We start from the raw sequence: 122364 nt of genomic DNA on the forward strand, positions 1-122364 counted from the left end.
GGAGTGGAGAAGCAGCTGAAAAGAATTCCTACTGTCAGGAAAAAGGAAAAAAGTATTGTGGCAATAAACACCATAAAACTGTCACCTGAGGCTACGTAGGGTCTATTCATTTCACACTCCCCCTTCCACCTCCAAATGTCATTAGTAAGGAAACTGGATTCCCAAAGGCATACATAACTGTGTTTTGCAAAATGGATTGGATATTGATTGTGATGTGCAAATTAAAGTAATCAGCGTCAGGCTTCTGGCTTTTTGATTTTTTTCAATAATTAAGTCTGTCTCTAATCATTGCCAAATAGGGGAATGTTTGTGCTGTGGCAAGGTACAACATTTGACCGTCACATGGTTGAAAGCAAAGCATAGAGTTTGATCATGAGACCGATCCCCACACTGTTCCACCAATTTATTAAACTGAGGTCAGTCCATCCTTTATAGCAGGGGTCCCCAATCCCAGTCCACGAGGGCCGGTGTCCCTGCAGGTTTTAGATCACACCCTGGGTCAACACACCTGAATCACATGATTAGTTTATTACCAGGGCTCTGGAGAACTTCAAGGCATGTTGAAAAGGTAATTTACATTTAAATCAGCTGTGATGGATCAAGCACACATGTAAAACCTGCAGGGACACTGGCCCTCGTGGACTGGGATTGGGGACCCCTGCCTTATAGCAAAGGCAACCTTACAAGACGCATGCGGCTTATGAGCCACAGGTTAGAATTAGAGTTAACCATACATATATATTATACTATACTTTTTTTTGTTAGCTTTCACTAGCGGTCAAAAACTAATGTGTACACTTATGTGTGCATTTTTATTTTGTTAAATATGAGAAAAAAAATTATAGCAGAAGCTCCCGTGTGTCTGGCCAGAAAGAGAATACCAATGTGTTTATTTGGTAGTTCAATGAAAGGCTTCAATTATCTTGCTGAGTTTTCTTGTTTGTTTGTTTTTTTTTGTACTACTTTAACACTAAAGTGGCCTTCTAGTGAGATGGCAGTGCCAGCAGTGGCCCACAGCTCATTTAAGTTTGAGATCCCTGCATATACTATATTTATTAATTTATCCTTTCCTAATTATATCTGTTTTGTCTGGCAGAAGAAACAAAATGTCTCTTTTGATGTTGAATATTGCATCAGAATCAGAATACTTTATTGATCCCTAGGCCTGCCTTAAAGGCTGTGCAAGGCAGGAGCTAATCACGGCCTCAATTCTATGGATTTGCTCACCCATTCAAACATAAGTGTCAAAGAATGGTTGAAGAAAAAGAACATGTGCCATCTGTGCAGCAAGTCCAGTCATGAAATTTCGTCGCTACAAAATATTCCACAGTCAACTGCTAGTGTTATTATATCTGTGGAGGAGTGTGGTCTGTGGCTCCGCTACAGAGGAGGGGTGGTGAAATAAGGTCAGAGGGCAGTGTCTGGCAGAGCAGCTGGGACCAGTTCCCTAATCATGCTCTGCCTATTTCAGTTACGCCAGGACTGGGGGCAGAGGAAGAGCTGAGATGGAAGAGAACAAGTTTTTGTTGTGTAATCACACTGAAAATAAGCCATCACTTCCCTGCAAACACAGGCTCTGCTTGTGTGTGTGTGTGTATGTGTTGTATTATGTCTCTAACACAATTGTGTTACAGTAACAAAGTGGAAGCACTTGGGAACGACAGCAAAGCAGTCATGAAGTGGTAGGCCATGTAAAATCACAGAGCAGGGTCAGCAATGCTGAGGTGCATAGTGTACAGAGGTCAAGAACTTTCTGCAGAGTTCATTGCCAGAGACCTCCAAACTTCCTGTGGCCTTGAGATTAGCAAAAGAACAGTGCATACTCAAAATGTGCTCATCTAATGCAGCACAGATAACATCTTGGAGAAGCTCACAGCGGTCGTGAGTACTCAGACTATGCTCTTTGAGCGCAAAATTGATAACATCTCGTAGAAGCTCACAGCTCTCCAACAGGAGATTGAGAGACCAGTGACAGACATTTAGATCATACTTTCCTAGTTTCAGTAAAAGAAATGTAATTTTTCACCATACCAAAACATTTTGGACAATTTCATGCTCCCAACTGTATGTGAAAAGTTTGGGGAGGGGCCTTCCTTTTCCAACATGACTGCCCACCAGTGGACAAAGCAAGGCCCATAAAGACCTGGGTAAGTGAGTTTGGTGTGGAAGAACTTGACTGGCCTGCACAGAGTCCTGACCTAAAGCCAACAGGACAACTTTGAGGTGGATTAGAGCAGAGATGGCCAGCTAAGCCTTGTCATCCTCCAGGATGACAAGGCTTAGCTGTCATCCTGGAGGATGACATGATGACATCCTCCAGGATGAGGATGTCATTCCTCACGGATGTCATTCCGTGAGGAACAATATTCTTCTTGATTAAAGTAACCAGGTGAAGCAAAGTGGTGGGCCCTGGCCAGGTCCAAGGTTTTCCACTTCCTGGATGTGCTGCGTGACCTAGGCCTGCAGTGCCATGCCTCCAGCTGCCTCCAGTCATCTGCTTCTGGTGCATTGTGGCCAGCTCTGCCACCATCTGTGTCAGTGCTTGCAGTGGCTGTTATAGACTATAAGTCCAATATTTTTTTCTGCTGTTGGATAGTGTTGGGCATCAGTACAGTATTTCTGTGTCACTGTGCATTCCCTAACACAGACAGTCAGACACAACACTTTTGTTATACTTTTATTTATTACATTACACACTATCTTTAATGATTTTTTTAGACAATGCACAGTTCACTCGGTGTTATCAGTTGTCGCGGCTTCCCGGGCTGCCAGTCCAAGTGGATGTTGCACACCTCAGTTCCGGTGCACTACTACATGAATAGAAGTAATTAGACAATAGCTGCAAGCTGTGCCTTCCTTTGTCTCCTAGCAATGCCCCCTAAATCCTCTGTTCCACCCCTCCCCTTTAGCTGAGGCAAAACCACACCCTGCCACCAATAAATTTATAAAAAGAAAGATCCTCTTTAAATTTTGGCTTTAGAGAGGAGGTTTTGCAATCATCATCTGTTGCAGCAACCATTCTTCAGACACACTGAGGCCTTACAGGTGTCTGAAGGCCTTGTGTGGAATTTGCTTCCTCCGTCTCATTATGTGTCCTGTTTCGAGCCATGCATCCCAGCTATCTCTCCTTGTTATAATGAGAGTATATATTATCTATGTCTCTCTCTGTTTATTGTTCCTTCGTCCCTTATGTCTTTGTGAACCCTAGCCTTATATCTTCCCACTCTGACTTCCCCAACAAATCTGTATCTCGTCGCTTTTCTATGATTCACTTACTCATTTCCATGTTTGTTGTAACATTTGGACTATCAGCATTAAATGCTCATTTTTGCGTTTGACTCCTGCCTTCTGTCCTTTTGGGTTCACAATTACCAGCTCACACAGCCAATACATGACCCACAGTGGGAAAGGTCAACAAACATACAAAAAAGACATGTTAATTCTGTTTGTAATTGAGGTGGTCCTTCTGAGATAACCACAGCATACTCATATATATGTGTGGAGTTGTATCTAAATAAAATACAAAACAGGTAATTCACCTTTACAGAGTGTACAGTGCACAATCAGTATCAGAGAGGATTAACAGGGTAATAAGGCAGAGAGGATGCCAGTCAGACACTGACGAGGGTGGGGGAAAAGAACAAAAGAGGGAAATAAAAACAGAGAAAATTATATGAAGAACAGGTCTTCAATTAAAACGGGAATCAAACTGAAAGAGGTGCCAAGAAAAATCTGATAAGGCAAACTGAGAAACACACAAAAAATGGGAGAAGCCATTAAAAACCCATAGATTACTACTGCCACTGTCTTTGCACAGACTTTGCCAGTATTCATCAAATGACTATCGTAATGCCGCACTATCTCCTCCCAGTAAACACACTTTATAATCTTGGAATGGGAGGCATAATTAGCCTTTTGCAGGAAAGGCACCCAGTTACATATAATATAAAATGTCTTAAGCAGCTTTAAACACATAGTGTACTAACATACGGTGTCTAAAATTATCTTACAGATTTTATGACGATTTCTTAAAAAATTGGAGGTGTAGATTTGTAAATGGACTTTATTAGCACAGCTGCTCACCTGCATCACACTTTGATATATTTATATTAAAATGGTCACGGTCGCTGTCCGTGGTTCTGATCTCTTTTGTTTGAGCTCTTTGACCCGTTCTGATGCCTCAGAAACAATGGACACACACACACACACACACACACACACACACACACACACACACACACACACACACACACACACACACACTTTCTTCATGTTCCACCACATCTCTGTGTCTCTGTGTAGAATCAGATGAGACTAGATAATTTAACACACCCCGTTTATGTCTCACATCCATCATGTAGAATTGGATTTCAGCTTCCTTGCGCGCATGTGTGAGAGTGTTTGTGTATGGATAAGCGAGAGAGAGAGAGAGAGAGAGGGGTGTTGATAGCGAGTGGACTAGTTGAAATGCGCGGCACATTCTTATGTGGAAGACGAGACGAGCAGGCAGCAGTCCTTAGGCCAAGCGACATATCAGCACTTAACAACCGAACAATCTCCACGCACGGCACGGGAAACCTCGTTTCATTCCTTAATCTCTGCCCCCAAAGCAAAATTACCGCATTCTTCCAAGCGGTAATTCCGCACCAAACCCAAACTGCACACCGGCTGGAAGTTGCATCGCCAGGAGCCACCGGGGAATCTTGTACCTTCACAGCCCCGCCAGGCTTGATTTGTCTCCTGTGGTGTGCGCGAAGGGGCCGCGGCGCAGGAGTTCTATTTGGAGCAAATTGATAAAATGGTAAGATTTGCGGGGGGAATTCAACGAATCACATTTTAAGTGGTTAAACGCTGCATGTAAAGGGAGGAGAATGGAAGTGAGCGTGCCGGGATCTTGCGGCATGTGTCGGATGATCTCAGTGAGGAGGTTCCTATCAGTGGCTGCCGGCAGCGCGCAGTTTGCACACTGCAAAGGAGAAGGACCATCACTAAGCAATGAATATGAGAAAACAGAAAGACAGGATATTGGAGCAGAAAAACACATGTACAAAATAGCGCATTGTCTATGTATTCGTCTGTGAACATGAGGAGTCTTTAATATATTCTGATTAAGTAATTCTTAAAATGTTCTTAAAGTCAATGCTGCATGAGCTCTTTTATAGATAAAGCAGTTTCCTTTTGTGTTATCCAGTCCTCCGTCTGTTATTAGAGTATTCAGTTCAATTACTCAAAGATAAGACTAATATTATCCTCTATTCCATAATTTGGCACACACACACACACACACACACACACACACACACACACACACACACACACACACACATATATGTGTGTGTATATATACATACATATACGTGTGTGTCTGTGTGTGTGTGTGAAATCCAGGCCTTTGGGTAAATGCTGTGTGTGACCTTGTAATGCAGCCTGCTGTCGCTGAATAACAATTGCGGCTTCTCTTCTTTCTGTGCCTGGCTGGTTTGGGAGGGTTAAAGCTACACTGAAAAAGCTATTCAGTCCCAGCCGCCTACATCTACACGTCTGTTGTGTCTGAATGATGGCAGAAGATGTGTTTCCTCTCAGCACTTGTGTTTCTTAATGTTGGGGGGGAATATGTGTGTGTGCAAGTCTGCGTCCCTCTGTTCTGATGACATTATAAAATGCTGTTGAGTTATTTATTTACATCTCAGAATGCTCAGCTGCAGCGTCATTCATAAGACTCTCCACGAATCTTGATTTAAGGCCAGAAAAGGTGCGATAAGTAATGCTCTGTGTTTTTCCATCCGAACATGCGTGAGAACTGTTTAAATATCTGAGTTGGTTTATCCCGAAGTATAAGTGCGTATGCAGTTCTAATTTGTTTAAATTTACAGGTCACATACAGCTCAGCATATCAGAGAAACCACAGAATCCTGTTTAGATTTGCTTGACTTAAGAGGAACAAACATTCCCATAATACCTCGTGCAGGAAAGTGAGGAGACGTTTAGAGTGTAACAGCACAAGTAGGACCAAAGAGTTTTTCTGTCCTTTAGATCTCAGTGATGCTGACATTTAAATGACCCAATTAGCCTTGTTGTGTTGACTGGCCTGATCAGCAGAGGAAAGAGAAGAAAAAGTCAGGCAGGAGGAGGAGAGGATATTAGGCATCAGGCCCAGTCTCAGCAAGGCAGCCTTGTAACACACCCAGTGTCATGCATGAGCGAGTGTCATTTATAGTTGTATTGAGGCGATCCAGTTCCCATGCAAAAAGGTGAACACAATAAAAAGTAATGTCAGTTTTTAAATATTTGCATGTATTGATCATTATCAGAAATACTTTCCACATCCATGTCTGCAATTAATGGTGTACGATGGTTGAACTGAATGGCAAAGAGAGCACATTTTAATGGCTACACCATCCAATCAAATGGGAGTTATCTGGATGTGATGTGCATCATTTAATGCACACAAAATCCACAAAATTTTACATTTGAACTTTATAAATTTGACCAAACATGGAGCCGCCAGCAGAGTTCTTCATATTAGTACATATCATTCTGGACGATAATTGTTGATGTCGGTTTAAACAGATTATGAAAAATGGGGGAGGCTTGGGTGTCTGCATTTAGGGGACACATTGAGTAAGGGTTCTGGCAATTCTCCCCAATAAATTTTGGGTATTGGAGACTTATTTTTTTTTGCATTGTGGTTTAACTTATCTAAAAGAAAATCCTTTTTTTTTTTTTTTAAATGTAACCAGGATATGCTGGTTACATTGAAAGGCCTTTCACAATGAAGACCTGGTTATTGTAGCAGCCATGCATACACAAAACCTTTTAAAATGTAATATAAATTTCAAGATCTATATCATGATATATCCAAATGTCCACAACTAAAAAACAAGGTCTTTAAAAAAAATGCAAGTCTTCTTCACTGTGGTCCTTATCATGTTTATTTATGCCTAAATGCTAAATTCACCAGTGGTTAGAAACATATTAAAAGTTTTGCGAGTAAAAGTGTTACTTTGCAACAGCCCATGTTGCAAAGTAAGAAAATAGTGTTTTACCTAGAACTGTCAAAACCCTTGGTGTAACTGTTTAAAGGAGTGTAGCTGATAACTGGAACTGTGACAGAGAAAGGAACAGAGGTACACTGAAAGTTTATCTACTTTCGCTTTTTTGTTTTCTATAAGTGGTCAGTGATTAGACTGCATTCCATGGAATGCAATGGTGCAACTGAAACTAGATTCAGTAAAGACAGTGGTATGTATATACACTATATCAAAATAATTAATCACAAGAAGAAAAATATTCTACAGTGAGGTTTCCTGGCATTCTTGATCACTTTTAGATATTAATTCTTAATGTCCCTCATTGGATGTTCTCCCTGCTGAGTAAAGATACATAAAAACGTGATTTACCTTTCTGTCCTCTTTTGTGTTTGCCTGGTTTTAGACATGAGTGTAACAAATTGGCACTTCTGTCTAATATCAGGCCCATTTGTTTGGGGAAGCAACCTGCCTGAATGTGCCTGAATGTCTTCATTAATGAATTTATAAACCTCTCAGTTTTGACTGTGGTTACTATTTTGGGAGATTTTTTTTGGATCATTCTTAGGACTCATGTACATTTCTAGCCACAACACTTGGGCTATAAACTCCAAAAACAGAGATCTACAACTTTACAAGATAAAATAAACTTTATTAGTCCCAAAGTTGGGAAAATCACATTGTTACAGCAGCAGAAAAAAATGTTTCATAGTGCAGTGGTTGTGTGTTAATAACAGCAGGTATTAAGTATTGCACATTGAGATATGTACAGCCTCCAGTGTTTGCATATGCGGTGTGTTTTCACATGTACATTCACTGCTTAGCTGGTATTTAGACATTTGTCCTTATCCCGTTTCCTTCTGGCTCCTCCGTGGTTATTTAACTGCAGTTATAGTCATCACAAAAAATGTAGTGGCTGTATTCAATGAGATTCTTTTATGTTTTTATTTTCAGTATGTAGGGGTTGCTCTAAATATTGGGAGGTGATCTTTCCAGCTCCCCAAAATGACACATGTGCTTTGCAGTTCAATTCAATTCAAGTTTGTTAATGCTCCAGGAACCTGTAACTGTAAATGACATTGAAGTAATGTTACTATTTCAATACAATATGTTGATCATAGCATTATTCCAGGCAAGCCGCAAAGCTCAGCCACTATTACAGGAGATCAGCTGATTTTCTTTTACACATCCAATTGTCTGTTTCACATATGGGCGTTAGCTGTATGTCCTCAGTTGCTGCACATCTGCAACTCACCACCCCATCTGTCTTTCTGTGCCTAACCCTTTAAAACCTGAACCAATGAAATAACTGCCAGAAATCTTTAATTTTTTGATAATGGAGTGTTTGTTCAACCTTTAGACAATATATATATAAAAATAGATTAATTTTTACTCTGCATATATGATTTCAATTTTTCTATTACATTTGCTACATTTGCCATATTTTTGCAATTTAGTCATTAAAACGTGTCATTCAATTTATATCATTTTTTGAGGGTAAAAAAAAGTCACGCTGATGATGTAGAAGTCTCAAAAACTCACAAAACACATGTATTAAATACGATACGCTTGGCTTTAAAGGACTAAATATTGTATCTGGTGTCACTGTTTACTCTGAGCTGGGCTTTTGATGCTCCACTCCATGTCTGCAGCATTCCCAGTATGCATGTGGAATCGTGAGGCGGTGTGTACAGTCAACAGACCCATACCAGAAAATGCAAGTTGATAGAGGTGCAAATATCACTAAGATCTTTTGACTGGCGAACAGTGTTTGACCAGCATCAGGATCATGGGTGGCCAAGGCTCATTGATCCACATAAGCAATGACAGCAATGTCGGCCATGTGGTCTGATTCAACAGATGAGCTACTGTAGCTCAAATTGCTTAAAAATGTAATGCTGGTTCTGATAGAGAGATGTCAGAATATACAGTACTTACCAGTTTGTTACGTGTGGGGCTGCATGGCTGCAGACCAGTAAAGGAGCCCATGGTGACCCTTGTCCACTGCCAAAAGCACCAACAATGGGCCTGACTGTCAGAACTGTACCACGGAGCAATGGAAGAAAGTGACCTGGGCCACTAGCGCACACCCTCTCTGCCATTTTTGTGATGGCAGAGTGGACTCTGCTCTTCTGTTGAAAACCTGGCACTAGGATGCACTATGGCCAGTGGAGGCAGTGTGATGCTTCAGTTCAATTCAATTCAGTTTTTTTTATATCGTGCCAAATATCCACAACAGTTGCTCCAAGGTGCTTTGAGAATTTAAGAGGTAAAGACCCTACAATAATACAAAGAGAACAGAGAAAAGCCCAACAATCATATAGCCCTACAAGCACGTTGGCGACAGTGGGAAGGAAAAACTTCCTTTTAACAAGAAGAAACGACGAGCAGAACCAGGCTCAGGGAGGGACGGCCATCTGCTCCAACCCAAGGTTTTCTCCTGAAAAACCTTGTATATACCTTGTGGATGTTACTTTGACACGTACCACCTACCTCAGCATAGCTGCAGACCATTACAGCCTTTCATGGAAACAGTATTCCCTGATGGCTGTGGCCTCTTTCAACAGGATAATGCTCCTACCATAGCAAAAATCATTCAGGAGTGATTTGAGGAACAAATTGTCGGATTTATTGACCTGGTCTTCAATCCAGTCGATCTCAATCCAACCAAGCATCTGTGGGATGTGCTGGACAAACAAGTCCAGTTCATGGAGGCCCAATCTTGCAAATTACAAGACTTAAAGGATCTGTTACTAACATCTTGATGCCAGATACCACAGCTCTCCTTCAGGGTTGTTTTGGCAGAAATCAACTTCAATATTAGGCATTCTGTCATAATATTATGCCTGTTATCAATTATGCCACACAGGAACCAATCAAAATCAAGGTAAATAGCTGTCTCTCTGTCTCATTGTGTTCACAATATTGTAATTTGAAAGGCATTTTATTTCCATTTAAATGTATTTTGTTGCCACAAACTAGTAACGTAAAGCTCTGCCATTATGTACATTTACATTGTTTAATATGCAAATGCAAACATATGCAATAAAAAAGTATGCACTGTAAAGTAGGTCAGACCATTAGCCTAAATACATCTGGAAGAAATCTAACAGTTGTCCAAACTGAATATTATTGGTAGGTAGCAGCTGTAACAGTAACAGTAGTAACTGTACCTAGTGAGAGTGCAATAAAATGCAGCTCCTGCATGCGGCACTTGCTTCCAATTTTATTTAAAGTGAATACTATTGACTTCCAACAGTGTTTATACAGATTGGTATAAAACTGTTTCACACAGGTGACTCATCTCAGCTTTGAGAGAGCTTTTAATGGAATTATCGGACAAATGATAAAACCCAGAGTGGGCTCCAAACAGTCTAATAAGTTTGTATGTGAAATTTGCTTCCAAACTTATTCCAACTAAACTAAACTACACCATGATTTGTACAGCTTATGGCTGCAACCTGCAAACCAAACCTGCAAATGTTAGCTGATAATTTGTGTTCACATATGTCACCTCTGGCTCCAAAAACACACCTGCCTACAGCCAGGTTTTTATAGCCATGAAAATTGGCAAGACGGTCTGTGACACTCACAGAGAATCTGGCTGTTTAATGACTCTTAGTTATGGTGCATTTTGAGGATGGTTTAATGTTATTTAAAATGTTACTTTCTTTTGCGCTTTAAAAAGCCATTGCCTTGGCCTTGTGACTGCATAATTCCCAACAGAATTGTGGGAAAAATGGGACATAATAGGAGCGAGAAACCAGGCCAGTTTTCATACTGTCTTTTCTTCTCTGTCTCCCACTCTCCATCCCTCTCTCTGTAATGCGTGAACCTCTCTCTCCATCTCCAAAATAATGAAGACTAAGTCATGTCTGTGTATATTAATTCCTCCCATAATTCCTTGGGCTAAATATAGAGCCAGAGACTTGAGTGACTTAGTGAGATATTCAGTGGGAATTAGACAGTCCGGTGGTGGATTAACACATGAGATAATTCATCTTGAAGCACAAAAAGAACATTTCATTTTTCTGAAAAGAGGAGTAAGCACCTCCTTGATTAGAGATAGAAAGAGAAGAATAGTTTTGGTTTGAGGTTCTCTTAGTGAGTAGAGGGGGATAAGCCAGTGCATGCCTCTTCTCCCGGCCACAACAGCTGTCAAAGCTTGACCAGAACACATCCTGGGGGGCCAGACTGCTCTAACTAAAATCAAAGGTGGCTCACGCTTTTTGCAATCCTGCTTTTTCTCCATGTCTCTTTTCCCTCTAATGATACATCTCATCACTGAGAAAGTGTCTCTCGGCACCGCAGCAGTGTTACAGGTGAGTGATCATTAGGATATCCTTGCTTCTCCTTTTCCTTATGCCGGAGAGAACCAATTCCTCTTCTCCCGAGAGAATAGTTTTTCTCAGCACAAACACCCACATATTCATAATGTAGCTCTTTTTTGCCAGCCTGCTCCCCTCTTACTTTCTCCATCCCTCCTTTGCTCATTCTCAGTCTCTTGGGTGAAACTTTACACGAATGTTTATTCAAAGTACAGACCGCATTGTGTGTATGTTTAGTTTGGAGAGTGACTGTGTCTCTGTGTGTATAAGTGTGTGCTTTTTTTAATTAGGTATGTGCTCTTTAGACGAGGCATCAAACATTACACACATCCAGGCTGACACTGTTCAACATGAAAGCCGCTGAGACTCATTAGGACACTGATTACAGCTTGGGGAGGAGAATTCTGAGCAGCTGCTGAGCTTAAAGGCAAACACCCACACACACATGTGTGCTCATGGGTAACAATATGTTTGTTTTTAAGTAGGACCAGTTTGGTTATTATTTAAACAAATGTTTGTGAGTTGATCACTTTTGGTGCTATATAGAGATTGGTAGTGCTAATACATATAGTCAATTCAATGTGTCCAAGTATGATCGTGTGAGATTGTGCCCTCTCTAGACTCCCTGCTGGCCACTGGCCACAATTTCCCAGAGTTTCTCAGTGTTGTTTTTCATGTGATGTTTAGATGCACAGGAAGAATGTGCACAAATTTCTATCAAGAGAGTTTCTATAGATAACTTCACAATGAATTACTGCTTTTAATTCTTGTTTCTTCTGTTGGGTATTAGACAGCAGTATGTCTCCTTTCATTAATCACAGCTATTGCTCCTTTGCCCCCGGCTTTCTGCTTCAGCTGCTACCACAGTTGCACTGGTTGAAGTGTGGAAATAGTGTAAATCAAATTAATTTGATAGTTAATCACACAATTAAAAAATGTTTTCCAGTAATCATCTTCCAAACATTCAAATCCAAGAGTTCAAGAATGAATATTAACGCTGTCTGCTTCCACAGCTTTTTAGATTTCTGTTTTCCTTCGCTCTTATTCAAAGTTTTTAATTTATTTTGGTTCTGTGAATCACTTTGTAACTTTTAAGTGAAACATTATAACCATTCTGTCATGAACTTATAGCTGTCCTTTCTAACTACGCTCCTTATGTGTTTGTGATTATTGACCACACCATTGAACATGGTTCCAGATGGTCTTTAGGTGTTTTTGTAGACTGGAAATGTGTGTTGGTCACAGCCATGTTGATTGATCATATATACTCACAGTTACATATATACAAACACAGTACATATGTAACTACAGTATATGACTATGGCAATGTACTGACCAGGAGATGAGTACACTGTGGTCATAAAGGGATGGAAATGGTCATCAAGAGTACTTGGTGTTTAAATTCAAATACTCAGTTTGTACTAAGGAGCCCAAAACGTGCCTAAAAAAAATACCCCACATTATTACACCACCAGCACTAGGTTGAACAGTTAATTCAAGGCGGGATGGATCCATGATTTCATGTACTTTATGCCAGATTCTGACACTATCATCTGAATATTGCAGGAGAAACAGAGACTCGTCAGATAAGGGAAGATGTTTCCAATCTTTTATTATCCAGTTTTAGTCAACCCATGTATTTTGCTTGTAGATAATGGAAGGGGACACCCGGTATGGACTTCTATTGTTGTAGCCCATCTGTGTCAAGGTTCAACATTCAGAGTTGCTCTTCTGCATATTTTGGTAACAAGTAGTTATTTAAGTAAATGTTGCCTTTCTATCATTTTGAAGAAGTCTGGCTGTTCTTGTCTGGCCTGGAGATTTGTGAAATTTGTGTCTCCATTATTATCAGTGTTGTGTTACTGTAACAATACAGACTAACTTGTCAGCATCCATTTTAGACATATTCAAGCAGAAATGTTGCCATGAACCATTTTTGAACTACGGGTTGATTCTGTTCAACAGTACAGTCATTGCTCTCTGATGGGAAGAGGCAAAAACACTCCTTCCTCCCACGCATGATCATGTTTGTACTGAGAAACTGTAGGTCTGTTCTTCTATGGGTCAATGTATTTGTGGGAGAGAGGGAGTGTGGGTTATCTAAATGAATGGAGTTGTTGCTGTATGAGGCAAGGAGGTGCTGTAACAGCTCTGCACTCAAATAGGATTTTACCCATTCATAAAGGAATAAATAAGAAACTCAATATGTAGCAGTCGTTTTTGCTATTTTTTATATTTATATTTATGTTTATAAATATAAATATAAATATATATTTATATATATAAATATATATATATAAATAAAGTTGATTTATTTGTTGCTCATTTATGCAAGCAACAAATAAATCAACATATCTACAATTATACTACGATGTGACTTAATACAAGTCCAAGTGTAATAAACGTTGGAGTAGCAAGTGTGGAAGCAAGTTCCTGAGTGTGTTTGATGTCCTTTGTGATTGATAGGACAGTCTGACTTAAAACAAACAAACAAACCCCAAAAAAATATAGACCAGAGATGCTGCTGACAGAAGGCTTTAATAGGGAACACGCCCGCCATTGTTCCACTACTGAGGTGAAATGTAGGTCATATCTGGAGTCTTGTAAGTAAAGATGGCACCAGAATTTCCTGCATGTTTCAATAATAATAATAATGATGATAATAATAATAATAAAAGTATACCAGTGTTTTCATTAATGTCTCATAAGGTGAAGTGACACAACTCAGTGTGTTGTTGCATGTATATTTCTCGATCACTATTGCTAACTGAATTGCTGGCTCAGTGCAAATCAATTTCATTTCTTAAAACTACAGTTTATGATGTCAGAGGTTCGAAGCAGCGTCAGAAGCACAACATGCTGATGGTGTACCAGCGCTCATGTCTATACTGCTTACTGTGGAGGAAAACCTTTGCTGCACCCTTTGAGTGGGGCCTGTTGTTGCCACAATTAGACAATTTCCATGTGTACATGAATAAAGCAAGAGCTCATCCATGAAACCGCAACTAATAAATCAGCAGACGGGATAAAATACTGCTTTCCTGGTGTTTAATTTCAAATCAACTGAAAAGAAAGACCAAGACGAGCGTGTCAGCTGCAGTCGATGGAGTTGGCCTCAGGCAGTTCAGAGTGGGAGGTGTCGACAGTTCCGGGTGCCTAGTTGGAGTACTGGAGTATGGTTACACTGGCAGCAATCTAAATATTTACTCTATCTCTCATTCACTGAAACTGAAGCATGGTTTAGGGTCAATGTTATGTATCAAATCTCAAACATTTTTAATGTGCAGTGTGTTTGCTGTTTACAAAATCTCCCTAAATAGCCTCACACGTCTAGATAGGAGGAGATTTGCGATGCTGTAAATGTTGGCTTTTTCCCATTGAGTTTTAGTTTCTGGTCTCGTGGACTGCATTGGTGGGGCATACAGTATGTTCACAAGGTGTGTTCAGACTGTATGCAGTCTGAGAAAGAGACCTATCAAGTCTCCAGTATAATGAATTTCAGCTGAACTTGAGTTACTTTATATACAAAGGTTTTTCTAAACTGATGGGACCGTAAAGGAAAGTGTTCTTTAAAACAAAGATACAAAAATCTGATTCTAAGTCTGTGTGTAAAGATCTTCATCTGGGGTCAGGTTAACAAGAAGGTCTTTATTAAGAATGAAGTAAACTACTAAGTTGGCATTTGTGGTTTGGTTACATTATGGGACAGTGTGTTGACAGGACAGTCAGAGAAGTGAGAATATCAGACGATAGTGTTGTAGGTGCTTTCCTAAACATTCCAGTGTCATGGGAATGAAACTGAAGTCTTAGGTTTTTGTTTTGTTTTGTTTTTTGTTTTTTTTTTCTCTACACCTTGGTAATATATCATCAATGCTGTGATGCATGGTGTTGTGTAAAATAAATGAATTCATGGCAGATTGTGCTTTAGCACTTACCATGAAAGCTTTTCTAAGGAAGAGCATTAGAAGTGATTGAGGTGGCTTTGGCAATGAAGCAACTCCCATTCATGTTAAGTCTTGTCTGTTGTGTGTGTGTGTGTGTCCTTCTTACTTCAAACTGTAAGTGAAGGTAGTGTTTGTGTGTAGCTGGGTCTAACAGCAGGACTTACAAACCGACTGATTTTAGACTTTACTGATTCTGCTGTTTCTACTACGTTTTTTGGTGTTTATTGTATAAGAGATAAATAGAAGCACATTAGAAAACTTAAGGTGCACTATTTACAGTGGAGCTCAAGAAGGAGCAGAAAGAGGTCCCAGGGCCACGTGGTCCACTTTAGATCCAAACTCAGCAGCTCTCTCAGCGGTTGCTCTTGACAACAGCAGAAGGAGGGGCCTGTGCTGGCAGGGCTCTGGTAAAGTAGGAATGCCAAGATGCCAAATTCTCCCTGTGGGATGATGCCCCAGGCCCAGTCCTGATACTTGGCTTTGTTCATGCAAGCCCTCTAAGCCTGCAGCGTCACGGTGCATCCGTGAGGGCTCACACATGCATACACATGGGCTCTTTACAGGGACACAACCTGACCTGCTGGTTCATGTACAGTTTGAATACTCAGTCATTTAATAGCAAGACAGTGACTTTGTAATGGTTCACAACTGATGCTGTAAGGGAAATAATATTCTTTTCTTGGTTTGCAAACTGCATTTCCCTATGAACTCAAAACAGAATATGCTCAACATATTTATGTTCTCTCCTTCAGCACATGGGTAAGATGAAAGGATGTTCGGTGCCTTTTTCTCAAAACATTATTAACAACGTTATTTATGTTAATAATTAGTTTTCTGCCTGGGAACTGCAGATTCAAGATTTTCAAACTGTCTTTAATGAAGGCCTACCATACAGTCCACTGTAATGTCTCTTGCTTGGTCTCCAGTACTTGGAATGAAAACGTCCATCACTTAAGCTGTGCTGGCAGACTGAGTCTCTTCTGCACAGCAGTCACAGTACAAGAGTTCTTCTCTATGATAATAAATCTGAAAATAGAACTGACTGACAAAACTGTGCTGAATATGGATGAGTGAAACCCTGACTCAGCAATTTAAATCCCACATTAAAAACATTTGACGTACTGTAGAGATAATTTTTTCAAATTTAAAAAAAAAAATATATATATATCAAAACATTTAGAGCGCTATTGCTCTTTGTGTTGCAATGCAGTGAGACTAAAGATATCATGTGGTTCAAGCAGGTTTTGTCCCTACAGCAAGATAGCTGTTCAACATTTTCAAATTGATCCTCAGTGTAAGGTAAGGAAGAAAATTTACTGAATGATACTCAATTTCCTCTAAGAGAAGAAACGGTCTGTTTGATGAATACGACTCTTCACCAACTGAGAGAATTTATCTGAGAGCTTTGTCTGAGAACACAGTGACACAGCCATGGGTCTTTTGGGCTTTTTTTCTTAACAACAATAAAGCTGTAAAAACATACCCCCTTTCTCATTTCCCACATCTTCAGTTCTCATCTTTCTGACTTACATCTTACTCTCGAGAGACATGAGTAGGGAGGAGTCCAGGCAACAGGAACTATGTGAAGCACCCTCGCCTTGCAGTCTCATTTTAAAATGCTGGTTTAATATGACATGTGGCACAACTGCAATAATAATTCATTTCCCAACTACTGCTGCTCAAATATAAGTGTTCATTACTTTAAAAAAAAATCAGAACATGGTGTAATGTTACAAGATTTACCTTTTTAATATTGCACACACACAAACTGTGATGGGCAAAAGATTTTTATCTTCATAAGTAACTAACGAGACTGCAAGACTAGGCTGACCAATCTGTACAATGCCTGGATTGATTACAAGAAGGCCTATGACTCAGTGCCCCACACCTGGATCCTGGAATGCCTAGACCTATACAAGATCAACAGGACCCTAAGAGCCTTCATCAGGAACTCAATGGAGATGTGGCGTACTACACTAGAGGCCAACGTCAAGCCCATAGCACAAATCACCATCAAGTGCGGAATCTACCATGGAGATGCTCTGTCCCCACTGCTGTTCTGTATATGCCTGAACCCCCTGTACATATACCGACTACGGAATGGAGCTGTTGTCAGCCACTTCCTGTACATGGATGACATCAAGCTGTATGCCAAGAGTGAACGAGACATTGATTCACTGATCCACACCACCAGGATATACAGCAATTATATCGGAATGTCATTCGGACTGAAGAAGTGTAGTCGGATGGTAACAAAGAGAGGGAAGATAAGATAAGATAACCTTTATTAGTCCCACACGTGGGAAATTTGTTTTGTCACAGCAGGAAGTGGACAGTGCAAAAGTTATGAAGCAAAAATTAGAATAAAATAAAACAAGAATAAATACAGTACACAACTGTACAGAATAGAATAAAATAAAATACTATATACAATAAGATAAAAATAGAATACAAATGCTATATACAACTGAGTAAAAATACAACGATGCCAGAAAAGATTATTGCACATTAGTGTTATTGCACATGTGTGGATGTGTGTGTTTGATCAGCTGCAAAAGTCTTTAATGTGGAGTCTTACAGCAGTGGGGAGGAAAGACCTGCGAAATCTCTCCGTCCCAAGGTAGTCAGAACTGAGGGAATCGAACTACCAGAAGGCAACGTTGCAGACATAGAGGACAGTTACAAGTACCTGGGGATCCCGCAGGCGAATGGGAACCATGAAGAGGCTGCTAGAAAAGCTGCAACCACCAAGTACCTGCAGAGGGTCAGGCAAGTCCTGAGGAGTCAGCTGAAGGGTAAGAACAAGATCCGGGCTATCAACACCTAGGCCCTGCCCATGATCAGGTACCCGGCTGGGATAATAAGTTGGCCAAAGGAGGAGATAGAAGCCACTGACATCAAGACCAAGAACTTCCTGACCATGCATGGAGGGTTTCACCCCAAGTCCAGCTCCCTGATCCTTTATGCTAAGCGGAAGGAAGGAGGCCAGGGACTGGTGAGTGTCAGCACCACAGTCCGGGATGAGACAACGAACATCCATGAATACATTAGGAAGATGGCCCCAACAGACTGCGTGCTCAGTGAATACCTCAGGCAGCAGAAACCCAAGAAAGAGGAGGAAGAGACGGCACCGTCATGGATGGACAGGCCCCTGCACGGTATGTACCACCAGCAGATAGACAAGGTGGCTGATATCCAGAAATCCTATCAGTGGCTGGACAAAGCTTGACTGAAAGACAGCACAGAGGCACTAATCATGGCAGCACAGGAACAAGCTCTGAGCACAAGATCCATAGAGGCTGGGGTCTACCACACCAGGCAAAACCCCAGGCCCAGGCTGCGTAAAGATGCTCCTGAGACAATCCAGCGCATAACAGCAGGGTGCAAGATGCTAGCAGGCAGGCATACATGGAACGCCATAACCAAGTGGCCGGCATAGTGTACAGAAACATCTGTGACGAGTATAACCTGGAAGTCCTGAGGTCAAAATGGGAGACTCCTCCAAGGGTGGTGGAGATTGACCGAGTTAAGATCCTGTGGGACTTTCAGATACAGACGGACAAAATGGTAGTGGCTAACCAACCGGACATAGTGGTGGTAGACAAACAGAAGAAGACGGCTGTAGCGATAGATCTAGCGGTTCCAAATGACAGCAACATCAGGAAGAAAGAACACGAGAAACTTGAGAAATACCAAGGGCTCAGAGAAGAGCTGGAGGGTGAAGGTAACAGTGGTCCCAGTGGTAACCGGTCACTCCCAAGCTAGGCGAGTGGCTCCAGCAGATCCCAGGAACAACATCGGAGATCTCTGTCCAGAAGAGTGCAGTCCTAGAAACAGCAAAGATACTGCACAGGACCCTCAAGCTCCCAGGGTTCTGGTAGAGGACCCGAGCTTGAAGGATAAACCGTCCGCAGGGGCGAGAGGGGAATTTTTTGTTTTGTTTTGTTTTACTAAATTTGTAAGAATCTCAATTTGTGTGTAGAACTTTGAGATGAAAAAATATTTTAATCCATTTTGAAATAAGGCTCAGGTTACATGACAAAATGTTGCAGAAGTGAAGTACTGTGAATACTTTCTGGATTCACTGTAATCCTGCATACATGCATTATCTGACAAGCCTTCTTCAGTTCAAATTATCATTCAATTCAGGGATCAGTTCATCAGAGGATAGAGGATATGAGGAGGCACAAATTAGAGAAATGGGGAATGCCTTACTATCACTTGTATTGTTTCCTTTCAACAAAAAAAATCACAGCCATAAACTCTATATTTCCTTTATTCTTTGCATACACATTAGAAATGTGCAGTGAAGTGAAATCACTTTAGTTCATTGACTCAGAGTGCATTGTGCGCAATCAATACTGCCTTTGTAAAACATAATGGGCCTTAACACTAAAACAAGTCCAAATATCTAGGATTTATTTTAAAGTATAAACCTAAACCCTTGACTCCTGCATTGAGGGGATCCTGTGGGTCTATCACATTGTGTGGGGTATTTTGCTGGCATGAATTAGGTCCATTTGTCAGTTTTTTTTCTGTTCTTATGCTAATTCTCTCTACCAGTGGACAGTGCCTCGAGGCATGAGGTCAGTGGCTTTTTTCATGTTGGTGAAAATGATGTCTTAGGGTGTGGTCTTTACAGTCACCAGATCTCAGTTTTATTCAGAGGTGTTAGAAAGGTCTTTCTACCACTCATCAAAGCAATGTTCTATTGAAAGCAGTCATTAAACTAAGCTGTCTGTCTATAAATACTAATGAGATGTAATGTAGACATGCTGTTTCATACTTTTCCACACTTGTGATTTTCAGATCCCAAGGTGAGGTGACATCCCATCACGTTTAGTGCTGCAAGAGGAGCTTTTTGTGTAGAGGAAACTCCTAAGAAGTAAAAAAATGTCTGGTGCAAAGATCAACTCACTGACCCTCACCCTGCTCTTCCTTATGCCCTCGGTAAGTGTTCTTTCTTTACTCATGTCTTATAAATGGTTTTATGAAAATGTGTGCAGCAAGGCTAACTGCTCATGTCAAAGTGCTTCTGAAACATTAATATGCAGACACTGCTGAAGTGAATCTCCACCTGTTGCAAACAGAGATTGATTTTCACACACTTGTACACTAATTTACTTAGTTAGAATAACCATATGGAGTATCTGCATCAATAATTCATTGATCAGCATGTGACAGGAATAATGGATAACGATGCATCCTCATAATTTATTCATGGATTGTTCAGCATTATTCCAGCCTGTTAACTGTATGAAGAAAGAATGGCCTCTCTTGTCTTCTGCTGCAGTTACAGCAGATGTATCATCACCTGGGCTGAGGTGACAGAGAAACTGACAGACTGGCTGTTTTTTTTTTTTTTTAGCAGAAAGTAACAATTAAGGATGAAATGGGGGGAATAAAGAGTAGTGGAAGGCAAGGGATGCAGAAGAGAGTAGTTAGTATTTACAAATCGTCACTATGTATGTAATCACTCATACACACATACACAGAAATTTGCTCAACTTTGTAAACATAAACCAGTGTTATGTTATTGGTACTGTTAGAATTATATAATAATGTACAGGCGAATGTTGTTTTGCTAACATATATATATACCTTTAAATAATATATATTTCAATTTGTCTGTTAAAATTATCATATCATAACTTTTATAACTCTCTTGCCAGATATGACAACTTTATTTATGGTCCCCTTTCCTTTAATTCTAAATCATACATTTGCAAGCTAGAGTGACCGTTGTTTTATGACTTGATTGTTTTGCTAGATGTGTATGTTTGTAATGATAGCTACAGCTAAGCTCAGTTTAATATCAGTCTGGTTCAAATATTTTTATTAAGAAACATGTACAATGCAACTGAAAACTTTTAGATTGAATATAGTGCTTCAGTTTTACAAGTCAGTGAGTGAACGATGCTGCATATACCCACACAAACCAGCGCTAACCAAAGACAAGGAAATTTATATAGCGTCTTGTTCTGTATAACAGAACAAGACAGAGCAATGGTTGCCAAGTCTGTTCAAAACCCTCCATCTGGCACTAAGGACATATGGAATACATATACAGGATTTAAAGGTTGACATGTTCTTTTTCCGCCAGAGAAGAATACAGATAGCGCCTAGCATTAACACAATACAAATCCATTCCCAACTCCCAATTCATTCACAGTCCTTTCTGAGATAATTCATGTTTACTTGTCTCAGTTCTTAATGCATCATTAATAAATTATTATCATTATCAATATCATTAATAATATTCCATGCTTTTTCGAAATGCAGTCTCTCAAACACAGGTTTAAATTATAAGGTGCTCTTGTTTCATAATTATTAAGATGAGTCTTTAGAACGTGTCTGACCTTCAAAGAAATCTCTCCTTGTCGATGTGTATTTTTGCTGGAGCTGGTAAAAGAATGGAAACACTCCCTGGATGACAACCCCAATTCCCAAAAACTTGCAATCCGGTCTAAAATGAAAATAAATACAGAATAAAATGAATTGGGAAAACTTATAAAGGCATATTTTATTCACAATAGCACACAAAAAATGTAAGGAAGGTATTTAGGCTTATTTAATAAATAAATAATATTTAATAATTATTTAATAAAGAATAACACTTTCTTTGGTTAATTTATAAGAAATAAAATAAGTAATATGTAAAATAGGGATTTAAAACAAATCCCTATTTATCTCTTTTATTTTTCAATTATTTAGTTTTTTGATGGGAAAAACCTGTAAACTAGTTCAACTTCATTCTGAGCTTTTGTAAAATTCACATTATATTACACTGAAATAAGAATAAAAAACCATGATCAAGTGTAGTCAGACAAGCAACTTATTAGTATTTGATACTGATCTGATGCAGTGTGACCAAGGGCAGACAGATATGATATAACCACAGGAGGTTACAGAGCAGACATAAACAGAGGAAGCCAAATACACTGTATTTCTTTGCCTCTCAGGCCACTTATCATTTTAATACCTCTGCTTCCTATGAATTAGACTCATATGCACTTAGAGAGCAGTCCCAAAGTCTAAAATCTAAAGCAGTTAAAAGCAGAATGTGGAACTCGGAAGGATGGATGTTTTTCTACACCTTAGAGTTTAATAAAATTCACAGCCCACATTTCAATCACATCCCTACTGCAAGCCAATGAAGTAAGTAAAGTAAGTAAAGTAAAATTTTATTTATATAGCACATTTCTAGATAAAAGATCACAAAGTGCTTCACAAGGTATAAAACAAAAACAGTCAAAAGTTAACAAAATGCAATTCTAAAAAGATGTGTTTTTAGCTGTTTTTTAAATGTAATCACTGAGTCTGCAGATCTTAAGTTCTGAGGAAGAGAGTTCCACAGTCTGGCGGCCACAGTGGCAAAAGTTCTATCACCCTTGGTTTTCAGCCTTGTATGCTGAATAACAAGTAGGCCCTGATCACAAGACCTCGGGGACCTACTAGGGACATAGGGCTGTAAAAGTTCAGTGATGTAGGCTGGTGCTTGTCCTTGAAGAGCTTTAAATGTCAGAACCAGTATCTTAAAATGGACTATAATATATAAGCAATGGTGTATAAGCAATGGTGTTACATGAGAGTATTTAGATCTTTTTGTCAGAAGCCTTGCTGCAGCATTTTGGACAATCTGCAGACGCTCCAGGGAGTTTTTGTTTAGACACGTAAACAGTGAATTACAGTAGTCCAATCGTGATGAAATGAGTGCATGAATAACAATCTCCAGTTCAGTATGAGATACTATATGGCTCAGTTTAGAAATGTTTCTTAAATGATAGAAGCAGGACCGAACCAGAGATTTGACGTGGACTTCCAGGGTAAGAGCAGAATCAAAGGTTACCCTTAAGTTCCTGATAGATGATTTCACAAAAGTTGAAAGAGGACCAAGAGCATTCATTATGTTAGGTACATGTCTGTCTGGAGCACATACAAGGACTTCAGTCTTTTCTTCATTAAGTTGGAGGAAGTTGTCAGCCATCCAACCTTTGATGGTTTCTAAGCACACATTTAGAATCTGCAGCTTAGAAACATCTTCAGGTTTAAAAGACATATATAGCTGGATGTCGTCTGCGTAGCAGTGGTAGCGAATGTCCTCAAAGGGGCTCAAAATATGCTGGAGAAGAAGTAGATATATTAAAAACAATAAGGGCCCCAACACAGAACCTTGTGGCACACCATAGGACAGGGACGTGGAAGATGACCTGTACTTAGAGACCGCCACAGAAAAGTATCGTTCATAGAGATACGAGGAGAACCACTCTAAGGCAGACCCACATACACCAACCCAGTATTTCAGCCTTTCAAGCAAAATGTAATGGTCAACGGTGTCAAAGGCTGACGTGAGGTCCAACATTAGGAGTACAGAACACTTTCCTGCTTCGTTTTGCCTCAGAATGTCACTGGAAACTCTAAGAAGGGCTGTTTCAGTAGAATGAGCTCTACGAAAGCCAGACTGAAATTTGTCAAAGATATTATGTTTGTCTAAAACTGCTGTAAGCTGCTTAGCCACAACCTTCTCTAATATCTTAGCAATTAATGGAATTTTTGAGATTGGTCTGTAATTGCTGGTGAGAGATGGGTCCAGCATAGGCTTCAGCATAGGCTTCATGAAGTCAGTTTAATGTCTACGTGAATGAAAATAAAAACATTATATTTTAGTTAGATGCTAAATCTAAAACACAGAGAATCAACAATTGTTATCCAATAGTCTGATTTATCAATGCACAAAGGTTTGCTATATTTAGCAACAGCTGAAATGTATCTGTAGCCAAAGTGCCCAATACAGGTGTTTCCACTTGTTTTGCTAGAATAGATCCCTTCTATTGATTAATGGATGTAATTTTCAGCAACTTTAACCTGAGTAGAGGTTTAATCAGACACTAATTGAAACACATGAGTGGATGTTCTTGACATTTTAACCAAGTGGTTTCAATTTCCTTTACTTGAAATGTACTTTAGTTTGCAAATCTATCTATATAGTAAATGATTTTTGACCGAATCTATAAATCACCAAGCCTGATTATCCAAATTACTGGGATAATTATATTTAGTGGCTCATTAGTCCATTGTACATCATCCCATAATTACAAGATAAGGTCTGAAAATTTTGTGAGTGTACATGCAGTGCACTATTAGTACTTACATCATCAAAAATGAAGCATATGCTTAAGTTCAATTAGGGAGATCTTTAATCACTCATCTGCCTTCTTTCCCTGCTTTTCTGTTTACATGTCTACTGCTTTCCCACACTGTAAATCTCAATACTGACGTCATTACTCTAGTCCAGTCATCTTCTTGCAGGCCTTCTTCGAGTCTGTCAGTCTCCACTTTACATAGTTTAAATTTGTGCTCTACGTCATTCTCCCTTTCAGGCTGTTATTTGTGCAACCCACCTCCTTCCCAACTCCACCTCACAAACACCTCAGTCAGAGCTCCATCCAGGTCTCAGTCTTCATCTTCACCACCACCAATCTCTAGACTCCACAGAGTACTGTCCTAAATCCTATCACTGCTGGGATTTCATACTTCCATGATGGGTCATCGGAGTCTAATACATTCATTTCTCTATCTCAATAAATCATCTTGGGTTCTTCCAAGTGATCTCTCCTTGGAAGAACCCAAGCCGCACTCAGTGTATGCCAGATGTTTGAAGCTTATCCATGTTATTCAGCAGATTAATATTCCTCATGAAGCTAACACGTGAAGTCTCCTGGACTGACGCCAGCACAGAGACATGTTCCTATCAGACACCCACCTTCATCATCACCATGGTGATCCTCACCATAGGGGCTGTAAATGATGTGCCCCTGGTCATAACCTCCATGTCTGCAGTCGTAGCCATGCAGTCATCCGTGTCTGGATGTCGTTGTGATGTCTGTCTTTAGTGGTTTTTGAGCTATTGGAGAGCACAATTATAAATTTCACGTCTGTGGTTCAGAACAGATGGGACTAAAGCTTGGCAATGTGTGGTGTGAAAAAGGCTCATCTTTCCTGACTTGTTTTCATGAGATTAATGTCGTCCTGTGGGTCAGTTAGAATGAAGAGAGAGCCAGCAGCTCTGAAATGATTAGTTTAATTGGTTGGGTTTTCAGACAGATCCCAGGACTTAGACCTCTCCCACAGTGGAGTGAAACACATGAGTGGCTAATGAAGCAACCAAGCATTTTACCTTTGAATCCTTTCTCTGTGCTTGACTCTCCCTCTCTCTCTTACTCACACACACACTCTGTGTGTGTGTGTGTGTGTGTGTGTGTGTGTGTGTGTGTGTGTGTGTGTGTGTGTGTGTGTGTGTGTGTGTGTGTCCCTGTGTGGCTGTGTATTGTCTTCTAGATTTCAAGCCAACAGGTTGATAACTGTGTGATCAAGAGGGAGCAGGAGAAATGCATGGAAATGATGACCCTGGAATACAACAATCCAGAATTTGGTGAGTCTTTGTTGCCTTCATGATAATTTTTTTTTATTAGCTATGCAGAGATTAAAACACAAGCGTCTTTGGGTTCTTCATGCTAATGAGCTTGCGATAATTCCACAAACTGTAGATGACTCACCTGATCCTAGGGAAATGTTTTTTTTAAAGAACTTCACAGTTCATAGCCTCTGTGCTTGATTTGAAGCATCAGATAACTAAAGCTGGGCTGACAGAGAAATTAGGCCACAGGAAGACTGTATTTTTGGAGCGAGAGAGGGGCACGTGCTTTAGTTGTTAGTTTCTTGTGATGATGCTTCTGAAAATGAAAGTTGATCGGTGAGTGACAGCTGTCTCTCTGGCTGATTAGATGATGAATGAGGGGAATATTAAAACAATGGGCATGTTGTGCCAGTTCTCCTTCGTGACCTTACTTTCTGACTAGACTCGCACAGTCAGAACTAACAGTGAACTGTTCCATATTCAACAACCCTCTGTCATATATAAGCATATATAAGCAGCAGCCTTGCCTTTTATTTTGTCTCCTCAGACCATTAATGAAAAATGTTTGTTATGCCTTGTTAAAAACTTTGAAATGTTTTGTGGTGCTAGAGTTTAGATAATCTTACAGAGTAAACTAACATTAGCTACCTAAATACTTCCCAACTATTGTGCAACCGTTGTGGGAGTCTAGCAGTTATTTTTTCAGTGTTTGCGTATATAGATTCTCTGTCATATTACAAAGATTTCAGCAGTGGTTGAATTTGAGAAAAAAAACATTCACTGTCAAATACGAAGAGTAGGTTTAACAGACACACATATATAACCATATCATTAACGTATGTGTGCAGCTATTTTTTTACAACTGCAGTTTTATTAATATCTGAAAGGAAAGCTCACTGGTTAAAGCAGTGCTTAGACTACATTGTTAGAGCCTGATTCACCTCCCATTTCCTAATGGTCTGTGCTGTCTGCTGATAGTCTGCAGAACATATTGTTAAAGCTAGAGCAGGCAAGATGTTTTTGAAATTCGTGGACTATTAACCTACTGCCTTTTAGCAAATGTTAACTCAACTAATCTTTGGGTAGATTTAGGTCATATCAATTTTTTTCAAACCTTCATACAATACACTCATGATGTTTCATTTCATTAGCTGCATGTGATGGCACTAGATGGCACTAGAAATCATAGAAATAATTCAGTATTTCAAGTATTTCTTTGATTAAAATAACAGTTTAGTTTGGAACGTGTTACACCCAGCACTCGCCTCTTGAAGAAGAAACCTCTGGCAAAACAGGCCTAAGGGAGGGGCAGCACAGAAGAAAATGACTCGGGCAATTGAAACACACACAGAAATGGCAATTGCACTGAACTGAGATGAGCTAGAAGTTGATGTCATCATGAAATTGCTAATAACTGAAAGTCATTTGAAAGCTCTTTAGCTGCGTTATCATCACCAAACAAAATTGCATTAAGTCAGGACTGGACTTTGTATCAGAACAAGATGCTTTAAAAGACAAAACCAAACTATGTAACCAGTACTACAGAACTTCAGACCAGTGCTAATATTAAAACTTTAATGATAATATAAGCATGGAATACAGAGCACATTGTACTATTTGAAAAAAACGGGTCACAACTATCACTAACAACAATGTCCTGAAAACAGAATTTAAACCTGATGTACCACTTTACATGCTTTTTTGCAGGAATCTCTCCATTTCTAACTCAAGGTCTGCTTTAAGTGAGCTTTAGACATTTAAACTGCAACACTAAATTATTTGCAGTGAAAAAAGGAGAGCATCAGGAGCAGAAGTTGAATGACTGAGTTCTGCACTGATTGATTATAATTCAAGCCAGGGTGTTGTTGTGCAGTTACTCTGTTTAAAGAACTCACCCCCGTTCTGTTAACAGTCAGGGCTGGGGGGCTGGGAGGAGGTGCTGGCCGTCGGATTGGGGTCTGGGATGCGGGGCCTCCCTGCTACTGCAGATAAGGAGGCGGTCTGCTTTCCTCCACCCCAGAGAGAAGGGTTACATCTCCTGGGTCTGGGTACGGTTTGCCCCTCTGGGGGCAGGGGTACCCGGACCTTTGGGGAGTGTGAATGTGTGTACAGTGTCTATTTCTGTTAGTCTCCACGTCGGGTGGGTGCCGAGTATTTGTTTGTGTATACGGGGGTGGGAATGCATGTTTGTGTCTGTGTGCGCCTGTTCATCTGTGTCTATATGTCAGTTTGGGTCTTAGACTCCACCTCTCTGGGAACATCTCAGGCTCTCCGAGGTAGGAGACCTATCTCCCTTCACCACACTCCCTGCCGGTGGCTGATACCCTCAGAAGTTGGTGTGTTGGTGGTTCTTGGTGTCTGGGGCTGGGCGCTCATGTATGTACCGACTCACTCCTGGTGGCCTACTGGTGGGGCCTGGGGCCTGTGGCCCGGCTGGGCCCCTTCCGGGGGTGGGGTGCCCTCAGGCCTCTGGCCTCTGGGCCTGAGGCCCGGTCCTCTCTGGCACAGCTGGCTGCCGGCAGAGCCCGCGGGCACGTCACTGCAACCCTCTGCTCCGTGGCTGCTGGGTGACCTCTCGTTTAGGGCTCTCCTCAGCTCTTCCCAGGAGGGTGGCACGGTTGCCCCCCTGGTGGTCCTCCTTGGGTCCTCGTATTCTGGGGCCTCTGGATGTCTGGGGCCCGGATCTCCTCCATACCTGCTTCATGCCCTGGGGGACGGGGCTATGGCTCCCCACACTCCCTAGCAGATCGTTACATGGAGAAACCTTTTGAATACAAGCGTGCTGATCCACACAGGTGTGCACACAGGTGTGCACACGGGTGTTCACAGACACAAACTACACCTTTCTTGGCTGCTACCTCAAAGCACATTGTGCGCTGTCAATCTTGCGTACTGCACAATAACATGTAATATTTAGTATCTACTGTTATCTACTGTTAGCTAGTTTATTGTGTTGGTGTTGTATTTATTATGTTGCTCTTTCTTGTTTGTTTTCTCTTCTGTTTTTTCTTATCTCCATACAGGTGATCCAGGTGTTTTTTTTATTTTTCTTTTCTTTTTTTTTCTTCCCCCCTTTCTCACATCTCTTCTCCCCTCTATTTTTCTTTCTCTCCCTCTCTTTCTTTCATTTTTTCTCCCTGTCCTATCCCCAGTCATGTCTGTCCCGTCTGTAACAGCCGAAAATCAAATCAAATAAATACATAATTATAATAAAGGTCAGTCAAATGGACCAATATGGCAAGGCCATGATGATCCAATTGGTAAAGTAAAGCCGCTTGGCATCTTTCTTGGCCTTCAATGGCCTGCAATGGGACAAATCGTGGAACAGTATATATTTGAAAGCCCCCTGCTGGACAAATATGGCAGCACAATCCAAGAATAAATCTAAAAGGTGGCTTATCACTATCATATTTTGTGACACAGAAGAAAAAAATATGTTTTTGACCAGGAACAAATTATTTGGTAGCTTATCAACACAGCTAACTGCTATCTTTTTAGTGTTTTTCGTTGGAATGTTTGACATAAAACACACCACATCATTAAATTAGGGCATGCCACACTGATGTAACCGCACGCGAAATATTAGTTATATTTAAAGCTAAAATATCCAGTTGTTTTCCAGTTATCTTTTAAAACTGTGTCTAATCTCTGAGTGACGTGTAAATACACTCAAACATAATAACAAATTAAAAGGTTCGAAGTCTATGAGACTTGCTCCTTGATTTCTGCTGCAAACCGATCCCTGTATAAAAGTGTCATACAAAAAGATGCAACAGCAAAGACTATTTTTTACTACTATACTACTATCATGTAGTAGTCCGATAATTGATTTATTTAGTCCAAAGACCAGTTAGATGGAAGCAAAGAAAAAGTACCTGGTCAAAATGTAATTTGATATGGTAGCAGTGATATGAAATGAACATATGGCTTTTTGGACTTGAGCACTGAGCTTTTCTCCCCGTTGTGTCCCCAGACTGCCCGTGGTTTTGGGACAATCTGACATGTTGGCAGCCTGCCAGGCTCGGGGAGGTGGTTGAGGTCAACTGTCCTGAACTCTTCTCTCAGTTTATGAGTGAAGAAGACTACGGTCAGTTTCTATACATTTATCTTTATATTTCAGACTGCTCTACTGCTGTAGAATTACATTGGTGTGTTTGGCTTTTTTACTGTAAGTAAGTAAAGGGCTCTGTGTCTGCAGAATTGGGAAAGGTTAGCCGCAATTGCACTCCGTTTGGTTGGTCGGAGCCCTTTCCCCACTATCTCGATGCCTGTCTGTACGAGGAAGGAAACAGCACCCACCCTGTGAGTTAAACAGCACCTCAGCATCTGCAACTGTGTCTAATGCACAGTTGTATTTGACATTTTCTATATGTGGCACTCTTTATTATGTGTCTCTATCACCATTGTAGGACATGTATTACGTGTCAGTGAAAGCTCTGTACACTGTGGGCTACAGCACCTCTCTGGTCTCTCTAACCACAGCCATGGTCATCCTGTGCAGGTTCAGGTGAGAAATACTGTACGTCTTATAGGAGATAAGACTGACTTTAAACCAGATCAAATGCATTTACTACAAGATTAAAACCACTGACAGGTGAAGTAAAGAGCACTAAGGATCTTTGTAATGCAATATTTTTGTGCCATTTATGAGTGAGCCTGTGAACGCTCAGTTTCTAAAGTTGGTGTGTTGGAAGCAGTACAAATTATTAGTGTGAGGATCTGACAGACTTGACTGTATATAAAAGATACACATAGTCATAGCTTTTCCATCACTTTTTTGACTCAAATGAGAGACGCTGACACTAACAAGCTTGGTCAGTAAACGGCATACATAAACTGCACAGGTTAAACACGCAGATACCTGCTAATAAGTCTTTATTACCACACCACAATAAACACTAAAATTTCACTCACCAAAACTGAAGCACAAACTATTTGGGTAGTCTGTTCTGCTTAGCACTCCATATTACTTATCAGATAAAGCCATTAAAATATTCCCAAATATAGCAGAGAGGTCCAGTTCAGTGATTCACTGTCAAAATAGCCACGCCCCTAACTTCAGATTTAGAAAAAGCCAAATAGGTCATATTACTGATATTACACTTTGGACATTTTGCTATGGAAGTCTCTGGGGACTGACACACTTTTGGAGCCAGCCTCAAGTGCTATGGACACTAATTAATCTGTTAGAAGTAGTGGTACTTACGCTTCTAACACTGGTATCCTGTCTATGTGTCAACAGTGAGTCACAGTGTCTTGCAGAGCAGCACTTGTGTGTGTTTATCAGGGCAAAGAAAATATTAGTTACAAAGTAATAAATTGTTATCCTGCGTGTTCACATTTATTCCTTCACACAGGAAGCTGCACTGTACCAGGAACTTCATCCACATGAACCTCTTTGTGTCATTCATCTTAAGAGCTATTTCTGTCTTCATCAAAGACGGCGTGCTGTATGCAAAAGAGGACAGCGAGCACTGCTTCATACACACCGTGAGTAAAACAAGCTGCACATGTGCCAATAAAGCAGGCTGTACTCATGCTGGTGATGGTTTGTGGCACCTTTGCTGACACTCTCTTGCACGTTGCTTTTATCTGTCTTCTCTTGAAGCTGGAGTGTCGAGCGGTGATGATATTCTTCCACTACTGTGTTCTTTCTAACTACTTCTGGCTCTTCATCGAGGGTCTGTATCTCTTCACGTTACTAGTGGAGACCTTCTTCCCTGAGAAAAGATACTTCTACTGGTACATCATAATAGGCTGGGGTGAGATGTCTAACATGCCATGCTATCACTATATTCATATTTCCAAATGTCATGTTGTTTACTTGGTGATGTTGGTTTCAGGGACCCCGACGGTGTGTGTGACCATCTGGGCAGTGCTGAGGCTGCACTTTGATGATATAGGGTGGGTTACGAACAACACTAAGTAGTGTCTCATGTTTTTGTTGTATACGTGCTGAACATCTCATTTTATCATCTGCGCTATTAGCTGCTGGGACATGAATGACCATGCTGCCATCTGGTGGGTGATAAAAGGACCCGTGCTGGCTTCAATTATGGTGAGAAGCCAGGAAGCAAAAACACAGTCTTTCTTTTGTCAAGTATATTTGTATTACTTTTATACAACTGGTTTATTCTACAGGTCAACTTTGTGCTATTCATTGGCATCATCGTTATCCTGGTTCAGAAGTTACAATCCCCAGATATTGGTGGAAATGAATCCAGTATTTACCTGTAAGTACTTGACATTAACATAAGGTTTCTTATTAGATCAGTTAAGATGTAAATGCATTTTGCTTTTAATGTGTTTAATGTCCCTTTTGTGTATTTAATATCATTTTATACCATTTTGTGATCAGTGCTAAAACATAACAAGTGTTTCATTGTGTAATTAATTAAGGAGAGCATTTCTCCCTGTTTCTAAGTTCTGGAATTGTCATGCAGTTTGCTTCACTGTTAATGAAAACACATTATTGAAGCTAATGGATGTAATATTATGTTTGACTTCTAACCTGATGATTATTGCAATTATTTTATATTTGGACTTTGATTCTTTTGGATGTGTGATGCAGTTGTCTTTGTTTGATGGACCAGAATATTGTTATGGTTTAGCTATTTAACAGGTCGCCATGACCCGTGTGGTGTTTAATGACTGACAAAAGAAACTGAGTTCTTTGGCTCTTCAAACTGCACTGTTAAAAAAAAAAATCCTAAAAAAAACAGTAATATTCCGGCAGATGGGGCGCCGAAATAATACCAGAAAATAACTTTCTCATAAAAATACGGTTATTTTCAGTAATGACAATACAGTTTGTTGCCCTAATTTTACATGGGATTTTGCCTTTTTCAAGTGTTTTTAAACATTAAATTAGGAACATGTTAATGTGATTAAACAATGAAATTACCTATAAACAAGGTCAATGAATGTGGCAATATGAATAATAATACTTAAATGTACAGAAATATACAGTTAACAGTTGGTTTAAATAATAATAATAATAATGATAATAATAGATTGCATTTATATAGCGCTTTTCGAGACCCTCAAAGCACTTTACAATTCCACTGTTCATTCACTCTCACATTCACACACTGGTGGAGGCAAACCACAGTTGTAGCCACAGCTGCCCTGGGGCAGACTGACAGAAGCGAGGCTGCCATATCGCGCCATCGGCCCCTCTGGACAACACCAGTAGGCGGTAGGTGAAGTGTCTTGCCCAAGGACACAACGACCGAGAGTGTCCGAGCCGGGGCTCAAACCGGGATTCTGCCCGTAAGTCATTAGAATTTGAAGTACTTGGAGACAAATTCAGTATTTCTGCATCTTAAAACTTAATATATATGGATGACTATTTAGTCCAGCTGTCCATCTATACATTTTGGGGGCGCTGGAGCTTTGGACAGTCTATCACAGGGCAATCACCATTCACACTCACATTCATACCTACAGTCAATTTAGAATCAGCAGTTAATGTAACATGCATGTGTTTGCACTGTGGGAGGAAACTGGAGCCCTGTGGCAGCTTGGGTTAAGCTCCATGATTCCTGGAACCCTATTATTTATTCTCCAAGTTAAAGTTCTGATTATGCAGCTTTTCCAGAGCTCACTCTGATCTGACTGTGGGGGAAAGTGTTTAGTTATAGATATAGAAGTTACAGATATGTTAGTGACTGAATATAAAACCTTGAAATGATTAGAAATGACTGAATAGAATGAGGCATATTTATCCTCATGCATGTATGCCCTACTGTAAATTTAATCTTCTGTGTATGTACTGACTGCAGTGAGGACTGACACATTGGTAGAACAGCTCTCTCATTATGATGGTGATGATGATGAGTGTGTTTCATGCGTTTGCTTTACAGAAGGTTGGCACGCTCCACTCTGCTGCTGATTCCTCTGTTCGGGATCCACTACACTGTGTTCGCCTTCTCTCCTGAGAACGTCAGCAAGAGGGAACGTCTGGTATTTGAGCTCGGGCTCGGATCCTTCCAGGTAACCATTTCCCCTGCATAGCCTAATGTAGGCAAGGATAATTTCTGTGTGAACTGTTTTCAGAATAAAACTTTCAGTCTATATTGTGGCAGTGCATCTGTTTCTTTCTACTCTTTGACCTGTTTTTATAGATGTTGTTGTCTATGATCTGTATTTATAGGGAGACAATATCCTTAATATTAGCGCAGAACCTCTGTCCACCTCCTATTCAAACTTTTTCTTTATGGGTGGCAGCCAGTCAGAATAAATTTGACTTAAGGAGAGTGAGAAGGAAGCTAAAACAACTTGTTTCACACAGAGGGTGAACTGAGGAGATGCTTCAAGGCCCAGTAAGATTAATAATTTGAAGTCTTAAGTTACAAAATTCTAATCTATTAGTGTCTAAGAATTAAAATCTGGTGCTGGAAAAGAGCAAAGTCGGACTAAACATTTTTTATTTTTATTTTCAAATCCAAAGTCAAAATTTAGAACATAATTTTTGCTAGCAACATTTATATACCTCCACTAGAAGGCAGCATCTTGCAGCGTGACTTAATCACCCTGCATATTCAGCCATCCATCCTGAGCTGAAACTGCCACATTAATGGTTAAAGTCAAGCAGAATGATCCTTGACTGCATCGTGTTTACTTTAGATGAGTTAGTCTCTTTGTCTCATGCTCTGACCTTCTGTGTTTCTTCAGGGCTTTGTGGTAGCCGTCCTCTACTGCTTCCTGAATGGAGAGGTAAATCTTCTTTATAGCAAGCTATCACCACAACACATTGTGCTGTTATACAGTACTTTAATAACACCAGAGTCTCTCAATCCAAATATATTCACATGAGATTTGAGGTTTGAGTTATGAATGTCTGGATTGAATAGAAATGCACTTTATTTTTGGGGTCTCCACCAGACATTTCCTAATTAAGTCAATATTTAAAGAACTCAATCTGAAGTTAAAAAATATCATTTACAGTCAAAACATTTTTACTATTAATATTTTTATTTTTTTAATGAATTATGTCACCCTTCTGCAGCACCACATGGTCTGTCTACAGTTTGATGCCAATCGAAATGCTCTTAAACAAACACTTTGCATTTCTGAAAACCACATAAATAAAGAATGAAAAAGGAACATGTAAATATAAAAGTGTTAAATAAAAAAGGACCGTAATAATAAAGTTTTAAATATTTTCTCACATACACTTTCTTTAGTTTAACAGGTTGTAAAAAATATGAGGGGTAAAGGGAGTCTGGCACATCTGCATTTTCATCCCTTTAGTAGAAACATTTTTTTGGAGCTCAGCATTTTCTTAGAATAGAATGCATGACTAATTTAACTGTGTGTAGATGTAAAACCATGAGACTGCAATTTCTGGTACAAGAAAATGACCGTTTACAGTTAGAAATGTAGAGCCTGAAGGCACTGAGCTTGTCTCTTTCCAGCGAGGTCCATTAATAATGACCTTGTGAAGTATATCCCTCAAGGTGCAATCGGAGATCAAGAGGAAATGGCGCAGCTGGACGGTGAACAGGTACTTTGCTGTGGACCTGAAGCACCGGCATCCTTCGTTGGCGAGCAGTGGGGTGAATGGGGGGACGCAGCTTTCCATCCTCAGCAAGAGCAGCTCCCAGATCCGCATGTCCAGCCTGCAGGCCGAGACTCCAGCCACCTGAGCAGCACCGACGGGGACGCCAAGTCTGATGACGCTGCCGCCTCCGGACCTGACGCCACCAAACCAACAATCCTCCCAATGACCAGCCTCACCAACCCGTTCCTCAACCCCTACCCCAACCCGTACCCCGATGAAATCATGATGGAAACCCAACTCACCTCCAGCGACCCAGAACAGCCACTCGTCTGAGGCCGCATCCCCTGAAATACGACCAAACCTGTCAGGTGAATTGAATGACACGTTCAGGTGCAGCCTGTAGGTTCACTCTCCTGTTCTGGAACCCCACTAAATAGGCATGTGTGCCGGCTCTCTCTGTATATATTGTATTGGTGTTCAGAATTGTCTGGTGTTGCAGTATTTGCTGTGCAACACAGAGGGACCAAAGAGCTCTACAATACAGTATGTATCCCATCACACTGATCATTCCAGTCTGTCTGAGGACACTTTGGTCTTCAGGTTTCATGCTTTTCTCAAGATACATTTTAGATGACTTTACACTTAATTCCTTAATTAATATCCCAGCTCCTGTGCCATGAAAAGTGATTTAACTGAAGAAAGTAAACACTGGTGACTCTGATGTAAATATTTTACCGGGACACGCCGCTGGATTTAAACATGAAGATTAGTTTCCTATTAGCTTGTACAAACTGTTGTCCTCTGTGTCCGACGCTTATCTCAACTGGGACTTTGGATTTTTAACAAAAAGATTGTTTTACACACTGTGGAGATGTGTGAAAGATGAGGTTAAAAAAATAATACAATAAATAAATATTAATAATAATTTGTGTCACATGGAAGTGAAGCCTGCCCCAATCTGAGGATGTAAATTAAGGATAAGTGCTGCTGCTACTCCAATTTATTCTGGTGTGGCCCAAAACACCTGGAGTGATCTTTTAAAAGAAGCTGTATATTTAATACCCTGAACATGAAGGAAAGTTTCTCTTTGTCAGCCTCTTTATCAGTGTTAATGACTGAAGCAGGGACTCTAAAGCAAACCTGGCCAGTTTCATTGGCGTCATACCCACATTCAAAACAATCCCTCCTTTGTCTCCTCTGTTTCAGTGCATATAAAACACTGAAAAAGCCGTCCTCCTTTTTTCTGTCAATGACTGCAGCACCCGTGATGCACAAACAGTGACTGTGTGTGTAAGCTTAGTATTATCATTCGTAGCCTCAGCTGTGACAGATTTAAAATAATATAAAGGTAGTTGAAGACAACTTCTGTCACAGAAAAATTTCACCAAGAGGTAAACAATGAAAAAGCAGTATTTACTAGATTATTATATGGACATATTCTGGGTAATATGCCATTAAAGTTAAAAATATGTATCATGTTGATCTTCAGATGTGTCCACAGTGCTAAGGTTTGCTGAATGCGACCACAAACAGGCCTTTTTTAAAAGTCTGAGGACACTGATGTAGTCAGCACGTCTGTAGTTTTAACAGCCGATAGTACAGAAAATGTCAATGAAAATGAGCACACGACTGAAATGTCATGAGTTCAGTTGCTTGCATGAAACTGCATTTATTGTCCACGTGGGTTGTTTGTGAGAATTCAGTGTTTTTTTTGGATGTTTTTTTTTTCTTAGGGTTTTTAGTGTTTATCAGGCTGCTGTGGAGCTAATGTGCTACATGTATCTCCTCCACAGCCTATTGCAGGAGGAAACTGTGTAAAACTATACTGGTCTAAGTGGAGATATAGACCATGAGAAACATCACAGCACTTCTTCTTTCGGGCTAAAACCTTTGTATTTTTCTCCTGACAGAGGACCATTTGAAAAATCTGTTTGAATTATTTTGATTAATGAGGTTTTCTCCTCGTTGTAACAGCTCTTTGTTACTGATGCTGTATGTGCTCATTCTGCTTAAAGACAAGTATGCTGAGATGGATGTTACTTATACCGAGATGGTAATTTTCTCATTCCAAAGACAAATGAATCGGCTCTTCACTGAGTATTTGCACGGCCGTATCTGTTTGCGATGCTCAAGTTCGCATTGCAACTGATGTCACTGCAGATTTTTCCTTTTGGTCTGACTCAGCTATCCTCTGAAACCCCTTGTTTGACTCTACTTTGTGTCTCCAAAAGTGCCTTTAAGCACAAAATAAGTATTTTGACTTCTGTTGATGAGTTCAAATAAAAGGAGATTTGTCTTTTCTTTTCAAAAAACTAAACTGCAAAGTAAAGGGTTTTTCAAAGTGCTTTTACAATGCTTCACACTAATTTTAACCCTGGAGGCCTTCAAAATCCTTAAAGCATGTTAAAGGAGACACAGAGAACATGACCAGTTAGTGTTGTCAGTAAAGCAGTGTTGCTTCTAAATATAGCGGCCATTGTACAGTGTAGCACAACATCACATCTACACACTAATAAATGCTTAATTTAGTGGGCCGTTATGGGGTTTTTTGTTTGTTTTTTTTGCTTAATGGCAGAAACATGAGGAAAAGTTCTCATGAGGCACTAAAGAAGCGGTTAAGCGGTTGACTTGACTTGACTAATGATTTTGCTTTTTGATTTGTTGTTGGGGGATTTGCAAAAAACAAGACAGTTTTCTTGTTTACAGGAGATAAACTCTGACTATTAAATATGAAAGACAAACAGGACCTTTAAAACTCAAAACCTGATTAAATTCTTTGATTAGCACAATGAATTTTTGCTAAGTATGTCACAAATACACATTATTTATGACTGATAACAAAAGAAAACCACATCTCCTCAGTTCAGCATGTTATCATAGTTTGAGCTGTTTTCCATATCAGCTGTTTGAAGTTACACCATAAATATCGTTTTGGTGATTTACAGGTAAGAAGACGCCTTATATTAAACCCCAAAAGTTTAATAAAATAAATAACTTGGACCAAAAACCACTTAAACAGATATTTTAAAGTAAAGATAAAATTGTACTAAACAAATGTGTGTTTAGGTTAAATTGATTAGGCTCACTTGAAAATTAGTCAGTCAAGTTAATAAATTATTTCCCTTGCCACAGTATTGTATTAAGCTGGTTGTCTTTTAACTTTGATTTTTAAAATATTTAGACTTTTGGGGTATTTTAGTAAAAATAAACAATACAAATATATATAATTAATAATGAAAAATTAATAAATAACTTAAAAATATCCACTTAACATCCTACACATTACCAGTGATCCATCTAGGGTTTAAAGGCAGTGTCACATTTGGATATCCAACTTATTTTCTAGAATTTTTAGCCAATTGCGATACCCAAAAAGAAAAAAAAAGTTGTCTATTTTGTGTATTGATTTCTAACATGATATTAAAATGTAGCCAATAAAATCACATTGATACTGTTTGTAACTGTAAAAGTGTCATTTCCCCCCCTAAACTTAAGGCGTCTTTGGACCTGCAAATATTCACTTTCTAGGAGTTCAGACGAGTCAAAAGCAAAGACAGAAAAGAAGGGCTGACCAGAAACTGTGTTGTCCTGCTAATCTGCTGTGTATGCATTTAGTCTGAGCTAAAACAATACCAGTGCAGATGCAACAGCAGCCATAGGGGGCCCTGGTTCATACAGGGAAAGGGCTGGTCAATCACCACCTCTGCTCTGGTTCACTTGGGGTCTTCAGTTGAGCTCATCACAAACATTTTGACAATCTCACCATTCCAGTTTTAAACCATATATTTATGATTTCCTTTAATGTTAAAATTAAAGTTAGAGCCTTAGATTGCCAGTACTATGTTGATGTCAAACAAAGATGTTGCTGTTACTATAAGAACCTGTTGTTTTTGACAATGAAGTAGTTAGTTAAAGTGTTTGAAAGGTGTGTAATCAACCTTTGTGACTAAATAAACTGCAGTGTAAATGTGCAAGACAGAAACAAGCTGCCTGTTGTACCTTGCAAAAAGTTTTTGTGGTTCAAAGTAAATAGCTGTCATTTAAAAACTGCGCTGTGATTGTTCTCATATTTTTATTTTTAGTAAATGGTGATTGTGTTTGCTAAAAGTATAAAGCCTCCTGTAATGCCTCTGTACTCTAATCGGCTGATGCATGCGCTTCAAAATGTTTTGATCTCATTTGACCAGCAGACGTAATCACAGGGGAGGGTCGGGCTTTCATGCCATTAAGGGAATCTGAGCTGTGTCCTTGTTTTAAATCCCTCAGACGAGTGGGTGAAGCAATTAATAAGCTAGAACACAGATATTGGGTTTCAACTGTGAATGCTTTATCAGATTGTAGTTTAACTCCCATCAGGACCCATTAAATACTTTTCCTTTGAATGTCAATGTTCACAAACATGAGGAAAGGTACAGTGCCATAAAAACTGCTGGGTTGTTTTTTTGTTTTTTTTTGCATAGCATGACAAGAAAGTTGATTTCTAATGAATTTCTTTTTGACATAGGCTGTCTCTTCAATTGCTTTATTGTACTGATTGCTATGGGGCTCAGCAGTCTGTGTACAGATTGCTGAAGGTAAAATTAACGTGAAGATCTCTGCTATGAGTCTCCTCCTGTCTGCTCATGAGCTCCTTTTTATTTGATCTCTCTCACTGCACACTACCATTTTAACTTTTTTTTGTGTGTGTGCACATTAGAAAGGTTTTTGTACATCATGTAAATATCAACAATAAATGTTTTTAACTTGTTGGTTCAATGTTGTTTGTCAATGCTGTCTTGTAGTTCAAAGATGTAAATCTTTGAAATACTATTATATTTTTTAAAAGACTGCTATATAACAACTGAGCACTCTAGGATTTAATCAGGGCAACATCCAGAGGGGTCAGAGGGTGGCACCAGCCCTCTTCTATGGTTTTTTTAATATATTGCCCAACATTTCCTGTAGGATTAGTATTTAGGGCCAAAGACACCACCAAAATTATAGTTAATAATATTTCAGGATGGTCCACTATCATCAAAAGAATAATATTTCTTTCTGGTACTATGACTCTGTTTCATGACATTAAGCAGCAAGCAAGTATAAGATTTACCACAATAGTCACCTGAGATTACTATTGTGGTTAATAGGTGCTATTTAAAAAACAAATGAAATGAAGTACAGTTGAAATAATTTGCTCTTCATTACCAGTTGGACATGTAAACGAATATCAGCTGAGCCATCAGCTGATGTGAGTTGACACTCAGCACTCAGCTGATCTGCTGGGCCTGCAGCATGTGAACTAATGCTCTGCTTGATTAAAAGCCAGCCTTATACTTATATATCCCCTCCCTGAAGAAGCAAAGACCAAAGCAGAAACTTGCACTCATGTAGTAAACTGGAACCTGCAAGAGAAACATTCACATCACACTTATAAGTAAAGGGGGAAAAAAAACATTGTGTAATTCCTACAATGTAAAAGACAATCTAAACTGCAAAGTCCACACAACATACACAGCTTTTTCATCCTTCATTAGAATAAAAATTCACTTCCTAATTGCACAATTTTTAACAGAGCAACACATTTATCACATAGCTCAGCAAAAGCATATGGTACAGTATCACAGTCTTACTGGGTTACACAGAGTTTGGATGCAAACTTAAAGTCCAGCTGAACTGCTGGGAAACATCGAGCTATACTGCATGAGAAAAGGCACTATCCTGGTAAGTAGCTGATTAAGGTTATATGTCTTTCATGGACAACACTTTAAATGTGTACACATGTACATATGTGTGTATGCAGTATGCACTCTACATACATGTGTAATTCCTATTGTGTCAAAAGACAGATATCACATCAGTACTCAGTTATCATACTAAAAGCAGCCTATCAATCAAAATTCTTTATTAGAGGAAAGAGGTTCTAGATCAGTGTTGGCATTAGCATTAGCTTAGTAATTGGTAAATAGACTTATCTGAACCTATGCTAATAAATAGGAACATGTACACAAACACTTCTTTTTCATTTTCAACGTTTTGTAATATTACAGTATATAAGAATAAAAGTAAGTTACATGTATGTACAGTATGATACAAAAAATGGGGAATGTAAACTGTATGTATTTGTAGGGTCTACCTTACAATATAAAGCGCCTTGAGGCGACTGTTGTGATTTGGTGCTGTATAAATAAAACTGAATTGAACTGAATTAAACACCAACTTGGGAATTTTAAATTTTAAACATTTTAACTATCTTTCATTTACTATGGTAAGAAGGCCATTTACTGTGGTGGTTATAGAAATCTGTAAGTCAAACTGCAAGATTGTAAAATATATGTAAACTCTATTTGAAGTCTATTTACATTCACACAGAGACATTAAAACAATAATTTCACAATAAATAGATTTTACAGTGTAGTGCTCCAGATGTGCACAAGTGCACTGTGCAATGTGTGTGTATAAACGTGTCTCTCTGAAACTTGATTACAATACAATACCCAACGTTCGAGATACCATTAATCACTGTTCACTAGAGTTCTTAAATGCCACAGTGAACATGTATGTGGGACCTTTTCGGCTTTGTCTTTTACATCCTGATCAATCACAGATATAATTTAAGTTGAAGGTACCTAAAAAAAACCCCCAAAAAACGAAATCATCTGTTTGAGGATCTATGTTGTATTCAAAAGAAATTTTTTGAATAATTTTGAGACTGAAAAATAGTACCCCTACAAAACCTGCTTACATTAATTTTTTAGGGAACACATGTTTAGGTCCTCTTTCTGATCTGAACTCTTTGTTTGTATTAAGTACATGAAAAAGTAGCCTCAGGTCTATAGTCGTATCAAAAGTGTCTGCAACTAGAGTAGTGTCTTTTGTGAACATATCTCCAGAGTTTTCATTTTTACAAGCAGCACCGCTCACTATGTCATGTGTAACAGCAAATATAACTGGTTATGCCATCTGGCTATGGAACAGGAAGCTGCTGATGGAGCAAGTGTTTTTTACTGCCAAGAAAAAGACTCCGACATTAGCCAGAGCTCTGTTATCAGCTACTATCAGTGCTAGCTTGCTAGTCTGGTTCCTAAGTTACATCTAAATTTCAATGTGATGATTATTGTTGGATAGCTTAAATCAAAATGAAAAATCTGAACAGCTGCCTAATGTCTTCTGAGGAAGTGGCCAGTGTTTTAAGTCTTAATAAAATTTGAATGTATGTATCCTTGTACGATTGTGATGGGAACATTAGGGAACATTGGGGAACAGCAGTGTTGCATGCTGGCTTATTGTATTTAAACATAATAAATAAATTACCACTTTTTAAAATAATTTCAGGCTGTACTTCAATATAGAAACCCTTTGTGTCTCTTACTTTATCTGTCATCACCACAGACTGTATATAAGACATGTACACAGCCACCACAACATCACCCGATGGTTACTGAAGTCCTGTTAAGCTTCGAGTTGAGCAATTTTACTGTTGCCATCTTGGTGTTTCGCTGACGACTTAGGAGCGGCTCAGAAATGAAATCAAGGATATCAGTGACTGACAAGCCGCTTCCAGAATAAGTCTTTTTTCTGACGCTAACAATGACTAACTCAAACTTGAACAAAATTAACTTCATATTTTAGTCATTGTGAGCTGAAACTACTGAGTCAGTGCATAAAGTGCCCCAAGAGGGAGCTAATTTATTTATTATGTAAGGTCTACATTAAAATATATTGACCACCTTAAGGTGATAAATAAAACTGAATTGAACTGAATTAAGCGTCATTTTCTCATTGACTTCAACACAGGTCTTTTTGCAACCAGAGGAGTTGCCCCCTACTGGCCATGAAAAAAAGCAAATGTAAGGCACTTTTGCACTGGCATCACTTTTTATACCCCAAAGCTATGTCCACCAATAACACGTGTTATTGTTTACTTCAGCAGTGATTTAAAAACTAACTATTGTATCTACAGGGCTTTGGTAAAGTCTGGTGACTGACAAAGAAAACTCATTTATGAGCTGTGCTCACATTAGAATTAGCAAACAGAAGAATATTTAGTAAAAAGTACATGGTCGTTTCATCCTCACCCTGTTTTCATCTTCTTTTCTGTCTTTCAATAACCTGTTTTAAAAACTATGTATGCTCTATATATCTGTTTTATTTTAGACATATTCTGCTTTTCCTTTTTTTTCATATACTAAACTGTTACAGTGTTGAATGGTCATAATAACGAAAGCTTTTAATAACGAGGTCACTGGCTGAAGAAGGAATCTACAACATAAGAGAGAGGAGATCTCCCGAATATGATCATCTGCTGTTAGGGGAGAGCCAATCAGATAAAAGGAGGAAGGAGTTTGTTTCAAACAGTGGATGGACAGCACTAAAGCCCAGTATATGACAATAAGGATTATTTTGAACTGTCATGCAAAGCTATTCTAGTATTGTCCAAATATAAAATTATGGAGCTAGAAATGAGCATAACAGGTTCAGTTTAATTCATGTTTTCTAATCAATAAATAGATTTATCAATACTGCACAACCACTAAAGACTAAACGAAAAGGGGTGATACAATTTTCAGAATTTTAGAAAGGTTTAAAATTGATTCACCTGTAATTATACATTTAAAACTGTCTGTCTTGTGCCTGCTTGACGCAACAATGAAGACATATGCATTTTGTTTTTGCCCATTTCCTTTAAAGAGCAGGTTGGAAGAAAATAATAAGCAAAATACTAAAACATTCACCCACAAAACTGAGCAGTTCAAGACTTGGTTTTGTGATAAACAAGGCGAGAAAAAAAATTGGTGGTTGTGAGTAAGATGTGGAGGAGGGGCCCCGGAGCATAAAAAGAAAATGTAAAAAAAAATGACCTCTTGTTCTGCCAACATGATATCTAGTGTCATCATGGAGAAAAGTTAAATGTGAAAGATGTGTAGGATGTTATGAATTAATGAGCTGAACTCAAATTAGACTTAGTGTACGGTAAGCCTACAAGTCCCACACTTCTAAAAACAAAAAATGTAGCATACAAATTAGGAGGTACCTCAAACGTTCAACAATCAGGCTCTGTGGTTTAGTCTCTGCTAACCAGGCAGGTGTAGAAAAGGACACAACTACTGGTGCTGTCGGCTGTTTTTCACACAGCCGACACGTTGCTGTGTGTGACGGTGTTGGTGAGGGCGCGTGTCTCAGAGCCTGGCCGATCTTTTGGGCTGGATTTGTCCAGGACAGATATCTGAGTGATTGTGCTGCTTTCAGTGAATAGGGTGCGCCGTCGTTTACTGTAGCTCAGGTAACTCTGAGTCTGCCACTTCCAAAACCTCTTCTTGAGCTCAGCCTGCACCTGAAATCAAGATGGAATACATACATTCCAGATAACTGTTTTTAGAAGTAGGAAATACACAATGTACCTGCATGAAGCTTTCCAAGTGTTTGTTTCCCCCTACCATCTACAAGAGAACTAAAGTAGCTAATTTTAGCCTTTCCAGTATGCACATTTTTGTTAAATATGCCTCATCTAGTAAAAGATAGTAAAACAAAATGTAATTATTTCAAAACACTACAAGTCTTTCTTGTTGCTACTCAGGTGCTTTTAATCTGATTAGTCCTTTTCTAAGGACGATGATTAAATGGCTCTAAATAGTCCTCATTGGTCAGGTGCCTATAGATTATGAGGTTCCTGACATCTTATTAGTTTATTCAATTCCCTTCAGTTTTATTTCTACAACACAACAGTTACAGTAATTGTAACATAGTGAAATTTGATGTAATACAGAAGAGAATCCTGTGCGTGGCACTTAGCAATGATGGAAAGGAAGAAATTAAGCTTGTGCATCCAATAAGGAACATCTGTAATCAGTCTTCTGGCTGCTTTCCCTGATGTAAGGCTGCTTTTCTGTTCTTTACATCAATACTGCTTTCCCACACTGTCAAACTCAGTGCTGTTATCATTACTCTACTTCAATCATCTTCTTGCCTGCCTTCTTTGGAACAATCAGCCTCCACGTTGCATAGTTTAAAAGAACAACCTTCATTTTCACCACCACCAGCGTCTAGACTCCGTGGGGTCCTGTCCTAAATCCTGTCATTGCCATGATGGGCCATCGGAGTCTATTGGCCAAATACATTAATTTCTTTATCTCAATCAATCATGTTCAATTTTTCCAAATGAACTCTGTTTATTGAACTCTGGCAGAACTAGGTTTGGGGGTGGTAGTTATTGACTGCGACAAATTGTCGGGGGAAGGGCAAAAAGAAGCAAAAAATGGAGCACATAGAGAGATTGTGCTGGTAATTCCACTAAAAGCTAGATTCCTTCAGGATGGACCTGATACTGATTCCACCAACCCTACTTTGGCATACTCTTTACTGCAACTTTCCACATTTAATTAAGGGTGCTGTACTGCAGCACTGTTTTGTTTATTTTATCTCTGATTTGCATCATCTGTGCAGTTTTATGAACCGTTTAAATGAAAAAAAAAAATCTACAGTCAGACCATATATGACTATGACTATGAAATAGTCCAGGCATTACATCTCGTAATGTTGTTTAGGATTTACTTTACTTACCTCACCATTCAAGAAACAGTAGAGCAGTGCCACCACAAAACCCTTGAGAGCAGAGATAGAGTATTCAAGAGTATTACATATGCTTTCATGACATATATTTATTCTTTTTTACCTTTATATGTTGATGTGTATTTTGGGTTCTACCTGGAAGGAACCCACGCCGAGCTCTATGAAGATGCGTGCCTCTGTCCCTGTGTTTTCTGGCAGGAAGGCAAACACCATGTAATGCATCCCGAATAGTGGGATGAGCAGCAGAGTGGACTTGGCCAGCCTCCTGCACACACACATGCAAAACACAGACACATTCTACACATGCAGATTCACTATCCGCTGTGACTTTATATTTGTTCTTTATGCATTCTCACGCAGCAGCATTTATTCTGTCTCACTTGAAGTGACTGGTATCATTGCCACCAACACCAGGAGACCTAAGCTTCTGGACCAGAATACGGATTACGTTGATGAAGATCACGAAGTTCACCTACATGAAACAAGTGGGAAGCACAAAATTAGTAATGTATCAGAATATTGTTAACATTTAACTAGAGATGGAACATTTGACACTTAGGCTGAAGCCTGCTTCACTCTGTTGAAGCAGACTGGTTCAAAACACCGTGTTGAGGCTTGAATCAAACCTCTGTGACCATATGACAGATAATGCTTGAGGCTTCATACATCACAGTGAAACACTGGAAGCTTGGTGATGGGTTCAACTCTTTAGCCCTGTTTCATTTGTTATGGGGAGATGAAAAATGTTTGGTGTACTGCTTTGCAGTGTTGCAACAGATCTTTTTTGGCATTAAAAGTTGCCAAAAACCTTGAATCATCCCTCCAAAACACTGATGTTGAAATACTTATCATCTTACTTAACAGTACAAACCTGTCATAACAATCTAAATTATGTTTTAAGTAGCCTGATAACAGGACGACACATTAAACACTAGAACTGCCAGGCCGGGTCATCTTGACTATTTTCATCTAATATCTTTTGTAATTTTAAAAAAAGATCAATTATTGATTAATTGGTTGATTATTGGTTTGAACAACTCACACTTACTTACTTTGTTATGTCTAAAGACTTTGATATGTTTATTATGCCTGTAGCCAGCAGACGTTATCAAGGGGTTAGCCTGTAACTAACTCTGCCTTATACCTAGTACTGTGTGCCTTTGTGGACAGATTTCTTTTGAAAAAGATATTTTTAATTCCATTAAGCATTTATACCTGGATAAACAAAGAATATAAAAAAAACTGACTTTGCCTAAAGTGATTGCAGCTTCTGCCCTGTGAGAGGAATGCGCTTTCACCTCAAAATGACTTGATATCATTCATGAGAGGATGTTTGACAAGTTTGATACGTAATAAATAACTAATTTACAACGGTTAAATGCAGGAAATCACTTTTTTTGCACGACCCATTCAGGCCTGCAGTAGCCTAATTATTAATATTTTATCTAACTACAATCTCTTATATATATTTTTAAAAAAAATTTGTGAGTCTTTATGTCAAAATGTGGCTGAACAGTAAGTTTTGCTAGGCAACCCAGCATGCTGGAAAAGTGGTGTTGCATTAATTCCTATGTCATTTTGACCCTGTTAAACATTTTATTAGCAACTTGACATTTCAAAATGTTGTATCACTTTCATGTGTGGGCAATAACTCTTAGAATGAAGACGCCGTTGAACGACTCAGGAAATCATTCCTGGCCATGGCCATCTCCCTGTACAACTCCTCCATCGAATACACTGTAAACACAGCAACAGTTACACCCTTTTTGCACATGCTCTTTTCTACTCTGTAATATTCTTGATATCTATTTACAACCACCCCTGTTAATCCTTGATATTTATAATTGACTGATTTGTATATATTGGTGCTATTTCTTAAATTTGCAAAATCTGTAACATATTGTATTGTTTAAATAGTTTAGTCTGTTACTCTTACTGTCTTGGAGCAACTGTAACCCACACAGTTTCCCTAGGGATTAATAAAGTGATTCTGATTCTTAAGATTTAATTTATCTCTTTTGTTTTGGAACTGGAATCACTGAATTGTGTGAATCATTTGGAAATTCGTGGCTGCTATAATTGCACATGAGCACTAGATGTCACTAGTAGTATCTGTCTTGGAGGCTTTGAATCTTTGAATCTTTTTTCAGTACAATCAGGAAGAAGCCTCAAAGTTTCACAGCGCTTCATCCACCCGTCTCAACGTGGATGTATTATTTCTTAGTATTTTCTGTCTAAAGTGTTTAGTTCGAGTTATTCTGTTTTACACTCATATGAATGCCCCTAGATTTAGCTCATTCATGTGTCAGGATTTCCTCATTTAGCTATCATTATCTCTTCCTATTTTATTTTGGTAGCTGTACTTGTCTGTAGTGGTTTGCATTTACTTTTCCTTTCCCTGCTTTCTCGTTGTCTTGATTGTCTGCACCTGTTTTTCCCAGCTGTGTCCACTTTCCCTGATTGTCCTTCTGTGTATACATAGCGCTGTCTTCTCTCTGGTCCTTTCTGTCAGTGTCTGTTAACCTCTCCTGCATATTTCTTGCCAGTTGTGGATTTTGTTTATTCTCCCAGTGAATTTTTTGCTTCTCAGCAAAGGCTTGTTTGCCTTCGTCTTCACATGTCTGCATTTCAGTCCAAAACATTGCAATTCATGACAAAACATTGGCACTAAACATGGACCCAGAAGATCTCTGGGGAAATATGAGGATCTTTAGGATTTCCTCCTCAGTTTAAAAATCTATGGACAAGCCTCTCTCAGTGGGTCTATCAGCTAGTAGGAAATGCTGCAGTCTCGAACAATTTCAAGTGTGTGTATCTCCATGACCCAGATGGAAAGACAATTGTAGTCAATTAATCTTACCTGGCCTTATTCACCAGAGTTAAATTCAGTCTCCTCCCTTGATCTTACATATTCTCAACTGCTGCTCCAGACAGCCAGCTCCACAGCACTGCTGCAGACACCAAGCTGCCACTCACCAGTCTCAGCCCCAGCTGTTTCCCATCCACACAAGAGCAACCATTAATGGAACACTTCTGCTAAATATCCCAGATGCACCACCTCTGGACACTCTAGAGTCTTTCATTGAAAACTGTTGTTTGGTTTCTGGATCATCTAAGAAGATGTACCGTTTACCACCAATTATGATGGCCAAAATCCGTTTTTGTTAGGAAGTTGACACTTACTTTTTGAGTTTAAGGTCATTGGTAAAATTGCAAAATGCATGTACAAGTGGTTTGAATATGACTTTCATGGAGCGATCTAAAAATAGCAATGCTGGAAACAATAAAAGAGCGACCAAAAAAGCCACTGCACAAGCAGATGCCCTTAAAGAAGTCGAAATCTAATCAAGTAAGATTTTAGTGACTGCGCATGTGCAAGGAGAGGTTTGGAATCTAGACGTGATTCCCTTCAGTCAAGGGCAAATTATATGAGTAAGAATTGAGAATTTGTAACCCCACTGTAAACACACATATACACACCATAAACATATGATGCAATAAACTGAAACAAGTGCCACAATATAAAGGTACTTTATAACACTGCAGAGAGAAAAAGTGATAATATGAACATATAATAAAATAAATTCTAGAGTCAGGAGGGATATGGGAGCTGTAATAAGAGTCTTAATGAAACAAACATAACACAATAGCAGGAAAACCAGAGAGATTCTGATGTAGTCATTTCTGTTGACCTTCTGTGCATTGACCAGGTAGAATATGACTCAACTCTCCCTGACTTGTTATTGTTGCTCCTAATGTGAAGACAAGATAAGTGTCTGCAATAGCAGCCGCACAGTCAAAATGCAGGACTGTGCCAAGATTGAGGACTCTGATAATCCAGCAATGGCTCCCACTTTTACTGTACTCACCAGTAGTGATGCAGTTATTGGAGCTTTTATGATCCACCAGATGAAGGCCACATCTGTGTCATCCCAGCACCTGAGACACACAACAGGCAGACATGGGGGGCAAAATTCAGTTCCAAACCCATTATACTGTACACCTCATCCCAAAACATACAACTTACCATATTACCACTGGTTTACAAGGCTGTTTATAGTATCTTTGAATTCTTTAAACAATCAACAATATATATTAAACTTAAAACCAATAGCAATAAGCTAATACATTTTTAGTACTGTGCAAATATCTTGAGCCATTCCGCATTTCTTTATATTTTGCTTCCAAGGAACCAGATTTTCTTATAATAATGTCATTTCTGAAAGTGGTATTGACTGCAGTCCTGACCATCTTCCCAAGATTTTGTTTGTTTGTTTGTTAAGCCACTTCATACTGACATGAATCATACAGGTATAAAAAATACACCTAATTCAAGGGAGGAACCAGTGTTGTGTTTACATAGAACAGACAACTTTGCAAAAAATCAATGTTATATTACAAGTGGAGAGACAGACACCCTATTTACTTTTTAAGACTATCCACAGTGTGTCTTTTGTCCTGTTTTAACCTCCTCAACCCAACCTATTGCTGCAGATGCTCTCCCTCCCTGTAGGGTTTTTACTTTGCAATACAAAGCACATTTAGTCAAAGGGTGTTGTGATTTGGTGCTATAAAAATAAAACTGAATTGAATTAAACCTTATCTTTAGGTAATTTGTTACTAGCCTGACACAGGATGTGAGAAAAGCATCAGCCCCTTCAGTTGAGCCATCTGCTGTTAACTGAAGCTTCACCAGAAATGGTCTCAGTTGAATGTTGGCAGCCATTCTTAAGGAACAGAACCAGGAGAAAAGACTGAGGTAGGCACAATGACACAAGAACTGCACTGAAACTGGCAATATTAGTGTGGTGATGAATCATGATATGTCCATAAAGAGGAGGTCAGGGGAGTATCTACAGTCATTTGTAAAACATGGTGGACGCTCTATTATAGGTGACAGAGAATGGATCAAAAAGCAGTCAATTTCCAAAGAAGAACTTTGGAGTGTTCTTAAAGAAGCCCGGAAAACTATTCCTGAAGTCAAAAAAATTACAAGAACACTTGCCAAAGAGGTTTCATTGCTGAAGAATAAAGGTGGTCATAGCAAATGTTCACTTTCAGGTTCATTAGAATTGTACAAACTTGTTAGAGTTTTTGCTTCTATACTGTATTTTCACTTGTATTCAATAACTTGCTCCAAATAGTTCCTGTTTTCATTGCAAAAAATAAAGAAATGAGTCATCCTCGAGAGTTTTGTAAACCACTGTGGGTGTGAATTACTGTACAAATGAATATATTATCAAAAAGCCTTTTTTGCAACAAATAGTAGATCACAAAATATGTTATTTTTATTAAAATTTTATGTTTAGTCTAAAGTTATTTGAGTGTGTATGTATTATTATTATTTTTTGTTATTTAAATTTTCTCTAATTTGATATTGTCTTGATATCCTGCAGCTGTTGCTCACCCCCTGTTGTCGTAGAAGTTTCGAGTTAGAATCCAAGCTGTTATGATTACCGTCGGGAGACCTGGGAGGCACAAACAGAGGGACCTGATCATTAGGAAAAGAACTAAAGTGAAACAAGATGAAAAGCAGGAAATCACATGAAAGGAAACAGGGACATATGATAGACCGGGATGATGACGAGTGAGGTACCAACCCCAGCCAATAAGTATGTACCACCAGAAGTATTTCTTCTGGAAGACAAATGTGAGAGTGAGCAGTGTCTGCAGGTACATGCCCTCCACCAGGAGCCAGAAGTAGTTAGCCAGGATACTGAACTGGAAGAAGGCCACGGCTGATTTACAGGATCGCTGTGGGACAAAAAAAACAAAAGATTCCTGAACATGAGTTTCATCTGAAAGGCTCATTTATTTTTAGGGACAGCAGCAATAAAACCCATAAATTTATGAGCCACAGCGATGTTCAGAATTATAAAAAACACAAGACTTTAATGTTACAGGGAAACATCCATTTCCCTCCACACATGCTTGAAGTCATGGGGGTTTTTTTATATTGTATTTATTTATACTCATTATAATTAATGATCAGTCTCATCCTCCTCTTACTAACACTATGTCTTTTAATATTTCTGGAATGGTTCAAATATAGTTTATTATAATGGCAATCTGTTGCCAAACAAGATGGTCACATTTCACCTTAAACCTGCACCTCTTTAATAATCAGTAGGTGGCGGTTGCAAAAAGAAGTCGAGATGTATATAAATGCCTTTAGCTTCCTAGTTAAACACATTCCTGGTGGCTTTATGGTGTCAGTCACTAATTTTGAGTCCTATTAAATATAACATGTGCCATTAACAGAGTGAGAGGACTCAAGTAGTAGACCGGTTAAGTCCCTTATTAACAAGCAGATGAATGAGCAACAGGGATTAGACCTCCTGAGTGAGGAGGGGGAGCGATTCCAGAGTACTGTATAAAATCTGCAGGTTGTTTACAAGGAAGAGGAGATAGCGATGGAGCTGCATTTCAGGGCTACCATTTGAATCAAAAAGGAGAATAAATCATCAACTATCATTCACATATATCATTCACACACATGTTGCTCATTTTAAGATGGCATATCTGATTAAATTTGAAATTGAATGGTCACTAAAAGACACTGCATGCATGAAATCTTTTGTCAAATCTAAAAGAACAGACTGAAAAAGCATGCTGACTTTGACCTCGAAGTTCTACTTCTACCATCATTTTTGGTGTTGACGAATTCTCCCACAGATTTTAATTCATTCACCGTGTCACTTTCTTGTAAATACTCTTTTGCTATTCCAAAATGGAAACTGGCTTTTAATGGCTAATTGAAGTTTATAAATTATATTACCAATAAATTGCCTTTGTCTTAAGGGACTTATTAAATTTAAATTATTTAATACTTGAGTCTTAAGATGAGGACTTTGAGATATTTATTTTGCTTGTAAATAATATTCAAGCTTGTTACTGTTTAACAAAATATTTTTGGATTTAGTTTCCCTTAAGTCCAGCAAAACTGGTACACTGTCTATATCTCAGAATAATTTTGATATTCTTGTCTTTTTCTGTTGCTGTGAGCTAAATGTCAGAACTCCGAAACAGCTGGCAGCCAAAATGGTGTTTGGGGAGCATGGCATCTGGGATGAAACACTCAATGCATCACAGAGTTGTTGGCTTTTGAGTGTTGCAGAAATCACACTGATATGGAATTCCATAAAGGCTATGTGCTTATGCAATCCTTAAAATTTGTTAAATAATCCAGTTATGAAGCTTCGTGAATTATTTCTTTCTTTTCACTTCCACTGAGTAGTGAAAGCCATAGAGGGTTCTTAAAACGATGTGCCTGAAATAAGGCGTTCTCGCTGGGTATAGTGTGCCTTGACCTTCTGGTCAGTTGATAGCTGGTGGGGCAAGTTAGCTGTTAGACCAGCAGGAAGGGACTTATCTGAAAACACTGGAGCACTTTTAGGCCATGTCTTGATAAATTGAACAGATATTTGAAGTTTACACATCTACATTCTTGCCTAAAAACACCTTAAAAGTTTAATTTGTTCAACAGAAACAGTAGTATTTCAAATGTTACTTGTAGTTTTCACTACTCTGCCATTTTCACCTTTCGGGTGTTGGACGAAATGCATTCTGGGATACTTGGGTGAGTCCACTTCCTATTTCACACTATGACAGCTTCATTCTATCCAGACAATGGTGGTAAAAAGCATGTTATATGCATAAAGCATAATAAATTAGAGTAACTTGTTAGCAATCTGTTGCCTAATTCCCTGTAAATTTCTAAAGAGTAACCCTCAGTTAGATTGTTCCCACCAGAAGGAATGCCCACTATTCAAGGTGTTTTAGCTCTAGTTTTGCTCTCCATTGTTTCTGTAATTTTGTTCTATTTTCTTCACTAGTTAGCTGCTAACCTTTTGTACATGATATTTGATACATCTGGGCAGTTCGTAATTAATACATAATGTATTACTGATTGATAGATTTCACTGTGAATCCTGTTCTAGAACCATCTTCTTATCCATATCTAGCCTTACCCACTGTATTTTTCTTTAAAACGTGTTTTTGTTGGTGTCATGAGTAGGCTTTTTTCTTTTCATATTACCCACTCGTTGTGCCTCACAGCCTTTCTACGAGTCATGCTGATGTTCTGGTGCTGGTCCCTGATACCCACACAAGAGGCACACTTACCAGCACTCCAGACAGCCTCATCAGGAGAAAAACACAAAGGGAAACACCACTCATTTATGCTCTCACTGGCTCTTTGCTCAGCCATTCCCAGCATTTCAGTCTTGCTCCTTGCTGCTCTCTAAGTTATTAACCTCATCAGAGTCTATATCAAGAAAACCAAACACAGCTAACCAAACTCATTGCTACAGTTTAGAGAAACCTTTCAGTTGAAAGATGGATATTTTATCTCCCTTTTTTTCTGCAACAGTTTTACCTAGTAATTGTAAAAAGAATATGCCTGGATAGAGACAATAATCTAACCTGTACCGACAGATTAAATTGAAAAACTTAAATTGGATTATTATTTGGTTTATTATTTCTTTATTGTTTCAAAGGGTCTTACCAATAAATCTCATACCATTGGAAAGCCTGTTTATTTGGTTGACCTGTGACAAGTGCTGATTGAAGAATGGGATACCATCCCACTACAGTAGTGTGTCCAGATTGTGACCAGCATGAAGAGGTGGTGCCAGGCTGATTCTGCGTATTGTTCTTCCACATGCTACTGAGACCCCTGTTTGTTTAATACATTGTGAAATTGCCAACATGTCTTGTTTCTTCTGAGAAGGTTTGACATGTAAAGTCTGAAGAAATAATTGACCAAGTTTAGTTACTTTTTCCAAGATTACTTGTGTAGGAATGTTTAGCTTATTTTAGAGTTTAGGAATGTGTTAGATAGGATAGAACTATTGTAGAGACACTGACACTGCCCTGGATGTAATAAAGGCCTGACTGTGTCATAAACTTAGGAGTAGATTTTAGGAGACCCTCCCCCAGTTGAACTGTGAATGTAAGACAAAGAAGAGTTAATGCTGAGTGGAAATTCCCCAGAGAATACCTGTGTGGGGGTCTCAAAATTTGTAACTTGATAACTGTGGTCTGGAACGGAGATGGGGTTTTATGACCTCCGGGGAGTCACTATATAGAGACACACACACCTACAGTGCTTTAATTCTTACGCACCCACACCCACATGCACACTCACTCACGTGCACACACACATACACACAGGTATGCGCACATAGTCACTCACGAGCACTCACATAGACACGCTGGGACGCAGCGCACATGTAGGCATTCACGTGCTCGCACACACAAACATGTAAACATAGTGCTTAGTTTTATGGCACCTCGTAGAGGGATTAGAAGGGGGGTCACTTATACAAAACTGCATGTAATAGACAAAGGAGTTGAGATCTGCAGAGAAAGTCCGGGGTTCTGTACATCTCCCTTCTAGAAGGTATAATCAATAAGTGTGTATTAATAAAGGTATTGTTAATTGACTACTGAGTCCCGGTGTTCTTTCTGGAGGCCTGACGAATATACGAACCGGGGTGAAACTGCTTTTTGCAACACTTGACAAGTTCTGATTATAGCTTTAAAACATACTTCTTGTGTTGCACATTTTGGAAGTCATTGTAATTGTGGTGCTGCCAAAATAAAGGGCTATTTTGAAAGGATCACTGCCTTTTCCCCCAACTATATTCTTAACTAGAAATTGGAGCACTTGTCCAAGTAACCCAGAATTTTTGACACACTTTTCATTAGTGATTATCATGAAAATAGTTTTTTTTTTTCTTCAAGGTTAGTTTTGGAACTGGTGCAGTAGCTCAGTCCCTGGCTGCGCCAGTCTGTATGCCGATGTTTCTTGGGTAAAACTGAACCCCAAATTACCCTTAATGCATCCATGGGAGAATGAGTTTTTGAATGATATAAAGAGGTAAAAGGCATACAGAAAAAAACACTGTATGAATGTGTGCATGTGAATGGGTGAAAGTGGATGTGAACCAATGTCTGGAACCAATTAAGTTGTTAATCCAAAATGCTGCAGCAAGAGTACTGACAGGGACTAGAAAGAGAGAGCATATTTCTCCTATATTGGCTTCCCTTCATTGGCTCCCTGTTAAATCCAGAACTGAATTCAAAATCCTGCTCCTCACATACAAGGTCTTAAATAATCAGGCCCCATCTTATCTTAATGACCTTGTAGTACCATATCACCACATTAGAGCACTTGTCTCTCACACTGCAGGTTTACTTGTTGTTCCTACAGTATTTAAAAGTAGAATGGGAGGCAGAGGCTTCAGTTTTCAGGCCCCTCTTCTATGGAACCAGCTTCCAGTTTGGATTCGGGAGACAGACACTATCTCTACTTTTAAGATTAGGCTTTCTTTTTTGATTAAGCACACAGTTTGGGCTAGATCAGGTGACCCTTAATTCCACCCTTGGTTATGCTGCAATAGGTGAAGGCTGCTGGGGAATTCCCATGATGCATTGAGTATTTCTTCTTCAGTCACCTTTTTCACTCACTATGTGTTAATAGCCCTCTCTGCATTGAATCATACTTACTATTAATCTCTGTCTCTCTTCCACAGCATATGTGTTATCCTGTCTTCCTTCTCTGACCCCAACTGGTTGCAGCAGATGGCCGCCCCTCCCTGAGCCTGGTTCTGCCGGAGGTTTCTTCCTGTTAAAAGGGGTTTTTTCCTTCCCACTGTCGCCAAAGTGCTTGCTCATAGGGGCTCATATGATTGTGGGGTTTCTCTCTATGTATTGTTGTAGGGTCTACCTTATAATATAAAGTGCCTTGAGTTGACTGTTGTTGTAATTTGGCGCTATATAAATAAAATTGAATTGAATTGAAGTACCACACTGACAATTAAGTACCATTTACTTATCTGCATCTGGGGTGGATAGGAAAAAAATGATCCAAGGTATATTTTTTATTGAGTTTAATTCATGCTGCAGAAGTACAAAAGGGACCAAGCACTCTAAAAACTGAGGAGTGATATTATGCTCATTAGTTCTTCCTTATTGCAAGAATGAATCAGAGGGGGACCATAAAGAGCAGTCAGTGACGTCAGTCCCGAAGTAGTGGATGGGAGAGGATATGTGTACATATCATATTTTTATTGTTAGCTTGCTATTTACACAGGCACTGTTGCCAAGTAACAAAATAAAAAATATAATAAGTCATGCAATTAATTATTTTCCACATGAAGTAACCTTCCCTGTGAAGGCCAGCAAGGTGGCGCTCTTTTATGTGGAGGCTGCATATTTCTTGCTGTGCCTCTGTGGATTCTCTCTGGGTACTGCAGTTTTCTCCACTAACTGATGGCTATCAATGTAACCCAGAATGGATGTGTGCATACCTGCCCAGGTTGTGTCTCCCTCGCAAGCTATGACTGGACAGAGTCATAGCTTGAGAGCATCCTTGTAACCTTTCACTAGATAAGCAAAAGAAAATGGTCGGATGAAAGAAAATACTTTTAAAACGTGAAGTGTAAACTGTAGTGGATTACTTGTTTTGAGTAATCACCCCAATCTTCAGGTTTTACTTTTAGTTTAGCTATGTTTCAGCTAGTTTATAATTTAAAAAAAATAAACATTGATTTTAGTTTTTAAGTTTCTGTATTAGTTTTACTATTTAAAATGTTTAAAATAAATATTTGAAATGGTCAATCTTACTTAGTGAGTCACCTTTTGCAAACAGCTGACTCACTAACACATAGACACATCCACATATCCACCCATCTATCTCTGTCTTGGGGGAACTGGAGTCTATGAGCTATATGTTTAATGAGAATGGAATATCTATGTCATTAATGATATGCATCAATGCCTCCACAACCTAAAAACTAAGGGAGTGTCCCACTTTAGCTCATTTTGCAACCACACAATATAATTTCAGTGAGTTTTTTTGTTTTTTTCTGTAACCTAGTTTTTAATTTTTTTTCACTTAAGTAAAATAGTTTTTCCATACTATCCTTAATCCTACTGCTGGTTTTCTTAAGTAAATATAGTGCCTTTGATGGGCATGGAAGATGACATACTCACTGTAGACATAAAGCAGTGGTCCATGTTTTCATCAGAAAAAAGGATAGCGTCTTTGATAAAGACAGCACTCGCTCTCAGGATGAATGAGAAGAACAAGTTCATGTGGATGTAGTTCCTGGTGCAGTGAAATTTCCTAAAGAGTAGAAGAAAAAAGAATGAAAAAGAATGAATCTGTTTGGATAAATTTTCATTCACTATTTTATTCCAGTGTGAGTCATTCAGTCTAAAAGAGTCTAATATTTTTCAATGAGACCTCCAGCATTACCTGAAGACAGTGAAGACAAAAATAGCTGATATAAGAGAGATGAGGGAGGTAGCGTAGCCAGCAGTGTACACCTGTTTGAAGTTGGAGAAATATGTTGTCTGAAAAAAAAAAGAAGTGAGTGTGGGTTAAAGGAAGGGATCTCAAAGCTGCACTGTAGGTGGCAGACAGCTGGTGTTGTAAGCCAACCCTTTTGTTCAACAATGGCTGTTCTTAGTGGACATAGATGCCTTATTTCACTCCTCTTTCAAACCATCTGAATTTTCTGTCCAAAATGTGAACATTGGCATCCATTTTTCATTCTGTTTCTCCCTAGTTTGTGCCTGACCTTCTTTCCTACCCATCGTTGCTTATTGGTGAAAGCCCATTTGGGATAACACGTGTTTTGAGAGCTTTCTTTACATGTATGTGTTCTTTTTCTTTCCCTTCTGGCTTAGTGGGGATGCTTTCTGCCCGGTGTTGTAGGGTGCTGATTACTCCATGTTTGTGCTCCAGAGGGTGGTGGGAGTCAAAGAGTAGATACTGGTCTGTGTGTGTGGGCTTGTGGTAAACTTAAATGTTGACTTTTCCCCAATGTGCACAGCACAGTCAAGAAATGGCAAACTATTATCCTGAGAACCTAAACAGACATTAGCTAGTATTAACCTACCGCTCATTCACAACCTTCAAGTGTTCAATAATGTGACGAGATAATGACCCATCCGCCTTTTTTTTATGTTTGTCTTTATGAGTTGTTCATTGAATAATGCAGCTGCTACATTTGATGCAGCCTGAACCAAATTTACTGTAATACAACTCTGGAGAAATCTATTTAGAAATAGGCGGAGCAGTTTCATTATTAACACTGATGCCCAGAATACCAGCAGCTGCATTAATATATTTCACCTCTCCTGTTATCAGTGGATACTTGATCAATTAGGAATCACATTTAAAACATGCTTGTTCTTGCAGTCCTGTGAAGAAAAAGGATGTTTCACAGGATTCCACACAGTTCTCCCCTGGATTGTGTGCACTGGCCAGCCCCCAAAATTTGCCACCCTCAGGGGCCTCCTACCAGAAAGACTGTCCTGTGTTGGTAATAATGTAATAAGGTTGCAGCAAAGCTGGCACCAATCCATGGACAGATCACTGGCACATCTCAGAGCCAAAATAGAGACAAGAAACAGTTCACACTCCTACATGATCTAATTTGATTTTGACTGATTTGTCTTTCCTGAACAAGTTAACTCCATTCTGGTAGAGTGAAGCTTTATGCCAGGGGCAGGGTCTGTGACCCAGCATTTTGAGTTCATTCTGTATTTTTGAGTTCTTATGTTAAGTTTGTGATTATAAGTCCTTGTGTTATTCTTAATTAGGGTGTAGCTGAGTTTTAGTTCAGCAATCATTACTATCATTTGTGTCCTTGGTTTTTTGTGTCCTGTTTCTCGTCCAGTCTGTCATGTGTGTCTGTGTGTTCCACATTGTCAAGCTTGTATTGTCATGTTTACATCTTTCAATGTTTCCCATTTTATTTTGAAAGTCTTATCTTTCATTGTTCAGTGTGTTTATTTTTCACTCTTCCCCTGTGGTGTCATATTCATTTGAGTCAGCTGTTTCTCCATGTGTTTCCACTTCCCTGATCACCTCCTGTGTGTATTTAAGTCCTCTGTCTTCCTTTGTTCAGTGTCAGGTCATCTGGTTTCCTTCTGTCCATGTCACATCGGGTTAATGGATTTTCATGATTCTGTTCAGTTCATGTTTTCTTGTCATACTTACTTGCAAGCAGAATTATTTTGTTTTCTTATGTTCAGAATTATGTTCATGTCATGTTTGTCATAGTCAGTCCTTGACAGTTTAGGTTTTCCCAGTTTAGGTTCTAGTTCTAGTTTACTCGCCCCTGATCGCCTTGCTTTATTTTGTAATTATGTTTAATCAGGCAAAATAAATGGCTCGCCTTTTGTTTAATCTCAGTTCCATCTCCTTCCGTGTCTGCACTTGGGGGATGATCTGATATCGTCGTGTTGGTGTTGTTCCCAGATCATCATGAAAATGTTGTTCCAGGTTCAACATTGCAAGTGACCAATCACATTGTTGTGACGTTATTCTTTTGCACGCCAAGCCATTCGTGCATTTATGAAATTCCAATGTTGCAAGGACAATATCAATTCTGCTTACCGTTTATTAAAGGGTTAGGGTTAGGATTGGGGTCAGGGTCCGTTGATCGGCGGACAGAGGCGGTTGCTCGCAGCTTAAGCACAGTTTTTTGTTTTACAGCGGTTTTTCCCGAAGTCGCAAAAGTATGACGTCACAACATTCTGATTGGTCACTTGCAATGTTGATCCTGGAACAACATTTACTATGATGATCTGGGAACAACACCAACACGACGATATCAGATCGTGCGCACTTGGGTCCTCCTTCTTACTCCACACACAGTCAGCTCCCGCTTACCATGACACTTTAGGCTGCTTCTGCTCAGCTCTGCTGAGAATTATTAAAGCGATGGTTGGGACTTCCAGTCAATTAATCAATTGATCAATCAGTTAAAACGTATTATAAATTTCAAAATCCTATCTGGTTGTCATATGTACTAGTGATGGTGAGATGAAGCCTCGTGATGAACTGAAGCTTTCCATTCAACTGGTCGACTCATGGTTCGAAGCACTGTGATGATTCATTTGCTCTACTGCGCCATCAAGTGAATGATTCTAGTGAAACAGGCTCAATGATTATAATGATGTGATGTGTAACCCTCTAAACTGAATAAATAAATAGTTTTCATGGTTATTTATCCCGAATATTGTCTCAGTATGTCTGATACAAAAGATACAGTGGAAACTATCAGGACAGAGTTTTGGTATGATTGTGTAACTGTGTAATCATGCTTATGTACATCTGGATAATGACACAAACTAGGTGTGGCGCTTCACTTTTTAATAAACTAAAAGACAGAAATCAGATTATAGGATCTGTGGTGTTGTTTATTTATATTATGGTACTTATCATTTTTCGATATTTATTACCGTGTATATACCTTATTAGGAGAGAAGAATTTAAAATGTTGCCAGACAGGGGAAAATCTTCTCTTCCTTGCTGGTTCCATCGAAGAAGAAATGCTCAAGTAACTATGTAATACTATGTAAGACGTACATAATCCAAATCCAAAACACAATGTGATTGGGCAATCATTTTTTTTTCGAATCTGGCGCAAACCGGCGAGCCAGTTTCTGAATCAGTCACGTGGTATGGACTGCTCGCGAGGCCTCGAACGTCACTGCATACATAATCAAAGCAAGCCTTCACAAAAAGTCCCCCGAGATTACACGACACACGCTTCAAAGCTTCGACACACAGGACACATCACTAATATGTACACATTTTCAGTGATATCACCTTTAATAGCAGGAAATTAACTCGGCTTATAATTAGTTTTCGCTTTTTTTGCCAAATGTTTCAAGTAAAATATATTTGACAACAGCATAATAAAACTAGAAATTCTATTTTTGGTGTGCCACCTCAATATTTTTAGTTGCCCCAATATGGCCAACCCTATGAAAATATTCTGGAGTAGTGATGTGTCGGTCGCAAATGAAACGGCTCTTAGAGCCGGCTCTTTGAAGTGAACAACGTGTTTTTTTTTCTTTCTCTCACCCTCTCTCTCGCACTTTTTTTCCGCTTCACTCCGCACGCGAGCCTTGTGCTCTGCGCTGGGCAGAGGGGGGAGGGGCGGTAGTTACACTCGCAGTAGCACAGGAACAGAGCCGAAGGGAGAGAGAGAGAAAGCGAGCCAGGGGCAACAACGTCACATTAGAAAGGTATAGTGATCATTCACAACTATTTTCAGTTGCGGATGATAAAGGATTCAGAAAGTTTATTCATGTTCCATATGACAGAGAATGTGCATCTTCTTTTTCTTTTCATATTTTAATTTATATTTAATTGTGTTGTGGTTTGCAGTGTTTTGTGTTGTTTCAATTTAAATTTGTTTAAAAGGAAAAAGCTGAAAATTTAAATAGTTAAAAGTTGAAATGTAAATAGTTGGTTTTTATATTATATGATTTATTCATTACATTTTATGTGGAGTGAGTAAATAAAAGCAGTAGCGGTTTTTGATACGGGCGACACGGGCGGTTGCCCAGGGCGGCATCATGGCGGGGGGTTGTATACTATGCCTACTCTCTCTCTCTTCATATGTGTGTGTGTCTGTGTGTTTCTCTGGTGAAATTCAGTATGGTTCCGACAACAGTTTTATGTTAATGTACATGCCTTAATATGTTTTATGTATGTGTGTGTGTGTGTGTGGGGGGGGTGCAGATGGAGTGTTCGCCCAGGGCGCCAAACAGGCTAGGACCGCCACTGAATAAAAGTATATTTACAGTGGCCCCTAGAGACAAAGCACGTACAAACTCCAAAACACGTAAAAACTCCAAAACACATAAAAACTCCACAGTACGTACAAACTCCGAAGCACATACAAACTCCAAAACATATTCAAAACACAACAGAAGTGCTACAGGATGCTAGGCGCAGTGTTGAGCTTTTGTTACCTAGTGGCTACACAAGCCAGGAAGTACCAACGACCGGATTTGGTGTGTGGTAGTAACAGGTAAATGAACATTTTTTCAAATTATTTGAATATATATGAGTGTTTGTGTATAAATACACAAACAATACACATATGCTTTCAATTGTGTAATTTAAGTGATCTAGGTAGCTCTGTTTTGGAAGTTCAGTTAACGCTAGAAATGTGTTATGGAGTTTGTACGTGCTTTGTCTCTAGGGGCCACCATATATATTTATATATAAACATATATAAATAAAACCACGTTTTTTTTTTACATTAGTAATTCCTTTTGTGCATAATTTTATATTGTTGTTAATAATAAATTAATTAAAGCAACAAAACAACCTGAAGAGCCGGTTGGGAACCGAAAGAGCCGGCTCTTTTTAGTGAGCCGAGCCGAAAGAGCCGGTTCTCTAAAAGGAACCGGAAATCCCATCACTATTCTGGAGATGCCCTTGTTTATACATAAGGACCGCTCAATTATAGTTGATAAAATGCAGATTTGAAGATTACATGTAATCCCATCATTTTTAAGATTAGATAAGATTAGGTATATGTGTTTAGATTTTTTCATTTTGATTCATATTGTGAAATGTCCTGAAAAACAAACTAAGTATATTACATTTATGTTACTCAAATGCAAAATGAAAATTATCAGTAGTTTTGTGCAGGATAAACAGGTTAGCTTGAGATACTGCGGTGAATTCACAGAAAAGCACTGGTTACAGTGCTACCTGTGATACTGTTTTAGTAGCACAAGGTTCAGTTACCCTTTGTACAAAAGTAGCTGTTTTTCAAGTAGCTACTTTTAACTTTATTACTTTGAGTGCATTTCAGAGATTGCACCACTTCATTTTTACTTGAGTAAAAAAAGTTGATTCAGTACTTAAAATTTTACCATAGTATTTTTATCACAAGTATCTGTACGCAAGTAAAGAATGTCTGTACTTTTGCTTCCTCTGGAATCAACACAGCAAACTAAAATAAAATGAAAACAAACAAAACATAGTAAATAAATCACAATATATACAGACCCAGACGGTCTTCTGCAAACTGTAGCTGAAAAATGTGCAGGGTGCTAAGATCATTAAGAAAACTTTAATATTTTTATCACAATGAATTCTCTTAATATCAGTAGAATAAAATCCAGCAAATAGTCCTGGATGTATAAGTCAGATTGAGGAATATCTACCTCTGGTTCGGTTTCTTCATCCTCTGGAATCTTACAGGCCTCTTCATAGGATGGGTAGAAGTCCGACCATCCTTTCTCAGTGCAGTTCCTATAGATGTAACCTAACACACACACACAAATAAATAAATAGATGAAACTCAGCGGTTTATGCCAAGGCAAATACCACCAAAGTGTGGTATTTCAAATGATCCTGTTATTTGTAGACAGAAGTCTCATTCATCCCTTTTAAATAGGTTCCTTTCTTACTTTTTCAGTCATTCACATGTCAGTCCTAAGTGGCCTAACAAATGAAAAATATTCCTCTGAAATGACTTTGAGTTTAACATTTTAGTTTTGCTCATTGTTATATTTTCTGCATAGTCTGTTCTTTATTTACATATTCTAGCTATAGTTTATATTTTTTTTGTTTTCCGTGATGTTATATCCAGATTATGTTTTCTTTTTGAAGTTTAATTTATCATTTATTCCCCCAAGGTTTGTTTCCCTGCCCTTCTGTGTTCTCTGTTTCAAGTCTGCATTCCTGTGTCCAGTATGGAGGACCAAAAGGGCCACATGCATTAAAATAAAGAATTTTGTGCTTCAATAATGAATTGTGCAATAAAATATGCATTAGAAAATTTATTTACGAATTCATTTTTATTCTTTTATTTATTTAAACAATTGTCCATGTGAACAAAAAGAAAAAAAGGTTATTCTGCCAGGTGTTATTCTTGAGAGTTTAACAGCAAAACTCAAACAGTGGATTCACTTTAGATTCATAAACTGGAAAAAAATTCCAATATAGCTGGATGAGGGTGTTCTTTGACTCAAGACTTTTGCACAGTGCAGTTGTGCAAATTACCAGCAACTAACCCCCCAACCCCCTTTCTTCCATTTGCCAACCAAAAAACAAATGGAAAAAAGTGTAAATGGACTGGAATCAGGGTTATATTCCTTGCTGTGTGCATCGGCACGTGCATTTTAAAAACTGGGACACAGATGCACAATAAGAAAACATTCATCCATCACTCTTATACACCAGCACCTCCCTATAAACACATGAATGCACATGAGCACAAATATTCTGAGAGTTTATCAGAAGAGATACTGCACCACAGCTCTTAAGATTCAATGGGCCACTCCATCTTCCTGTTAATAATGTGAAAATGCACCTCCTATGAAGCAGGCACGTGAGAACCACTTGTAAATGCTGATAACATTACCACAGATACAGTACATAACTACTGCTTCTACTAAAAATTACACCTTCACCATTTTAAATTTTGTTTGTCTGTCTTCCATTTCAGTTGATGAACCACTTCTTATTTTCTTTCTAAAATTTCTAACTAACAGCATATGCAACTAGTTTTGCAACTTTTCATTAACTGAAATTTAAAATTTCCATATATTTAAACAGCTGTGCGTTTCCCAGCTAAAGCAGAATTACAAATTCCATATAGAAAGCACCTACCTAACTAGTCAGAAGATTCAAACTCAGGATCTTCTTGCTGTAACGTGAGGTGAGGTGAGAGCGCTAACCATTGCACCACTGTCCTGCCATTTAACAAGCTTTTATTGATTCAGCAGTTTACGCAATATAATTCCACCCAGCAGAACACCATACCACAAACGTTACGGGTTATGATATGGGCACTTACATTTCTAGAGCTGTGAACAGCAGGCTGCTGAATTAGATATATATGTATTTGAGGCTGATTCCCTGGTCACTTGCCAAAGTAAATTAGTTGAAAATCATGCCATTCCAGGAACTGTTCAATTGATCAATGTTTCTCTACCGACAACAAAAGTCAGCTATTCAGGATTCATATATAACATGCTATGTCATACGCTGATCCGTGTGAGAAACTGCCTATTATGCTTGCAGTCATTTTGGAGGAGCATCAGCCTTTTCTGTAGCACCTTCAGTCTTTTGGGATGCTGTGGATCAAGTCACATATTTATGTTTTGTTTTTTTTCTTTGTAACCATGTGTACACATGAATATAACTTAAATGGTATGTGACTTCTTTTCACAAGTGTAAATGCTACTGGATCAAAGTGTGACGAATTATCGGACAATCTCAAACCTTCCTTTTATCGAAAGAGTAGTTGTAAAACAGCTAACTGATCATTTACAGAAAAGTGGTTGATTTGAAGAGCTTTAGTCAGGTTTCAGAGCTCATCACATCACAGAAAAAGCATTAGTGAAGGTTACAAATGATATTATGGCCCCAACACTGGAGCCATCTGTGTGATTGTCCTGCTAGACCTCAGTGTTGTGTTCAATACTGTTGACCGTAACACGTTAATACAGCGCTTAGATCAGGCCATAGGAATTACAGGTACAATATCACTCCAATAGAGCACTTTGTCCTCAGACTGCAGGCTTACTTGTGGTTACTAGGATATTTTAAAGCAGAACAGAGCCATCAGCTTTCACCTCTTCTGTGGAACCAGCTCCCAGTTTGGATTACTTTCAACATTACTTCCACTTCCAACCCTAACTGTATGCTTCTGATAAGCATATAGTTAGGGTTGGAAGTGGCCCTAAAGTGACCCTAAATCCTTCCTTGATTACATTGCAATGGGCCTAGGCTACTTTGGCTACTTTGTTTACATTTTACACAGGATTTAAACATAAAAATTTTGAAATTGGGATTGTATTTTGATGTTTGTGTTATTTTAGGGCATTAAAATAGCCCATTCCATAAGTATGCAAAGTGAGTAACATTTTAGTTGATCTCTTTAAACTGTCACTTGCTGGGCCAGGCAAGTCAAAATCCTGAATAAATCCAAAGTATTATTTGGAGTCATAATTTCTACTTTATCCAGTCAATGAATGACACAAATAATATTAGTCATTCCCTCATACACTTCATACACTAATACAATAGCTAATTTTAACATTAAGTTAAGGTTAACATTATTAACTGCCTGTGAATCCAAGGTTACAACAAAAACATGAGATTAGAAACATTTTTTTATTAGATAACTGTAAGTATTAATGGAGATGAGGCAGGTGAAGGCTGCAAATGCTGGATTTGAATTAGCTGAATTCAAAGCAATGTTCTCCCACCATTGCCTGGAGTTAGAATAGTGGAGCTCAGTCACAGTGACCCTTATGGAATAAATGATGCACACAAGGTCACCAGGTATATGGTGCAAGTTTGTGTTTGTGAGAGGAGGATACAAAGTTGACACTTAAAAAAAAAATCTGTTTCACTATTTGAAAATGCCTGTCCGACGCTTAAGCACAAGCGAGGAGAGTGTGGGTTTGAGTCGTGGGTGGATTTAGCGTTATCCAGCTGTATTAGCCTCAGTATAAAGTGGCATGTAGAGCCTGCAGGCCTGCAGCCGCAGCAAATGGCAGGATGTGAATGGAGGTTGAAGGCCAAGGCTCCAGGGAGGGCATTAGAGCTCACAATGCTATTCCTATCGAGGAGCGCCAACTCATTCCTGAAGGAAGGCTTATACAGTGAACTCTTTGATTTTCCAATTCATTATATTCTCCCACTGAAAAGCCTGGATCACCTGCACAGTTACAGAGCTGGACTTATCGGTACTGCCTGTGGAGGAGGAAATCCAGTGGGGTCCGAGAACCCACTAACACTGAGTTATGAGGTCATCAGCAGCTACCTCCGCCTCCTGATCCCTCCATGCAAAGTATACGCTTAACTTTCACTCACAAGCTCCTCTGCATTTTTTTCTTTTTTTTCATTTAAGCAGTGTTTTATTCAACACTGGAAATTAAGTCAAGTTAATCTTTTCTACACACAGCCTCTCACTTACTATGCATGTTCTCTGCTGCAACTACTTATTCTGTTTAGCAACAATTTAGCAACACAGCTGACACAACAAAAGGGCAGGCACTCAGTCACCAGTGATCTTAGAGCTATTTGATCAGTTCATATGAAAGTTTCATATCCTTTAGTACATTCAATAAAGCCACAACTTAACTTTTATAGTATGGATACTTTTCAAGTACAACATAATGAAGGTTTCCTAGCATTTCTGAAATCGCGTGGCTTAAATACAGAATTTAATTCAATTCATAAAATGTGAAACAACAGTCGACTCAAGGTGTTCTATATTGTAGGTAAAGACGCCACAACAACAGAGAGAAAGCCCCAACAATCAGACGACCTCGTGTGAGCAAGCACTTGGTAACAGTAAAAAAAGGAAATATCTCCTTTTAATAGGAAGAAACCTTCAGCAGAACCAGGCTCAGGGAGGGGGGAATCTGCCATGACCACTTGGTGGGTGAGGGGAGTGAGACAACACACACTGGAGAGAGCCAGAGAATGATTAATAATGATTAAATTCCAAGTGGTGTATAAACACAGAGAGGGAAGAAGACACACTCAGTACATCATTGGAAATCCCCAGTTGTTTAGGCCAGTTGAAGTGTAACTACGGGGGGTTCAGGGTCACTATATTTTAACTAGAGATGGACCGATCCGATATTAGGTATCGGTATCGGTCCGATACTGACGTAAATTACTGGATCGGATATCGGCGAGAAATAAAAAATGTAATCCGATCCATTAAATATCAAAAAAGCACCTCTCAAAACTTGCGACACGGCGTAACTCGGCTCATAACCGTAGCAGGTCGGAGCAGTATGCCTCACGTGATAGAGCGGCTGTGTGTATTTGTAGCCTCACTAGCAAACCAGCATTTCATCTCCGAGGAAGTTATCCCAGAGAGAAGTAAAGCACGTGTGTAAGTTCATCTCTGAATGTTTGTAAAGCGTACCTGCGTTAAGCTTAACAACCGATATATGGAGCGACTGCCTCTTGCTCTCTCCCTCTCCTGCCGCTACTTCATGAAACTCCTTAACGATCAGCTGATCGGCTTTTCTGTCGCGAGTCCGTCTCTCTTGTTTGTTTTTGGCCCACTTTGCACCACAAGGAGGAAAACAGCAGCTGAACAACAGCAGCGAGTTTAACCTTGATAAGCTGTTGTTAGAATTTATTTAATATTACTTTCTACACCAGGATCGTTTTCTACGTAGCTGACGGCTGGTAACTGTGCAGGGGCGGATCTAGCAAAGTTTAGCCAGGGGGGCCGATAGGGCATTAAAAGGGAAAAGGGGGCACAAAGACATACTTTTCTTTCTTATTCTCATTTAAAATGTCTAGCTTGTAATAAATAATTATCTGAATCTTACACCCAAAGTTTTAATCTGATGTAAAATGTATAGAAGTCCATTACTGTATATAGTAACTGTTAAATGTCTAATATACCCCAGTAAGCTATAGTACTTTTTCCTTTGGGAAGATACCATCTGTGAATTCTGCAATTCTGTAGTAGAAAGATGTTGAATCTATTTAATTATTCTTGAAAAATAATTTATTTCTGTGCCTTTTTTTTCCACACTGCATCAAATTAAAGTTGATTATGTCGATTAAGCATCATGAAATGGAGGGTGGGCGGTGGTTCCCTATTTTTTTTGCTGGGAGTTTGCAACCCTATTAGTTAGGTTGCTTAATATTTCTGCTAAGTACTCTTTAAAATACCAGAATAGGGAGGATGGAGTAGGTTTAAGTTTATTGGATTGATCAGTATTGCTGAACTATGAAATATTTTGGGTGCAGTGTATTTTTTACATACAGGTATAACAGAATAGCTTTAGTGTTGTTGTTTATTTAAACTTGAGTATGAACTTATACAAAATGCAGCAAGATATTAAAAAAACAGTTTTATTGATTAAAAAACACATTATATCGGATTAATATCGGTATCGGCAGATATCCAAATTTATAATATCGGTATCGGTATCGGACATAAAAAAGTGGTATCGTGCCATCTCTAATTTTAACCCTAATCCCTTAAATGTCTGTCCCCTAAATCCAAACTGGGAGCTGGTTCCACACAAGACAGTAAATTCTTCTGCTAAAAAAGAAAAAGAGACAAAACAGGTAAAATAACAAAAATGTAATTCAAATGTAGTTGACCTTGGCTGTAAGATCTCTTCCCTTTGCACTTCTGTACCAATTTTACAGCAATGCAGAGAACCTTCTGGGAGTGCATTAGAAAAGTTGTTATCTAATGTGCACTGTTTTCAAAGTAAACTGCAAGTTTAGACATTGTTACGATCCATGATCATCTCCCGTGTTTGTTTCCATGGCTCCTGCCATAAGAGTGGGTGTGGGTGTCTGCAGGTTTCCCTCCTCCCTCCTAGGTGTGCGTGTGGGTGTGCTGTTGAGACAGGTGGAGACTGGAGAAGTTCCAGGGATTATCGGATGGCCTCTTAACCTCTAACTCACCTCACCCCTCCCTTTTCTCCTCTGCAACCAGCAAAGAGCCAGCTGTTTACTAGTAGCTTTGAGTCTGTGTTGCTCACGTGTTCTTGGGAGTGGCAGAAGTAGGGAGTCACACCTATGTTGTGTCGAGGTCTAGGCAACCCCAAGGCCAGGGTTGTTAAAGACATTTAGTGACGACATTACATTTTGTTTCAGTGGCTTATTTTTACATCTCATGTCTAAATACTGATATCTTCTTTGTCATTGTTTATCTTTCAGATATCCAGAAATGCATGTTTTTTTTTCATTCTTAGTTGTGTCTGTATCTATCTGTCAGTGATTTGTTGTTATGAGAGACTGAAGAGAGTCTATTATGTTTTCTTTAAACCAGCCAGCTGGATGAGTCAGGGTTCTGGAAAAGGTGAGGGTCGTGTAAACAGTCAGGACAGCATTACTTTCTACAGTGTGCAGTCTAGAAAAATGTAGTTTTTGTAAACCACTCAGTGAAAACATAACATTGGTCCTCAGAGATCTCTAAATATACCACAGTCACTTGCTGAGCTCTGAACTGAAAATGGACAAATGCAAAATTATGGTATTTAGGTTCAAATCTTCCTTTTAGTGGCGTCTAAAAAGAAGAAGAAAAATCATTCTTTTGTTGAGTTCGCTCGCTCACACACACACACACACACACACTCACACACACACACACACACACACACACACACACACACACACACACACACACACACAGACAACATCAAGGAAGAAAACACAGTACAGGCAGAAGCAGGAGGATAAAGATCGCCATGACTGTTGGCAGCATTATTAATCACTTTGCTGTCCTGCCTCAACCAACGCTGATGTGAGTAGTTCTGCTGCAGGCCAAAATATAAAGTACAAATGTGATTCCTTGCAGTTTATATCAAGTTAGGATCCCTAACATAAGAAAATTGTTTTTAGATCATTGAAAAACATTGCACAAGCATCCCCAAAATGTCCAATTTTGGCACAGTAGCAATTATTTAAATTAACTACTTAAAACAAAGAAAACTAATCATTTAATTTGTGGTGAAAGGGACTTACCTTGGTTATTAGGCAAAAGCTGCCAGATGCCAGAGGCACATGAGATATTGACCACCTGTCCCACCTCAGCATGATACCAGCACTGAAGGTTGTCCCAAACTGTTGGACAGCCTAACAAGGAAAGACAGTAATTACCAAACATTATAGAGTTTCAGTTAGCAGCACTAATACTTTCACAGCACAGGTGAGAACAGAAACATTGAATATGGTCAGACCATCATGAAAACATCAAACAATTGCAATGTGATTGAAGTGCAGATTTTTAGCATCAATTCCAAAACTTTGCATTAAAATCTTAGGAATTACAGGTTACAGATTAGGAATGACAGATTTTCGAGCTGTGTTCAAGTGCTCAAAAATGATTAGACGATTGATTAATAAGCAGTTTCATGGGCAGGGAAGACCTGTTCTATGAGCAGACATAAGCAGATATAACATATAAAGTGTATTCAGATTGTTGAATTTTTATTTCACTTTAATTTTAAATATGAGTTCAAAAGAGATGCCTGTGCAAGTGAGAGGAGTTATCATTAGATTAAAAAAACATGAACCATAAATCCATGAAAGAGAAAACATTTGAATTGGCCAACTCAAAAACTGATGCATTCTTAAAAAGAATAAATGCCAACAGCACCAAAAAAGTGCATGATGATAGATTTATTTACATAGTTAAGAAAAAGCCTACAAGTCATACAGTTGCATTCACAATTGGAAGTGATTCACTTGATCTTCATTAGTTTGAAACTGAAAGCTGGCTGTTTGTTGACTTTCCGGGCCCTGGTTGCCTAGGTAGCCCTTGGCAAAAACGTATTTACTACCAAGTAATATCTCAATCCTTGCTGTCATTGGTAATCGCTTAAGCTGTTTGCCAGGAAGTTGAGAAAAGTTTATCACCAATTTGTGTCACCTATAGCTGCCAAATGTCGTTCACTATCCATAGTCTCTGGTCACCACATCACTGCAAATCATTCCCAGTATGGTCAAAAGGTAAATCAAGAATGTTCTTGAGGAGGCAGGTGTTTCACTTTCAAAGTGTAAAATCAAGAGATACCTTCCTGAATGTAAAAACAGAGGTTTGCAACAAGGTGCAAATTCCCTAAAGCAAAAGAACAGGATACTCTTCAATGGCAATGTCAGTCATCCTTCAGCCTGGTACAGCATGCTTTTATTAAAAGTAGTTATTATATATAAAATTGAATGCAGAGAGACCCACAAACAAGCCACAACTTAAGGGAAAATAAAGGTTTGATAGACATCTCAAGGGAGGAAATGCAGCATTTAGTAATATCCATGTGTTCATGTACTCATTCACTGCATTTGGATTTTTATCCAATTATTAGAAACTCCCCAACTAGGCACGGTGGTTAGCACTGTTGCCGCACAGCAAGAAGGTCCTGAGTTCAATTCCACCATCAGGCCGGGGTCTTTCTGTGTGGAGTTTGCATGTTCTCCCCGTGTTTGCGTGGGTTCCCTCCGGGTACTCCGGCTTCCTCCCACCGTCCAAAGACATGCAGCTTGTGGGGATAGGTTAATTGGATAATCGAAATTGTCACTAGGTGTGAATGTGCGAGTGAATGTGAGTGTGAATGGTTGACTGTCCCTGTGTGTTGGCCCTGCGACAGACTGGCGACCTGTCCAGGGTGTACCCCGCCTCTCGCCCTGTGACAGCTGGGATAGGCTCCAGCGCCCCCCGCGACCCTGAAAAGGATAAGCGGAAGCGAATGGATGGATGGATATTAGAAACTATTTTATCTTTTAATATGATATTTCAAATCATGTGTGTTTATCCAATAATTTTGAGCCTCTGAAAATGTATATGTATAAACATGTACAAAAAGCCTGTAATTATTAAACCCATCCATCCATTCGTTCTCTTCTGCTTATCTAAGTTGGGACGCCTTTATGATTTCACTTTACACATATTATTCATTTTTTTTTAAACATGAGTAATATCCAGTGACTGTGGTAACAGCACACTCTAAAAGAGTGTTACAGTTAAGGTGAAGGTTTTGTTTTTCAGGGGATCTTAAAAAGTAATGTGATACTTACCGGGTCTTAAAATGAGATAAATACAATCTCAGCTGAACTGTAAAGCATGATACATTACACTGTGTCATTATTTATTTAGCAGAAGACAACACAACGTGCAGAACCAGTGTGTGGAAACACAAAGCACACCGTTATTGCTCCAAGAGGAGTTAGGAGTGTAAGTAAGCAAGTGTGATCACCTTTATAAAAGTAGGCATTTTAGCCATTTGCTAATGTGGCTTCAACTCAAACTCTACAGGTCTCAGTTAGTATGTTAACTATTAAAGTTCATGAGAGCACAATTAGAAAAAGATAAATCAAGTATGGCCTGTTGGTAAGACAAGACCAAAGTGGACATGTTTGACTGTAATGCAGAGAGCCATATTTGGTGAAAACCAAACACAGCATATCTGCACAAACATTTAATAGAAACTGGCAAGCATGTTGGTTGAGGAGATGTAATTTTGGGTTTGTTTTGCGGCCACAGGACCTAGACACATTTAAGTCATCAAGCATGAACTCCTCTGTATGAAAATGATTCTAGAATGGAGTGTGAGGTTGTCTACCCGGCAGCTAAAACATGCTTTGAATTTACAGTTTGTTTTTTTCATTTTGATATACTTTGTTAATATAATTAACCTGAAATCACACAAAAACCATAAAAGTGGGAAAAAGTTAGATTTTTTTTACTTTGACAAACCAACCAACATGTTTAACAAATCATTTTCAAAACTGGAAATGCAAATATATATTGTAAATGTTTTAAACTTATGCACAAATTTTGAACACAACAAAGTTACATGCATCTATTTATATAACAATGCAGCCAATGTCTCAGCTGTTTTTTGTACAATTATTTAAAACTCTTTACAGAAACAAACACAACACTATACACTAATTACACACTCCAAACACACTAAATGTCTCACATTTCAAAACTCGCTCTCGCTCTCTCACTTGCTCCAGTCACTCCCCAAATTTTCCCCTTTTCCTAAGTAACCAAATGCCACATGTTGCCATACTCTAAACGTAATGACAATATTCAGGAAAAAGCATTGTGCAAATTATTTATCATAACTCTGGTTTTACTCTTACAATTTAAAAACTGGTATGTAGTTTGAAGTCTACAAGGTGAAATGGAGACTCAGTGAATCGGGCTGCATCTTGCTGTTACATCATCTTAAAAGAGTCATGTGATTTGGACACACCGGTGTGCCTGTCAACTCCAGATAGAACTATGTATAAACAAATGCTCAGTGAAGCAACATTTTGAAGCTGAGTGGGCCAAAATTCCCCTAAAATGATGTAATGGGGTCATAAAGTCATAGAGAAATTACTTCAAGTTACTACTGCTAAAGTTGGGTCTGTAAGCTATTGAATCATGGGGCATACTCAGTTCTTTACAGCACTGCAGAGTCCTGTAAAAAAAAGAAGTATGTAACATGAATGTTCCTATGTGTCATGTTTGTGCCATGCCATACAGTAAAATATTGTATGTCCTGTTGTTACTCCTGTAGCGTAGTTTTAGACGTTCCTTCGTTAGAACATTGGGATTCTGCAGGTACTACAGGATTCAGGGGTGTTATTTTTAACTGGGTTTTCCCCACTATGGGAAAGTGAAAAGGCATTTCATTTGGTGTCGTCCTCAGCCCTCCTCTTTAGCCACACTCTGTCTCTGCTGTTCCCCTCACTTGCCTGATGAGCTCTCCCTGCAGTCTGCATTGCTCCAAGCGAGGGAGGCATGGAGAGGGTGGCAGAGTTTAAAAGAGAGCAGTAATGAGGATTCCGTCTCTCCACCACCACGTCTCATACATCAAAGCTCCTTGCTCCTGTGTCAATTAAAAGAGCTATGCACAAAGACACCCCACCACTCATTCATAATAAAACACAGCTCTTGGCTAGTGCTGGAAGATTGGCTGCCAAAGCAGTGATGAAGCAGACATTGGACCCCCGTAATCCCCACCACACCCACCGGCTTCTGCATCATAACTATTGTCCATGAACACACTAACCTAGACTAAGCTGTTTTGAATAAAAACTGCATGATGCTATGTTGTTAATGTAAATTCGTTAATGACCTTGCAAATAATGAACTGCCACAAAGAGACTAAGGACTGGTTGGTACTAATGAATGCAGTGCTTTTATTCAACTTTGGTGTGTGTAACTGCACTCCATAGGCAAGATGGAACCCTTCATATGTGCCAATAAAAACATTACAGGATGACGCAATAGATGAATGGCAGGTTCTTCTTATTCGGTATTATTAGTTGCGATTTGTGTTCTATTAACAGAAAGTATCCATAGCAGAAAGACCTTTGTTTTTTCATGCTGTCAGTAATTACTTCCACCAGAGACCCCATAATTCTAGTAGGATCAATGGTCTGTGTGACAGATTGTTATGTAAAGAGCATCATTATGCTCACCATGCATGAACATCTTACTGATGCACACCTTTGCACATTTCAGCATAATAGGCCCTATGGCAACAAGGCAAACAAAGTCTCTGGTTTCTAGGTTTGTGTCACAGGTTTTTTTTCATTGTCAAACAATGTGATTTTTCTCCATCATAATAATGCATTCATACCAGGCTGACATAATAAATAAAACAAAACAAAACAAGAAAGCATCCTAAGATATGCGCACATGATTAACAAGATTACCCAAAGCCTTAGCGTAATATTTTGTTGCACGTTTGCAGAGATTAGTTAAACAAACACACACATACACACAGTCTGAATTGAATTAATTGAAATTTGCTTTATTATTAGATACGATTTTCTCTATTGGTACAAGAAGATACAGAAAATCTGAAGTAATCAAAAGTATGAAACAGGTTAACCCTAACTTCTTAGAGAGAGAACACGAAGAGGTGAGGCTTATCAAAAATTAACTGGTACAATTTAATTCACACTTGGTATGTTTGAGACCAAGTTTGTGTTGTAAATGGAATGCAGCAAATAGCCCAATTCACCTGCTACAGTAAGTGATACTGTGCAATGCAGTACTTTGGTAAGGTAAAGATTTGGATTTTGTTGCTCTGTTTTCTTAGATATGTGGATTGGAATTTTTGTAAAGCGGAACCCTCCAGGGATAAAGTAAGCTGCAGCGCAAAGCTGATTGCTAGGCTTCACCTTTACTAATTCAAGTCACTCAACTTGACCACTTGACTATGTTTGGGTTGTCTGTGCTTTTTGGAGCATTTCTAAGGAAATTATGTAGTGATTATTAAGGCCTACTGTTTGGCATTGGCCATCCAAGAAGTTGATGGACAATTTTCTAACTTTTCTTTAGTCTGTTACTAATTAGCAGATGTGGAACTGTGTGTTTTGCAGTTTTACAGTTCATAGATACAGCCTACTAACCAAGTTTGCTACAATTAACTGATAAATATGCACTTTAAGCTCTCATGGGCACTTATGGCTCAAAACATAAGGGTAAAAAAGATCAATGAGAATTCAAAAAGCATATACAAGTAAACAGTAACTGTCTGGATTAGCCTGACGAAGGTTTAATCATTTCTGACGACAGCTGAAGGAGAATTACACTAACTTAGTGTCAGTTAAAACATATTTTCTGTATACCCCTTACACTGCCTTTACAATATCTTGAGATTATTCCTATCTGGTTACAACTACCCCCTGCTATCACTGTCCGGTGTTTCATGGTTCAATAAAAAGCATGTACATTGCTGCTGCTGTGACAGTATTACTGATATTACAAAAAAGGGACCTCTGATACATGTACCACAATATCAGCCCTTTATTATCATTGCATTGTGATGAGGGAGAATAAGAGCTGGAAAAAAAACAGAGCATGAGCAAAAACAAGAGACAGAGGACAGATACTCAAACAAAAAGTTCTTGAACAGAAATCTTGAACGCCACATGTGTAGTTTCACTGACAGATTAGTCAATGTTTTATCTTCTTTTAAACTGAGCAGACATTTTTACTCCCCAGACGCATCTAATCTCCCTCCTCCGTCCTACACAGACTTTGAACTGCAGATAAAAAAGCACCTGTTTAGACAAGACAATGTCCTTAGCAGCCAGCATTTTACTGAACAGTTGTCAGCAACAAGTTACTAAAGCCAAGTGACAATGAAGTTAAAATTACATGGATGCGAATTGGTACAGTATTGTTCAAACGTCTTTAGTCACTCTTCATTTCTTCATATTTTGATGGGAACATTTGCAAACATAGATAGAAATACAACATATAAGTCAAAAACTGAGTTTGTACAATTCCAACAAGTTTGAAAGGCGATATTTGTTTTGACCACCTCTATTCTTCAGCACAGCCTGAACCTTCCTTTCTAGTAATTTCTTTAACTAGTCTTTGGGAATCGTTCTCTAGGATTTTGAAGGATATTCTGAAGCTACTCTTTGGATGCTGGCTTTTCTCCCTGTTGCCTTTCCTTACTGGCTTCTACAGCCACCCTTTACTGACACCTTTTCTGATGATGTTGGAATAGAAACTGTTCCCACAAAGTTAGGAGCATGACATTGTCCAAACTGTCTTGGTGTGCTGAAGCATTAAGAGTTCCTTTTACTGGAATAAAGGAGCTGAACTAACTGTGAAAAAACAAGCCTATGACATAATAATAATAATACCCCCTCCACTTTGTACAAACTTTGCACTTAGCACAAAGCAGTCAGGCCAGTACTATTCTCCTGGCAAACACTAAATCAGACTTATTCATTGGATTGCGAGATGAAAAAGTGTAATTGTCAGAAATGGAGACAGAACATGTCTCCATTGCTTTGAAGTCTAGTGGTGACATGCTTTACACCACTGCATCCAATGCTTTGCATTTTGCTTGGTGATGTTAGGTTTGGATGCAGCTGCCCAACCATGGAAACCCATTCCATGAATAATACCATTAACAGCTGACTGTGAAATATTTAGTACCGAGGGCATTTCATGACTGGACTTGTTGGACATGTGGGACCTTATTGGCAGGACCTTCTGACACTATGAGCATTGAAGGTATTTGACTTTGTGACATCGGATCCTTTTCTTCAGAACAATGCTATTCCATTTGGGTTACGTAATGTTCCTGCTACTTTCCAGAGTTTTGTGCATAATGTGTTAGCTGCAGTAAATAATTGCAAAGCCGGTCTGGATGATGTACTTGCCTACTTGTCTGCCCACGTGAAAACACTGTCTTTAATCTGTTTCTGGAAAGCTTCACTCACTTCGTTTCGATGCCTAGGCAGGCTGCCTTTGAATCTGCTAAGGCATTATTGTGTAATTTGGCAGTTCAAGCCACAACCAATTTTACCCTTCCCTTTAAACTTAAAGTTGATGCTAGCTTATCTAGTGCAGGCACTAAATCATCCCATCTGCTACTTTTCCAAGTTAACAAACACAAGCTGAACAATAGCACTACTAAAAAGAAGCTTTTGCCTTGATGATTGCTTTGCAGAAATCTGAAGTATACATTGTGGTGATCCCATCTTCTGCAGTATTTTAACCTGCAGATTGATCATAAAAAAATACTGAAAATGTAATTGCAGATATCTTGTACAGACCTTTCAAGTTATCTAAATTAAACACTATTATTAAATATGATGTTTAATTTTTGCTGCCGTTGTGTTTTGTTTCATTTTGTGTAACTCGTGTGTTCTTTTGCAAAGATGTCAGTATTGTGTAGGGAGAATGTGGGCTGCTTAGACTGTGGAGGTGCCCAGCTGTGATTGTTGTAGCAACACTACAGCTTACTGGAACCAAGCAACATAGCACGAACAGAACTTATAGCTCTAAACCTAAAGTACTAGGTCAAAGACCCAGGACCATAACACCTGTTTTAAGTCCAAATCCAACTATATTTCAGTTTTCCGCATTTATCCACTCCTGTTACATTGTGCTTTACAACATACAGATTAAGGCAAAAAAAAAAAACCCTTCATGTAATGAGTCTGCATAAATTTAATGTGTAGAGAAAGTACCTATATTTCCCAGCAGTTTTCACTAACATTTTCATTCGCAATAGCGGTTCATTGTATTTTGGCTGTTTACAGTCTGAAGCAACTGAGCAGCATGGTGCAAGTGTATGAAGGTAAGAAATGGGACAGGGCTCCAGAGTCTAAATACTGGTGGTTATGATTACACTTAACAGATGGCTGACAGACTTTGAGTAAGGCTCTGTACCTCCAGGAAGAGATGTAAAACTGAGAGTTCCACAAAAAAATGGTCTGAATAGTGTAATAACTGGCTATAGGAAAATTGAGAATAAGAGGATTGTACAAAGGTGGAAGTGACAGAACGGAGAAGCAGGAATAGCCCAAACATCAAGCTATGCAGACAGACATGAGGAACCAGTTCACGTAGTTTTTTTTCCCCTTTAGACTAACTGCTGTAGTATTAATATATATTTTATGAATAGTATATAGCAAATTTAAACTCTAAGTACAGCAACTGTACACCAACCCTAAGCCGAAGTTTTGGAGGAAAACATTTTTGGGGTTTTTTTGTTTTGCAATAACAAAAAAAAGTTTTAAATTTCAGCTGCCAAAATTATCTGCCAATGGACAGCTGAAAGAAACAGAAAAGGGTAACAGTGTGAGTGGTATGTTTCCTGTTTTGGTGTGCTTTACATGTCCTATTTTGCCCTTGACTGCCAAATTGTCACTCTAATTACTGCAAACCCTGTATTTATTCATTTAGTAGCCGTTGCCTTTTGTTCTGGTTTTTGTAACAATGTAATACTTAGACTTAAACTTAGATCCTCCCATGGTTTATGTGGCATATCGGGCGGCAAACGAACGCCACCAGGCTCGATCTTGTGCCCGGGTTTCAGCTTCTTCCAACGATATATTCGATGTCTTTAGGTCTTGATGGAATGACCTTCGCCAGGTGTTGCGGGGACGTCCTCGTGGTCTTTTAACGCTCAGGGGTTGCCAGTGCATCGCTGTTTTTGGAATCTGTGCGTCATCCATGCGGAGGATATGGCCGGCCAGTCGGAGCCTTTTGCGTGCAACGATGTTGTGAAGTTTGACTGTGCCACTCCTTCGCAGGATCTCCTCGTTGGTGATGTGGTCGGTGTAGCGGATCCTCAGAATCCGGCGAAGACATCGCTGCTGAAAGACGTCGAGCTTGGTGTTGATGCAGGCCGACACCTTCCAAGTCTCGCTGGCATAAATGGCGGTTGGGATCACAATTGAATGTACAATGTAATACAATGCATTATTTCTAGTTCTCTTTCTCTAGTTCATGACTCATATTGCAATTTGCTGGCTATCTCCCCACCTCATTTAAACCAAATTTGTACATCAAACTTTTAATGTAGCATCACAGCATCACTTCATCTCTCTCTTCCATGTATCTTCTTCTGTCAGATTAACTCTCTACATCTCCTTCCTCGTGTTATAAACTTAAATCTTCTTCCTTTGGGTTGTTGAATATTGATCCATGATTTTTATTGTTGTCCTATGTTGCTTTGCCAAGAGCTTTTCTTTTTCATGTGCCTCCTGCATTTGCCTCTCTGTCACACTGTTTGTAAGAGTTCAGTCTTGGTCCGTCTTTTAGTTTATTTTAGTTTTACTTTTAAGGGTGAATTCTGATCATAGACATTGGATGTAGCTACGACAGCTAACTTTGTGAAGTAACATTATGAGGCCTTGAGATTACCATCTTGGTGTTTTAAAACCGGGTGTGATCTGATAGTGGATCTGATAGTGAAACCCACATGCATACTGGCTTGGCAATCAAGTCATTAGCCAATGTGGCTTGAATTTTGGGTCAGTTGGACTCAGTGTTTTAGTCATTATGATCCAAAATGAGTGACTGAGACCATAAACTCAGGAAAGTGATCAAGTCTGAAGACTGTTTTCCCATATTCTATAATGCCTTCATAATACTTGTTCTGTATATGTGAAGTATAATAGGAATGACTACTTAGTAGTCACGTCTTTTGGTGTCCATATCTGTGTCTGCAACAGTGTATAATAAAGGCTTAACACTGCAAGTCTTTCTGCAACAATGTATAAGGTACCATCTTGATACAGAGTTATATTGGTACACTGGTCCCCATTAAAAATAAAATACAATCAAGTTTAAGTGAAAATACATAAATGCCAGAATTGCATTCCTCTACTCAGAGAGTAACACTAACCATTAAGTACAGTCACTGGCTACACACATTAACAGCAGCACTCCACTTAATGATCTGAGCACTTGGTAAATTGCTAAGACATTCTCTCAGTGGCCTTAACAATAGCCTCCAATGAGCTATACATTTTGGGGACTAGAATAACCTGTAAGAATGATTAAAACTGTATAATGACAATAAACAAATTCAAAAAGTTAATATTCTCAATTTAGGCTTTAAAGGCAGAAATTAATCAAAAACTGTTGCAGAATAACTACCATGGCGTTTGAAGTGAATTAGTAGGGTGAGTGATCTTGCCTAAAAAACAACCAGCTCCCTTTTCTGACCATGTAGAAAGAAAACCAGATGTGGAAGTACCGACTCTGTCCAAAGTGCCCCTAAGGTTTACATTTGAACATGGCAATCCTAGCAGAGAAGAAGAGATTTAAACTAATATTCCATCCACGGCTCTTTGGATATATGTTTAATTCTCTCTATAAATTGTATTTCATCTGTAAATTGGGTATAATCCTTTCTTCAAGATGATCCAACTGCTCACAACAAAGTCCAGAATAAGAACAGCTAATACCTCACATTTTATGTCTTCCTTACACACTCACTACTCTTGGGATTTTTTCCTGTGTGTGTCCAATCCACTTTGTCCACACACTGCCTTTCCATTTTTGAGAATGATTTATGTTCCAGTTTTGTTTCTTTCCTAATATCGTTTGTTATTCTTATGTTTGTTAGGATTTGGACATGCTGGGGTTTGTTTCTTGCTCCCTCTCCAAGATTTCTGATTTCTGTCAGATTTCTGGGTTCTCTCATCGAGCCAGCATATTTCAGGATCAGCTGTGGCAACAGTTCTTCGCTAGATCACTGTCTCTGCTATTGTGGTAACGTAACCTATTGCTAGTGACTTCAGATAATGCATTCCTTAGATCTGACAAATCTAAGTTTCCTTGTTGGTCTCCAGCATTCCTGAGAGTTACATTTCACCCTCCAGAAGAATTGAGCCATTGCCAAACACTTGCTCACCTGCTTCTGATCTCACTTACCTGGACTCCGCTGTTCCACCTGCGCACCCGCCAGCACATTCTCCCCTGCTCAACAGCCGCAGTCTGCCTACCTGCAGTAAACCATAGTCATGCCTACAGTGTGAAAACTAAGCTTCACCTCCCACTATTGCTGATTCCGTATTTGTTATCAAGCCCGGCCTCCTTTTAAAATTTGGTCTACCTCTTCGTGCACTACAATCATCTGATAACAGTTCGTATGATGGGAAGGAAATAGTGGAGTGGTCTATAAATTTTGAAGAACTTAGTTATGGACATTGCTTTTTATCATCACATTCTTGTCTTTTGGTGGGACAAAACTAAACTGTGTCCAGTGCAAATTTGACATGTAACCAGTGTAATGTAAATAACAAAAATGGCAATAATGTACTTGAGTTCATTCATGATGCATTTCCTGTGGACGAGAAGCACAGAAGTCCTTTAACAGCTCCCTCCCAGTCCAGAAAGAAGTGCCTGGTGACACTTAATAATCTGATTAGATTCAATCTAAAAACTCATGTGCTGGCTTGTACAAGGATCCTGCATATTGCTCCATTTATTTATATTTTAAATTGTACAACCATGTTTTTAGTAATTAAATTAAATATAGGAAAAAAAAACTTGTCAAACAAGCTATACTTGTTTTTTCTCCACGGCATGTGCTCAGTTTGTACCGGACAGCTAGAGTAGCTGTGTGTAAAGGTTCAAATGAAAGAGCAAATCTCCTTTTTCACTTCCTTATTTCATTCAGCTGTGCCATTACTTTTTCGCATGCTGGGGCTCTGTCCACACGTACACGGATTTTTTCTAAACGCAGCTTTTTCTATGCGTTTCGGTCTTTTGTCCACACATAAACTGCGTTTTGGGTCACTGAAAACTGAGATTCTTTTTTCAAACTCCTGCTACGGTGGAGATTTTCGAAAACTCAGTTTTTGCGTTCACATGTGTACAAGGAAAACGGAGATTTAGTCAGGCAATGTCACAGGTGTGGCCTTTTTTGACGTCATGCTCTGCGCAATGTTGTTGTTTACGTGAGATTAATTTCTACAATAGGGGATATAAACAAAATTCTGTTGCTGTTAATCTTACTTTCTGCAGTCTTTACACGCTTACACATACACATGCAGCTACTGTCCCTCCATTTAGAAAGACTGCTTCTATGCGCCATCTTTGTTTACTCATTCCCTCCCAGGCTTCTGATTGGCCAGCATTTCTATATGGTTAGGATTATATTGCCACCTGTTGCTTTGGCATTTTCTTGACAGTGTTTGACTTTGTGATAGCATGTTTGTCCCAGGCAACGTCCACACATGCAGTTTTGAAAAATATCTCCGTCCACATGTAAACGTAGAAAACAGAGTGATAATCAGTGTTATTATCCACACCTGTGACCTCCATTTTTTTCATTTTCATTTTCTATAACTGCAAGTGAAAGACAAATGCAGTGATGTTAACTTCACTAAATCTAATCCTGAAATATAGCCATGCTTAAGGGAAACATCTCCTGAAATGAGCAAACATAAAAATGCTCGAATGCACATTTCTTTCCTGTCTCCACTTCTTTGTGTTTTCATCCTGATCCACATTCCCTTAAAGGTTCTCCTTTGGCCAGCTGTGGAAAAACATGGTTGAGTCTTGAACTGATTAAGGGTGAGTTTTATTGTCAGCCTCCATGTTTGTGATAGGCACACTCTGAGACAGGCATTTTTTAAAACTGGTATTTGCATAGAATATAGTATTTGATATTTAACTTTGACTCTCTTTTGATTTTCAGGTTTTTTTTTCATTTTTCTCTTTTCATTTTGTCTTGTAAGCCTTCTAATCTGTATAATAACAACAACAATAATAATAATAATACTAATAATAATAATAATAATAATAATAATAATAGTATATTGTGTATGCATGGGGCTTCAATTAATATACAACCCTTTTCGTCTATCTAAACTTTTTGCTCTAGGTAAGGACTCTCAGCTAAACAACATTTTATCATCCTTCCGAACAATAGTAAAGCTGGCGACTTTTATTTATTTGTTTATTTTTTTTTAAATCACGCTTTTACAGTATTTGAGTATTACTATTAGAAGTGTGGCTGCTTTGAATGACAGGTTTGGTCACTTGTGGCATTAGAAAAACAACATGTTGGTGGCACAGAATGCTAATTTTGAAGCTTTGAGATGTGATTGTCCTGCCCCTCACAGAAAAACAAGGTGTGCCAGCTCTAACCATGATGCCCCAGGTCATTGGCTAACGGCTTGTGCTGACAAATTGTTGGCCAACGAGTGTTTCATACCACAATCAATCCATCATTTTGAAACATGGTATGACAAAGATTTACAAAACAAACTGAACTATTTATTTAGTATGACCCCAAACAGGAGACTGACCCCATAACATCACCAGAGTTCACAGACAAGAGGTACTTTTGCATTGGCTTCATTTTTCTGACTGAGAAAGTATGTCCATGTTTTATACTTTATGGCTAAATACTTGAGTTGATGCTTTAAAGTGTGGATTGTGTAATTGCAAACGATAGTTTATTTCACGTAACTTAAGCCCATATTTTATAATTAGTATCTATATGGAAAGTACTTGACTGCGAAAACAGTTCTGAGGACATTACAAGATCATCCTTATAATTTAACAATTGGAAACAGAACATGCAACTTTCTCCTTTGAAACAACACAGCCATCTCTGACTCAGCATTGTGAGCATCACATGGAGGATTGATTTGGAACACATGCTCTGCCAGAGGATGACTGAGGATGACACCCTCTTTGACCTTCCAGATGTCAACTATCTTTGAAACTATCTGTCTCACTATAAGGAAACAGCAATCCAGAAAAACCAGAAGATAACCACTAACCTCAAATCACTGTGTGTTGCTTCATGACATTATAAGACAAACATGGACTACGTAAATCAACAGTACTCATTTCCTAAACGGAAAGAAATTCCAGCATTTTCTAAAGTCCTAGCGTGGGAAAGGCTCCACAGACCAACATAAAAAATGATCATTTTCATTTTTTTCCAGGTTCTTTCAGATTTATTTTTTAACAAGACTGTCATCCCACAGCTGCTCAGCCACATGCTTGAGAAGTAGATGCCTATGCTCCATAAGATCTCTCTCTCTCTCTCTCTCTTTTAATTTACATAGGAAATATCACAGTATGGAGTCCATAACACTACAAAGCACTGGTATCCTATACTAGTCACATGCATTGCTCAGGTATGATTTTGGCCGAAGACACAATCAGTCTTAATATCCTGAAGGTTCCTTTTATGAACTCTGAGCTTTAGTTCTTAAGATTTGGATTAAGGTCAGGTGATTGGCTGGGCCATTCCAGCAGCTTTATTTTCTTTTTCTCTTGTGTGTTTGGGATCATTGTCTTGCTGAAATCTCCATCCCCATTTTATCTTCATCATCCTGGCAAATGGCAGCAGATTTTTATTAAGAATGTCTTGGTACAGTTAACACTTTACAACACAACCCGCAAATAAGGCGCAGGTAGCCTGTACTTAAGTACAATTTGCGAGCAACAAGTCAGGTTTTTGCAGGAAACAATGAAACAATTACAATGTAAGTACCCTGTACTTATAGGCCTAGTTAATGAGTCACCTGCAAGACCCATAAAACAATCAAACAGTTACACTGTAGGACCCATGACTAAGGTGCAAGTACCCTGTAAGTTCATGTAACAAAAATCCAGCAAATAGCCAGTTGCCTGCAGTGCAATTAGGCATGCAATGTAGGCAAACGGCTGGAAAGACAGCTATAGCTGGAAAGGATTTAAATTTACTTAGGATGGGAAATGAGTAGTTCATAGGGACAGCTCAGGTTTAGACGTCTAAAGGACAAAAATAGAAAGGCACGGCTGCCATCAAAAAAGATGTATGTCTTCATTTCTGAAGGTTGTAAGATTATATATATTTTTTTGTCTATGCCACCCTAATCATTCTTTTCAAAATATATACTGCATAGCAGTAATTTCCTTGTTTTGATTTTAACACAAAATTTCTTAACTTGAAAATAATTAGTTGTTATTGGTAGATGTTATCAGATTAAATGAAAATGACGTACATACTTCATAAAAGGACTTCAAATTAAAATTAGGAACTTGTAATCTGTTACTGTATTAAATTAAGACATTAACTCAAGGCTGAGGAAAGTGTGATTTTCTTCTTTTGAAAATGTTTTTTCCCTGATAGTACAGTGCTAAAACTTTGTGTACAAGTGTTTGCTTAGTTGAAATAATTGCACCTTAAATATAATTACCCTATAGATTTCAAAACAGCTTTAACAGGGCAATGTTTTTAAGGTAATCCTAAAAAAAAAAAAAAAAAAAAAAAAAAAGCATATCATAAATAATAGTTACATATTTAGCACACAGGCCGGATCTGTTTTATCTATTAACAGTCATAAAACCAGTGTCCCTCACAGATGTGAATCCAGTAATCTTCTCTTGCTCTATTGGAGTGATGTATAAAAATATAATTATTAAAAAATGTAATATTTTTAATAATATTGATAATAATACCAACTTAAAGTAAGTTTACATTTACAATTTAAAAAGTGAACTACAAAACACTCCTTTAGCCTTAATTACCTAAAGTTCTAACATTTAATTAATTTTTGATCCCTCTTATTTTTCTGTTCTTCAACATTAAATAACATTATTACTTAATTACTCTTTCTGTCTGTCTGATGACATCACTACTGATATTTCCACGAATAACGTGACGACTATGGACCCAGCAGCTCTCAGCCCCTCATGATTTATGAGGACAGGATTTATACAGTGCAGAAGTTGTGCAATCAGTGGTTGAAAAGGCCCAGTAAGGAATACCAGGGAGCAGTTGCTCACAATCTACAAAGACTGGTTTCTGGAGTACCTAGGTTGGCTAAGCGTTTGACCTTGACCTTCATTGTAAGTGCCCAAGATCAAAGCTGAGTTTGGAAAAAATAACCAAGAGCCCATATTGAGTAATGTATCATATGAAAGGGCATGGAGAGAGCTGTACAACACACTTTTTATTTTTTTCAGTACAATACTCCGTGACGTTAGAATCATCACAAAAATACACACTGCATGAATATATCTTAAAAGCTCAGAATTCTCATGTAATGATTTTGGCCAATTATTTTAGCCAGTTCTGCTTTAATCATGTGGGTAAAGATAAAAAAAAAAATACACCATTTTAGTATGTAATGCTTCACGGTCATTGGTCAAATGTCAGACATCAGCATTGTGGGGGGGCTGTCGAGCTCTCAGAGTGCTGTTGTTGTAAATGGTTTACACTTACATACAGTTAGCCACATATATATTTGGTCACTGACACAAGCTTTGTTTTTGTTTTTTTACCTGTTTACTGAAACATAATCCAATTATAGTTGTATAGTTATAGTTATATATGGACATAATGTGTAGACTCAACTTTCATTTGAGGGAAGTTTAGGAGTTTCACCTCCTTAACCTGTGCATGTGCCACCCTCTTTTTAAAGGGACCAAAAGTAATTGGACGCTGCTAACAAAACATCTAAAAAATCCAGCACAATTCTGGAAAAGCATTCTTTGGACAGATTAAATCAAGCTCAACCTGTCCCAGAATAATGGCTAGAAAAAAAGTATGGAGAAGGTGTGGAACAGCTCATGGTTTAGGTGTAACTATAAAACATTAGAGCACATTGTGTTGTGTGAAATTTTGAAAATGTAGCAGTATTATAAAATATCATAACTAAAAAGGTGTTTTGGTTATTCTTCTGAAAGGTTTGGAAGTATCACAACATATGGCTTATCTGCCTTATATTAAATCTAAGGAATACTATTTTAATGTAACACTATAGTAAGTGTTAGACCTTGTTGAGACTGTATATTTGTCACCAGTGGGAAATGCTTTCCTACCATGAAATTATCTGTTCCCATTGTGAGATTAAAACATGGGCTGACCTGTCTTAGCAGAGTGGTTATTCTCCTCCTGCTCGAGGATCTGATAACATTCTTCCTCAGCCTTCATGTGTTGAACAACCAGAGCACAATCTGGGTGGATGGCCTCTGTCTGAAAGCGAGAGAAAAATCTTTATCACAGTCCAGTAACACAGAAAGACACACAGAAGTGCAGAAATAATTCGACATAATTTTCTTTTACATGACATGATAATGGCGCAGATAATGTTATTAATCAGTAGTTCAGTAGTTGTTCCATTTGTGTTTTGGACTTTGTTATACTATTGACCATATATTAAAGAAATATCATATGGAACCTGTTGTTGGCCTCTCCCAAAACTATTACTTATTTTTTATAATAAAGGCTTTAATGAGATATATTGTAATGTAATATTCACCACATAGAACAATTTTTTGAGTTATATATAAAAAATATTCAGTTTAACTGTTTTAGCCTATAGTAACAAAACTGGAGCATCAACATCAGGAATATGTGAGCACCTTCTTCTGTACACAGAGATGATAAGGTGATGAAAGTTTGCCATATTTGCATCTGTTGTCCTCTCTTTGTCTGCCCTGTCCTTTTAGAAACAGGAAAGAGCACTATTACCCTAATAACCCCGGTAACAACAAAATTGTCCGTGAATCACTACGTTATCGTTGTGGAGGGGTTTGTGTGTTCCAGGGATTTGAGTGGCTGTGTTTTCAGTGGGCTTTTGCCCCCATGATAGCGTCTCCCATGGTGGACTTTGGACTGCCTCGAAGAGATTCTGGCAAACTGTCAAGCGACTCAGGAGGGGAAAGCAGTGGTCTACCTGCACTGTGCATAGTGCGGGTGGAGCGCTGCTGACTTCGACTGAGAACATTGTTGGGGGTTGGAAGGAATACTTCGAGGACCTTCTTAATATGGGTGAGTTTCAATAATTGATTTATCGATTAAAATCAATTTTAGCTTTAATAAAGCAATATTGATCCATTAAAATCCTGAATCGATTTTTAAATATATATATGTATTTTGCCAGAAACGCTAGAATCTCAGGTCAAACCTCACAAAAGTATTTCAACAACCATCAAACACAAAATCACACTTCCTGCACAGCTCTCTTCACCCTAAGTGTACTTCAAGAACAGTTTCCCATTTAAAAATCTCTGTTTTCTGCATTATTCGCTTGCTTATTACACACCAGTCTACCATTGTGTACAGACAAGAAAGCCTCATGTCTGCTGTTCAGTACTGAAGAAATGTAAACTTTTTAAAATTATGACAAATTGCAAAACTCTTAGCTGTGTCTCAAATAAAACCTCTGTAACTTTGCACTGCTTCACTTCAGCAGGATCAGGTAATGTTCATATGATGATTCATGGTTTTCTTCAGTTTTCTTCAGGGTCTTTTAGGATGAGGGGGACGACTTGTCTATCTCTGGGGGTGAGGTCACTGAGGCAGTTAAACAACTCCTTGGTGGCAGGGCCCCTGGGGTGGATGAGGTTCGCCCTGAGTCCCTGAAGGCTCTGTATGTTGCAGGGCTGTCTTGGTTGACACTGCTCTACAATGTTGCGTGTAGATCAGGGGTGGAACCTCTGGATTGGCATACCGGGGTGGTGGTTCCCATCTTTAAGAAGGGGGATCATACTTCTCAGCCTTCCCGGGAAAGTCTATGACAGGCTGCTGCAAAGGAGAGTTGGTCCGGTAGTCGAACCTCTGATACAGGAGGAACAACACGGTTTTCATAGTGTCATGGAACACTGGACCAGCTCTTTACTCTCTCAAGGATACTTAAGGGTGCAAGGGAGTTTGCCCAACCAGTCTACATGTGTTTTATGGACTTGGAGAAGGCATTTGACCATGTCCCTCTGAGTGTCCTGTGGGAGGTGCTTGGGGAGTATGGGGTGTCTGGCCCATTGCTACAGGCAATTCGATCCTTAAACAACCATTGAAAGAGCTTGGTCCGCATAGTCGGCAATAAGTCAGACTCGTTTCAAGTGGGTAATGTACTTCGCCAGGGTTGCTGTTTGTCACCAATTCTGTTTGTAAAAAGACAAAATTTCTAGACGTAGCTAAGTGGTGGAAAACTTTCACTTGGTTGGTCTCAGAATCTCAGCTCTGCTTTTTCGCAGATGATGTAGTTCTGTTGGCTTCATTGGGTGATGGCCTCCAGCTTGCACTGAAATGGTTTGCAGCCGAGTGTGAAGTGGTAAGAATGAGAATCATCACTTCCAAATCTGAGGCCATGGTCCTCAGCAGGAGGAGTGCTCATACCAGGTCAGGGACGAGTTCCTGTCCCAAGTGGAAGAGTTGTCTTGTTCGCAAGTGACAGCAGAAGATCGACAGATAGATTGGTGCCACAGCAGCAGTGATGTGGATGCTGTTCCAGTCCATTGTGGTCAAGAGAAAGCTGAGTGTAAAAGTAAAACTCTCAATTTACTGGTCGATCTATGTCGCTATCCTCAGCTATGGTCACGAACTGTGGATCAAAAAAACAAGATCACGGATACAAGCGGCAGAAATGACCTTCCTCCGAAGGGTGGCTGACATCTCCCTTAGAGATAGGGTGAGAAGTTCAGCCATCTGGGAGGGGCTCAGAGTAGAGCCGCTGCTCCTCAACATTAAAAGGAGCCAATTGAGTTGGTTCGGGCATCTGACAAGGATGCCTCCTGGGCAAAGAGGAAAGCTGAAGCACAAAGACATAATAGTTTAACGTACAGCCTGTTTATTTTTACAAGCATTGCGTTGCTTATCAATGAGTATCAAATATGCAGACTATTTATAATTACTGCGAAAAGTCAAGTTTTGACAGTATTTACCAAGTAAACTGTCCACAAGTATACCATGCTCAGTCTCTGTGGCACATAGTTGGCCTTTGGTCCACCATTTCAGATGGAGTCTGGAAGAAGCTGACAAGGTCTCTCCTCACTGTAACAGCACCATGTGATGGATTACTGCCACACCTGTTCTCAATCAAGAAACCACTTGAATAGGACCTGCCGGACAAAGTGGAGTAAGATTCATAAAAGCCAGATATCATGCAGCAATCCAAGGAAATTTAGGAACAAATGAGGAACAAAGTAACTGAGATTTCTCAGGTTATAAAGCTATTTCTAAAGCTGTGGAACTCCAGCAAAAAACAGTGAGAGCCATTATCCACAGATGGCAAAAATGTGGAACAATGGTGAACTTTCCCAGCCACCCAAAATTAGCCCAAGGGCGCAGCAACGACTCATCCAAGAGGTCACAAAAGACCCCAGAACAACATTCAGAGTTCTCCATTCCTCACATGCCTCAATTAAGGTCAATGTTTAGAAGGCCCTGCATCACACAGTTCCAAGACGAAAACCACTGCCAAGCAAAAGGAACATAAAGGCTTGCCTCTGTTTTGCCAGAAAACATCTTGATGACACAATCTAAAAACAACATTGTTAAACAACAAGCTCATACTAATGACCGTATAATGTGAGGTAGTGCTAAATTTTATATAGCACAGTGATAAAATAGCAAAAGTAGTTGATCAAAAATAGCCAATTATAATGCAAATGATTCAGTTTGATGCAGAAATGTTCATGACATCTTATATAGTGACAGTTGTAGGTATTTGTCACAAAAAGAACTGCTGTACAGTTTTATGGCGAACCATAGGTTTTTGAGCAATCCTTTATAGCCCCAGGTCACACAACATCTAGCCTGAAGCTCTGTCCCGGCAATTCTCCTCTTTGGAAAAGGAGCTCCAGAGGAGTCTCTGATCCTTCCAGCCTCCTGCACCATCAGGGCGATCCCTTGGGAGGTCAAGTAGGCCATACGGGAGGTAAAGCACTCAGAACCAGATCCCAGGACAGTGCTGCTCCACTCCAACCACAATGAGCCAACAAACTCGCCTGGGTCGAGTTTGTCCACAACAGCCTCACCTCTTCGGTGACTGGGTTATCTTCTTTTGAAGCGTCCCTGGCTTATCAGCCACGGCTCTTTCCAGCAGTCGAAGGTGAGCATGAAGTTCCTTCAGTTCAACACCATCTCTCCAGGTGCCACCATCTTTAGAGGACCAACCTGGCGGACCAACGTAAGACTCCTGCACCTCCCTACAAGCCTGGACAAAAGGTCTGGCTCACCACGAGGTATGTCCTGGTCCAGACCGATTCCAGGAAACTGACTCCTAATTTATAGGGCCTTTTGTGATTGACCCAATGGTTAATCCTGTCTCTGCCAGCCTAAATTTAACGTGGAACATGCTGATTTTAAATGTCTTCCACGTATCTCAGCTTAAACCTTACCTTTCCAGTCCAGTTACCTGTGACTCTGGATTACCCTGCCACTACTTAAGGCAATGGCAGACTGATGTTCTCCGCTGGATCATTGTACTTACCTCAGTTAGTGTAGCCAAGGCTCTCCTTGTGATTCCTGATTTCTCTTGACGTGATTCTCTAGTTTCCTAACGTGTGTTTCCTCTCTATGTACAGACCTTCTTGGATTTTTCCTGCTTCCCTCCAGCCCCATCGAGTGAACATGAGCGTGAGTGGACCTCAATATATTGTGAATTTCAGATGAGTGAGTCGCTGCTAGTGTGAAGAGGAATGTGGATGTGTTTACCTTCCTCTTGGACTTAACCTGGATTCCCTGGAGTCTCTATTCCCCCGTCACTGTATATATGTTTATGTTTCACCTGGTGTCCCCATAAACCTGTCTTTGACTGTACAATTCAAAGTGCTGAGTCCAGTCTTTGTGATCATGACATATCCATTGCATGCAGACACTTTTATAGGAAGTCAATCAACAACAGTACAACCTCCTCACCACGCATGCACACTTTTTTCACTGTTTAACATAACAAATTGGACCAAATTAAAACCTACAATTTTAATCTGTCTGGGGGTTTTTTATTCACTTCAACATGCTAACAGCATCTGGAGCTCCATGCACTCTACATGCACATCTTCATCTTTCTGCACTCCTTCCTGTGAAGCATTGCAAAATATTATTACTTGTATAGTTAAGTAAAAATATCTGCTGTATTACCAAAAATATGTACTATTCACTGACAATGGAGAGTGATGGAGGAAATTTTTACTTTATTATGTGCACTAGCAGTAGTTCAGTAGTTCATTCAAATTCATTCAAATATTTGATTTTTTATTTTATCGAGAGTAAGGCATCATATATATAGAATAATATGCTTGTAGTGGCTATCCCGTGATGATCAAAATTTCTCTGAAAAAAGGCTGTTAATGAGAACATGTATGTTGTCATGATAAATCAGAGACTTGTTCATCTCTGTTTCCACGCAGAGCACTGATCATTTATGATCTCAAAGCAATGAAAGCAGAAACAGTGGCTGTTTGCGTCACACGCTAATCTCCCATCAGTCTGAGGTCAAAGACCAGAGGTTTATCCACAATGTGCAAGTGGAACAAGAAAAGGCTGCTAGCCTTTCAGCCTGATAAGCTCAGGCCATTGTTAATGGGACATAGACACACCGGTGAAATGGAGACAAGCTGCAGTTTCCAATGGGATCCAAGCCAAGCATGCTTCCAGTGACAATAGCCAACTGCAGACACAAGATGGCAGTGACACAAAGGATGGGTGGAAAAAAGGCAAGAAAATGTATTAAATGAAAAGGAAGGGATTGTTTTCACTTTTATACATTTTAATTTGTATCTTTTTTATTTTGGATGAGGCAAGGTTCCTAAGGGAACATTACTGATACTTGATTGTGTGACTTTTTCATGAGGTCAAGATAGAAGATTTAATGAACATCTCACCAGCGGAGTTAGGCAGATTTTGTTTTTTGAGATTTTAGTGACAAAATGAAGTTTCAATTTATCTATTGACATGCTTTCAACATTCTTCTTCTCAGTGCACATATTTGCTTCATTCTCCCTGTGACGGTTTAGAGAATCTACTATTCAAAGTCAAAGTAAACTTTGTCATCTCTGCTATATACCGTACAATATATAGAGAGATGAGATGACGACGCTCCAGTTCCATTCAGTGCAAAAAAAACAACAATAAATATAATAAGAGTAAGAAATAAATATACCCTTTAAGACAAAGGTAAGGGGAGTAAATATAAACTTTAAGATAAAAAGGATCAATAACAGTCTAAATTTACAATTTATAATTGAGATTTAAAGTGACCTTGAAGTAGTTTAACGTGACCAACGTAGCAGCTTTACAGTTTACAGTATGAGTGATTTAAAGTGACCTTGAGTGAAATAAAGTGACCAACAAGGCAGTGGTATGTGGAGTGCAATAGAGTCAGTTAATGGTTTGTGTGGGTGTGTGGGGTGAGGCGGGGGAGCCGGTAGTGAGTTCAGGAGTCTGATGGCTTGTGGGAAAAAGCTATCTTGCAGTCTGGAGGATGCTGCAATAGCATCTGCCAGATGGGAGGAGGGAGAAAAGTCCATGTGAGGAGTGTGAGGGGTCAACAAGGGGTGTGAGGGGTCAAAAAACAATACCCCGTAAAACACCATAAGAAAACACTGAATTTGCCAAAGATCAGCCGCGGCCTGTTCGTGGCAGCACCACGAGCCGGAAGTCCTTTTTTATTTAGGATGAGGCTTTCAGAGGTTGGAGTCTTGAAATGAACCCCTGGGATGAACTGTAACGAGCACCCATGACAGCAAAAAATGTGGGTGTTTGACTTCCTCTCAAAGCGTTGACATTTGCTGTCAAGGCTTCTCTATTTTTATTTATATTCACGCCTTCTCAGGAATGTGAACAGGAGGACGTCAGAAGCTTAGATCTATAAAAATCTGAGATTATAGTAACATGTGCATGTAGATTCCAACAGCATCTGAAATCTGTAGTTAAATTTGTGTCATACTTTGCTATCAAGTGAGAAATATTTTTTTTTCATTTGTTTGTTTGTTTTTTGCATGTGTGGGGTTTTTTTGGCATGCAATTAATTTCTTTGGATGTGTTTGATTCAAACTGTGTGAAGAAGCTGTAGCGGAACACCTGCCTGTAGATCAGATGGTGACACTGCAGGGGAGTGTGACATTTAACCCAGTGCTCTCACAGCAACCCAGTGACACTCACTGCTATAGGGCAGAAACTCTTCTTGGCCTAAATCAGGATTTGCATAGCAAAAATCCTTGGGCAAGATACTAACCCCAAGTTGCTCTCGAATGCGTCCATCAGAGTATCATTGTTTGATAAAAAGTAATTATGTAGAGGAAAAACCAAGCATAGAAAATGCTTTATAGTTCTGTAAGTGCTTTGAGTGGTTAGAGTAAAACAGTGCTATATAAGAACTAGTCGATTTTACATTTACATCTACATTTTTTCACATTAAGGCCACCAGATGGCAATAGGTTGGGTCGGCTGCATGATAGTTCTTGATGAATACAAGTAAATGAGGCTAAATGAACCAATTTGGTGACTGGCTAAATTGTTGTTTTTGCCATAAAAAAAAGTTTTATTTTACCCAGAAATTGCAAGAATTCAGCTAATGCATTATAACTGGTGAGTTAATGATTTACAACGGGACATATTCCTTTGATGGCACCAGTTTACACATTTCCAAATATACAGTATAAACCAGTCAACAAAAAAAAGCTTACACGATTGTGTATATAAGAATTATGCAATTGTGCAGGTTGAAGGTAACGTGTGTCAGGACACATGCCTGAAAGTAAACTGGTGCTCTGACGTGAGCTGGCATAATAATTATCATAACTTTTCCAGTATTTCGTTCAACTAGTTTTAATCACATAATTATCTAGCACTGCCTTAGATGTCAGACTACAATCCTTGTATAAAAATCTTCTTCTTATGTTCCATCATTAATAAACATAGAAGCCCGTCTTTCCACCAGCTATTTTCTATTTTAAGTACTGTTTCTATCAGCCCTTTAAAAATATTACTGTACACGAGGGAGGAGAATTCACAGTGAAAATATTAACGTAACGTATTCCATCTGGGTGGCCTGTTAACTCCTACATCATATAGTTCAAACCTCCGGGAATAACACATGAGTGCGCGTGGCTGAAGACTTGATCTGGCAGCACAGCCTCACTGTGACACAAGACAGTGCGTTCTTATCTGCCCTGTAGGCTTATAGAACAAACCTCCTTTATACAAGCAAGATCGTAACATGACATACTGTCTGATGGAGCCACACGGGGTGTCAGTTTCGAGTGTAGTGATGTGCAGTGAACCTGGAATAGCTCATATGAGCAACACAACCTCGCTGATGGTTTCTCTCCTTTAACAGATGCCGAATAATAGACTCACTCAGAGAGAAGAGCATGAGTGTCATTTGAGCAGCACTTTAATTATTGTAACTCTCCATCCTAACTGGCAGCAGTTTATGTGGCTGTGGTGTCATTTAAATCCAATCACTGTCTAAAACAGGTCATTATTGCAGGCGCCTCCAGCCAATCTTTAGTCAGTTCCACTTGTTAGCATTCCTTTTTTTAACACTGGTCTCTGAGTCTGTGTGTCTGTCCTCTTTGTTAAATATCTCATATGTTCGTAAACATGCATGTTTGCTTTATTACTAAGGGTTCATATTCATGTCTGTACAGCAGATAATTTGCTAGCACAGACTGTAACTGAAACAGCAAACCCAGCTTCATCTAAAGCTAACCCATAGATCCATAGACCAGCCCTTGTCATTTTCTCTTTAACACTTTGTACTTAGTTTAAGATCTGTAATATTTTGATAGAAACTTTTTGCTAAAATTGTGATCTAAGGCTTTGGGAAATACTTAAAGAACTCCAGCTCAATCCATGCACTTGTAGTTGATGAAAGAAAGTCAGGGTGCTTCCTTGCCTCTGTGATGGTATTTAGATTAATGTGAGTTATATTTTACTCCATTGTTAAGCTCAAATAAAAAAAACTTGAAAAGGACACATGTTTATCTTACTGTAAGTTCCAGAGGAGTGAAAGGATTAAATCAAATTAAATAACAATTTTTGTATACTTTTTACATTTTTAAATTATCTAAATTGCTGCTGTTATATAAACTACTTTCTTTAAAATCAGACTTTCTTATACGATACAAGAAGGTGAACCATCTGTATGCTGAAAATCAACTGTGAAGTCAATCTTTTCATTTCAAGGCACAAAAGCCCTTCCTGTCTTTTCAGCAACTGAGTTAATGTCACTCATTATTTGCCCCCAAAAATCAATTGACTGCCTTCGGTTTCAATACAAAAACGCAGCCATCAGAAGGGCACTAACAGGATGACGGCACATTTCCTCATGTTAGCCTCTCTGCACTGGTTACATGTGGCCTTTAGAATTGATTTTAACATTTTACAGCTTGTTTTTAAGGTAAAACTTGCCTTAGGCTGGAGACAGAGGGTAACAGGTCATTTGATGTCTAATGGGAGAGGCTTCTGCAGGCGATAGGATAGAAACGTTACAAGCTGTTACTCAAGACCTGCTATTAGGATATTAAAGGTAGTTGTATTTGTATTTTTCAAATAGAAAAAAACTGAATTAAAATCTCCCTCCATGGCATGCAAACACCAAGCACTTCTCCTCTCCTTGGTCTTCAGTGTTTGTATGTGGCCAGTCTTCATTATTTACGTTTATGTTTATACTCACAGCAGGGAAGAAGAAGACAGCTGTGGTTGTATAACTCCCTTCCTTGTTATGTAGTGCTTGTAGATCAGAGGAACAGTGTAAAGCCATTAGCAGGGATGTCTGTGGCCTCACTGGTGTGCGCATGCACTCAAAATGGGAATGTAGTGTTGAAAAACAACTTCATGGAGATCAAAAACTAAAATTTCAAAGCTGCACTGTACTGTACTGTATGTGTGCCTCCTATTATCAAACAAACTGGGAACAATTACCTTATTCAGCGCTGGGATATCTTTATGATTTACTTTTTAGTCCACATTATTACCATTTTGGTTCACTCAGCATTCTCATAAAAATCTCTGGCTAAATTTTTCATCTCTTATAGAGACAGACTTACTGGATGACAGAAGAATCAATATTGGACTTACTTACCCCGAGTACACCAGCACACCTCTTCACCTAAAAACTATTGTTGATGGTTGCCTGGTGCATATGTGCTGGTTATGGCTAATAGTAACACCTTGCATGATGCTAAAACCACTTAGACTTGCACTTGAGTGCACTCAACTTGTTAATGTACAAGTTACAATTTTCTCTGGATTTTTTTTATTTTATGTTATTCATTTTTCTTTTCATTTTTTAATTGCATCATGTGGCTCAGTAATGTGTATAGACAGTGTTTGGAATCCAGGGACAGCTGCACCAGTATAAGTTCTGATAATGGGTCTGAGCATTATATCTCCATACCTAACAGCATTTAGAGTATTTATTGGCTAGCCTATGGAAGTTTATGTCCTTCAAAGACATGCTTCCTCAGGACCTCACGGCAACCTCTCTGAGTCTGTTTCTGTCTGGTCAGAAACATGCACACGTAGCCTACTGGAGTTTTTGTAGGTCAGTGCAAGTGGCAATGCTCCTCCTGTTTTTCCTGGTACAATTCTGCTGCTTGACTGATGCCCTTCTATAGCCCTGTCCAGCTCACCTAGTGTTATGACAAGTTTTCTGATATTTCCTCCACGCACTTGAGATTGTACTGGGAAACACAGCAAACATTCTTGTGACTGCACGTACGAATGTGCAGGCCTGGAAGGCGCTGGACTACCTATATAATCTCAGTTGGCTGCAGGCGCCATCTCATGTTTGCAGACTAAATCAAGATCAAGTGTTTCCATGTGATCATTGTAAATGTTTTTGGACAAAAGCCTTTGTGTCAGATATGGATGGCAGTGATTTTGAAAGAGAAAAAATGAAAAACCCAGTGTTCTAAGTAAAGACTGTCACTGCACCTTACACTGAAAATATCAGCAATAAAGTAATAAAAGGCAGTAATTTTCTGTTGAATAAAGTAACTCACAAGAGATACTGATCTTGCTGTCATCTATAAAATAATATATAATATAAGGAAAAAGGGGTTAAATGCATCTTGAGTCTATGACAATCTGATTTTTTTGTCTGGAGCAAAGAGCTAATAAATGAAGAGGCAACACAAAGACACAAATCACTCCATAACCCCAAAAGAAGAAACTCCACAATGGTTTTGAATCAAAGTTCATATAAGGACAAAATGCAAAAGAAATGTGCTTCACACTAAGTTGTTTACGCCATTTGAATTTCAAACCCCCACATGCATAGTAGAATCAGGAAAAAGGGGAGAAAATATTTCTACGTTCTCATTACTGCCAACTTTTTGAAGCCAAAAGCAGAGAAGACTCAAGTGAGCAACGAGGGTTAATGGAGTCACAGGAGATACTATTTTTCAATATTTATTTGAGCTATATGAGTTTGTTCTTTGAAATCCAGTCCTCCTCTTGATGGCTGAAGTACATCTCAAATTCTACTTTTTTGTTATAAAGGAAAGAAAAAGCAAAGCAGAAAAACAAAAGTCAGACAGACATGCAATACATGGCTGTATTGGTTCTTAAGTCACATGATTTGTGGCGATTTGACACCACTGGAGACAAATTAGTCATCTAGCAAGTAATTATCATCCTAGTTCGAATCAGATGTGCCAGACAAACATGAACGCAGCAGGTCAATATCAGAAAACAACTCCTCATCTACACGTTCTGTGATTATGATGGATGCGGTGTTTCCACCTTAAATTTTTAGAAATATTCATGCAGATAAGTTCATGATTACATTGGAAGCAAAAAATTATTATAACAATCTAATTTATAAAATTGTTTAAAACATGCTTTTCTTCTTATTTATGACAAAATAAATGTTAGATGTTAGAATATTGATGCAAATGTATACAGTACAGATTTTGATCAAGTATTTTTTTATATATTTTTTATTTTATAATTTAGATGATGTGTCTATTACATTAATAGTTTAGTTCTTTACAAAAATGCCAGCGTCATGTATAACTTACCATTTGCACAAAGGTCCATCTAATGTAAAAATGAATTTGTTTACAACAAAATATGGAGAAATCTGCTCAGGTAACATTTGGGGAGAGTTAATGTATATGATGGTGTAGCAAGAAGATGGAAAAGAATGCAGAGTTATCCGGTTCTTCTATACCTTTCCAATTAAGAGTCTTAAGGTTGATGGAAATCTGTTGCTCAACGGTTTGGCGTTTTTTGGTTTGTTTGCTTTGAACGGTGTATGCCTTTTTGTACTGATTGTACATGTAACTTCTTTTTGTATTTTCTTTACATGGCAGAATATAACAGCTCTGGAAATCAACATCTGAAGATTATTTACTTTGATACACAATGAGGGAAAAATTTAAGTCAAGTATACACACACAACAAACTGACACTCAGATATTAATCAATACTGATATTAAATTTTTAAATCATATTAGATACCTATTTGCCAACAGTGCTGTCTTCGCCTCCTCCAGCTGATACAAATCTTCACACAGCACCTCTTTTCCAATAATGCATCTTAAATGCAGACAAACTCCTCTCACCAGCAGCTGCATTAGTTGATGTTCACAACACTTTAAAGAATTTTGAGAGGCCAGTAAAGCTCCCATTTCCACAGCATTTAACTATTTAACTATTAGCACTTACTCAATAGATATATCAGCCATCTGTTTTCATTGAGGTAGTGACAAATGACTAATTGCTAATAATAAAAAGCATTAGGCAGAAAACCTTATCAAGCCTGCCTGCCTATAATATTATTACTGTAGGGTTACTATCGTTTTTGTTTATTTTATTGTTCATATTGTATTTGTATTCTACTTGTATTACACAAAAATTTGTATTACACAAAAAAAATACCTGTTAGTCTCTAACTTCTAATTTACAGGGTAAGGATCCCTAATTCCCTTTCCCCAATGCTCCAACAAAAGCTACACTCATGATAACATGTAAACCCAATGTACAGTCCCACTACAATGAAAGAATTTATAAATGTACAAAGTGAATAAAAGTAAAAGTTAATAAAAAGTAAAATAATGAATGTTATTGGATTGAAAAATAATTTTAAAATCTTTTAAGTCATGTCAGTATAAAAACAATGTGACTGAAATCGTGTTAAAATCACCCACACAGACACATTACTTCATGTCCCAACTCTCCTTATGATAAGATAGATTAGGTTAAGCTGTGCGTTTGCGGTGGACTCACCGTTTCCCAAACAGCTGACTGCATGAAAAGACCCAAGTAAAGAAATGCGTCCGTCCATTTCAATCGGGAGCTTCCAGAGATAAGCATGCTGTGCGATGACATCTATGCTCGCTTTTAAAAGTGCATGTAGAAAAGTAGAAAAAACAGATTACAACAAACTATTTCCTCCTTAAATTTCCACGACTGGCAGCACCCAATGAACTGAGCAGCCGGCTGACAGTTTGCCGGTATTAATGCCGCTGGGTCTCTCTCCACTGTCCGGTGAGTGAGACAGTGCGCATTTACACGCGGAGAGGAGCCGGTGCTGGACAGAGACAAACAGTTTGCGCTCCTCCCTGAAATGGAGCAGAACACACAGACGCAGATGCGCGCTGACAAGAGGGAAGACAGCGAGTGGAGTCTTCACGAGCAGGAAAAACGGTGTGTTCATAGGTTCGAGGTTTTTACTCTAATTCCATAAACGGATCACACTGAGGATCATTTTCAGGCTCTGTACTGCCATGCAGATGTATCTCCCGAAAAATGTATGCATAAAAGTTTAAACATCATTTTGCACTGAATACCTGTTTTAGGAAGGGATAAACATGTATTTAGACTCGTAAGATTTAAATCATGGTTCTGTTTTAATACCCTAATAGTACAAAGGTTTTGCATCAAGTTGTACTCCAAATACATAAAATAAAAGTTCTACAGAATCATACCCATAATATTACTGAATCATAATTGCTTTTGAGTATTGTGCGTATCACTTTACAATCTCCATTCCAAAAACGTAGTTTAGGCTGTGTGGAATATAAATAAAAACACAATACAATGATTTGTAAATGTCATAAACTCATATTTTATCCCTGATAGAACATAGAACGCATATTTCAATCAAACGGGGAAGCAATGTATACAACCGTGCCTCTAGAAGTACAGCAGGTTGTTTACTAACTGCACTGATGGTGGTTCCAGCCCTGGCTGCTCCAGTCTGCCTGCAAAAGTGCTTCTGTGCATATCAAACTGTTACAGACTACCAAAATCTTACTGCTTTTGTTTTGTTTGTTTTTTGTTTTTTTGCTTTTTTGCAGTATAGTATTAAATATTAAGTAAAATAGAATATATACAAAGTGTCTTTGCAGAGTGAGAGATGCAAAAAGTGTTTGCATATATCAGTGTTTGGATAGTGTTTTTTGTCTTTTTTTCTGCATTTATCGATTTGTTTCATTATTTTGCACAGATCTACTTTCTTATTCAGTCTGTTCCTGGTTTCAGTTTATTCCTTTGTATTCTTGCTTCCCTTATGTTTCCGTATCTGTCCTTGTCTCATCTGCTTTGTCCTTTAGTCTCATGTGTGTAGTCAGTCTTGTGTGTGTTTACCTTTTGATGTTTAGTCTGTGTTTCTATTTCCCTCAAGTTCAGCCATGGGTCTGTCTTCTGTTATTTTCTGGAGTCATTTGTCCCTCTGTCTCATCTTCTCTGATTTGTTCTATTCTGTGTTCCCTTATGTCTCAATCTCATCTGTACTTGTCTGTCTCCCATTTCCCGTGTCTAGTCCTCCTGTTCTCACCTGTTAAGTTCACCATGCTTTCTCATTCAGTCATCTACCTCTGTTTTGTTAGATTTTTTTTCCTTTTCTGTTTCCTCTGTCATTCATGTCTGTTTTCTTTTTTGTCTATATCAAGTTTGTACGGCTCAGTCTCAGTCTCAGTTTTCTGTATTATTTTATTAGTCCCTCATCCTGTATGCAGTGTTTTCATTTTAAGTACTCTTGTCTCATCCCCTGTGGTTAGTTTCAGCTGAGCTCCCACCTGTTTCCTCCTCCCTCGTTACCTGTATGTGTGCATCTAGTGTCTATGTCTCTCTTTGTCCTTTGTTGTGTTTTCCCTCATACCTACATGCTGTGTGTTCCTATATCTTGTTTTGTTTTTTTTCCTGTTTTGTTTCTAAGTTCTGATTTTTTTCCTGTAGTTTCCTAGTTTCTTAGTCCTGGCTTCCTGTCCAGCTTGCATTGTGAGTTGTATAATTCATAGACAGCTAGATAGCTAGATACTTTATTGATCCCACAAGCGAACATGTGTTACAGCAGCATGATAAAGAGAAAAAAATGTACAATCTACTAGTACATAACAACACCTGCATGAAGGTATAATACAAAAATCTGTTTAGGATCTTGTACCTGACAGGTGTGTTCACCTGTAAGGCAAAGTGGCATGGTAGCAACAGTGTGGCGTGTTTTATTGTTGTACTGGAAATCTGAGGTGTACAAGGTAAACAGGAATGGAGATAGGTCCATCCCCTGTGGTGCCCCAGCATTACTAGCCACCACATTAGACAGGGTGCCCCCAGCCACACAAACTGAGGCCTCTCTGACAGATATTTAGTCATCCAGGAGACAATAGAAGTGGTGACATGCATTCTAAATGGTATCAAAGGTACTGGAAAAAAATCGAAGAACATGATTCTCACAATGCCACCAATACCATCCAGGTGAAGAGTGAGCATGCTGCAACAGGTAGATAACAGTATCTCCTACCCCCAAAAGAGACTGGTAGGCAAATTGAAGGCTTCACTTGCAAGCTAAGTCAGGCAATAAACAGTCTCCTCAGCACCTTCATGACATGTGACTTCAAAACAACTGGTCTGAAGTCATTAAGGCCAAAAGGGGTGGCTTTCTTTGGTACCGGCACTAAACATGATGTGTTACATAGCGCTGGCACTTTTTCCTGCAGTAGACTCAGGTTTGATTGCTCAGCAGAGCTCAGCAGATTGAGAAAATGGCGGGGACCTATTTAGAAGCTTACTTATTTATGCCTCCTGGGGTACAGGCTGTCAACAAGGGCCCTCCCAAAGCCTCTGTCTTGAGCCATTCGGTCTCATGCAAGGTGTATCACAATTGCTCGGTATCCCTTTTGGGGGCATCTTCACCATTTCCTTTCTCTTTTCCTCCTCGCTTTCAGGCTCTATTGTAGGACTTGTCTGGTAATGTTGTTGCCTTGTTTCTTGCCTTGTCTCATCCATATCCATCTTCTTCATCAGATCACTTCCTATAGAAGTACTTTGCTTTTTTTCCCTGCTGTGACTGCAGATCTTGAAATGTTTAAATATGAAGCATTTATGTGGAACAACAATTTTGTTAATTTTTGTTGTTTTCCTCCTGATTACCTTTTGCATGTCCATCTTTATTTTGACTGTCATAAACAACAAAATGTTGGCACCCACGCAGAATACATCAACTCCTGAGTTCTATAGAGAGTCAAGGCAGACCTTTTTACAGTAAATTATAATATCTGTCATATAGACCTACATTACTAAATGAAAAAATGACTGGGCCAAAGTTTTTGTCAGCCATGACAGCCATAAGAGGTGTGGCCTCTTTTGGAATCAAGTTAACCAGCAGCACAGACCGATTACAGTCATTTACCTGCAGTCATTACCTAAATGAATGTTGCCTTTTATTTAATTTGGGTGTTGTTTTGTTTTGCTTTAAGGCCTATTTTCCCCATGTTTAAGGGCTTAAAAATGAAACCCACCTTCCTGGAACGCCAGTGGAACAGATACAGAAAACAAAAGCTCTGAAGGACTTCAGTGATCTGACAGCAGCATAAAATAAGAGTCTCATTGGTTAAAAAAAAAAAAAAAAGCAAAGCAATTTAAAGCTCTATATGCAAATCAAAGAGTGTTAAAATTCATTCTGAGATGTGAGTAGACTGGGTGATGTCTTAAGGAGCAGGGTAATGTGATCTCTTTCTGCAGGTTTCTTAGTGACTTTTTGTTGAACTACCACAGTCTAAATGGCTTTTGATAAACGTGTGAATAAGACAATGAAAGAAAAAGAGAAGAACAACTAGTTCTTAGTTGACTCAGAATGTCAACTGAAAGGAAATTTTAGCAGAGTTCCAGTGCATAAAGCCTTCTTTGCAAAGATGAATGCACATTTGAGAGTTCAGCGATGTAAAAAGAACAGGCATGGGTCTGCACTGATGTGGAGAGCACATGCGGCAACTCAGTGGTTTGATGAGTGCAAACATAGTGCAAATCATATATAGTAGCCTTCAGAATCTAGATCTAGATCTCAACACAGCTAAAAAAATCTAAAAAGGGACTGGTTAGACTGTCGTCTCCAACATCATTGGAAGAATAGTTTTCAACTCACTGGGATGGACACTCAGAGAATCAAGGAGGACTGAATCTCTCATGGCCCAACACTTGACTGAGTCACTATTTGTGTTTTATATACTTGTTTTTAAATTGTATTTTGGTTTCTACATGTTGTAATGGAGTCTTAGGTTATCCTTCATCACTGCACAATGAATCCAGTTGGTAGAGTAACACAACTCCAGAACAAAACTAAAAACCCTGCGTCAAAGAACCAGGATGTGTGACAAAATCAGTTCCGAAATATGGGAGAAATAAACTTAAGTCTTATTCATTTTTGTCAAAATATTCTCGCAATTCCAAAGTAAAAAAATGAAAATTTAAAAGTGAATTTTCATGCCAAATTTTCAAAATACAGTTTGAAAGCAAATTAGTGTGCAAATTGCTCCCACAGCATGTTAATGTGTACTTCTCATGTGGACCGTCATTGTGTATTCAAAGCAGTGACTGAATGAAAGCTCAAGCAGTTTAATGAATATGATTAAATGCAGTGTGGCATAAACACACATAGCCCTTTTCCACTAGTACCTACTCAGGTCTCTGTTTTTCGGGTTTTCAATTAGGTGGTAGTACCCGATACCAGCTGCTTTTTTAGTGCCTACTCGGCCAGGGTTCCAAGTGATCTAAGTGATCTGAAAATTGGACAACAACAGGTTGCATGCCACCGATTGGCTAATCAGTGGTATCACTCGATGAGTGATGAGACACTGCTTGACGAAAATAAAAACTACTGTCAATCACTGTCACTGTCAAACCCAGCAACAAGGGAAATGGCTACATAAAAATCGACACCATGATCCCAGAGTCTGACAAAAAGCAATAAACCATGCAGCAGTTACACCATCGTCTCGGTGTCCACCATTGTTGTGGTGTTCATGTCACATACAAATGAAGCCTCAGGACTTTCGGTCACATTGCTATAACGACCCTACACTCACAGAGTTGAGTCGCATTGAGTCAAGCTGAGTAGGCACTAGTGGAAAAGAACAAATAATGAGTGAAAAAAAGTGAGTGAAATGAAACATGGGTATCCTGGGAAGCCCCTAGCAGGCTAGGATTATTGCAGCATAACTAAGAAAAGATTCAAGCTCACCTGACACAAAAATCAATCCACAAATGTCTCTTCTCTGTGTCTTCTCTGTAGGTATACACAGTAAGGTGCCACTACAGCCATAAGCCTAAGGCTGCTGCAAACACCAGATTGTTTAGCAAATCTAAAAGCCTTGTTTTAACTGTCAGGTTATATTCAGTGCTTTTTGTTTACTTTTGAGCAGTCACATGAAATGCTTGTGAAAAAATAATATAATACAACAGATAGTATCTGTTTCTCATGTACACTGTACATTTACTTATAACAGGAAGTGGTTTATGATAGATTTGACGTTCCCGGCAGTGTCTATACATGCTGTGTTCCAGGAGCACAGTAAGAGTGCCTTTTCAAATGTTTTGCTGCTCTGGAAACTTTATATAAACAATTCTAGTAAAGTTAAACAGTGCAGGTTGACAGCAGCGCTGTGTGTGTGTGTTTGTATGCGCGCGAGTGTGTGCGTTGGAGGCACCTTGCATATAGGTCGGCGGGTGACAGACAGTGCTTTTGGCTTTGTCACCAGACCACCTTCTCACAGGTGCTGCTGTCTGTGGCATCTGTGACAAGGAGAGGAGTGCCTGAGGGTTCTTATACAGGGATTAGGCTGTACATATGAGTTCACAGTACAGTAGGAGAACAATTGTTAAGTGTACATTCAACGGGGTATGTCATGGATCCAGAACAAAGCTCAAGGTATTGTGATTTTGTACTGTTTTTTAGTAGATGTGTGCTATGTCTTTGATGTATTGTCAAGACAAAAATCTGACCAGAAAGTACTTCAAATGAACATTTTGGACACCACCTCTCTAATTAGGGTATGCTCTAGCTCTAGCTTTTGGTACTCATAGGCAAAAACACAATGATTCCTTGCTATGATGCTACCTAGTATCAAACTTTTTCATTATTTTAATGATTAGATCAGTTACCCCTCAATCATTGTTATGGGGAGCTTCATTAGACACAATACTTGTACAATAATAACCACTGCAGCTTCTGGCTACTGAAAATATGATTTTATGAATGAACTGATCTTAAAATTAAAAAAAAATACCTGGGTATCTGTGATCAAGACTCTGCTGTGGGTGACCCCAAGCCCTGATAAGAAAGGAGCCAGGGTGTGCACAGGGCTAGCAACTACACATAAAACCATAAAACCCAAACTGCTACAGAAATGTTGACAAGAGAACATCAAGTAGGCTTGATTTTGAAATGAGGATCTTCAGATCTAAAATTACAGATAAAGTCAAGACTTTTGGAAGTCACGGGACCAAAAATCTTTCTTTAATGCACGAGCATCAACATTCATACATAGACTGTGAAGACTTTACAAATTTATATATTTGATACAATCCCGTTTATTATAATATATTATTATATTATTATATATATGTAATATCTAAAAAAAAATTCCCCTCTCGCCCATATGGGCAGTGCATCCTTCAAGCTCGGGTCCTCTACCAGAGGCCTGGGAGCTTGAGGGTCCTGTGCACTATCTTAGCTGTTCCTAGGACTGCGCTCTTCTGAACAGGGATCTCGGATGTTGTTCCTGGGATCTGCAGGAACCACTCGCCTAGCTTGGGGGTCAGTGCACCTAGTGCTCCGATTACCACTGGGACCACTGTTACCTTCACCCTCCACATCTTCTTGAGCTCTTCTCTGAGCCCTTGGTACTTCTCCAGCTTCTCGTGTTCCCTCTTCCTGATGTTGCTGTCATTCGGTATCGCTGGTCTATCATTCCCAGGTACTTGTGGCTGTCTTCAATGTCATTCCCATTTGTTATATTTTGCCACAAAAAACATTAGCCACAACCCATTTTATTCTCCTCGCAACCCACAAGTGTCTGTCACCAAATTTCTAAAATTTCACCAAATCCACTGTGTCCTCTTGAAGATGCCGGGACAAGCAGAAAACAGAGCCCCGATGACCCCCAGAGTCATTATGAATACAAATCAATAAGGTGTTCTTGTAAGTACAGAAATGTATGTCTCTTTGGATGTAACAAGGCACTGATTAAAAAGAGTTTGTTTCAGTTATGTTTGACATATGATGTCCCAGTTCATCTCTGTAAAACACACAAAGTTCATTTTTTAACAATAAACCACCAGGGGCTGTTTGTATATAAGAAGCACATATATGCAGCTCAAACACATACACACATGTGTGCACACACATTTTTCTAATGCAGTCATTCTGAAGTACAGATGAGTCATTTTCTGTAGTTTTCTCAGTCTGCCCTGCCTGTTAAAGTAATAGCTATATCAACGGTATGTGAAAAACAACATCCATGTGACAAAAATTACCATAATTACATTTTGGATTACTAATGAATGTTAGCTAGGATCTGAACTGTGTGTGTGAATCCCACCCAGATAGTTAGTGCTTATATTGCTGCCAGATTTCAGCAGTTCATTTGGTGTGTACAAAAAAATGTTCTTTAACCTTTAGCTTAGAGCTGACCTCTTTTCTGTTTGTCCAGATTTGTTCCTTTGTGTGCTGGTGGTGACTTTCAAACAACCTTCCTGTGTACAGTGTGTGTTTTCATTGCTAGACACACGCTGTTTGCAGCTGCATGGGGGCATGCAGCTCAAAGAGACACTAGAAGGCTGTGAACCCTGAACGGAAACTGATGGGACTAGCTCATTCAGATGTGTCACGTATCCGCTCATCACCTCGGGACCTCATCATCGCCCATATGTGACACTTACTTCCTCCTAAAGTTCAAAATAAAAACCTCAGAATGATGTTGACCCATATGCGAGGGAACATTTTATGAAGGTAAAGCAAGGTGATTTGAAAGATGACACAGAGACAAAATATTTATTTTAATATTGCTGTTAGACCAGACTGGCTTTCCTGGAAGGCACTGCTCTAATTTTTCCCTCTTCATCCTTATGTTGCCTGATATTTGATTCCTGTTTTACTGTTTTACTCCACTGATGCCTCCTAATCAGTTAAAAGTGCTTCCAAAGAGTTCTGAAGCACTGTTATTAATATCAAATAAAAATATGTTGTAAATGAACAGATATTGACAAAAATAAAGACAGCTACTGACATTTCCCCCCACGTTTAACAGTTGTGCATGTGTGAGTGTGCACACATGTGAGTAAGGCTCGCCCTGAACATAGGAAGGCACAGTCAATGTGGAGGAGTGTGCTCACTCCAAATTTGTGTTAAACTGAGTTGGGGTTTGGATGTTCAACTGATATGTGGAGTGTTTTACAAATGATTTCACAGAGCTATTTGAAGGCTGGATTTAATTGTACTGCTGAGAGAGGTGTCCAGCTAGAAACACATTTAAAGATGTTAAAGAGGGTAAAGTGGTTGCAAGGCTGATTTGCAGGAAGAGAGCTGCAACACATCTACACCAGATGAATAATAATGCTTTATCTGAAAATCCCATTATTCTCTATTAGTTTGGCGTGTTATTTGTCGCCAGAAATTGAACTGAAGGCTAAAAATTGACCATTTTCTGCTACTTTAAACAGTACTGTGCAAAAGATTTGGGATGCCCTTCATATTTTTATGAAATGGGGAAGGAGGGCAGCAATTTATTCAAACATGTAGAAGCATACATGTTAATACAATATAGAGAATATATAAACTGATTTTCTTTATTATTCCAATGAGCTTGAAAGTCATTATTTAGCAGGACTACTTTTATTCTTCACAGTCTGTACTCTCTTAGGAAAGATTTCTTGGAATTCCTTTAAGTAGTCAGGAATAGTTCGTCAGACTACTTTAAGGACATTCCAAAGCTCTCCTTCAGATCTTGTCTTACTTTTTTGTTCCGTTCTCTGTCAAGATGATCCCACACTGTTTGACTAAGCTTGGGCAGGCCATTCCATGACTGATAGTGCTCTGTTGGGTGCTTCTATCCATGCGCGCGTTTCCCTTTCACCCTTTTATGTGACACAACACTGGTTCGTGCCTTGAGTTGAGTGCCTTTTTGGCTCAATTGATTATTTTTGTATTTATATATGTATATATATGGGGGCTGGAAGTCCCAAGGTCAAAATGGGAGATGCCTCCTAGGGTGGTGGAGAATGACCAAGCTAAGTTCCTGTGGGACTTCCAGATACAGATGGACAAAATGGTGGTGGCTAACCAACCAGACATAGTGGCGGTAGACAAACAGTAGAAGACGGCCATAGTGATAGCTGTAGTGGTACCAAATGACAGCAACATCAGGAAGAAGGAACATGAGAAACTTGAGAAATACCAAGGGCTCAGAGAACAGCTCGAGAAAATGTGGAAATGTGGAGGGTGAAGGTAACAGTGGTCCCAGTGGCAGTGGCGGTCCTAGCCTGTTTGGCGCCCTGGGCGAACACTCCCCCCCCCACACACACACACACACACAAACAAAACATATTAAGGCATGTACATTAACATAAAACTGTTGTCCAAACCATACTGAATTTCAGCAGAGAAACACACACACACACACATACTGTATATGAAGAGAGAGAGAATATGCATAGTATGCAAACGGCTACCAAACAGCCATCATAATTCGTCATACAATGACAACAGGACAAATCAACAATTGACAATGACTAATTAATATTAAAATCTGTAACATAATGTATTGTTTGGAGTTTAGTCTGTTACTGTTACTATTTTTACCATTTCTTCTTGGAGCAACTGTAACCCACATAACTTCCTTAGGGATTAATAAAGTATTCTGATTCTGATTGTTTCAGGATGACCTGCCATTATCCAATGACACATCTGTTTACCTGTATCTTTTGCTCGTTTCTCCTCCTCTTCTTTTCTCTTTTTTCTAAACTGAGCCCCTGATGGTTTTGAAATTTTCTTGTCCATCTTCCATTGGTTTTAATTTTGCACTCCAGTATGAACACCCATCCCCCAACCCGAGGATCACCACAACATAACCTAACAGACCTACACCTTAGTTCACAGATTCACTTTGTCTGGGGTTTATTTCTGGGATTTCGCACAACCCAGGATTCAAATCATGAATACATAATGGGCTTGGATTTACATTATGAATGAAATCTGCTCTATTTGGAAGCAGCCGGCCCCCCTTTCCTTTTGACGAGTTGTGTGTGAGATTTAAATCATCAAACTGTAAATTATACATTTTAAATTGTTATTGATCCCTTTACCCCGAGTCCTAAAGTGTATATGTATTTTCTTACTCTTCTCATATTTATTGTTTGTTTACTGGCACTGCTGTAACTGGAGCCTCGTCGTCTCATCTCTCTATATACTGTACTGTATGTAGCGGAGATGACAATAAAGTTTACTTTGACTTCAGCAGCAAGCAGGCGCACCGAGGGCTCTCGCGCTCACTTTTCGCGTATAGAATTTCGAAAAAACATACGTGCAATTTATAAGTCTGTACCATAATGTCTGATGTTTTCATGTTTGTTGGGGTTTTTTTATTTTGTTTTATTTTGCGAGTTGGTTATTAGACGCCGCTCCAGCTAGCCAGTGAATCCCCCGCCACCCCGCCCTCTCCTCCGTGTGCCGCAAGCAGCAGGCGCACCTCGCAAACGGAGGGCGCCCTTACTCCCGGGCGATAGAGAACCGATCGGTGCCTATGCCATTCCCAATATGCGCTGGCATCTTTTTTTTTTGATGATGCCCATGATGCCACCCCCCACCACGATGCCGCCCTGGGCTGACCTCTTTTCTGGTCGCCCGTATCAAAAACCGCTACTGCCCAGTGGTAATCGAAGCAGTAGGTGCAGTGACTCCCAAGCTAGGCGAGTGGTTCCAGCATATCCCTGGGACAACATCCAAAATTTCTGTCCAGAACGCAGTCCTAGGAACAGCTAAGATACTGCGCAGGACCCTCAAGCTTCCAGGCCTCTGGTAGAGGACCTGACCTTGAAAGATAGACCGCCCACAGGGGTGAGAGGGAAATTCTGTAAATAGATATACAGGGTGGGCCATTTAGCAAGCAGTTTGCTAACTGTAGCATGGGAGATGGGTGGTCTCGTAGGGTGTCTTGCATTGAAATCTGCTGCAATGACCCGGTTACTGCGTTCACCAGATATCAACACAATTTCGATCCGCTCCTCACGTGTTAACCTCTTCAACATGTCAATGGCTGTGAACAAAGAGAAACTTGTAAATAACTCATGATAGAATAAAGTTATGTTGAAACCAAGTACACCATTGTTTTTCTTGTGACTTTACCAATAAGTTTGATGAGTCCTCCCTCTTCCTATTGAAAAAACAAAAGTTGTATCCAAGATGGCCGACTTCTAAATGGCCACCATGGTCACCACCCATCTTGAGGAGTTTGCCCCCTCACATATACTAATGTGCCACAAACAGGACTTTAATATCACCAACCATTCCCATTTTATTACGGTGTATCCATATAAATGGCCCACCCTGTATATATTTGACTTAGCTTGTTAGCGCTTTACTGATCATTCTCCTCTGACCTCTAGCATAAGATGGCAACAGCAACAAACCATTTTTGCTCGCTCAGAGAACTGCAGCTCAATGGATAGCTTTTCTTTTTCAAATCATTCTATGTAAACCATAGAGATGGTTAACAAGCACTTGAACTTTTGCCTAATGAAGTGGCCAATGAGTTTATTTCTGATATATTGTATTACAACTATTTCCTTGGCTAAAGTCGTGTGTGTTAGCATTAACAAATCTCATTGTGTTAATATGAGCTGTGTACCTATCATGTTACAGATGAATTAACAACATGTCACAGAAGTTCATGAGTATTAAAGCTCCAATAAAACTCTCTGCCAACACATTAGCATCAGTGCACTCACACAGCTGCTGCATGAAGTTTCATTTTAAACTAATGTGTTCTAGCCACATTAACTGGTACAGCGAGATCCCCTGGCCTCAGTCATAATCACCACTACAGTCTGTCTCAATCAGCTTCTGCAGCTGCCAGTGAATGAGAAGATAAACTCACTGCTTTAGCGTTTTTCTGCCTGAGCAGCCACACCTGAGGGTGTAGTGACTCACACTGTGGTCTCAATCACAACATCTCACAGTTAATCCAAACATCAGATTAAAAAGGTACCAGCTGTGACCCTTAATGTTGTGTAATAACACACCCAGTATTTTTTTTAACTGGTTACAAAGCTGTTTAAGACAGCAAACTAAAAAAACATATTACTTTGATTTGGTCAGGATCACTTGTCTCAGTAACAATGAAAAGCTTCATACTTTTCTGTTTCACTGATAAGAACTGCAGCACTCTCCAGTATCAGTACCCCTTCTCAAAGCCCTAACCCTAACCACATTGGAACTGCTCTCACAACAAAAACATCATTAAAAAGAAACATGATCAGCATTATTTTCACAAGGACCGACAGCAACAACAGCAGCTGTCCCTACTGACTGAGAGGAACCCTTCAGAATGAAAACTCTGTTTTCTTGTTTTTCATTAGACTGAGGTCAGCAATCACAATGAATCACAAAAACTGCAGTGCAGGTAAAAAAAGAAAAAGGACAGAAGAAGAATAAAAAGAGAAAATATATGAAAATCCATCTATATACTAACACTGAAGACAAGGGTTGTTGGCCTCAAGAAATATGAATGGAAATATGAAAATTTAGGGCACTCAAGTCGAGTTCTGTCTTTAAAAAATTGCACATTTTGGTTTTTAGAGAAAATTTTTAGAGAAAATTTTAAAAAAAAGAAATTCAAACTTTTCTTTTTTCTTGTCAGGGCTGGAAGGCTGGTGCGGGGTGTGGACCCAAATGCAGATACAAAACGAGGCATGAAACCAAAAGGGATGGTGTTTTATTTAGGCTGCAATGAACAGTACAGAAAAATCGGGAGGGAGCTAAACAATAACTAAACTTGGAAAACCTAAACTAAACGAAACACTAAACACAGAGAACACAGAACATAATGCCTGGAAATAGAGAAAACCTGAAACATGAATATCAAAACATGGCACATGGTGAACAGATGACCTGACACAATATAAACACAGAGGGGATGACAAGGGAAGTGGAAGCACATGGGGAACACAGCTGGGGTGAAGAGACATAATGACACAGGGGAAGCAAAACTAAACGCACTGAACACAGGATGAGAGACTGTCAAAAAAAACAGGACACACACTAAGACACATGAGCTTGGCACTGGGACTGGTTGAGAACAGAGATAGGGACAAAGAGAGTGAGGAGATGGAGAGGGCGAGAGGGTGAGGGATACAGAGGGGTGAGAAGCAAAGGGGGAAAACACATATGCATGCACATGACAGAAAGGGGAGACATGGAATGGAAGCCTTGCATTCACAAATTAAAAATTATATCAAAAGAGTTTAGAAATGAAATATCAGGGCTGCAGCTCTTGATCTGAAACTAAGATGAGTGATGCAGTTGCACCCTCTGGCTGGGGCAGAGCGTGCTGAGGCTACACAGGACCTGCAGCCAACTGCACAGGGCTTGCAACAGGCTCTGGTGATGGGTGTCCCTCAGGGTCAGGCGGCGAGCACCCCCCTGCCTTGACCTCCATAGCAGGTGGCGGCATGAAGGCTGCAGGTGGTTGGACGGGTTTCACTGAGTCCCCAGCTGACAAAGGAGGTGGCAGGATGGGCTCTTCTGAGTCTCCAGCTGAGACAGATGGCTGAGACAGCTCGCCTAAGCCCTCAGCAGAGGCCTACTGTTCAATCCCTGAATGGAGCACAGACAGTTTCAGTCTCTGGGATGGTCTGGTTGGCCACACACAAAATTTTTTAGAATAAACAGTCTTAGATAGAACTAGCATGTCCTTAGATTCTGCTAGCTGAAAAACACAATTGATTCTCGAATGAGTTTCAAAACAGCCATTCATAGACGCCCTCAGACAGAGCCCCACAAAAAGCAGGGATTTAACACAGTGGATTCAGCAGGACAAGGCATGGAGACAAGACAGGCTGGCACAGGAACAGTTAATGGAGTACTAGCACGACATTCGGATGCAACATTAGGTGTAACAGATTATCCTGCAATAAGTTAATAGGTCAGTTAAGCAAGATGCCAGGCTAAGGAGAAACAGCCAAAATGAGAGTTTTACTCTCTGCCAACACAGGAACTAGATTCACAGAATTATTCTCCTCTGATACAGGTACAACATTTTTTGGCCTGGAGAAAACATCTGGAAAAGAATCAGTTTTACTCATGACTAGATGGTTCATGGGTAGTAAAGCCTTAGCGAACATAGGCTGGGGAATCTCCTCAGGCTCAGGCTTGGAATGCCGATTACGGGGGAACGGCTCCCTCTAGGACAAGGGAGCTGGTGAGCCGGGCCGTGGATCTTCTGGTGGGCTGGGCAGCTGCTGCTGTGGGCGCACATACAAGGTGGTAATGAGGAAATCCTGAACCAAGGGACGCAGGGAAGCCAATAACCAAGGTTGATTGGAAATGAGTCTTTGAAGTCGAAAAGTTATTGCTTCTTGATATCCCTTATTGGGAAACTGCAACCACTTGCTGCACAAAACTTCCACAGCCTGGATCATGTCTTCACAGAGATCATCCGAGGGGTTGTAAACTGCTGGCTCCATCATGGTCAGGTCGTACTGCCAGGCCAGAAACCCAGAACGCAGACATAAAATGAGGCGTGAAACGTGAATAACCAAAAGAGTTGGCCATTTATTTAGGCTACAATGAACAATAACGGGGAGTGAGGGGGAAAAGCTAAACTAAACTAGACCGCGGCTCAGGGGATTAGGAAGCTCATCTATAACCGGAAAGTTGCCGGTTCGATCCCCCTGCTCTCTCTGTCCTGGTCGTTGTGTCCTTGGGCAAGACACTTTACCCTACCCTGGTGTTGGCCAGAGGGGCCGATGACACGATATGGCAGCCTTGCTTCTGTCAGTCTGCCCCAGGGCAGCTGTGGCTACAACTGTAGCTTGACTCCACCAGTGAGTGAATGAATAGTGGAATTGTAAAGCGCTTTGGGTGCCTACAAAAGCACTATATAAATGCAATCCATTATTATCATTATTATTAAACTACACTAAATTAAACAGAGAACACAGAACATGATGTCTGGACATGGAATAAACCCTAAACATGAATATCAAAACGTGACGTGTGGAGAACAGGAACATGGTGCATGGTGAACAGAATACCTGACAAAAAACAAAGGAAAACTGACACAATGTATACACAGAGATATGACGAGGGAAGTGGGAACACATGGGGAACACAGCTGGAATGAATTGACATAATGACACAGGGGAAGCAAAACTAAACACAGGAGGAGAGACTGTCAAAATAAAACAGGAAAAAGACACATGGAACGGGGGTGAGAACAGACATGGGGACAAAAAGACTGAGAAGTTGGAGAGGGTGAGAGAGTGAGGGACACAGAGAGGTGAGAGAAAGTTGTAGTTCTGACTTGTAAATGCCAAGTCAGATTTTTGACATGAACTTAGTTTAGATGATACATGGCATGAGGGTGAGGGTTAAGGGAAACTTTAAAAACTTTGATGAATGAATGAATATATCTAATAGGAATGAATACATCAGTCCTATTCACAACTATAGGAAACATCTGATATGACTTGTTAGTGATAAAGGATGTTAAAGCAAAGGCAATTGTCCACTGTCCTGCTCTTTAACTGATTGTTTGGGGTGTTTCATAAATAAAAGACATGAAGACGTCCATCTGTCCCTATGTTGCTGTGTGTTATATGTAGAGTTTGCATGTTCTCCCTGTGCCTGTAGGGAACTTAGTGGAAAAGGTTCAAAATCTCTGATCTGGGCTTATTATAGCTTTAGGTCCATTTCCTGATTAGAAAGCAGGTTTACTCAGCTCAAGTTCTCTCTACATTCCTATCTATTTGCAGGATTACTGTGACAGGACTTGGCTTCCATAAGCCAGAGGATTTTCCCTCAAGAAAAAGGGAGAGTGGACAAGGCAGGTATAGATGGGTTCCAGAAGGGTTCTCCAGAATTGTTGTGAACAGAACTGAACAGGACTTTAAAGGTGAGTGAGTTATTCACAGAAAACTGAACCTGAACTGAACACAGAAAACCTGAACAACACTACCACAAGAGCAGGATAACAATCTGGCAGTGTACAGTGGTAAAGCCAAAGTTCAAATACTGAGCTTGATTGTTGATAGACAACAAATGGGCCTACCAAGGGTTTCCAAAGACCATGCCCACTGGTAGAAGAAATTCATGGCCACACTTGCTCAGACAGGGGAGAAAAGGATGGAGTAGCAAAAAGGAGAGAGAGAAAGAGAGCAATAGAGAGAGAAAGCAGGTGCCACCACAGGAGGGCTGATCAAATGTACTTGATTAAGTTATGTCAGCAAGTGTGGCTGCCTCTATAAAAAACACAAATTCTGGCATTTTTCTGGTCTGGACCATTCAGCTGTGTGTGAACACAAGGCCACAATCTTCTCAGGAGTGGATTTTTCTGCAAATTCACCCCAAGGTCACACTGTGCAGCGCTCAAAATAAACTAACAAAGACAAGCTCTGGAAAATTAATTTATCACCCCTACTTGTTTATATGGGTTGCCAGGATAAAGCTTGTTCAATTAAAAAATAAATAAATAAAAAAAGAAAGAACGAAAGAAAGAAACATGGCAGCACAGCTTAGGCTTGTAAGTTCAATATGAAGAAATCACAAGACTTTTAGGGTACTGACACCCAGACATACGAGACAAGAGCCAAGTGTTTGGCCAAAATACACAGCACCATGTTTGGGGACAAACAGAGGTGTGATGATTCTGCCTTGTTTTGCTGCCACGGGACTTGGACACCTTGCAGTCATTGAGTTGACCGTGAACTCCACTTTGTACAAAAGTATTCTAGAGTCAAAGGTGAAAAGGAAAAAGTCTTGGTACTGCAACGGCCACATCAAAGTCTAAACCTCAACCCAAGTAAATTGCTGTGATGGGACTTAAAGAAAGCTGTACATGAAAAAATCTCAATGAACAGAAGAAATGTGGCAGAGAAGAGTGGGAGAAAGTTTCGTCATAAGAATGTGAAAAACTAATAAAGTCTATAGAAAAACATTACTTTAAGTTAATGCTGCTAAAGGTGATTTTACAACCTATTAAATCATAGGGTGTACTGTTTTCCACAGGACTTTGTGTAGTCCTGTGCATAGCCTTTTTCAAATGACTGTATTACAGGAATTCATAGAGGAAATTTCTTCAGATTTACATTGAAGAAGCATTACTTATCTGAAAGAGATTTGTACATGAAACCAGCCAAAATGTCACCCTGTTGTTACATTGTCTTATAAACAACTATAGGAAACATCTAATATGAGTTGTTAGTGATAAAAGGAGTTAAAGCAAAGGCAATTGACCACTGTCCTGCTCTTTAACTGATTGTTTGGGGTGTTTCATAAATAAAAGACATGAAGATGTCCATCTGTCCCTATGTTGCTGTGTGTTATATGTAGTTTACATGTCCGTCCTGTGCCTGCAGGGGCCTAAGTGACAAAGGCTCACATTCTCTGATCTGGGCTCATTATAGCTTTAGGCTCAAGTTCTCTCTACATTCCTATCTATTTGCAGGATTACTGTGACAGGACTTGGCTTCCATAAGCCAGAGGATTTTCCCTCAAGAAAAGGGGTGAGTGTAAGTAGATGGGTTCTAGGAGGGTTCCCCAGAATTGTTGTGAACAGAACTGAACAGGACTTTAAAGGTGAGTGAGTTATTCACAGAAAAAACTGAAAACAAACAGTTTGTAACTAAAGACCTGAACAACACTACCGCAGGAGCAGATTAACAATCTGGCAATGTACAGTGGTAAAGCCAAGATTCAAAAACTGAGCTTGATTGTTGATAGATGACAGATGGGCCTACCAAGGGTTTCCAAAGACCACGGCCACTGGTAGAAGAAATTGGTTAATGACCATTCATGGCCACACTTGCTCAGATGGGGAGAAAAGGATGGAGTAGCAAAAAGGAGAGGGAGAGAGAGAGAGAGAGAGATAGCGAGAGAAAGCAGGTGCCACCACAGGAGGGCTCAGAGGACAATGACACAGCCAGGTGTTGCTGATCAAATGTACTTGATTAAGTTATGTCAGCAAGTGTGACTGCCTCTATAAAAAACACAAATTCTGTCATTTTTCTGGTCTGGACCATTCAGCTGTGTGTGAACACAAGGCCACAATCTTCTCAGGAGTGGACATTTCTGCAAATTCACCCCTAGGTCACACTGTGCAGCGCTCAAAATAAACTAAAAATGACAAGCTCTGGAAAATTAATTTATCACCCCTGCTTGTTTATATGGGTTTCCAGGATAAAGCTCCTTCTATTAAAAATTAAATAAATAAAAAAAAAGAACGAACGAACGAAAGAAAGAAACATGGCAGCACAGCTTAGGTTTTTTATGGTGATTCTGTTTTGTTTTGCAGCCAGAGGACCTGGACACCTTGCAGTAATTGAGTTGACCGTAAAAAATGAGTAATTGAGTATGTTTGTTTGTGCATTTTTTACATGATATTTTGAGGACGTTTAAAGTCCCTTCACTGTCATTTTACTAGGTCTGTTCTTATGTGTATTTTGAATTTATTTCCACCTCAGCTAAGCAGGAAGTGTATTGTGATCTTTCTGAAAGTAGAAGAGCTATTTTAAATTGTAATATTATTTTCAAAACAAATGACAGGTTCAGTTTCTGAAAGTAGGTTTACAAAAAGTTCTCAAAACTTCACTACTGTCCATAAAAAAGTTTATTTTAAGCCAGTTTCTTTTTATAAACACAGACTGACTCATGTCATAAACATAAACCTGTCTGCTTTGTTGTACCTTTTGGCACTACCGTGTTACAGTTCAGAAACCTCATTATATCTCCTCTTTGGGCTTAATGAGGATATCAGGTTGGCTCCTAATTGTGGTCTCATCCAAAGTCTGACTCATATACCTTTTAGAGAGGATCCACTGAGCTCCTCTGTTTACATGTTGTTTCTCTAAAGAATTGAGCTTTCTGTTTTGTCACTGTTGCTATAGAGTTTCAGAGGTCTTGGTTTAATCAAATGAATGAGTCAAACCGTACACATTTCCTCCCTTTCTAATGGTGTCTCTTAATTGAACACTCAAAGCCATGCATTCATCATCATTATCTCTGAAGGAGATAAACACATTCATTCCATTAGAATGGCTGCCATTCATTACCACTGCTTTAAGGTGCAGCATTACCTGGAATTGTCTGTCATGTGCATACAAGCTCACAGCATCTGCATTAACAATAGAGCAATAAGCTGATGAACTACAGTGACGTTGTTGAAAGAGGTTATAAGGAGAGGTAAAGATTAGTGAGCTGAGTACGGGTTCTGTCCAAAAATAAGCAATGTTTGTTTCGGCAGTGCTGATAAAAAAGTATGTGCCCACTTCAGGCTGACTCTGAAAACTCCAGCTTCATCTCAGCTAAGTCCAGTCACTGCACTATACCCCTCATCCCTGTTGGTGTTGTTGATACTATTTGGAGCATTTTTCATTGAGGTATTGGTCCAATTTGTGCAAGAAGCCTGAAGAACTCTTCTTGAAGCAGGAACTGTTTCTTAGGCAAGAAAGTTTTCATAATACAGTTCAGAATAATGTCATAGTAAATATTGACTTTCATGCACAATTAAATTCTACAAACTGTTTTTTTTAAATAATACACTGTTTTTTCATATATGTTTGGACATGTTTCGAGACTGTTGTACGCTACTGCATGTGTAGATGCTGCTTGCAATCTACCCTTTCATCCAAATATGACCACTTGTAGTTAAAAACAACAACAACAACAACAAAATCCCACAACTTTAAAAATATCTTTGTAGGTTTTCAGTGATTCAGGCCATGGTAGCAGCAGCTGGACTTCTTGAAGTTTTTTTGAATCAATTTCACATTGCAGAGTCCAGTGACTGATGTCACAATGACTGTCCATCCTTAGTACTTAGAGATGAGGAGTAGTATCGCATGAGGAAGTTGGCAGGAAACTTTCCCTTTTTCTGTCTGCATTGGTGATTGGCAAGCTGACTGAAAAGATCAGGCAAGTGTCTCTGTGGACGATGATTGCAGATGACATTTTGCTCTGTAGAGAGAGCAGGGAGCAGGAATGGTGAGCATGTGAATGTGAATTAGTTTCAATTAAAGATCCACTTTTCAATCAGCCAGTAACTTGAATCAGATGTAACCAGCCCATCAGCCTTGTATATACCTTAGAGTTCAAAACCAAAATTGATCACTCTACGCCAAACTCTAGACAAACACACAATATTGGGCTTTTTTTTGGCGGCGGCGGGGGTCCTATTAAATTTGCCTTACAGCAAGAACTCTTTCATTTGAATCCACCATCTGGCCAAGGCCTTTCAGTGTGGGGTTGACATGTTCTCCCTATGTCTGTGTGGGTTCTCTCCAGGCTTCCTCCCAGAGTCTAAAGGCAGGAGATTATTGAGGTTAGGTTAACTGGTGATTCTATAGACCCCATAATGAAAGTGAGTGTAAATTGATGTCTGTCTCTCTGTGTTATTCCTGCAACAGACTGGTGACCAGTCCAGGGCACACCCTGCCCCTCGCCCCATGTAAGCTGGGATTGGCTCCGGCCCCCATGCGACCCTAAATTGGATAAGCTTAAGAAAATGGAAGGATGTATGTTTTTCTAAGTCTTAGCAACATAGAAAGTAATAATTCTAACTGAAACAATTTTTTTTTTAAATACATAGGCGCTAGGCTTTGAGTTATCACCTATGATAGTTTAGCTCTCAGAGGGTTCATTTGCTTTTGCAATAATTTGATGTGTTGGTTTTAAGAAAGCAATAATACACTTTATTCTTAAAAGTTGCCCGAAGTACTTTGGAAAGGATCTAGCAAATTAATCCAGATTTAGGGAAAAGTTTATTTCTGGTCAATATTTTATTAGAAAATTGAAAACAAAAGAAAAAGA

At 39.2% G+C, this 122364-nt stretch overlaps 2 protein-coding genes across 3 annotated transcripts; one reads left to right on the forward strand and one right to left on the reverse strand.

Annotated features, from left to right (window-relative positions):
* Positions 1-4498: 4498 nt before the first annotated feature.
* adcyap1r1b (adenylate cyclase activating polypeptide 1b (pituitary) receptor type I) lies at positions 4499-39967 on the forward strand. Of its 2 annotated transcripts, none has more exons than XM_031751383.2 (14): positions 4499-4801; positions 20110-20250; positions 25639-25732; positions 29691-29804; positions 29916-30019; positions 30127-30224; positions 31075-31207; positions 31326-31479; positions 31561-31621; positions 31706-31775; positions 31859-31950; positions 33583-33712; positions 34394-34435; positions 35179-39967. In XM_031751383.2, the coding sequence occupies exons 2-14, from the start codon at positions 20194-20196 to the stop codon at positions 35365-35367; spliced, it is 1338 nt and encodes a 445-aa protein (XP_031607243.1). In that variant the 5' UTR covers positions 4499-4801; positions 20110-20193; the 3' UTR covers positions 35368-39967. The 2 variants fall into 2 exon arrangements, with proteins under 2 accessions (XP_031607243.1, XP_039457044.1); XM_039601110.1 differs by having other exon boundaries at positions 33586-33712.
* A 1119-nt stretch (positions 39968-41086) lies between these two features.
* Positions 41087-101530, reverse strand: LOC116329384 (pituitary adenylate cyclase-activating polypeptide type I receptor-like). Its single transcript, XM_031751385.2, has 13 exons — positions 101295-101530; positions 88196-88304; positions 71074-71184; positions 63765-63865; positions 58033-58130; positions 57768-57900; positions 51368-51521; positions 51175-51235; positions 49637-49706; positions 46148-46239; positions 45903-46032; positions 45759-45800; positions 41087-44532 (listed from the first exon to the last, which is right to left on the reverse strand). Exons 1-13 carry the CDS (start codon positions 101394-101396, stop codon positions 44326-44328), a joined length of 1410 nt encoding a protein of 469 aa, XP_031607245.1. The 5' UTR covers positions 101397-101530; the 3' UTR covers positions 41087-44325.
* Positions 101531-122364: the final 20834 nt, after the last annotated feature.

Source organism: Oreochromis aureus, linkage group 17 (genome assembly GCF_013358895.1).
Source record: "Oreochromis aureus strain Israel breed Guangdong linkage group 17, ZZ_aureus, whole genome shotgun sequence".
Classification (NCBI taxonomy): Eukaryota; Metazoa; Chordata; class Actinopteri; order Cichliformes; family Cichlidae; genus Oreochromis; species Oreochromis aureus.

Bases quoted from the DNA above. Each gene is read 5' to 3' on its own strand.
- adcyap1r1b (XM_031751383.2), top strand. From the start codon at position 20,194: ATGTCTGGTGCAAAGATCAACTCACTGACCCTCACCCTGCTCTTCCTT. The intron at 30,020-30,126 runs GTGAGTTAAACA...TCACCATTGTAG, and splicing joins AAGGAAACAGCACCCACCCT to GACATGTATTACGTGTCAGT. The intron at 33,713-34,393 runs GTAACCATTTCC...GTGTTTCTTCAG, and splicing joins TCGGGCTCGGATCCTTCCAG to GGCTTTGTGGTAGCCGTCCT.
- LOC116329384 (XM_031751385.2), bottom strand. From the start codon at position 101,396: ATGTCATCGCACAGCATGCTTATCTCTGGAAGCTCCCGATTGAAATGG. The intron at 63,866-71,073 runs GTAAGTCCCTTT...TGTGTGTGTTAG, and splicing joins GCTTTTGCCTAATAACCAAG to GTTACATCTATAGGAACTGC. The intron at 51,522-57,767 runs GTGAGTATGTCA...TTTGTCCCACAG, and splicing joins ACCACTGCTTTATGTCTACA to CGATCCTGTAAATCAGCCGT.